We start from the raw sequence: 144,179 nt of genomic DNA, 5'->3' as shown, positions 1-144,179 counted from the left end.
ATGAATTCTCTGCTTTGGTGACTTACGCAGCTTCATAAAGCCACGCTGTAGATGTGTTCCTGGAACACTGCTTTCTGCAAAACAGGGAGAATGGTAGATTCCAGTGTCCCAGCATGTGAAATGCTTGGGTCTGTGTGGTCTGACCCTGGAATGAGATCTTTACTTTTATTTGTAATATATAATAAACTATATATTCACAAATGTTTTTTTTTAATAGTGCTGCTTTTTGCATAATAGGTTTAGAATGTGTCGGGACATGCCCAGACATGCCCGAGCATGCCCCAGCAAATTCACAATGCTGCCAAAAATTGATATCAATATTTTTTTTATTTTGTTATGATTTTTTTGTCAGCACTTTCTATAAATCCATATTATTTTGATATCCGAAAATGTTTTGATATAAAATGTTTGTAACATTTTTCTATAAAAATAGTCTTGAATGTTGATATCCAAAAACTTTTTGAGCAAAAAATGGTGATTTCAAAAAGATTTTGATATGAAAACATTTGTTGCGATATGAAAATATCTGATATTTTGATATTAAAAAAGTTTATATAAAACATTGATATAAAGATGATGCAAAAAGTAATAGAAATATTAAAAAATATGTGCTATTTCAATATCAGACTTTTTTAGTTTTTATATTTTTGATACATAAAAATAATATAAAGTTTATATAAAATCTGTTGTACAAATATATCTAATCTATATAAAATGATGACATCATGATGGTCCAAGCGATGGTACATCATCGCAACATCACCAAACCCTAACACTCGCCGGCTAACTCCTCACAACTCACTGTGCCCTCGACCAAGCAACCGTGCACACACGCTCTCCCATATTAAAAACATTTTGATATACACTTTACATTATTTTGATACAAAACTTTATATCAAACCATATCAAAGTACACGACACACTTTATATATCCGTTTATATGAAAAGAATATCAAATCGATATCAAATTTGATATCAAAACATGTTGATATAAAAATGTCATTGATATCAAAGTCCATATCAAAAGAAATCACACCCATATCAAAAAGGGGTGGGGAAAAAGACAACCAGGGGGTGTTCCCAACTGTCAAAAATTTAACATTGGAGAAAAGGGACCCCCTATAACTAATAATGTCACCTTCCAAAAATATGTTAGGATGTTGCAATGTTACTTAGTTATCAAGCACAACGTCAAGAAGTCATGTCAAAGCAAAGCAGAATTCCATATGGAATTCAAATACTGGAACAGTAGTAGACGCAAAGTTTGTGACGAACTGGCAGAAATAGGTGTGGGGCACAGTACTCGAGGAGCAGGGGCGACTGTATGGTTAGGTTGGGAGCAGGTGCATTTATGCCCCACTAGGGGAAAAAAAGCAGGATTCAGGTGCAATAGTTGTGTTTGCATCACAATTATGGGATAACAGGTAGCTCGCGTGAATGCGGTACAGTGGCTGGGCGTAATTTCCTAGGCTTACCCAACCATTGATTTCAACCACAATATAATAGTTAATTACTTTTGATCATGGCATCACCCAAGCATTTCCAGAGGAACTAAGTACATGCATGCATGTAGTGGTACCTAAATTGCATTTTTACACTACAAGAAAAACAACTGATAATAATGGTTGTAATAGGTATTGTCCTGGCAACAAAGTTGTTATTTATATATATATATATATATATATATATATATATATATATATATATATATATATATATATATATATATATATGGCCGTGTAGTTATGGTTAGGTTGCTGTTTCCATAGCAAGAGCACTTTTTGGACGGCTTATAACTTCTCTCCCCTTGGATGAATCCTCACCAAAATCTGCAATTAAAGTATATGACCCGCTCTGAATTCTTTTGCAAAGTTTGGTGAGGTTTGGCCCGGGGGGGAAGTTATAGGGGGGTCCCAAAACGTCTTTTTTCCCATAGACATCATGGGAAAAAACTTTGCGCATGCCTACAGCCCAAACCGCTGGACGAATTTTCACCAAATTTGCGGCAGGAGTGGCGGCTTGGTCCCGAAAGCGCGCTATTGTTAATTTGGTGTAAATCTGTCCATTAGTTTTTTTTTAAAATGACCAAAACATAAAGCAAAAGAATTAGTGATATCTATGTCTGCTCCGCGGTCACACTTCCCTGTTCCCTCCACGGACAATATACCGATTGGCTAAGGAGCTGGCGTCATGAACGCAGACACGCAATGTCACTGCCGATTGGCTGCAGTGAGACGTGTTCTGCATCAGATTGTTTGGATGCGCCCGATATCTTGGATCCGCCGGCAGCGGAGCGGCAACCAGCCGCAACATGCTATTGTACACTAGGCCCTGGTCACAACCACTGCAGTATGTCACAGCAATGGATACACCTGTAGTATTGCTTATGGGTCAGATGGTTGTGGAGAGTGTGTAGAGTCTTGGCTGCATGGCTGAAGGCCATGCAGCAAAGAACAAAGTTATAAGCACTGGAGCTATAAGCCACTTAACACCCATACATTGAACTATGTATGGACATACACGTAAGACTTTAGGCCCTGTCAACACCCACTGCAGCATATCACAGCTATAGATACACCCGTAGTATTGAACATCACTCAGGTGGCTGTGGGGAGGGCCTGCAGTTATGGGTGCATTGCCTTCGGCCATGCACCCAAAAGTAAACTTAGAAGTACTCAAATTAGAAGCACCATGGTTTTGATATGCAGCGATGGTTGTGGGTAGGACCTATAGTCTTGGTTGCTTGGCCGTAGGGTGTAGGTGGTAGATTATACATCAAAGATGCTAGGCACAGCCTACAGCCACTGCACCACATTACTGCCATAGATTAGCTATGTAGATTCGCATATGTACGAAATGACTGTAATTATACTTACTGTTTATTTTGTTCAGAATCCATATATGTCTTACATGACTGTAGTACTTGCTGGGACTAGACTTTTTAAATTTCTGTGATAAAAGAAAAAAACATGTTAATGTTTGCATTTTAAGCATATTTATTACATTGCATAATTGACAGTTTAGCTTTTTTTTACCCTCACATTTAGTTTACAAACCAGTGTACTGTGCATGTTGCTCAGTTTCTGTGTTTGTTTTTAAAATCCTTGGGTCTGGGGGAAAACAATCCTTGTCGGATTAAAAAAAAAACTTGAATTGCTATGCTACTAACTATTTCTTTGCTTTCTTTTAGTGTTTCCTTTTTCTTTATGATTAATGTTATGTTTGTTGCGTTGTTGCTGATTTTTAACAACAGTTAGATACCTGTTGGCGTATTCTAACTGTGCATTTTTTGTTACGGATCTGTGGTATTCATTTATCTGTGTGGTTGTTATATACTCTTGTGCAGTTAGATAACTGTTGGCGATTCTACTTGTTTGTAGTCTTTCACTTCATTTTTTGGTAATGTTGAAGTACACATTAGTTATTAAATTTTGGCTTTAGGACGATTAAATATGCATTTGTAAGATTAGCTGGCAATCTCTGCTTTAGAGTAATGGTGCTATCATTACATTCCACCCATCCACATTTCTTTTTAATGTATGCAGTGTAGTGACCTGCATTGGTTGTAGCTCCTGCATGGTAGATTATTTTTCTTTCCAAGTGACACTTGACCGTGGGTGAATCCATTGAGCTTTCAGGTGTTTTAGTACCATCTTCATTATAACGTAGCAGCATGCTTATTCTGTACATACTATGTGTTTGTATCAGTAAGGTGGAGTGATTGTTTGAATTGCACATAGTACATAATCTGCCATGGTTTGCATTCTGTACACGTTGCTGAAATGGAATTAATTCACAATTAGGTATGGATACATACACAAATCGCTCATTTGGAATTTGTTCCTGTATCACATTGCTACAGAGAGTGCATGTAAGTTTCCACATGTATGAAATCTGCAAGATTTCATTTATAGGTATGCTTTTGCTTTGTAGTACTTGTAGTAAGTACATTAGAAATTTGTGTGGATCTTCTTGTATGTTTAAAGTTAATCTCACCATTCCAGCACAGTAGTCCAATTCTTGTCTTATTCCGTAAACACTGTACGTGTTGTCAGGATTGTTTGTTGCATTTCTATGATGGATTAGCATTTGAAAACACAATTGGTCTGTACTGTGGAAGTAAATATTGATAACAATTGGTGGCAATTGAAATAGAATATTCATTGCTACATTTGCAAAGCAAATTACTCCAGTTTCATTTGAAAATTTGAATGGACCAGCTAGTTCTGTATCTGAGTCCTTTTTTCAGAGTTTCTCTTCCTTCTTTGAAGAAGTAATTTTACTTTCCCTAACAGGTTCTTCTTTGCTTGTGGCAACTGATGAACTTTTACCTTCTTTTGTTTTCTTTGAAGGATTTGCTGTCAGCTTCTGTTGCATTTCTGTTTGAATTAGTTTTCTTTTACCACGTTTTACTTTTTCTGGACTAGGATATCGTTTCAGATGGGGGGGTGTAGAGTGAACGTAGTCTATTGTATTCTAAAATGCAAGGAATATCAGCGCTTACTTTACTTGCATCAAAGTTGATTAGGAATAGACTGTCAAGTGTACGTAAGCGTGATAGTGCTACATAGCTCATGCCTTCTTTAAAGACTGTGTTTCCTATATCTATCAATGCTTTGTCTAGGGTAAGACCTTGGGATTTATGAATGGTGACTGCATATGCAAGAGTTAGAGAACATTGTTCTCTACGTACATACATGTCTTTGAACAGAAGGAATTGAGCAGTTGAGCCCTTGCTCCACGTCAAGGTTACGTTTAAGCATTACTCTACAATTTAAGGATAATGTTAATATTTTTTCCAACCCAGCTGTGCTGGAGATTGAATTTTCTAAGCTATTGAGTCTTGTTGTGGCTTGCTCACACATGGGTAGTATACGTCTAGTTTGTCTGTGGCACAAATTTCTATTAAGGCCATACAATTGACATTTTTGTGTGCTAATTGTTCCATAACATCAGTAGCACATGCATTATCGCCATAAAGTGCATGAATGTGCCGGTTTTTCAATAGTGTTTGTGCTTCTTGAGATAGTACACCAACTCAATACTTTTTAGGATGTTGGCATAAGTGAGATCTGCAGATTGCTGCATGTTTTCTGTTAATTCTCTGTATTGGAAATAGGTTCACCATTCACTGGTGTCAATTGTAAAAGATCTCCGAAAACGATAAAGTGTTTCCCTGCAAAGAGTTGTTCGTAGTTTGTTTTAAGTACTTCTTGCACTCTGAGGTGAAATAAAGCCAACATTAGGTTGGAGACCATGCTCACTTCATCTATTAGTAGCATTTAAATTTGCTTTACCACTCTGCATAGTTCCATTGCAGCTTCTGCAGAAGGTTTGTAATAGTCTCATTTGTTTTGGTGTTATACTGGAAGAAGTAGTAATCGGTGTAAAGTGACACAGCCTATGTTGTAGGCAGCTAAGCCTGTGGGGGCAGGTACAACAGCTGACAGTTTGTTGTTTGTCAATTGCTGAAGGAACTTGCTGATGCTTTTGATTAAGAATGTTTTTCCTGACCCATATTCACCACTGACGTACATCAGTATTGGTTTGTAATTTTGGCAGGTACATTCTTTATTTTTGTGTTGTACACCATGTGCAATATGTTTTGTTACATCTTCAAAAATGGTGTGCTGATCTTTGTTAAGTTTTGCTTGTTGTACAGTTAAGTCTTCTATATTTTCTTGATAGTGACCATGGTGTTTTCCACTTCTGTCATAGCTAATTCTGCCTCATTTTCTATTAGTGGCTGGCCTAGTGGTTCTTGTCTTCCTGTTACAGAAGGTTGACTACTGTCGGAAGAGTCCTTTTCTTGTTGGGACTGAATTTCTTCTTCATGTTGCTGTTCATTGTGCAACATTGTTTTGTACTGCGTAAAGTTCACATAGGTGATAGTGCTTTAATTTGCTTTGAAAGCATCTTCATAGCAGTCATAGATATCTAGTATCTCTTCCTCTTTTCTCCATGGTTTAAAAAGTAGTAGGAGAGACATGTAATATAGTTATTTCTGTTGACGAGTTTTTAATGACAATTTAAAATGATGAATTAAGCTTTGTTTGGTAAGTTTCACTAAGCTGCCTTCACAATCTGTAACTCTATATCTGCCTTTGCTTTCATCGGGTTTTACATTCTTTTTGTATGCAAAGTTTTGATCTATGTGGTATAGACACATGCTTTCCAAAGTGCTAGTTTTTTTTGGATAGTATGTGTGCAGTATTTTGTTTTTTTAAAATGTCTTGGATGTTGGGATCCTTTCTGGCGATTGTTTCTATGTCCTCATATGATTTCAGAACTCTTTTTCTAGATTTAGCAGGACCAAGACTTAGCCATACTATGTTGTCTGATTTTCCGTACAAAGCAGTACCGGTTAAACGATCTGCCACTTCATAGGCGCCACATTCTCTATGAGAGAGCATTTTTATGCCTAGGCTGTACAATTTCTGAGATAGTGTTTTGTCTGATGATAGGTCATCCCAGAGGTCTTGAAGCTCTGTTTTTTCTGCTTTTGTTAAGTAGGCTATAACATATCGTGCAACAGCAGTGGAATTGTCTGCGATGTACTGCACATCTATGTTTGCATTCCATAAGAGGGCAATGGTTGGATTGTAATCATTGATATATTTTCATTCCTCTGTTCTTTTTATGTAATACAAGTTCTTAGGTGATTTCCCTTTAACACTATGTCGAACTGAAGACTAGGGAAACCAAACCGCCATTTGGTGTAGTATTTCCCTTTGTTTTTGTATTTGCGACGACCATATTTGCCACATTTGTGTCTTTGAAATTGTAAAATCTGCCCATGCAGGTCACTATGTGTCCGTTGTGAAGGGATTTCACAAGTGACATATTTTTGGATAAACTGCAAAACAGTGGCATCAGTGTCGTGACCAAATTTATCCATGCACCTTTGATCCATAAAAGCATGTGAATATGTGGTGCTCCTCTCGCTTGGTATTCTTTTCTCCAAAAGAAGTGTTGCACTTCTCCGAGGGGTGGAACAGGTTCATTGTAAATAAAGTGTAGCATAGCAATGAAACAATGATGGAAATATCTTGAGGCATTAACTGGTTCTAGAAAGCAAAGCTCTCCAGGTGTTAATAAATGTATGTTGGTTGGTTGCTGTTTGATATGCGTAGGAACTCATGTAAATCTTCCATTGCATATTCTGCACAACTTAGTGTAACAAACCGAGTTGGTGGTCCAAGGTTTCTGATCATACAACGTACATCTCTGTGCCGTCGGAACCAGTATTCTTTTGTACCATGCATGTTTACAAACAAATTTGTTATGCTTGATTGTAAAAGCTCATATTTTTCTTGTACTTTTTGTATTAATTGCGTAGCTGACATATTTTGAATGTGGGTTCCAGATTTCAAAATGTGTGCAACTCTGTAACATAGGGTTGCTAGTTCACTTTCAAAAGCAGGTGCAATATGTATTACACATTTTGTCTAAACTTGAGATCTTCCGAATACATTCATAACAAGCGGTATTCTGATGCTGTAATCTGAGTGGGTCTATCATCGTATCTTCCACCTTTGCCAGTAGGAAATAGCAGTGGAAAAGCACGTGCTTCTATACTTTTGTCCCATATGTTCATTGGTGAACCTTTGGTTTGTCGCATTTGGTAAGTTTCTAGTGCATCATCTATGCTTTCATTGGAATGCAATGGATGAATTGTGTACTGGTCCAAAAGAGTGGATACTGCAGCAGAATTCAGAAGTTCTAATTGTCCAATTTCTGATGACTCTTCAATTATTTCAGTTGTTTCGCTTAAGCTTTCTTCAATATTTATTTCCTTGTAAAAATCATTATTCTCTTTTAGATATTGCAAGGCTTGTCTAATTTTATGCAAGTCCACCAGTTGTTTCCAAATTATTTTGTCTTTTGTTGGTACACCATTTACCAAGACAATGAAAGAATGTTCTATTGAACGTTGCACTCCTAGAGTGTGTACATTTTCTGTTAGATCTAATGGCAAAAAAACTGCTTTGCCACAAATGCCTTTTACCAATTCAGAGGGAGGTAATTTTTCTGTTTTTGTATGAAGGCATATAATTGCTTGAAATTGATGAACTGTTTGAATTATGATGCTCTCATACAAATTGAGTTGTTGCAGGGTTTTTGGTAGTGGAAACAATTCCAAATTATTTGTGATAGCACATGAAGGAGTTTGGTTGTTGTCTAGTTGTGTAGTACAGTAACTGCAACATATTAGGGATTGTTAGGTGGAAACCTGTGCAGTTCCCTCTGGGACCACTGCAAAAGATTTAGGACTACAGGTGTTTGGCAGTAAACCGACTTGGTAACAATATGTACCACACAGATTCACTTGGTAGCTGTGGCTGAGCAGTCAGACTTCCCTCAAGAAGAGTTAGGCAGTATGTGGAGTATACGAAATAGGGCAATTTACACAGTAGAATAAGCAAACACGGAACAAGTCTTTGGTGTAAAGATATATAGTTATTTATTTATAAAAACACATCTATGAAAAACACTCTGGCACTAATACGGCAAACAACTTCAATCACAATTACTATAAGAAAAAGATCAATACCCCTAACAATAGTTCGACAAGTCTAGGTTCACCGGCATCACTTATTTGCAGACAGAGGTGTATGCTTTAACCTAGATGGCACTCTCGTATTCGTTAGGACGGGAGAGAAAAATAAGGCAGGTTATGAAATCAACTCGGTACCAATACTTTTATGAACAAATGCAAGGCAAGTGAGGCAGGGTCTACTGCAGATCACAAAGTTCAGAGGCCAGGCCCACTCGGAGAGAGGCAAGGCGATGTGTCCCAGAAAAGTATCACAGTGGAAATGCACTTCGAGTCTTTGTCGCAAATTGTTATCGAAAGATTGGACCAGTTCAGAACAGAAAGTTAAGAAAGCTTAGAGGCGACCCAATGGAGAGGCGAGGATTAAGACACCTCACTCTATCTGGCAGAAAGGGAAGCCAGGCGGACACGGTACCTTGTTTGTAGGGAGACAGCTCTGGCGGGGGCAGTTGTTCCTGGTGGTGGATGCACATCGGGTCTTTGCCAAGAGAACAGATGATCTCGTCGTCGAAGGAAAGTTGAAGATTGTTGCACCACCAGGGAAGAGACCTGCTGCGGAGTGCTCCATCACAAGGCACCACGTTTTGGTCGCGGTACAGGGGTAGTGGCTATCCGGTTGCCGAGGTGCTCTGCACGGGCAATTCGACCACTGCGTCCTGGAGCGAAGAAAAAGCAAAGGGGACTGGTTGTTCCCACCAGTCAGGGGAAGAGACTCTCCGGCAGGGAGATCTCCTCTGTCGTCGGGAAGTGGTGAGTCGGTTCCGCAGGGCTCCACCGGAGGTGTCGTCGTTGCAGGTCGGCTCAGCTTTACCCTCGTCGGTTTCTTAGGTCCTATGGCGAATTCTGAAGATCCAGTCCTAAAAGCCCTGCTTTTATGTAGAAAACCCCCATTCATTCGGCCTAGCTGTCAATCAAAACACGCTAAGTGGTGAGCGGGGTGGCTCACCACTTGGGCCAATCACACCAGAGTGCGACCGGATTTGGCAAGGCAACTCAGTCCAGGGTGCCTAAACCCCCTCCCACACCTCCTGTGGTACCCATACAGAATGGCACCACTTTGGAGGGCCTCTGTGTAGAGGCCCGCCAAAAGTGGAACATAGGGCTCAACCTTTGGTTTAGGAGTCACAGAGACGAACACAGACACCATTTTAAAAACCGAGTTCTGGCAGAAAATACCAACCGATAGATTTATTTAAGATAAATAAACCGGTGGTATGTTAGAGATTAACGAGGAAAAGTATTAACCTCCAACAATGGGAAGAATCCCATAGTTATATTCGGGGTCGAATATAACAAGTAGTTTTCACTGCCACCAGCCAAAACTCGACGAGGGGGGACGGGACAGTGCCCCCTCGAATAACAGACCCAGGAGTAATCGAATCACTCCTACTAGTACGTCCACAATAGGATGGTTTGTACTAGTTCTGTTAGTAAATTTAGGTCTAGTAAAGCCAATGGTGACTTTACATGCCCGGGGAGACAGTAGTCAGCCCCCGGGTATGGAGTCTATGGTGGAGGTCCGCTAGGACGCCCCAGTGTTACGGCACGGAGGGTGCGGTGTAACACACATAGAAAAACATATGAGACCCTATGGAGTAAAAGACCCCATAGCCCATAGAACACATTGACATTCAAAGGAATTACACACATTCACGTCCAAGAGTGGTAGAAAAGAGTCTCACTCTTGGCAGGATGGAAAAAAAACAAACTCCAGAAATCCAGCAAAGCTGCTGGGGGATTCACTAGGTTAGGAAATTCAGCCTAAATAGAGAATTCTCCCTAACACTCGCCCCCCCACCCCCAGGCTAAGGGACAGGAGGATTTAATCCACTCCTGGATGAATCTCATACCTCTAGTCGATGACATACATCCTAGAGAGACCATCAGCATTTTGGTGGTGACACCCTGACCTGTGCTCAATGGTGAAATCAAACCCTTGCAGGCAGATCGACCATCTCAGTAGTTTTGGGTTTTCCCCTTTCATTTGCATTAACCATCTGTTGGTGGTCAGTCTGAATGACAAAAGTAGAACCATACAAGTACGGCCTAATCTTCTTCAGAGCCCACACAATAGCAAAGCACTCTCTTTCGATTGTTGCCCACCTTGTTTCAGGATCCTTCAGCTTGCAGCTGATGAAGCAAACGGGGTGCTCCCTACCTTTCCCATCCAGTTGACTGAGTACGGCACCTATTCCTACATTTGAAGCATCTGTCTGCACAATGAAAGCTTGGCGGTAATCAGGAGCTCTGAGTACTGGGGCTTGGCAAAGAGCCTTTTTCAGGTTTTCAAAAGCCTGATTGCACTCCTCGTTCCATCTAACCTTTTTAGGAAATTTGGGCGAGGAGATGACATTCAGTGGAGAAGCTATGGTCCCATAGTTCTCGATGAAATTCCTGTAATACCCAGTGAGGCCTAGGAAGGCTCTCACTTGGGTTTGAGTAGTAGGTGTTGTCCAATTTTGCACAGCTTCAATCTTACTGAGCAAAGGCCTTATTTCTCCACCTCCTACCTCATGTCCAAGATAGACTACCTTACTTTGTCCAATTTGGCATTTACTTGCCTTTATGGTCAGATTGGCTCGTCCAAGAGCCTGCAAAACATCTCTCAGGTGGGTTACATGTTCTTCCCAGGAATTGCTGAACACTGCAATGTCATCCAAGTATGCCATGCAGAAGTCCTCCATCCCAATCAGAACCTGGTTTACCATCCGTTGAAATGTAGCAGGTGCATTCTTCAATCCGAAAGGCATTACCTTAAACTGGTATACGACAAAGGGGGTCGAAAATGCAGTTTTCTCCTTGGCATGGTCTGTCAGGGCTATTTGCCAATAGCCTGACGTCAAGTCAAATGTGCTGAGGAACTTGGCTGTGCCAAGTTTGTCCACCAACTCATCTTTTCTTGGCAAAGGGTGGGCATCAGTCTTGGTGACAGCATTAAGAGCTCTATAATCCACGCGGAATCTAAGTTCTTTAGATCCGGCCTTTGGTACTAACACAACTGGGCTAGACCATGGACTAGTAGAGGGCTCTATTACCCCGAGATCGAGCATCTTGCTGACCTCACCTTTGATGTGGGTTCGTACATTTTCTGACATTCGGTATCCTCTGCTTTTGACTGGCAGACAGTCACCAGTGAGTATGTCATGCTGGCCCCAAGGGGTCAAGCCTGGCGAAAGCGAGAACAGGGAGGCAAACCGATTCAACATAGATTTGCACTGTTCTTGTTGCTCGCGTGTCAGATTTGAAGAGAGATTTACTCCTTCAATTTTTTTGTCTAAAGGTAAGCCTCTGAGGAGATCCAGAAAAGCTTCACACTCTTCTTCTTCCTCGGATGATGCTAGAAGCAACGCTCCTACATCAGGTCTTGAGACATACGCTTTGAGGCGGTTGGTGTGGAAGACTGCCGGAGCCTCCTTGGGATTGCCCAAGTCCACCAGATAGTTGACCTCTCCGAGTTTACCCACAACTCTGAAGGGTCCCATCCATTTGTCTTGCATGGCCCTCTGCCTTGTCGGGATCATAACGAGAACGAGCTGGTCTTGAGCGAACTCAACCATGTTAGCCTTTTGATCGTGCCAGTGCTTGACCAATGCTTGTCCAGCTTTCAAGTTATCGCTTGCTTCTGTCATCATGTGCGACATTCTCCTCCGGAGACCTATCACGTAGTCAGTCACTCTGACTGGCTTGGGGGAAGGAGCACTCTCCAACCCCTCCTTAAACAGGGCCAATGGACCTCTGACGGGATGACCATAGAGAAGCTCGAAGGGAGAATAACCTACTCCCTCCTGAGGGACTTCTCTATAAGCAAATAAAAGGCATGGCAGTAGAAGGTCCCACTTACACTTAAGGGGTTCTTCTAAAGCACCTATCATGCTCTTCATGGTTCGGTTGAACCGTTCTACCAATCCATTTGTTTGTGGGTGGTAAGCTGTTGAGAACTTGTAAGTAACTCCACAGGTTGTCCACATGGCTTTCATGTAGTGGGACATAAAGTTTGACCCCCTGTCAGAGATTACTTCCTTAGGAAACCCGAGCGTAGTAAAAATACCAAGGAGGGCCTTAGCCACAGCCGGAGCTATAACAGTCCTCATAGGAATTGCCTCAGGATACCTAGTAGCATGGTCTACTACAACAAGTATAAACCTGTTGCCTGAGGAGGTTGGAGGATCAAGCCGACCAACAATGTCAATCCCTACTCTCTCAAATGGGACTCCCACAACTGGGAGAGGCACTAAAGGTGCCACATTCTTGGAGCCAACCTTACCAGAGGTCTGGCAGGTGTGGCAGCTCCTGCAGTGTTTTTCTACTTCGGCCCCCATCTTTGGCCAATAAAAGTAAAGGGAGAGCCTTTCCTTAGTCTTCTTGAAACTCAAGTGACCAGCCAAAGGAATCTCGTGGGCTAACTGCAAGAACTGTGGTCTGTTCTCTTGGGGTACTACAAGTCATTTGTAGTCTCCAAGTGCAGACTCGGTTGGTTCACTGTAGAAGAGGCCATCTTCCCAGTGTAACCTGTATTTCCCAGGCTCTTGCCCTTCAGCCTGAGCTTCTGCCTGGTGGAGAAGACCTTCCAGAGTTGGACATTCTCTCTGTCCCTTACTGAAGTCTGCCCTGCTGGGTCCACCTTCTGCCAGTAAAGACTGCAGCTCAGGATGGTCAACAGGATCCAGATCTCCGATGAGTTCCTGGCCTTCCATTAGCTCCTCTTCAGAGTCTAATTCTACCACACAGGGTTGTACCTCCCTCTCAGCCTCAGCTGGAGGTGGAGTTACTGGTGTAACTTTGGACAACCGCGGGGAAGTCCTTGTTGGCTGCACTGAAATGCTGGCTGCTGGTTTCGGGGTGGAAGTCTTAGGTTTCCCTTTCGCTTCTGGTCTCTTCGAGACAGCGGCCGACAATTCCAGTGGAGCAGGAGTGATTTCTTTCTTCATCATCTCCTGGAGAGTACCGTGCATGGTCCTCTCTCATGCAGGTCTGGTTAGCTCCTGTAACTGTTTACTAGGAGGTCTGGGAGTATGCAATACAACTGCAAGAGTTTTCAAATCGTTACCCAACAGAACGCGTCCTGGTACCTCCCTCTGTATGCTGACAGGGATCTTCACAGTCATGTCGTTACACTGGATGAGAACTGGTAATTGGGGAAGCATCTGCACAGGCCCTCAAGCTAACTTGGTGAGGCGTTTGGGTTGCTTAGCAACATCCTCAGCCTGAAAAAACGATTTATCCACCACAGTTATGCTGGCCCCAGTGTCCCTAATGGCAGGAGTCTCCTGACCATTCACCTGGACACTGTCCTTATAATACTCTTTAGTATTATCGGGGATGGAATTATAGACGTCTAAATTCTGTTGTTCCCACAACCCCAGAGATACTAAAGAAACGCTGGCTGAGACTCCAATGGGTTCATCGGCTAGCAGTAGAAAGTTTCCACTTGCCATTTGGACTTCCTCCTCTGGAGCGAAGGCTAAGGAGACAAGCTGGACGCCTGAAGGTTTACCCTTACATCTGGGATCTCCTTTCACGTGGTCAGTCGAGCCACAAACAAAGCATTTACCAAATGCTTTTAGGAATGGTGGCTTGTTCTGACCTCCTTCCGGTTTGGCACCAGAAGACACACTATTCTGCTGCGGTTTTCCTTGTGGCTTACCCTTCTGGTTTTGTTTGGGGCCCTCTTTGGAATTTGAGTTATTTGAATTCTCTTTTGAGTCTTTCTTAGGCTGTTTTCCCTCATCCTTTTTCTGAGTTGCCTCAGAATCCTTATGAGTGGCCCTGTTGGCAACCCACAAGTCAGCAGCCTTAGCTAGCTTCCTGGAATCAAATTCCTTCGAATCAGCCAAGTGCTGTCTGAGCTCCGGAGAACAGGCATCATACATAGACTCCAACATAAAAAGATTCTTCATACCCTCATAAGTGTTCACTTTGTAACCCTTAATCCATCCCTCTAAGTTTTTCAACCTTTCACTCACCCAGGTAGCCCAAGGGGTACCATCATGCTTTTTGAGGGTTCTAAACCTCTTAAGATACTGGGAAGGGGTCTTCCCGAATCTAGCTATCAAAGCTAGTTTCACACTTTCATAATCCTTCTTATCCGCCTCCCCCAACTCCATTACCACATCAATCGCAACAGGGGGGAGGCTAGAGAACAACCAGGGAAGTAGATCATTCCCGGTAATGTCCTGGAGCTCATGATTCTACTCAAACAGTTTTAACCCATCCAAAACATCCAATCTCTGTTCATACATACCCACTAATTCCTTCGGCATCCGGGGTCTTTTGGGACTGGAGCTTCTAGAGGAACCAGAGGAGAGAGAAGCATTTTCCACAGACAACTTTTTCATCTCTAACTCGTGATTAAGTTCTATTTCTCTGAGTCTTAACTCAGCTTGCTTCTGCTCAGCCTGGGCATTCATCCATCTGAACTCGTGCTCTTGGTTTCTTTCAGATTGAGCCAAGAGCCATTTGTATTCTAATTCGAGCTTCATTTTTTCAAGTTCAAAATAAGCAGGGTTACATGTGGGACCTTGTATGGTCCCCGTAGGTACAGTAGGTAAGGCAGACAGAGGTTCAGAGTGGCTAACTTCATTAGGTTCACTTTCCTCTTCTGACTCATTATCAAGACTTTGATTCAGATAAATACCATTACTGTTTTCTACATTCGCTGGAGAAGTTGGTTCCTCTGAACCAGTACCCAGACTTTGGTTTTCCAGCAATCTCGCTGTCAGTTTACTTTCTTGCCTTTTACAGAAAGATTCTCTTGTCTACAGAGGGTTCGCAAACTCTCAGTATTTTCACCTGACAAGGATTCTTGACTGTAAACTTCCATAGTAGACATGTTTTTGAAAGTTGCTTTTTAGTGCTAAGCTTTGTGGTTAGTTATCCTAAAGTGTTGAAATGCACTCTAAACTGCATACTCGATACAAATCCCACCGCTGTACAGCAGTGTTAGGCGGAAACCTGTGCAGTTCCCTCTGGGACCACTGCAAAAGATTTAGGACTACAGGTGTTTGGCAGTAAACCCACTTGGTAGCAGTCTGTACCATACAGATTCACTTGGTAGCTGTGGCTGAGCAGTCAGACTTCCCTCAAGAAGAGTTAGGCAGTATGTGGAGTATACAAAATAGGGCACAAGGCTTTGGTGTAAATATATATAGTTATTTATTTATAAAAACACATCTATGAAAACACTCTGGCACTAATACGGCAAACAACTTCAATCACAATTACTATAAGAAAAAGATCAATCCCGCTAACAATAGTTTGACAAGTCTAGGTTCACCGGCATCACTTATTTGCAGACAGAGGTGTATCCTTTAACCTAGATGGCACTCTAGTATTCGTTAGGATGGGAGAGAAAAATAAGGCAGGTTATGAAATCAACTCGGTACCAATATTTTTACGAACAAATGCAAGGCAAGTAAGGCAGGGTCTACTGCAGATCACAAAGTTCAGAGGCCAGGCCCACTCGGAGAGAGGCAAGGTGATGTGTCCCAAAAAAGTATCACAGTGGAAATGCACTTCGAGTCTTTGTCGCAAATTGTTATCGAAAGATTGGACCAGTTCAGAACAGAAAGTTAAGAAAGCTTGGAGGCGACCCAATGGAGAGGCGAGGATTAAGACACCTCACTCTATGCGGCAGAAAGGGAAGCCAGGCGGACACGGTACCTTGTTTGTGGAGAGACAGCTCCGGCGGGGGCAGTTGTTCCTGGTGGTGGATGCACATCGGGTCTTTGCCAACAGAAGTGATGATCTCGTCGTCGAAGGAAAGTTGAAGATCGTTGCACCACCAGGGAAGAGACCAGCCATGGAGTGCTCCGTCACAAGGCACCACCTTTTGGTCGCAGTACAGGGGTAGTGGCTATCCGGTTGCCGAGGTGCTCTGCACAGGCAATTCGACCACTGCGTCCTGGAGCGAAGAAAAAGCAAATGGGACTGGTTGTTCCCATCAGTCAGGGGAAGAGACTCTCCGGCAGGAAGGTCTCCTCTGTCGTCGGGACGTGGTGATTCGGTTCAGCAGGGCTCCACCGGAGGTGTCGTCGTTGCAGGTCGGCTCAGCTTTACCCTCGTCGGATTCTTAGGTCCTGTGGCGAATTCTGAAGATCCAGTCCCAAAAGCCCTGCTTTTATGCAGAAAACCCCCATTCATTCAGCCTAGCTGTCAATCAAAACACGCTAAGTAGTGAGCGGGGTGGCTCACCACTTGGGCCAATCACACCAGAGTGCGACCGGAGTTGGCAAGGCAACTCAGTCCAGGGTACCTAAACCCCCTCCCACACCCCCTGTGGTACCCAGACAGAATGGCACCACTTTGGAGGGCCTCTGTGTAGAGGCCCGCCAAAAGTGGAGCAAAGGGCTCAACCTTTGGTTTAGGAGTCACAGAGACGAACACAGACGCCATTTTAAAAACCGAGTTCTGGCAGAAAATACCAACCGATAGATTTATTTAAGATAAATAAACCGGTGGTATGTTAGAGATTAACGAAGAAAAGTATTAACCTCCAACAATGGGAAGAATCCCATAGAGTTATATTCGGGGTCGAATATAACAAGTAGTTTCCACTGCCACCAGCCAAAACTCGACGAGGGGGACGGGACAGTGCCCCCTCGAATAACAGACCCAGGAGTAATCGAATCACTCCTACTAGTACGTCCACAATACTATGGTTTGTACTAGTTATGTTAGTAAATTTAGGTCCAGTAAAGCCAATGGTGACTTTACATGCCCGGGGAGACAGTAGTCAGCCCCCGGGTATGGAGTCTATGGTGGAGGTCTGCTAGGATGCCCCAGTGTTACGGCACGGAGGGTGCAATGTAACACACATAGAAAAACATATGAGACCCTATGGAGTAAAAGACCCCATAGCCCATAGAACACATTGACATTCAAAGGAATTACACACATTCACGTCCAAGAGTGGGAGAAAAGTGTCTCACTCTTGGCAGGATGGAAAAAAACAAACTCCAGAAATCCAGCAAAGCTGCTGGGGGACTCACTAGGTTAGGAAATTCAGCCTAAACAGAGAATTCTCCCTAACAGGGGTTCACTTATTTGATATTTATTTTCGGCTAAAAGGTAGAGAGCTACTTCAAACCATTTGGAATCTTCATTGTCTTCTATTTTGTATGCTATCTTTACATTTGTTGTGTTCCTTTTGTAAAACGTTCTGCGGCAACACACACACTCACTTGGTTTGGTATTTCAGCCAATGCACTTTTAAATGTTCACTGGATTGGTACAGACCTACAATAACGAGCTTCAAATATAATTCAGGCCAAGATAAAGAAAGAGTTACCCAGTCATGCACTGACTACGGGCCTTGTTGAGGTCCCCCTTCAAGCACCTCAAAGAAACACATGCCGCCTCATAGACCTCTGGGCTATCCTGGAACACCATTCATCTACAAATCACAAAATAACCCTGCAGCTGCGGCGGCACGCTGCACTAGTAGAAAGATGTGTCTTTTTTAAAATTAACCATACATCTTTTCCCTATCATAGAAACAGGGTGGGTGCATGACCCTTGGCCTCTGGTGGCCAAATATCTACCAGCTGCCACTGTCTATAGTGGATGCTTGCATTCCTAACCAGCTTAACTCAGTGCACTCCCGTTGATGTCCACCAAAATGCTACCTCCCCCATAATGCCATTTGCTATGTTATTGTGAATCCCTTCTTTTATAATATGTATGTGCTCATGGGTTTTGCAACAGGAGCGCACTGAATTAAACTGGTCATTGCTTCCCAGATCTGCTGAATATCAAGGGTTGCATAAAATCTGGTCAACTTAACTGCACTTTAACTAAAGATTTTTCTGTGAATTTAGAATATATTCAGGGATGTGCAAGTACTAGGCTCGCACAGTGTCGTTCTCGGCGTGCACCCGTTGCAGGATTTCTGCACACTTTTCCATGAATCTGGCCCTATGTGTGTATCCATAAACGTACCAGAATTTCACTTGGAGATTCTCTGAGATTTGCCGTGCATGTTTGAAAAATGTCTCGAATGTCTATCATCAATGGATGGAGAACTGGAAAAGGCACCAGGGTTTCTTCTATAGCAAAAGTCATGAAGCACAAACCTTATTTTCTGAAGTGAGAGGGGTTAAAGTTGAAACAATGTGTTTCAATACAAAAATAGGATAACATTAATGGAATTTTGTCTACTCAGAAAACAATTTAACTGCAAAGAAGTTGATCACCTGGATTTTTAAAAATGGCTCACAACTTCAAGATTCCTATTCTTTGGGCACATGTCATTTCCACATAAACACAAGTCCTTATTTCAATTTGTTGCCTTAATTCTCCAAGAAAAATTGAATGCTAATTAAGCATTCATTAAACGATGATCCTCCTTGTGTGGCTATGATGGAAATGTAGGACGAGCCTCCAAGCAGCAACTGCCACAATGCCTGCTTTTTCATTTTTATTCAGCCCTACAGATGGCAAACTTGCATTTTTAAATAATGTATACTCACAAGATAACAATGCATTTTCCCCCATTCCTTCAATATGCAAGCGGAGAATGGTAGCTCAGCATGAGTTGGGGCTTCATGACATTCACCTGGATAGCTGTGATTAGGACTGCAGCCTGTTCCTCCTCCCCAATTCTGGTTCAGTCCCTTGAGTTTTGTCCTGTATCTGAGTGCTTGCATACCTGTCAGCAACCATTGAAAGCTCGCTAAGGTCTAAAAGTTTCTTGTCCACTAAATCTGCTGTTAATATATCGCACAATTCCTACTTCCTACTTATGTGCTCTGAAGCAAGCAGATCTTGCATGCCTTCAAATGGGTTAACATCATTACCACTTCTCCACACAGGACCTCACCGACAAGTGTCAAATGGCTGCTTACTCCTCTTTGTGAGTTCTCTAAAACTCATCTAGTGTTGTTCATGGACATTTAAACATTTCCTAAAGCTAGCCTCTTACATTTTGGGATAAATGGGGCTACCCTTAAAGAGTCCATTGAATCATGGCAAAAGTGTCCTCTGCCAATAGGTGCCTGCCTTAGACAATACTTCCTCCACCCCTTGGAGCTAGAAGCCCACCTGTAGTTCCTGAAACCAATGAAAAATATCCGAAACCAGCAAGTAGCCCTGAACCAGATTTTATGGTATCAGTAGTCTAGCCTTGCCCAATGCTCCACTGTTCTCAGTGCTACATTCCTAACCTTAGGTGACTCGAAGGTGCCCAAGTCAACTTCGGCCTGTGGGCAAAAAAGAGAAGAGAGCTCCAGTTTTTTAGGTTCTGGGGAAGAGAACCCCAGCATCTTAAACTCCAGAAATCCTACTTCTGGCAGCAGCTGTTGCTCAGAAGAAGAAGAAGGATTTTGAACAAACCTTGAGTAATTAGCTGCCAAAACACTTCTAAACCAGTAGATATTCATGCAGATAACTGCTAACGGAGCCATCTACCTTGCATTGCACCATCAAGCCGACTTATTGAGCCAGTTGGTTGAGTCAATCCCTGTGGAGACACCCACCGAACAGAACCGATCAGCCAGACCAATTCCCTGCTTTGCACCACTTAGCCACTTATTGAGACTATTGATCTTCTCATCTTTAAAATAACGCCACAGTAGCAAGCACTGTCAAGCCAATCAAGTCGCTCACTCGAGAACACAGCAGTGGTAGCTGGATAACCGTGAATGAAGATCAGGATGTCGAACTGGAGTATGAACCCATGCAGAAGTCCCGCTTGAGGCTGTTGGGCCACACCGGTAGGAAGGCAGAGCATTAGTGAACAAGGTATAACTTGCATAAACACTGGTTGCTTGCGGCACGAGGGATTATTTTGTGCCAAAGAGATTAATATGTTCACTTTTCTTATGTTGTACCAAAGAACATTCTTAAAGACAATGTTCTGTTTTTTTTCTGCCTTCAATTAGTTTTCCATATTGCTACAGTAGTAGCATGACCAGTACCCTGTGTGCCAATTGTAGACTTTTGTTGCAGCATGTAGAAGTGCTGAGGTAAGGTGAATGACCACAGTCAGTCACCAACTGAGTAATGCTTTTCTCCTTTATTACCTCAGCATTCAAAGTGTGTCTCACAGGGCATTAGATGGAGGAAAAAAAAGATAGAGGCTGGCATCTGCCACCTAGTCTAAGCTCCTGAACCGCTCTAAAGTAACACTCCACTCGGAATCCAGCACTTCCCCACATCACTACATTCTAGTCACAGCATCATCATAACACTGCTGTTCTCCACAGAGACATGAAACCTCAGCTGCATACATGATGTCACACACAGCAGGTGACCAGGCTTCCTATGCACCAACGGGTGACCACTACACACCTTCCACCTCCCAAACTGAACATGCAACAAAACATGCTGACACCAACCTCAGAACAAAAGCATCCCTATGCAACACAGAATAATATTGAACTGTAAGGAGCAGCCCTTACTAACCCATGGAGAAAGTTTACTGAAACCCCCCAACTGGAGGAAAACCAAAACTCAGTACGGTGTATGACATAACAACCCCTCAAAGGGAAACTAGATTCTAAACAACCTCCCAGAGCATACAGTGAATACCACAATACCACACACTCAACACCTTATTACCTACAACACTGCAACCAATCACAGTACCACATCACTACCCCTTAAAAAAAAACCCAAAGAGAAATCTATAAACATCCCAAAAAGGACACGCCAAACAATCACCCCACAGCCTTGTCCATGAATCCAATTCCACATATCGACTTTACTCAAAACAAAATGGCCGCAAAATATGAATACGCTTCCTACCACTGAGGCTCTCTGAACCCCAGGAATCCAGAGCAAACCTGAAGCACGAAGAGACACATAAATAAAAAACCTTCAGCAGGCACGAAAACAAAAACTAATGTGCTCAGAGCGATAGTCAGCATAACATCACAATCACCAAACCGAACCCGAAGGTCACGTACACCATGCTACAACGCACTAAAAAAGGAACCCAAAGGTCACCCTAAAGACAGAACCCATAGGTCACACTCTTTTCAAAACAACCTGGGCAAAAGTAACCAACAGAGGTCACCTATTTACCATGGAAACCCACATCAAACTTTCTAAAGACCTCTGCAGAAATGGCCGTCAATCCAATAACCAGAGGTGGCAAGTCATACTGCTCCCAACCTGCGTTGATCAATCCAATCCAAAATATTACCAGACAGGGGAAAGTACCCCTGTCACTCCCAATGAGCTTACACTTACCCCAACAGAAGCAAGTGCCACTCCAGAAAACAACGTCACATGAACATATGTATTCGAACCATGCACACATGCCCTTAGACTAAGCATCACAAAACACATTATGACAACTTGGGCACTCTTACCAATCACCCCCAAGACTTGAGAAGATGCACCATGAAGACGCACTTCCATCACATTACCTGTATCACATACTACAACAAGTCACCATGACCTACATCAAAACATCCCATGCTGTAAGAGCATTACATACTAATGGGTGGTACTAGGAGTCAACACCAGCCACAAGTGCTACAAAGAGTCACCATGGCCAACATCAAAACATCTCATTCTGCAAGAGCATTACATACTAATGGGTGGTAATAGGAGTCACCACCAGCAACAAGTGCTACACAGAGTCACCATGTCCAACATCGAAACATCCCATGCTGCAAGAGCATTCAATACTAATGGGTGGTACTAGGAGTCACCACCAGCACAAGTGCTACAAAGAGTCACCATGGCCAACATCCAAACAGCCCATGCTGCAAGAGCATTACATACTAATGGGTGGTACTAGGAGTCACCACCAGCCACAAGTGCTACAAAGAGTCACCATGGCCAACATCAAAACATCCCATGCTGCAAAGAGCATTAAATAGTAATGGGTGCTACAAGTCACCTCCAGTTAAAAGTGCTTCAACGAGTCACAATGGCCAACTCAAAATATCCCATGCCACAACGAGCATTAAATACTAATGGGTGCTGATATGAGTCACCTCAAATATCCCTACTACGGCCAAATATAGTGCCATGAGTGTTTCAATGAGTCTGCAGACACATATAAATACCATACATGCTGCAAGGGGCACTAGACATACTATTGGGTGCTACTACGAGTCACTCCACTAAAAATACCATAGATGCTACTAAGAGTCCTCCACACACATATAATATGGGCCAAACCAGGACCACCTATTACTCTGTCAACCAACCGCATATTTTACAGCCCTTTTTCATCATAACATTTAGGATCAATAGAATTTTTCAAAAGTGAGTACATTTTGAAACACCTATTTTTTGTCATTGTCACGTATTTAATTAAATAACTGCATCCACACACACACCCTGGAAAATTGACTCTTGGAATGGGAGTTGTTCGTGTGGTCAGCCCCTTCTAGATCCAGCAGCGGTTGTTCGGCCTCCTTGTCACGACTTGGTGACACAAATAAAAGTTGACAAGCACCACTGAGCGTATCTACGACTCATTAATTTCAGACTCGTAGAATATACTTGGCAGACGATCTGGCGTTGAAACAATTCTTCAAATAAACACCACATCCTTTGCCATTTCACTAGTGTGACAGGAGCTGGCACAGTATCACGTGACATCGTGCGTTATGACGTCATCTGTTTTTTTTCTGGGTAAGGTTACCCCGCCCAGAGAATTCTGCCATGGCTGCATGGCATGGCTTTAAATGGGATATTATTTCCTGTGAACACTTGTTCCCGGGAACATGGTGCCAGGGCATATGGGTAATATCCATTGAATTCCAAGTAAAGTGCAGATAGATTGCCAAGCTTGCCCCAGTGCCACTAAGGATGCTCTGAATTGTTATGAAATTAAATTTGCTTGTTTTCCCATTGAAGAAGGGGCAATTCCAGTCCTTTCGTTTAAGGCAATTCAACACAAGTTTGTTTCATCTTTAGTGTTCCATAAACACACTGGGAATTTATTTGCCCATATTTTCTGATTGCACATCTCCAAGTAATAACGTATACACCTGTGAACGTGTACGGCCATTTTAATGAATTATGTATTGCCTTCAACCTAGACCGTGCACAAAGCTCCGAACTTTAAATAACAATAAACCCACAGATGTACAGTTCTGTTACTGAATACAAAACTGCATCTCATAAAACAGACAGCGTTTTTGCAGCACAGATATATTTTACGGGGGGTTATAAAATGTAAGAGAACAATACGGTTTGCTACATCGAAGTGCGCTCTGCAACGACCTATCATTCGGCTATATTCTACGGTTTTCATGAGCGAGTGTTGTTTTGTATAATATTCTGTTTTAGGTGATCGTTCACTCGACACATGCTTGCCAAATGTGGCACTGGGAAGTTATAAAGTACTCTGATTTGCAAATAAAATGTTGACCAATGCTTAATTGAAATCTTGCAATACATGCCAACAGTTACACAAACAATTATCACGCTATGTGCTATACATTGTTTCATTAAGCATCTTTCAAAACAGCAACTGAAATATTGAATTTGAATTTCCATTCGCACTAACCTTAATATTTGTATTACCTTGTGTTGAATATCTCTTTATTGGTAATAGGAAAAAAAACATGACCGACTGGAATAAAACAGCGATTTACAAATGCATTGGTGTTGGCATTTTGATAGATAGTGTACAGCCATTTGCAAAACATTGGCAAAAATGCACAGGTACTCACAACATTTGACAGCTAATGCCAAAGTAGTACCATCATTTGCCAGTTAGTGTCTTAATATGCTCTGTTAATTACGGTATCACTACAAAATATTGCAGACCTTTAGTGCGAAGTAGAAAACCTCAAACTGAAAACGACGAATTTAGACTAAAACAAGATGGGGGTTTGGTGTATATATTAACATGTTGATGTGGGGGACTGTGGGGGATCTCCCTGCGTTAAAAATAGCTATACTTAGCTGTTTTAAATTCGGGGCTTTTTCCACCTCACAGTAAAACATTCAATATTTTAACGTAGATCCTTTGTTGCATCATGTTATAGGCAGTGCTGCCTCTCCTCATATGCCAGGTGTGTCCATCAAAACCCCCGGTGCACACCCAATTGCCATTTTGGGAATCAAAAAAGTATTAAGACAATTGCCATCCACAAGCTTCCGAGACCCAACAGACATGATTCACGGTAGAGTTTGGGTTAAGACATCATATTCTTCACACTGTGTTCAAGCTTATCACATCAAATGGTATTCACACGTAAAATTTGCCAGCATTTGCCAAACCTTGTGCAGGCACCCACACTGTTTCCCGGATGAGTACTCACACCATTGGCAGGTATTTCCTTCAAAATTCCAGGTGTGTGTGTGTCAGTAATTACAATCAACCCCAGGTACTCTACTCATCCACAAATCCATTGCACGCACTTATCACAACAATGCCTTATTCTACAAGGTGCTGGATCACACAAAGTTCTGATACTATTATGCTTAGATAACACTGTGTGTTCTGCCACAATAGACTCTGTTAGCTTGCAAAAACATTTTGCTTTAGGCTAATTTGTTACCTAATATCAATAATATACTCTACAACAACGCCTGATTCCGTTAGGTATGGTACTCACATCGATGCCTCATTCCATTATGCCCAGTAAGCACATCAATTGGACCCATCAGAATATTGAGGTATGGAATATAAAAAAGTGCCCAGCAGACACCAAAATGTGTTAGATGGAAATTTGCCAGTTAAGGTGAACATTTCAGCCCAGAATAAGAAATCTCTTTCTATGTCACTGTGGAAACATGACCGGAAGCACAGATGCTGGCAATGTGAGCTATCACAACTCAAGGTGAGCATTTTCTAGGTACAAATATAAAATCAATTATGCAGCAGCGAGCATGCATAGAAGAAAATTAAGTGTACTCTCTATCTGTAAGTGAAAGTGCCCTCCAATCAGCTATCATATAATATTCATGCTTCAGGTTTTCATTATAGCTATGGTCTGACAGTACCTGCTGGCGAGCCACGTCTAGCTGAGTTTCTATTGGAATGTAAAGGTTCTGGCAATAATCTTTTGATCATTACCAAGGATCCTAAGGACCTATGAAAGCTCAGGAAATAACATTGCATGATCTCCACTGGGGACATATAAATTCCCAATGATAAGATATGTGCATTAATCTTAATTGTTGCTAGATATCATTCTTTGGGGTTTCCTACAGTAGTTGGTTGTATTTATCCAACAACTCTTGATGCATTCTGATAAGTACTATCGTATTCCTCATCCAAGTGACTTGTGAGAAGTAAAGAAAGCTCCTTGTTCATGAAAGAAAATGGTGTCTACTTTATTTCTCTGTATCACATATACCACATTTTTTTGATTAATCTTGGCATTCAGATCCCATATAGTTCAAACCATTAATGTTGTCACTTTATAAGATCACCATATACACTCACCCCTGTAGAATGAACTCAGAATATGCAAGATAGCAAGATGCAGCACTCTGCGTAATGAGATGAGATGAAAAGGCAATAAAAACCACAGTGGTCTTTGAAAAGTATATGTTATTATATCAACAGGGATTAAATTGACCTTTCAGGCCTCTACGGCCAAAGATTGGTCCAGTAGTTCAGTTATCCGGCAATAATACCTTTTCAGTGTCTTGGTGGTTCGACAACAACAAACCCAGCTTCTCAATGCTGTTTGGTGGTTTTATTAGTTTTAAAATGAGAAAGTAACTGTAGTCCAGATGCAAGAAGATTTTGAGGCAGGGTTGAAGTGAAGGATGCTGTGGTTGAAGCGTTTCTTGAGCAATGTGACTGTGGAGCTCACCATATTTGGTGCAATGGACGAGGGCTGAGGGTGTGGGGGCTGATGCCAGTATGCACCAGGTGAGTCAGTTTGATGTTCTGCTCGAAGGACACAGTTCATGAAGAACACCAGGTTTGGTTCGACTGTCCATTGCATCAGTGCTAAAAGGGCTGCCAGTTTCAATGGTGGGTTGTATGTCACAGGGGAGAGAGGCATCTTAGTTTGAGCCCAGACAACAAAATGCTTTCAGATGGCACAGTGCAGCAGCAAACTGGTTCGAATGTGTAGGACAGCAGTTCGAAGATTGGTGATTGCCAAAGGCAGCACCTGGCTGGTCATGTTGGTTTGAGCAGGGTCAAACGGTCTTGAATCACAGTGTGCAGTGGTTCAATGATAAAACGAAAGTAATCCTCATTGCTTTGGCTCTCAGGTGCTGTGAGTCCCACCCCAGGGTCTCTGGCACACACATGCAGAAGTTCAGCATGGTGAGATTCTGGGTAGCAGCTTGGCTGACAGAGATGCAGGTCTTAATCCAACAGCAGATCACCCCCAATGTGTGGATGGTTAGAGGACAGAGCTTGCTTCTGCCTTGGAATACCTGCCTTCAAATCACACCTGGGGGATTATGGAAAGGACAGGTGAAACCCTGTTTTAGAATGCAAGGGCTACACCTGATTGGATAAAAGCTTGCTTTTAGGGTACAATCCCTGTTCTTGGAACAAATTGACTTTTCCTTCTGACATCACACTGAATGGACTTTGTGTTAAAGGAAGTTGAGGTGACTGGAAGGAAGAGAGGTTGTTAATGTTGGCAATCCCTAGGGCACGGGGAATCAGTGATGTTCTGACGCTATAAAGGCACCATATGATGTGCAGTTTTGACATATTGGTAAACAAGGATGTTAGGATGTGAACGTTTTGTTTATTGTGGACTATTGCTCCAGACACCAAATACCTAAATCATTATTAGTATCAAACAAGACTGAGTGTTTATGACTTTTCTTAGGGAGCTCTATGGGACACTGGGTGAAGTCGACCCAACAACCATTTTTGGATTTGACCAGCACATATCGGTTGTGACAATGGAGCCTTATTCACCCGCAGATGTACGTAGGAAGGCACTGGCTTGATGCCCCTCACCTGACGATGTAGACACCAGATGTCCGATCAAGGCAAGTGACCCAGAAGAGGAGGATCATGTGACTGCTCATAATTAACTCGAAATAGAGGAAAGACTCTGACAGGGCACAAGGGTGCCTATTGTGGTTAGGGGCGGGAAAGGATAACAGAAGTGATCTGTTCTGGATGTGTTCTGTCCATGGTGGCAATATAAGGGAAGGTGAGTGGAGGGGATGTTGGGTCTGTTTCTTCACTTGCAAGTCGAATAAATGGGACCCAATTTTTCCATTCTTTACAAAGCTTCTTTCTTAGTCATTTCTTTTCTCTCTTTGTTAAGGTAAAGAGAGACAACACGATAGTTGTGGTCTACATAAACCCTGCCCACTTCCCTTGTCAATAGCATCAAAGGCCCATTGTTTATGCAGCACCCTGGTATGAGGGTAGTCTTTTTGTGGAGGGTGTGTACTTTGATTCATGTTCCCAGGACAGCTTCCTGTGGAGTGGCAGTTTCACTGGAGACATGGTGTTACCTGCCCTCACAAAGGTTCAAACAGAGGCAACCCCCAGGGCAACAGTCTTCCGGGGAGCAGCAGATAATGCCTGGCTGGGAAGAATACACATAACTCCGGTGCAGCTGAGCTGAGCTCACAGGACTGACACATGTGCAATTTCAAATGGATGTGTCTTGGATAATTATGCGACATGCTAGCCACTATACGTCAAACTCAGGTATGTCTTATATTACAGATTAATATGCCAACAGGATAGTTTTATAGTTTTTGGAACAGGTGGATATTTTAAATCCAGCCATTGATCTGCGAGGGACTTGTATGTCACTGTAGCTGTCAAGAGGACACCACTGACCAGATCCTGTTCTGTGCCACTGGAGAGTTGGTGTTTCAATGTAGGTTACTGATTCAGCAAAGCACAGGTGTACACTATGCTTTCGGCATGGATCTTATGAAAGGGGACATGGTTAGCAAGTCACCCTTTCTGACATGTAATTACCCAGATGATTTCATTCACTAATCCAAAATGTACAGAGCCAGAGCTTCTACACCCTTGCCAGATGGCAATTTCTCACAGGACCACTCTCTATACTTCTGTTGTATCACGTAAATCTTGTCCACACTTGCTCTCCATATCCACATACACTGTGGCACATAAATACATCCAGTGATCCATAGGCCATGGCAAATACCCCTTGCCTTCTAACCCTTCCCTGGGGCTCCTTCTCAGATGCATGGGAAGGCCAGTTGCAGGATGCCAATTTACAGGAAGAATATCCAATGTGTGTGTTACAATATATTCACAGTGTTCCTATTGGCAGTGACACCTGTTGAAATGCTAGAGTCAATTACATACTAGTTGTATATAGATCATTGAAAAATGTGAACCATTGTCACATAAAATTCAAAATTAATTTCCCAACAGAGAAACAAAGAAACAATAATCTCAAGTCATTTCTGTTACTCCCTGCATTCACTCAGCCTAACATAGCATTACATTGTAGCAATTGTTAGCTGCCTAAACCCCACAGTGAAGAAAGTAATGGTCAGTGGTTTGAAGGCAGCATATGGATGAACATCTTAAGTGGCAAGTAATGATGAATAGGTCAATGGCTATAATATATAGGTTTTGATTGTGACCTGTTACACTTTGGGCCAACGATAAAAATAGAGGGCAAACAAGGTTGTAAAATATTGTGCTATGAAGAAGTTGAACAAATGAATAATATCTGCATATACACAATGTGTGTGCAGTTTCAGCCGTCAACCGTAACCCGTTCACTCAAGCACTGATGTTACTAAGGTCGACACACAATTAAATGTGTGGTCGAGAAGTTAAAGATTTTTTAAAGTCATGTACTGTGGTTCCTAACGTCATATTTTCTTTAGCTGTGTGGCACAAGCTGTCACGAATTATGTCTCCTGGAAACAAAAATGGTTCAAGTTTATGTCATTCTCCATGAGTGCTCCAGATAAGCAGGCACGGGAGTGTAAGGCAACGCGGGGGTATTGCTAGAAATGGGCGCATTAACTATCCAATTTAATCTGAAATGGCGGCGTGACACGTCCTGACAGATATGAATTTTGGTGGCATAGCTGAATAGTGCTGATATTAGACTATTCATTACAATCTTCACGTAGTTGGGTGGACGGCCTCTAAACAACGTCAGTATAATGTTCAGCTAAAAAAAAGTTTTCGTTTTTACATTATAGTCAGTACTTTTGCCTCTGCGTAAACAATTATGTTTTTTATCCTGCCTGTGGCATAAATGTGACACACTTGAAATTCAGTGTGCATGCCACCGCCTCAGTTAAAGCATTCTTGCTGGTTTCAATTATGTATGCAGTGGTTCACCTGCCTCCACGTGTTTGTCATGCCTACATTAATAGCAAACCTCCAAAATGGAGAATCCCCCTCTTTCTCCAAAGCATATTATGTTTATTCTTCTGAGTTTCCCCTGCTGTGGCTAATGGACTTCCCAAGTAGTGTTTGATCCATTGTCTTGCGCGAAATACGGATACACACAATGCAAGCTCAGAAAACGATAGGCTTGAAAGGGGAGATGTCTGAACAGGAGGCTTGCATTCATCTTCCACACTTTTTATATACACCCTGCTGGGGCGTGAATGACAGCTCATTTATGTTTGAAATAATTCATAAATATTTCAATTTTAAGATACCATTACAGAAAAAAGAGGAGAAAGCACACTGAAGTCAATCCTCTTTACATATGGAAAAATGCTGATGCTAAAGTACTGTTCCGTAAAAATGATGTGATTGCTACTATTGAGGCATTTAAATCATGTAACACCGCCACCAAATCAAATTCCTTCAGGTGGTAAAAATGAAGCGGGGAAAAGATATATTTCCTGCATTGCTGCTGGTCATTGCATATTACCAACAAGAGCTGGTTATTTAGGGCCTGATTCACAAAATGTTTTTCTGCAGGATTGCGCCATTATAAAACGCTTCTGTGAATCAAGGCCCTAACGTATTTGGTTTGGCAGTTCTGCACACGTGTTATTCTTAGCGTTGACACATATTTATTTTTTTTAGTTTAAGGAAGCTATCTTGCAATATAGTAACTAAAATATAAGCAGTGTGAAATTCGTTGCATATGGTCGAGTTACTCAGAACTGATTAATACAGAGAAAAAAGTGGGGAATAGGGAGGGAAAAAAACTATTATTTAGCAACAATCAGATTGGTCACAGGATAAAGGGAAATATGAATACAGTTGTATACAGGACTAATATTGTATCAGTCAGTTAAGTTAAGCATTTGTGTTATTTAAGTAATCAACACAAAAAGACGCCATCTTCTATCATGTCTGAGAAAGAGTGAGGGTGAATTAGCCATACATTTCTCCATTCTATGAACATTGCATATATTGTTCCACCAGCCTTTTAAAGAGATGTTGGTGAAATCTTTCCAATTTGATGTAATTACGCATGTTGCCAGAAGTATAAACAGGTCAAATATAGCTAAAGATGACCTAATCTTTAAGGGCCAAACTCCCCAGTAGGATATTGGTCGAATTCAAGTGGATAGAGATCTTAAAGATCTGTTGGAGGGACGCCCAAACATGATTCCAAAATGTATTTACCAAATAACAGTCCAAAAAAATATGGCTAAAGGTTCCAGAAGCTAGGTGACAAGACCAGAAAAAATCTTTATCCATCAATTTAGATAGAAATAGCTTCCTGGGAGTGATAACTACTCTATGCATAAAGAAGCACAGGGTGTGGGTTAAGTTCAATGAAGTAGATATACTTTTAGTTTTGGACAAAATCTTCAACCACAATTTTTCACCAAACTGTATTCCACAGTCTTCCTCCCATTGCAATTTAGATGACCATAAATGATTAGGATTTCTTACAGACCTAATGACTTTGTAGAATTTGGATCCTTTTTTCTTTACATGGGGGGACTCTAAGATGCACATTCCCGGAGTATCGACAAGTAATTGTTGGGAGTCATTCCTTCTGCTGTCATCGGGCATTGTAGGAGTGTTTAGCGTGTTTTGGGAGCACAGAGTACAGCACCACTGCACAGGATCAATGTATAGCATGTTTTTTTTTTTTGAAGTGCAGCGCCACTGCATGGGTTTGGTGCATTGATATAATGTGGTACAGCAAGATATGTGTTATTGAGCATTTGTATGCGGCGCCACTGCATGGGTTTGGTGCATTGCTATGATGCAGTTGTTTCAAGCTATGTGTTGCCAGTGTAACATGGACATATAAGTAAGGGCAGGTTATTCAGTCAAAAACAATTTTTACATATAAAATGCAAATACGTTTTTCACAGTTAAAAGCACACATCTGTACCTTCAAAATGCACACCATTTCTCACCTGAAATGCCTATGTTGCAAGAGACACATTTGGTAATTAACAAACTAATCTCACTAACAAGACTAATAATTATAACTCATTAATAAAAGAATGTGTCTTCACTGCAAAAAGAGGCAGACTCTAAAAATCAGTTTTAAACACACATTCAAGTTGTTTTTTTTTTTTTTTTTGCCTTTCTGTGCTCTGTCCACAGTAACTGCAGGAAGCAAAGACTTCGAACAAGCAGGAAATCAGCTTGTTACAGTTGCAACTGTACAAGAAGAACCATTGTTAAAAGTAGGAGGATAGAACATGATTGATTCTGATTGGAGCACGTCACATCAAGCATCATGTTAGAGGCTGTGACTAGTGTTTTGCTGCAGAATCTGGGGGAAGAAAGGCAGAGACATCTTGACACAGCTCGAAGAAGGATGGGGTTGACAGCTAGGGATGTCTGATTCCCAAAGCAGATTCAACTTGGTTGCAGAGATTGGCTTTTCCAGTCAACAAGTCCCAGTTCGAGTGACAGCAGATGCTTGTCCTTGCTGGGTGAACCCCTCCAGAAGGCGAACAGCCAAAGAAGTTACATGCTGAATAAGCCTGGTAATTATCTCGCTGAGGTGTGGGGGCTGAGTGTGTACGAGAATATTCAGTCAGTGTAGGAAAGGAGATTCCTGTGCTTTACCCACGTGTTTAATGTTGCAAATTGAGTTCTTGTCTCCGCCACTCTCTTTTCAGTGTATCACAGATAATGCTGTTACTGTGCTATTTCATTTATTTCTGTAAAAAGTGAGATTGTGTTTAAATGCAACTTTTATAATACACAAAAATATCTGAAAGCAGACGGGTGGTGTGTTTTATATTTACCAATTTTTATATTTACCAATACAGTGCTGATGATGTGGGGAGATGTTTAGACAGTGCAATTGTCATTTCAAGGTAGCTAAACACAAGATTTGGCTGCAGCTGTGTGCACAATGTAATTCAGTATGAGCAATTATAACTAAATGTGTGTGTTGTAGTCTGCCGGAGGTCTATGAGTCGGCAGAAAGGGAGGCCCGGGACATAGTTCACTACTGTATATAAGATAGTGAACGATACCACATGATAGCTCACTGCCGTAGATAAGACAGAGAGAAATTGCTCATGGTGGCACACTAAAAATGAAAATGTGGTGTTCCTGAAATGCAAGCCTGAGGTCTCTCTAGTGATTACACGAAAAATCTAAACAAAAATAAGGGGTTCTGGATATTGGGGCCACAAATAAAACAAAGGAATTATGCTCACCAAAATACCACCAATCACGCATACCAACCACGCATACCAACCACGCATGTCTGTGTGCTGAAATAATGCATGTCCACTGTATTATTGTTGTACATAGCCCAATCTGAATACAAGGACTGATTGTTGCTAAATTATTTTTCCGCGGTAAGAAAATACAGTCAGGCCCCAAATCTCCACAAAAATACCCAACAGCATGCATTAATTAAATTAAGGTATTGACTAATGAGAATATATTTTTAAAATCTTCTGCAGAAAGGACATCGCCTTACGCAATTATTTGATAAATGAATTTAATTCCATTTTAATCCATACTTTGCGGAAGATAGAACTCTTGTTTATGGTTATTTGCCTATTGCACCAGCTAAAGGGAAAGAGGGTACCAGTTTATTGATTGGATGAAATAGAAAATCCTTCATATAGGAGCTGGTAAGACATCATTTTGGAAAAGCCCAACTTGGATCCATTGACAAGATATATTGTGTCCTTGATATCAAACAGTGAAACAAAAAATCTTTCAATAGTTAGCCAAGTGGGTGGGTTAATGTCGTCATTATCGGAGAACCAGTTTCTGGCTTATTTAAGAACAAAGGCTTTATGATATTTTTTAAAGTTATGGAAATTAACATCACCATAGACATAGGGCTATCTCAATTTGATAGCAGCAATAATTTTTTTTTCTTAGAACCCCATAGCAAATCTATAAATATATTGTCGATTAACTTGAAAAAAGAGGATGGCAATGGAAAGTGAAGCATTTGTAAATAATACAGAATCAAAGGTGTAAACATCATTTTGATGGCCTCTAGTCTTCCATACCAGGACAGGTTTAAAAGAGACCATGTAGTTACAAATTCATTTAATTTTGATTGTCTTTTTTGAAGGTTGATTTTAGCCATTTGAGGTAGAGAGGAGGTAATTGAGATACCAAGCTAATCAATAGAAACAGGGTTCCAAATTAGACCAAAGATGGCAGATCTTATTTAATACAGTAGGCATTAAGGGGAAACATTTCTGAGCTGTCTTTGTTCAACCTATATCCTGAGAACTGAGAGAAAAGATCAATCATGTCTAGTAAGTGCAGAAGTGTTGTGGTCGGGTTGTCAAGGAAGATCAGGATGTCATCCACACAAGCGGCTAATTTAAATTCAGATGTTCCAAGTCTAATACCAACAATATTCTGATTCATACATGTCAATTCCAAAAGTGGTTCAAGGGCAAGTACAAATAAAATAGGTGACAGGGGGCATCCTTGTCTGGTCCACCTATGAGGAGGAATCTACGGGGAAATTGATTATTAATAAAAATGTAAGTGTTTGGCTCCGAGTATAACAGCTTAACTAATTTAATTTAGCCATCCCCAATGCCATGACATTTCACGGCTTGAAATAAAAAGTCCCATTCAACACGGTCAAAGGCTTTTTTCGCATCTAGTGCAATTGCTATCTAATGTTTTTTGGGATGATATTTCTTATGTATATAGTGTATGAGGTTCATGAAAGGTCTGGAGTTTGCTGATATAATTCTGCCTTTGACAAATCCTACTTGATCTTGATTAATTCATTTATACATGAATGATTCTATTCTATTGGCTAAACTGTTTGCAAATATCTTACAATCTGAATTAATTAACAAGATTGGCCTATAATTTGTGTGAAGTTCATTATCTTTATTTTGATTAGGAAATAGGATCAACAGAGTCTCTGCTTATATGTTTACAAATTTATATATTTACAAATGTATATAACGCATAAACCCACAGGCATCATGTAAAGGAGCCTAGTGATTTATCGACTTTAGAAAATAATGTGTACAGTGATTCAAGCTTAGGCAAGAGGGCAGAGGAAAAATGTGCATACAAATCCATATAAACCCCACCAGGTCCCGGCCCCTTACCTTTTTTAAGATCTATAATAGCTCTATTGACCTTGTTAATATGAATAGGACCATCAAGGATGCTTACATCAATATTAGCAGGATGGTTATGTTTCAAACGATCGAAAAATGTATTAAAGTTAAGGTTAGCATCAGTATGATCAGAAGAGTATAGATTTTCATAAAATGTTGTAAAAACAACCAGGATATCTGCATCAGAGGTTACTGTTCTGCATGCATCTTTGTTTGATAGCAGATATCCTGGATCTTTCTTTTAATCCTAAGATATGAGGCCAGACCTTTGCCTGCTTTATTGGATGACTGATATATTTAGGATTTGAATTTCAGAAGGAGACCACATGCCTGCTCCATGTATCTTTTGTAAATAGAGAAACAGAGAGTTAGAATTTGTTTTAGCAAGACCTCATTTGCTACCACATTGTACATTCACTCTAGAGCTCGCAGCTCGCTATGTAAGGCGTCTAAGTCCTTCCTGGCCTCTTTCTTTCTTTTGGCTACATATGAAATGATATGTCCCTTAGTGCTGTTTTAAAGGCATACCAATTGTTGACGGTAGAGGTATCCTCATCTTTATTAATATGAAAGAAGAAGTGGTGAAATTCGAGAAAGTATTTCAGGAAGTTGCCATCCTGAGGGAGTGAGTTGTTGAACCTCCATCTGCTTATGTGATTGTTAACACATCCCAATTCTATATTAGTGATTACAGGAGAGTGTTCTGAAATTTGTGAGCAATCAATAGAGGAATCAATTATTGCGCATGCTAAGGATTTGGTAGCACAAATATAGTCACTCTGTGATAATGAGTTATGTGGAAAGGAGTGAAAGGTACAGTAGGGCTAGATCATTTGGATGAACAAACCTCCAAGAGTCAACAAACAGCAATGTCTGCTAAACATTTGGTAAATTTAGTATCTGATTTTCTATCTAGGAAGGGGTCAATAACATTATTAAAGTCTCTACAGATTATCAAATTTGGTAGATCTGCCTGCAGTATCATCTGCTTCATTTTGCTCCAAAACTTGGGATCAGGGTTAGTGGGTCCATAAATATTAAGAATTGAAAAAACTTGAGAATTAATTGATAATTTAGCTGAAACCCATCTACCACTCATCTGTTTTTTTTAAAAACATTTTTAATGGAGGATCAGATACCTAGTACCCTTCCTGATTAGGATAGCAATTGCATTATGTTTACTGTCTGCCTGACTGGCAATAACCTCGCCTACCCGCAACCACTTCAGCTTTATGGATTCCTCTAATGATAAGTGTGTCTCTTGCAAGCAGGCAATAATTGGTTGAAATCTATTCATGTGAGCAAGCACCCTTTGCCTCTTAATTGGGCTATTCATATCCTCAGTATGTTTAAAGAGCCCATCTGGTACATATATAATGAAAACAGAGCAGGTTCTCTGGATTAAGCTGCCATTCCACAGCGCACATAGCCACGTCCCCCAGGTGACAGATTTTAAAGAGAATCTGTGATGGTTTCTAATGTGCATTTCGCCTTCCGACCTATTTCCAACATGGCCCCCACTTCTGCACTAGGAAATCGTCTACTCCACAGTCTATTTGAGACTGATTCCAAGATGGCCGCCCCAGTGGTTACCATCGCTAGCATACAATGCAGGCTAGTTGTTAATTCCCAGGAAGCCTTGCAACCTTCCACCATCACTTCCTGTTCACTCCCTTATAATCCAGCAACAACAGAAGGAAGATGCGTTGCTACTCTCTCAGGAGCCGGCACACACTTCGTAAGTTCGCCTCACTAGGATTACGAAGACATTTCCTCTCAACCATTTTTTTCTACTTTACTCACCTTCTTGTTCTCCATTCCTCCCTTTTATTTCAGAAGGCTTTACAGAACCTTTCATTTTCATTTCCGGCATTTCCGGGATCGATTCTACTTCTAAGCACGCTTAGACCCGGAATCTCCTCCATACCTCCCTCCAGGGAGTCTCTAGGTACTAATCTACTTTTCATCTTACTTCTTCAATAACTCCCAGCTATCGGACTTCTGTTTCTAACTCCTCACCCTTCCTTTATAGCAATACCTTGTTGGGAACCTCCAGATTTTCCTCATCCACTCAGGCTGGCTCAAAAGGACTTAGAAGTAAAAGGGTAGGCTTTCTCCTAGTTCATCCTACTCTTATAGAACTAGATACATCCAGCCTAAATCTTACGGGTCTTTTCTTTCCCTCATCATAGTGCCCTCTTACTTTTGCAACACGACAGAGATTCCTTACCTCTCCGCTCTCTTCATGTTTAGCACATGGTAAGCTCTTAGAACCCTCTATAGGAACTTCTCCTTTCCTTACTTTCAGGAATAACTGTGTTCATTTTTACCCACTATATTTAGCTCAGTTTCAAAGGCCTCTCGTCTAAAACAGCCAGAAAGAATACCCAGACCAGCTCTCACCGGGTCTCCACAGGAAGACAACGCCCACCAGCAGCTCTTCCAAGGTTTTATCCCCCACGAGGGGTTCCCTCAGAGTTTCACGAAGGACAAGCTTTTGCAGGTCCTTTGAGGAGTTCTCAGGGGGATTTCTCCTATTCTTTAAAGATCCACCCGGGTTTCTTCAGACATCTGTTCACCATATAAATCCCCAGGTAGGTGGTTTTTTGTTTCTTCCCAGTGTATTTCGGAACAATTTTGTTGTCTTTACAAAACAGTTAACAGAATCATAGAGACACAATGAAAGAAGCAGCAACAATTATCTATGCAAAACAAAAGCAAAACAAAACAAGCATTTCTCTAGTATGACCTGAGTGTCTAGTAACAAAGCACTTCACATGTTTGGCATTGCTGCTACTAGTTATGGGGTTTAGACTTTTCAAGGCCAGCAGAAACTGGTCATGCTTTGGTCAGCAATTTCATGTTATTTGTTGGAAATTGGTTGTTTTGCATTCACGCTTGACAGACGAAAAAGCCAATTAAGAGTGGTGGTAAAGTTTCATTTACCACCTTAATGAATAGGAAAGAAATGTGGACCTCCATTCCAAGCAAGCTGTGCCTGGGTGTTACCTGCTCGCTGCTTTGACACACTTGTAGCTGCTTCTGCTATGGCGCTCTGCACTAAGAGGCAGGCTTTGGAGGATGATGGTGACGTTGTAATACGGGTCCCTCCGACAGCACAACAAATCCTAAACAGTTTTCTGTGCAACTGCCCTTGGCTGTGCTACGCTCCAGGAGGCAATCTTTGGAGGATGATGGTGTCACTGTAAACGGGTCCATCTGTGAACACAAACTTTTCCAAACAGTTTTCCATACACCTATACTCGACTGTACACTCTATTATAATGCTCCGCGCCAGTAGGCAGCCTTGGGAGGATGATGGTGTCCATGTAATACGGGTCCCTCTGGCAGCACAAATATTTCCAAATAATTCTTTGTGCAACTGCTAGTGTTGTGGCCCCTTTAACAGTAGTGTGTTGCCCATTAAGAGCATGAGTCATGACTTTGTCATGACTGCAGTTAATAAAAAGAGACCTCTGTGCACACATGCAGGCAGTGCAGCAGTAAACCAAGAGATTTATAACCCTGTGTCTGTGCCTTATTGTATGGTGTGCCAGGAGTGTGCTCCTGTGCGGGAGCCTTGGCCCGTGGGATCACAGAACCAAGGAGAAAGTGCCCTGGGTGATCCCAGTGCCTACGTCCCATCGGGTGATCCCAATGGCAGCAGGGTACCTCCTAGTACTTTCCCAGCTGCGTGGTTGCAGCACGTTTGACCCTGCTGGGTGTTTGCCGGCAGTTGCGTGTCCTGCCCAGGTGTTCAAGAGCAGGACATAACACTGCCCTCGGCTGTGTCCTATGGTACAGTGCTCCGTGCAAGGAAGCCGCCTTTGGAGAATGATGATATCACTGTAATATGGGTCTCTCAGGCAGCACAAACTTTTCCAAACAGTTTTCCGTGCAACTGCACTTGACCCTGCACTCTCCTAGTAATAGTATCACCAGTGGGATACTGGCAGTGTAGATTTCATCACCATCCAGTATTTTGACAACATTTTGTGGATTGTTTCTTATTGCCTGCAGCAATTACAATTTCTTCTGGTGGCAAACATAATGCCCCTTACTGAGTGCTGTTATTTATGACTCATGTCGGTTGGACTAGGATCACGGGCAGAGGGGCGATTTGGCCAGCTATAGAATGTAACCTTTGCACTTGTAAACTTTTTGGGAGGGCAGTTCATGAGGCCTGAAGCTCTCCTAAGATGTCTCAATGAGACACTCTCTCCACTTCGAACTTCCTTTATTTTGGACTTAGAAAGCTTCTTCATTATACGTTCATTTGGTTTCTTAAAAGGTATCAAAACCTGTATATTGTTTCAGTTGTCCATACAAAAACACATGTGTCAAAGAGCGCAACAATCATTAATCACAATGCTCCCCCAGCCTTGACTGCAGGATATTTCCATCAACCACCTAGCAAAGTGTGCCAGGAGACCTCTGAAGCATACTTCGGCCTCTTGCAGAAGAGATTCACCGCACTGGTAAGAGGACGGGGTTAATGCTACCATTGTGAGGTAAGGTCTCATTGAATCCCGCTCCCTCTCAGTGAACATCAAGATCTGTGAAATAACATATTTACATCTCCTCGCATCACTGAGTGTTGCCCACACATAACCATCATATAATGAACAGATTTAATATATAAAGGTAAGTTTTTTGGAATACCCAAACAATAATAACAATGTAAAGAATATAGAAGGTGTCCTTGCTGCTGACATTTGGCTGCTGACATTGTTCAGTAGTGAATCACCTTCTCCTTTAGCACCTGTCTGAGGAAGACCTTAGGGGGGTGTCACTTTAGATGTTCTTCTAAGACACAGCTCACATAGCTAAATTTAACATTAGATGGTGATATATTTTTCTTCAAAAAAGCATGCTTCAAAAGATGCATTCACCTTCTCTACTTGCCAGCTCTGTTAATGTGTTAACATTTTAACTTTGCCTCTGTTAGTTATTTGTATTACTCACCTATCTGAATACGCATTTCTTATTATTTACATACTGCTGGGTTATGTGAACAGCATTAAATACAGCATTACATGAGTCATTGGTACCAATGTATGCACATCAAGGTTCTTCTTTTTATTTTGGCTAAATACTCATCTATTCGTCAAGCACTTCTGTTCTAAGTTCTTAAATTCAGCATTTTTATTTAAGAATGTATCATTACGAGTTTGGCGGTGCAGTAAAAAAGTGTATGTTATTACAACACCAGTGAATTCCGAGTGTGTAAGAAAAGTTTTGGATTCACGTCCAGCAAAACGCTGGAGCTGAATCCTTTGCTTTTCCACCAACATGTATTTATTTGGTTTAATATGCTTACAGCCAATACAGGCTGTGTATACATTAAAACATTAAAAAGAAAAACATACAGCAAGTACATTGAAAACATTAAATACATCCAAGTTTTCCGATATACTACAATAGTATATCTTAACACAATTATAAAACCCTGTTCGATAAATCTGCTAAAATGTCCATACATACAGAGTAATAGTTAACCAGTTGGTAGATAAGGCAAACATGGTTGCCCTGTAACAGCAAAGACCACAGCTGTGTCACACCATCACATTTTATCCTATTACAGTAGGCTTTCATGTATTTACTCCTAATAGTTTTTAAACTCAGACAGTGAATAATGATATGTTCTACAGATACAATTGTGGTTTCCCCACAGAGTCCACACAATCGCCCTAAACAACATATTCTCCCTTTTGCCCCCTCGATCTCAAGTACCGAGTTTCTACTAAATTTTAGCAGAAGGTACTGCCTGATTATGATATGGTCAGGGAAGGTTTCAAGATATTTTGGAATGGTAGTACCTTCCATCCACTACTGAATGAAGAGCCCACTATTAACAGTTTAAGCTAATCATGCCAAACCAGCTTCTTTGTAGTACTGTTGAGTTTTCTCCTTAACCCTTTTTTCAACTCCTTTTTGGCTGACCGCTCCAACTGATGTACATAGCCTAGCGTCCAGATATTATATACAAATCAGATACTTTCTAATGTACCAAATCTCTCAAATTCATCAATATTTCTGTATGCTAAAAAGTCATCTACCATGATGGTCCCATTTTCTAACTTTAATAAACTCTCATATCCTAAAATAAGTTTGCTGTAAATTATTCCCAAAATAAGCTTAGGATTGAATTCTAAAAATATATATATTCAATCGAAAGTGATTGTGGCATTCTAAACAATATTCAAAGAATCTTATCTTCACATTTGGATATCTCTGCCATGAGAGTTCTTCCCCACACTTCAACACCGTAAAAAAAAAACAGGGAACAATATTGGCATTGCACAGTAATAGTATGGTGTTGATTAACGTCCATCCTGCCTGCTAATAAATATACTCAAGCAAGTGTGATTTTCAAACAATTCGCCTTATTTTCCTCCCACTGAGTCATCCATATAAGTTTGCTATCAATAACAACACCAAAAAACTTGTAGCAATCTACTATTTCAACAAACTTCTCATCTAATATCCAGCTAGTATTTAAACTGATTTTGTTTATATGTTTTCCCCTGAAAACCACTACTTTCATGGTCTCTATATTAATGTGAAGCCCATTCATTCTCCCGTATTCACCAAGGGCATCAAGCATACCTTGCAGGCATCCAGGGGAATATTCCAGTAGAAGCAGGTCCTTAGCGTAACCTAGCCAACCAATTTTCTGAACTCCTACTTTCACTGGACATGCTACTTTGGGTTAAAGAATTGCTGCCAGATCAGCAAGGTAAAGATTGAACAGGGTCAAGGCCAGTATGCTTCCCTGCTTGACACCCCTGGATGTCTGAAATATAGATGATAACCAGCCCCGTCCATCCAATCTCATCCTCACACTGCTATCAAGATATAACAGCCAAATCATGGTCAACAGGTCTCGAGGAATATTGCATGACACATGTTTATTCCTTAGTAAATTTCTCTTGACGGTGTCGAACACAACACTAAAGTCTAAGAAAGCACCATAGACTGGAAGATGGCACCTACTCCAAGCATATTCAATTGTGGTTACTAATGTGAGTAGATTGTGTATCGTGCAGGCATTATGCATAAATCGCATCTGATTAGATGGAAAAATTTTATTTTCTGCAATCCACTGATTAAGCTCAATTAATAGAACCCTTGTAAAAATGTTGGCTGGTATGTCAGCCATGGCCAGCATGCAATAATTTGCAGGGGTTTTCCAGCAACCCTTTTCATGGATTGGCAAAATGGTACTCTCCCTCCAAGATATTGGGACCTGATCAATGTTGCCAATATTCACAGAAAGAGTATGCAATTCCTGGGCCCAAAGGCCAGGAAACATTGTAACCAAAACATTGCATGTACCATCAGGTCCAGCAGCACGAGAGGCGGGTAGTCTTGTGATCATAGTAGTTATATCATGGATAGTAGCTTGACAGGTCCACCTAGTGGCTAACTCTATGTGTACTTCATCAACAGTTATAAAAGACCCCATTGTATTCACTCTATGTACAGCCCAGACCTCCTCTGGCACAGTGTTGATTGGTAGATGTTTCTTGACAGCACCCCTCACCACCGACCAAATACCTATATTGTTGTGGGTTTGTGCATAATGAGCTAACTGCATCCACAGTTCATACTTACCCAATGCACAACCCCCCTTTATAGCCTAATTTGTGTGATTTTATGGACTTTGAAATCATGGATGCTGTCTTTAACACTGTCACCATCTGCAGAGAATGGCAATGTCATTCCTCAACTTATATTTGGCAGCCTGTACATAGTGGTCTTAGCAATGTTCACGATCACTCTTGCGATTCCAAAGCTCACCAATACTTATGTATTTGCATTTCATTTGAGTTGCTTCCCTAATTGCCACAACTGCCGCCAAAATCGGGTCCGGGTCTGTGTTCCCTGAATGGGGAATTACAGGGCCATTCCGAGTTGGGAAGGCCCGGTAACTCCTCCCTCCAGGAAATCGGGCATGGACCTTCCCCATTCCCATTTGAGCCCCCATAGGACTCAATGGGAATGGGAGAGGGAGCAAACAATGGGCCGATTACGAGCGGCCCGTTGTTTGCTCCCTCTTCCCCTCGCGGGACCCGGTAAGGACGCCTGGTTTGACCAGGCGTTACTTACCGGGTCCCACGAGGGGAGCTTGTAATGAGGCCGAACGGGTTTAATGGGTCCTCCTCCTTTAGCGGAGCCCGTTATACTGTTCCGCCTCAGTCGTAATGAGGCCCCTAATCTAATGTGGATTCGCTCTTACCACTAATTTGAGTGTAGAATTTCAATGCATCCCCTCACAGTGACCATTTAGCATGACCATATTATGTGTGTATAGCACTCCGGCCTAACCTTCGCCCTGCTTATTGCTCTCCCACATCTTGTACGGGGTGGAAATCCTCTGGGCAGAGAAACCTCCTTCATTATCTCCTTTTTTGGCATTAAAATCGCCTAAAATATTTATTGGGGTGTCAAGGGCAATCTTACTCAAGATGTCTCTTAATGTCATATTCTGGGTGTGTGCCACTAAATTTGGAGGATCATAAACATTAATCAGTACTAATTCCTTATGGTCTAACAAGTCACAGCTAATTACAGCCGCTTGCACCATGGATGTTGACCACTTTGTCACCACTATTTCCAAAGGATGTTGCACCGTAACCAAATGACCACCCTTCGGTCTCCCAATTGGTCCCTTTTTTAGCCAGAATCTGCAAAGTGCTGCAACCATCTATTGCACACATAGTGGTCATCCAAGTCTCCTGGAGAGCAACGATAGAGTATATATTTATATTGGCCAACAATCCATCCTCAGCAGACAAGTGGGCGTGGCCCCTTGTATTCCATGAACATATTAAACTATTGTTATCGACTAAATTTGGGGAAGTGAGCTACAAAGACCACGGGAAGCCATTGCCAATATCCATCATTTTCACTTGGTTTCTCTATGGTTGTCGCTTGTTCATAATTAGGATGACTGGTCTTTGAGATCTGGTTGCTTGAACGGTGGTTGCAAGACACACCACTGTTTACCTTAGACATGCCTTCTTTATGTGTTAGATTAAAATTGGCCATGCTTTTGGTTCTATACTTGACTGTAGACATGCTAATTACCGTGCAGCAATATCCAAGCTTGAAAAGATAGTCCTCATATCGAAGTCTAAAGTCCATAGTAGACTCATTTCTAAACCATATATTGGAAGTAACGTTGTTATTGTCTTCTAGTTGATCTACAATTACAATGTCTTCTGTGTTAACCACTCGAAGTCAGACAATTCCATATAGTATTTTAATAACTCATATCAGCATTAGCCCTATTTAAGGGGGATGTCTATCTATGCCAGACACTGTTCTCATTCGTAGGCCTCTGACTGTATCTATGTTTTTTTTTCACTTGCCTTTGCCATTGATTCCTCCCAATTCTTCACCCTGCAGTCCAATTGAACTTTTGTTCAAAACGTCAAGTTCAAGTGGATATATCTGGATTGTGGTATTGTTTAATCTGGGGACTCTCCCTCTGTCAAGTCCTTGGGATGCACTGTGTCATTATGAGTAACACTTTCAGCCTCCACACGGGGACTAGATTCTGTATTTTAATCACCTACAAACAGGCAATGGATTTCCTCCAAAACGCAGACACTGACTCCTGTCACCTGTTTTTGTTTATGATTTTTGACGGTTTTCAGCTGAGTTTTCAGTAGTTTTCAGCTACCTAATGACTCCTTGCTACTTAGTCGCTCAAGCACACCACCAGACTTGCATAGGTAGTGTTGAATATCATTCACAGGAGTCACTTATTTAGATCTATTAATGCCTGATGTAGGAGCATTATGGTGGGTTACTATTAGAGTATCAAGCATGTTGACTTTCTGCCTGTGGGATAATCCCCTCTTTGTCTGACTACCAATCGCCAACCCTTTGTCAGTCTTGGGTATAGCTGTATCTAATTCAATTATGTTGGAATTGTTATCACATTCATTAATACAACCATTTCTTACTTTCATCATCATCTTTTTTGCATACATTACGGCTTGAACATGTTTCTTACTTTCCTTTAAACTTTTACCGCTTTTTAATGGTCTTTGCCTAGAAGGGTCTGATGACGACATGGAATATTCAACTGTTCACCAGCATCTCCCACACCTTGTATCCAGGATTTATTTACCTGTGTGTTGACACCAGATTGTTCACATCCACTCAGATTGCACACATCTCCCTGTACATTCATCATGTTTGCACTGGTTTCTGCGTAACTCATGCACATCTGGTTGTCAGAGCCACAATCTCTATACATTCGATTTATACTTTTAGTTAACAACATGGATTGAACATGTCATTTCCTCTCCACACGCTCAAATATTTCTAATAAAGTGGTCAAAAGACCTTAAAAAACTGCAAACATAGCATATGAGGAGTTGATATGATATGATAGATTGTTTATAACGCGCTTAACCCAGAGGTTTCTAAGCGCGGGCCTGGGGATTGAACCTGTGTTGCTCTGTGTCGTCTTGCTTTCAAGGCGAGCACGTTGCCACTGAGCTATCCTCCCGAGCCAATGCTGATATGAGTCATAGGAAGTATCTAAATGTGTTACCATCCTTGTCCCTCCTCTACTGTTTTAGGTGCAAACCTGAATCCTACTGCATGATTGTGTGTTACAGAAAGTGAGCAGGTCTCATTTGCTGAATTTCCTATCACTGGATCCAGCATAGATAATGCAGTAAGACCCAGATTGGGTGAGTTTAGATATACATCACACTCAAATGGCAAATGGGGTTACTGTACCCCACTTTAGAGAGCTATATTGATGGTTTTCTCCCCTCCCCCAATTTTGGAAAGATTTGTGCTCTTGGAGGGGTGTTGGTTCCTTGTCACCTGAATTGTAAAAATGTGATCACTACAGCTACCAGGTATTACCCAAATTGTTTGTTTACAATTGTTCGAATGAACAATTGACCGAATTTAAATGGTCACAATTGACCTTTTCACAATTGACCGTATATATATATATATATATATATATATATATATATATATATATATATATATATATATATATATATATATATATATATATATATATGAAAGGGGTTTTGGGGGGTATGGGTTGGGTGAGGGGTTGCGGGGGGTTTCCCCCCGCATATATGTCACAATTGACCCTCACAATTCGGTCAATTGTGAAAAGGTCAATTGTCATTCGAACAGTTGTAATACGAACAATTCGTATACAACCAGCAACCAGAATCCATTGAGAATGAAAGAGCAACTCATTAGTAACACCTGTGAAGAAATCAGCCTCCCTGATGATTTTTTGTGACAAGAAAGCGCTAGGAGGAGAAGAACAACAGTGCCACTGAACTGCAGCAGAAGGGATTCAACCCTGTTAATACTTGTTGAATTTTGGCATTTAACCCAGTTACTACTTGCATTTGATATATTTGACTGGGAACTGGAGTGTGCCCCTCACCTTCCTCTTTTTTCACAACTTTGGAGTAAAAGCTGTTAATTTTGGCAACTCTCTTCGAATAGCCTGGCTTACAGATTGTTTTGGGTACACAATTTCTGCTCACCTGACGTAGGGTATGCACGCACAGGAGACAACAGAGTAAGAGTCTTAGGGCTCAGTGAACTGCCACAGCTATTTTCAATATGCAGCGTTACCTGTTTCATAGGGTTGGACGCTGATGCTGCCGCAACTTCAATAGTTTATTCTGCCATGTTTACTGACACATTTCTTACTGTGGCTGTTACCTCTATAGCAGCAGCCATGTTATGATAATGGTTTTGATCAGTTTTGATCACTAGTTCAAACTTATTTGGATAAGCGGGAGCTCATGCTCGTACTAAGGGATGGGTACAATACTGCACAGCGTTACGCTGCACGCCTTCTAAGACATCCTGATCATGTGATCCTTCTTTTATGACAGCACCATCGGTCTATCAGTCCATCAATACCTCGAGCACCCACACCCCTCGCCCAGTGAACAGCAAACAGCACTTCGAGAGCACTTCATTCAGCACAATTATAGCTTCCGGTAAATATAGGGCAGGGCCCCTTTCCACTCTCAGATAGTATTCTAGTGGGTAACACCACAACCAGCAGGACCAGCAAGACAGCAAACAGCACTTCGAGAGCACTTTGTGATGCGTGCACGCAGATGCGTGCATGCAGATGCATGCGGCCAGCCCAATTATAGCTTCCAGTAAATAGGGGGGCAGCAGCACTTTCCACTCTCAGATAGTATTCCAGCGAGCAACACCACGACCGCAGGACAAGCGGGACAGCAAACAGCACTTCAAGAGCACTTCTTGATGTGCGTGCGCAGATGGGCATAGCCAGTACAATTACAGCTTCCGGTAAAAAGGGAAGTGGGGCCACTTCCCTCTCTCAGCTAGTATTCCTGTGAGTAACGGCACAACCAGCAATAGCAGCATAACAGCAAATAGCACATCGAGAATCTGCTGATTGACCGAAGTGGAATTGCAGCATCCAGTGAATTTGTCAAATCCTCATGGAGTCCTATGTACTCCACTAATGTCCTAGCACACTGCCCTACTACCACTCAAAATCCTGTGATCAGTCCACGGAACCAAGTGGCAGTAACAGTAATTGATTTTGGTGTACTACGGTGCTGAACTGTAAAGACCCACAATTGCCTCTGCCCTTCACCTAAACCAATGTTGGATACTATTCATACTGAATTAAGAGTACGCCAATCTTTTGTGGAAGAAATTAATAAACAATTACATCAACTAGAAGATAGATGGGTCTGCTTTAAATCCAGGTTTGGCGAGGTGGAGATTATAATTAGTAATATTAAAGATTTTTCCAGGAAGGTGACAGTTTTACCAGAAGTGGTCTTAAACCTGAAAAAAATAGTAGACATAGACGAAGACATAGGACATTACAGCAGGCACAATAACCTACATGTCATAGGTATGTCCCGGAGAATGGAAGGGGAGCATTTAGTTATTTTCCTGGAAAAAGCATGTCCAAACCCTTTTGAACTTCTTAAGAAAATATGGTTAAACATCCAAAAGTGCACTGTGTTGGACCAAAAGCTGCACATGCTCATAGGAGATCATATCTCAGAGTCCAATTCTAATGCTTCTGGATTATATGGAACCCCAGATTGAAAAAGGATCAAAGAGGACCTGATGATAGCCACTGCCCTATTCAGAAATGTGTTGTCCAGCTCTGAGACAGCTAGGTTTTGCCTGCAAGGTTTTATTTACCCGTGCACATTTAACATGTGATTCAGATGCTGTACTTCATGGTTTGCTGTAAGCAGAAGGTCATGGACAAAAACTGCTATTTTTGATGTCATCCAAATTGCATTGATTTAGTTTGATTTGACACATTAGAAACCCATCATTTAAATGAACTATGTTTTAGAAGTGAACTTAAAGACACAGAAATTGAATGCTGACCAAGTAGTGTTTAAAACATGTGGGTGTTGCAGTCTCTCCTTCTACCAATGGAATCAGCTAAGATAACCCCAATTGCTCTAGGTCTGCTGTTTATCATACATGGTAGGATCAGCTGGCGGCAAAATAATGTTATCTCCAATAGCTTTATGTTACTGAGCATGATCTAACTTCCTCTTCTAGTATTTGAAATTTTGATTGCAATGTAAATTCATTCTAAAGAGGGAACATGAAGACCAGCATTGCTCTTAGTAAACTGAAATGTGACAGGAATAGTGGAGATGATACATTCCCTAGTTATATAATCATAAAGCTTTTGAAAGTTTTCATAAAGCTGAAACACTCAGTCCACATGGTCTCTCATCGGACCACTACACACCTTTTACTGAGCCCAATATATACTTTGGATAAGTGGGAGAGTGGCCTTGGGGGCTTGGCATCTTCCCAAGCAAGGGGCTTATAGATTGAGGAGGGTCACTGGGAGACCTTCATTGTGTCTGTGCTGCATGGCAGGGGACTGGCCCACTGGAGCTACAAAAAACAGACCCTTAAGGGGGACAGAAAGCAAGAAACTCTATCCAACTTCCAGAAACAGGGATGACCATGTCCAAACCTCAATACCAGCCTCAACCTAGCCCAAAAGTATCTGAGGTGCACAGGCTCGCACCGAGCAACACGTCCACACCCGTAGACAATCTCTGAGCTTTCACAGGTTTATGAACCCACTAGCGACTAGCATGAATGAGCTTGCACAATCTGCAGACGCAGGAATGTGGGAAGGATTCCGAGAACCTCCTGCGAATTTCAGACCAATCTGAGGGCCAAACATGATGCCTCAAAATGCTGCTACTTACAGCCCACATTAGAACACCCAGCTCATGCTATCTTCCTGCAGGTATGGTAAAGGGAGGCTTTTTAAAAAGGCTGCCATAGTGGATATAACTACATACAAGTATCCTCAGTCTGCCCCTCAAGTAGGGAATACATTTTGCCAATCCAAGCAATGAAAGATCACCAGTCAACAGCCGAAGACCTTCACCTCAAGTCCCATATAGGTGACGATAGCCACTGACCTATTCAGAAATTAGTATCTAAAGTTGGAGGAGCTGACACTTGGAGGTGCTTAGCAGGGGAGAGGTGGTGGAAGCGATTACAGTTGGAGGAGAAATGAATGTTTGGTTGGCAGTCGAAGGTTGCAGGTTAAAGGTTTCCGCAACATGAGATGGTATAGGACTGGAGAACCAGGAGGTGGCAGTAGGAAGTGAGTTAAGATAGTGGAGAATGAGGCTACATCCCTGGATAAATTTAACAAGAATCTTAAGACGTATTGTTTCAAGTAGCATCACTCTATCAGGTAGTTGTAGTGGTATTTTGAGGTCCCCTCTGTGTGTTGTCCATTGTCTACTTCTGATTTTTCCTTTTCCATATCATCTTATGTGCCCGTATGCCTCCCAGCTGGTTTGGTTAGTACAATACAAATTAAAAAAAGAGTGAGAACACATGCTCAGCGCCTGGGTTGAAGGATGATGAGGAGGATGATGCTTGTGGTGACCGTGACAAGAGTAGGAGGACCAAGAGGCAGCAGAAGTGAAGGAGAAGGCTTGCAGGAGGTATAGAGAATTACATACGGAAGAGGAGGAGCTGACACTTGGGGGTGCTTAGAAGATAGGTGGTGGAAGTGATTACAGTTGGAGGAGAAATTGATGTTTCTGGTGGTTGGTAGCGGAACGTTGCAGGTTGAAGGTTTCCGCAACAGGTGATGGTGGAGGATTGGAGAACCAGGATGTGGCGGCAGTAAGTGAGAAAATATAGTGGAGATAGAGGTTACATTCAGAGGAAGTTCAGAGGGGTTGAACATGGTGGAGAGGACAGCAGCAACGTTAAACAGTATCAGGGAGGAATCTCAAACAGTAGAATAAGAGAAAGAAGATGTGACTGCGCCAGGAGGGAAGTAGGGAAATTAAGCAATTCTAGAGTTAGCGGGTGAGACAGAGCCCATTGTTTCATCAGGGGAGGGTGATATAGAGCATATGCCAAGGCCAGTAAGAATAATTGAGACCAGGAATTGCCAGGAGGGACAAGCCAGCCCATTCAAATTCCAGATGATGGATGGTGGAAGGAGAGGAACCCATGGAGAATACCAACAGTTAAGACAGTAGAAGTGGCAACCAGCAGATCAAGTGGCCTCTCTTACTAGTGCCATTAGTGGCAGCAAATGAACAACTTCAGATTCTCTTTGGACCTCTGATAGCCCAGGGTATCGGACCACAGGAACCCATAATTTAGAAGCAATGGAAGAAGATGAGTCAGGGTCCTTCCAAGCCAACCTTCAACAACAGAGTAGAAGGAGGAGGGACAACTGCCCAGTCTTTTGGGGCACCAGGTTGTGGAGTCCAGGGCCGAGGAAGAATCTTTGCACCTGTGCTCATTGGGAAAAGTGACTCACTTGAAGAACAAGAGAACAGTGTTAGGGAACACTAAAGCAGGTGTGGTTGATGCAAGCTCACCACTGTTCTGCAAACTGGAACTCTGGGGCCAGAACTGGAGACCTGGCAAGCAAAACTGGAAAGAAAGATCCTGTAAGTGTGAAGCAAAACTGGGTGAAGATTGATAATCCCATCATATTTTCTTTTTGGTCTGCAGTTTAGTTTGACTCCATTTATTGCCCTGGGTATTGTTAGGAAGAAGGGACGATCATCCCAGACCCCCCAGCACTTTCGGATGAAACAGGCCTGTGAATGGGCAATAGGGGCCAGGGGATTTTACAGGAGGTTGGGGGCTGTTGCGAAAGGCCATAGTGCTGGAAGGAGGGGTGCACGTTTGGCCCAAGTATACATGGGGAGTCAGGCGGTTTCTGAGATAATAGTAGCCATATTAGAATTTAGGCCTAGTTTTGCTCTGAAGCTAGATTGCAGTCTCAAGCCACACACATAGAAATAACATGAATGAAAGTGGCAATAGGTTTTAAGCCTGTGCACCGATGAGAAAGGCCAGAGCTGCAGAAATTCACAGACCTCTCTTTGTCTCATGTTGCCAATATCTCACATCCCAGAAGGAATGCACCCCGCAAGGCCACGAGCGGGTTGACAGTTCACTGTGAACAGCGATCCCATGAAAAGGAGGGCATGAGCCTCTGACCCTTCCTGTCCCAGCTCTAAGTAATAACACACAAAAGCCTCAGCCCCAAGATCCCCAACATTCCAAGATACCAGTCAGTGCCAGACCACCATCCATAAAACTGTTAATTCCCCAATCGATCAGGAAACATCTGAAAGCAGGTATCAGTTGCCTTCACCATAAGTTGCGTGATTTGTGCTGCGAGGTGCCGTGAAGGCTAAAACAACATAGCTAAAACGAGGGCGGGGAACTTTGGTTGGGGGACAACACAGCCTGAAATCAAGTTATAGTTTGTTAGAAGCAATGACCACAAAGTATCCTCCCAGCCCATGTCTGTAGTACCAGGTGCACATCAGGTTAGAGATAGAGACAATATTGGTATGTTTCACATATTTCCAAATTAGCTACAGTTTTGTGCCTAATGAGGTGCAAGGAAAAGCCCATGTGGAATAAAATGGATATACAGGGCTGGGACCCATGGCCTGGTATCCAAATAGGAGCTGATAGCCTATGTATAGGGTCTCGACCAACAAGCCACATGGGTTTGCACACTATGCAATTCATGTCACTTATGACGCGGTATGCCTTTATAAAGTGCTTTTTGTACTGATTTCGGCAGAACGGTCCATGGCAGCAGAGTCCTTGGCTGGTGCATTTCTATTTTTGTGGAAATAAAACTTTGTTTTCCTTGCAAGAGGTGTGCTGGGCCTTTTTTCCCTAGTGGCTTGTATTTTTCCTGGTGTGAGCGTTGAGGTTCTTCTCTACATTTTTGGCAACCCTGACAACCACCATGAAGAAAGAGGCATCCAGGATGCATCTCTGGTGGGGCTGTGCCCACCTACAGTGCACAGTCCCAAGCATGCAACCCGCAGTGGTGTACAGGAGCCATTTTCACAGAATTTCTGTCTGCTCTTCGAATCGGGCACTGGCTCCTAGGAGAGTGCAGGCCATTGGTGGGACACCGTGACAGACGAGCTTGGGTGAACATGCAAACCTAAGTGAACCTCTTGCAAGCAACAACATAAGGGGTAAGAGTGAATGGCGAAGTGAAGTGTGTGTGTGGGTGACGGGAGAGTATGAAAAGTCCACATTGCGGGTTTTGCATTTTTGTATCATAATTATTATTATTATTATTATTATTATTATTATTATTATTATTATTATTATTATTATTATTATTGAGATTACAAGGAGGAAAACAGGAGTGTGGGATCCTCTCTGAGTAAGGGGAGAAGGTGGCACCATTTTTTACTGTGATAAAGAGGATACAAAAGGTAGGATCCCCATATCATTCAAGGGCTCTGCTTCCTGTGCCCAATATATTTCGGGTGGTGGAAACAGGAAAAGTAGTGGTTGCTGTTTTAGCTTATTATTTTAGTTTATTGTTTTACTTTATTGAACTGTTATTGTGAACTCGGTGGAGCCCAAGGGAGGGCCGGTGGAAATAGTGCGAGTGTGCAGTATGAGAAGTGTTGGAGTGAGTGATGAAGGATGGGGAGGGCATGAACAGGAGGCGACCGGGAGGTGGGAACAGAGGACTGGTAGAAACGGTTACAGTAACACTGTGTGCGACACACAACGAGAAGCTTCTGATGAATATACCATTGTTAATATGAGTGAAATTACTCTTCTGGAGTATATATATACAGTGTTTTGGCATTGTACATGGACAAAATAGAGAAATACTACAAGCAGTGGTGGGTAGAGACCCAAGGGGGAATGCCATACCCCTGGCCAGAGCATGGTTCTAATAACAGAGAGATATAAGAACACATGAACATGTTTCTAACCTCTAAATATATGGCTAAACAACTGCAGAAGCTAAAAGAGATTTCAGACCTGTTGAAAATGGTAGAAGATGTACAGTCTACAGCCAGGTGTATGACTGGATGCGAAAGGTCTTTCCCCCTCCCAAATGCAGTAACCCCAACAGCACCACAGGAAGTTCCACAACCCACGCCTAGAGAGGGGATCTATCCACTCACCGCCCGCCAAGCCACAGGATCCACGAACCCAACAACTGTGCCTCTGCCAGCCACCACTCCACCCCAAATCGACCAACCCCAAATAACGTTACACAGTGGGATGTGAAATCACGGAAGGGGTTATGGGAGGCATTGGAGGTAACGCAAGCAGAGTTGACCCGGCTGAGGTCGGTAAAAGAAGGGGAGAATAAACAAGGGTGTGGCTTGGATGAGTGGAGGGCTGGGGACATTTTGTTCAGACTGGATAGCATTGCTTTTAAGGATGTGTGTGTCGAGAAGCACAGGAGTAAAGTTTGAGGGGCAGAAAGTCCAGGGTGTAGGGCAGTGAGGTTGGACAAGGACACACACCAAGAAGGACAGGAAGGAGAATGGAACAGTGTGGAAGAATTTGAAGACGAGGGAGGTGAGGTGCCAGAACACCAGAAATCATGCCAAGGGTAGAAAGTTTGTGGGGTGAGTGGTTGACATGTAGGTTTGGGTGGGTCGCAGTGGCAAGGAAAAAGGGAAGTGGTGAGCAGAGAGTGGGATGAGAACTAGGCAATCAAATGCCGTTGATACACAAGGGACCTGGGAGGGCAAATTATGTGAAATGGGCACAGATGGATTAGAACAATTTGATCAAGGCACTCGCGTCCCTTACTGCCGGTGCTGAGAAGTGAATATACACCTTCGGGAAACAGACAGCTAGGGTTTCTTTGGAAGTAGGAGACATGAGAAACATACTTGTTTCCATTGTGAGGGACCAGGCTGGGGATGTCTGGGTCAAGGCAGACTACCCCGGAGTAAAATTAGATGATGATGCACACAATGGGGCACCTTTCAACAATATTAGGGCACAATTGTGGGACACACTGCGACAAACGTACCCCGATGCACCTGATTTACAGTTCATAACGCAGTAAACTATGTAGGATGATGAAGATGCCGCTCAAAACATTTTAAAAGCACAGGAGATGTGGCGAGCAGAGACGGGTGACCAGTGGGCCCTGATCAGTTCCTCTTTTTTATTTTGTTATCAAAAGGGGATTGGCCAAAGTTCAGAAAGCGCATAGGACATAGAGGTGAAGGGGTGGGCCAAGATTCAGACTTTAATAATACACCATTGCAAAAGGGTTAAAGAACGAGAAAGGGAAATAGCTCAAAGATAGCAGGCAGCGGAAGCAAAACTATTACAGAAGAAGTTAGCTAAAATAGCAGTGGAAGGGGCAGTGATGGAAAACACTGAGGCAAATTCAGTGGAGCAGGCTGCAGCTCACACAGATGTAAGGATAGCAGCGGTTTGGCCATTTGGAGGACAGGGGCAGTGGGATGGTGGACCCCTGCATCAGTATCCTGAGTGGCATCAAGGAGGTCAGCAGCGAGGGAGAGGAGGGTTTCAAGGGAGCAGAGGGGGCTGAGGTGGGGTTCAGTGGGATGAGACCTATGGGTGTTATGGGTCCGTCTCAGTGTTGCAGCTGTGGCAAATGGGGATATTTTGCAAGAGAATGCAGAAGCAGGCAGGGGGTGGGATATAAAGCATACAATCAATGTGCCCCAACACTGCCACAGCCTCCCAGGTTCACTTCCATACCTTATGAAATACATCAGACCTATACCCAGTTGTCCCCTAACATCCCACACATGCAAGCTCAGCACTGCCTAGTGTGCAGCCACAAGCAACCCAGCAGAACACCTTATTTGGAGGCAGATGCCTACACCTAATGCAGTGCTGAATGGAACAGCAGCACCCTACCGAGGGATCAGTGTCATGGGAGGAAACCCCTTCACGTTCCTGGGTACTAACACATGTCCCAATTAGAATAGCCCACAGAAAGCTCTTGTGCACCCAGTCCTGTCCATGACTACCTACACTGACGAGGAACCCTTGGTGGGTGCTGAGATAATAAGCAATTAATCTTTATGTTCGATAATGGTGCCACTAAATCAGGCATCAGGGAAGGAAACTTCCCGTTATCAGGTGAAACTCTTGACATGCAAGGATTACCTGAGGCTGTTGTGACGGTTCCCTACACAGAAGAGGTAGCTATGAAAGTAGAAGGGAAAGTGATGTGTTCACCCTTACTATACTCAGAGGACTCCCCCATAAAACTGTTGGGATGGGATTTACTGAGTAAGCTGAATATGACAATTTCGTTTACCGACCATCGGGTGGTATGTGCCACCCCAGATATGTGTGCTTTAAGGTCAATGGTCATCAGTCAAGCTAGGGGAGGAGAGGTGGTGGTCTGCAGCATCCCTGCATACCCAGACATGTTTGTCTATGGAATTACAATGTTTCTTGATGCGGCGCCCCAGATTGGCAAGGTGTGCTGGTGGGTGCCATCAGATTTCATTTTATGACCCATGGAACTCCAGAACTTGTGACAGACATGATACTGTGCCTAGATTTGCAAAGCCTGGCTGTGTCGGCCAAAATGATTGTTGTGGTTAGGACAGATACTCATGGGTGCGAGTGACAGACAGTGCTGTGTGTTGACCTAACTGTGCCCCTCAAGGAAGTGACAGATGAAGAGTTGTTTGAGGACAGGGATGATGATGGAGAAATTGTGTTAGCAATTATGATCACTTGTCATATAATGGTACAATACCAGAAGGTACAATGTTCCTTGATGGCCCTTGTCAACCCAACTACATTTTCTGAGAATGACTTGGAGCAAGTACAAGAAAGGTAATGGAGAACCAGCGTCCACAATGTAGGGCTTTTGCAGGGGGTGGAGCTGGTTAGGATTATACTGAAATCAGGTGCAGTGCTGCCCCAAGTTAAACAGTACCCACTGTCCAAAGAAGCAGAGGAGGGCATATGGGATGCCATATGGGATACCATTGTGGCACTCCTGAACCAAGGAATAAAAGTGCCCTTGACCTCCCCATGCAACACAGAGATCTATTCGATCTAAAGGCAAAAGGGGGAGTTGGAGGATGATCCAGGAACTTTGTCCTCTGAACGACATTGTCTACGCAGAATTTCCTGTAGTTCCAAAACCTTGAAACAACACTGTGCAGCATCCCTAAGGAGGTGACCCACTTCACTGTTATAGATTTTAAAAAATGCCTTCTTCTCAATATCCCTGCAACCTGATTCGCAGTACCTCACCATATTTGCACAGGGGGGAATGTGTTTCGAGTACACAAGATTGCCTCAGGGGTACTGGGAGTCTCGCAGCATCTTCAACAAGATCTTACATGCTGACTTAGTGAACATCCAAGTGCCCAGTACCATCATTCAGTATGTTGACAATTTGCTGATGTGTAGCGACAGTGAACAGCAGTGCAGGAAGGATTCCATCACCCTCCTGCAGCTACGGGCATGGAAGGGGTACAAGGTAGATAAGGCAAAGCTGCAATAGTGTCTTCAAGAGGTGCTCTATTTGGGCCAACTAATATCTGTACATAGGAAGAGAATTAAACCTAATCACACCGTTTCAGTGCACAGCATGCCACAGTCCAAAACAGTCAGAGAGATGCACATTATTTTAGGGTTGTGTAATTACTGTACGGCATGGATTTTAGATTATGAAGCATACAACAGGCCCCTGCTACATAATCTTAAAGAGGCCCAAAATAATGACCATAAGATTGCCTTGACGGAGGCACAAGCGTATCAGGTGTGGAATTAGCCCATTAAAAAGGGAGGGGGGCTTCATTGATAGGCACACTGTTCTATGCATTAGGCATAAAGGTGGGTTACAGGTAAGTATATGCATTTAACAGTACACTGAGGCACAGTAAACAGGCCTCAGAGCCTTCACATTTTATTTACTCACTTAGTAGCTGCAGGGACTTGTAGCACATTTCAAATTGCAAGTTCCCAGGATAATACAGTAAGAAACAAACACCAACAACCTTTAATACTTTTGAGGTCAGAAATCGAAGCTTGTGGGTGTTGGGGAAAGGCAGTGAATGCACAAAAATGCTATAATTTGGCATATTAATTTAATGAAACTGGTCTACCGACGGTTTCAAAGTGCCCCATGGTGGTTTCAAACTGCCCCTTAGCACCTCTCCACCTGGGAAGAGGTTTGAAGAGTTCTTAAGATACAACATTAAAATGGCAGCTTGACAATTCTTCAAAGCCCTTTCTGTGTGATGATCGGTTGTGTTCCCATGAGAGATGGATGGACATGACCGTCGGCCGATGAATAAAGATCTGCTGATCAGCTCAATTCTCACTATGTTTTGTCACCAATTGTCACTAATGTTTTGGCACTATGATGCAGGAATTGTAGGTTGGACTGTGACGTCAAGGAGGGGGCCAAGAGTGGTTTGAGGGACCAAACAATTTCAAGATAATGTATGTCCTTCTATAGGGGCATTACTCTACTGCGCCAATCATCTTCACATGGGGACTATCCTATCATTGCAATATGTTCAAATGATAATTAGCTTGTATTATAATAAAAGCTTTTGTCTTTGGAGTGTATCTTTGGCAGTGCTGTTCATGCACTTGTGTTCCGCATTCTGTTTGACTTTCACTTTCCCAGCTGTGTCTGAGCCCAGAATAAATTGTGTTACTTCTTGCCTGGTGTATGCTCCTTTTTAGACTACTTTTCTAATTTTTACTGGTGAGTTCTGAGCCAACCCACAGTGATTCTTTTGTGGCCAGTGTGGTGAATCAGCTTTCCCGACCAGACGTGGGCATCCAGCCGTATTCACAGAGGAGTGCGGGAGAGCGTTTGCAGACCAGTCCTAAGAGCTCAACCCTGAGGAGGCCGTGCAGATGCCGAGTTCACGAAGTTCTGCCTGGTCGGAATGCTCCCTGCTCTTGGAAGGGATTACTGGGCTTTAAGGAAGACTTTAAAGGAAGACTCTGGGGTCAAGAAGACTTGAGAATCTCCAAAGAAGGATACGTGAGTGTACCCGTGCCTGAACATGCAGGGAGAGGGAGGTATTATTTTTATGGTGTATAGGATGCCCCCTCTAGAGGTGGAGGGCGATTGGCCATAGTAGTCATAGATTGTAGGTCCACTAACCGATAGGGAGAGTGGGGCAGTGGCACATCTGCCTTTAGAGCAGAGGGTTGCTTAGTAAGTGGCGGACCTTGTCAGATGAGAGTTGCACGCAGTAGAGGCAATTGGTATAGTGGTGTAAATTTTATTTTGTGCCGGTTTAAGGCTATTGACAATTGAGAAAAAAAAGATTAAAGGCTTATGCATTGGTGTTTTGGCAGAGCAGTAGTAGTTTATTGTGATAAGGTGTAGTTACTGTGGGCCTCATTACGACCCTGGCGGAAATCGATGGCGGAAATGCAATACCGCCATCGAATAGCGCTCGGTGCGATCATGACCCGTCACCGCAAAGTACGATGCCATTAGCGACACCGTAGTGAACGCCAACGCTAACTGCGCCATGCCAAACCGTAATTACCACCATGGCGCAACGGTACGCGAATTCCGACCCTAGCGGACATGCACCTAACGCCATCAAGCACGGAAAGTACCATTCCGCCATGGTGAGAAGTACGGCATCGCGAACCAACCGTAAACGGCCCTACTGAGTGCTTGTACACCGCTCCCTGGCCACATTGTACAACCCCCCGTAGGTGCAATGAAGTCACACAATGCAACCAGTGAAATGTACTAGTCATCCATGCCTGCCAACGAACAAATGAATCTCAAGAGGGCCCAATGGGAGCTGCAGGGCACAGATGGCACGAATACAGAAGCTATACAAATGGACATGACCTCAGTCTCCCACCAAGAAACGCACGCAAACACAGGCACCTGTGACCAGCAATATTCCGATAATCACATCATTCCACCAATCCAACTGGCTGACCGGCATCTGTTACACAAAAGCTAATCCCCCGCCCCTGAGCATGACATCATCAAAACAGTCATAATGGCAGCCCTTATCCCTGACCTCACTGGGCTTCGTAGGCAAACGCGCCCAGCACAGTACCACGCAACTATACTCCGAAGCTGGAACCCAATGCAGATCTCCTCACAATACATCGCTCCCCAAATAGGAATATGCCACATCACTCGCAAAGAAGAACGCTACACGGTTCATATCAGAATAGAAATTTAATGCACAACAAATTCACCAAGCCCATACAGCCATTAGGCCATGAACTCCAAAATATATTTCATTATTGTGGGCTGCATCCGCAATAAATGACCAGCTACTTCTTGTGTGACGCCCTGTTCCTTCATGGTACACAGGGGCTACATTCCCGTACGAAAAGGCAACATGGAAGCGCCTAGAACCGCAGGGCCGTCCCAATAGGGAGGCACTAGTCCAGCTGAAAGGCCGAAATGTTGCTCCTAGCCACTAGTACTGCGTAAGGGCATGTGGCCCATTGGCGATCGTCCCATAAGATCGTAATGCTGCTCCACTGATTAACACGAAGCAGCAGGTGTCGGGAGTAAAATCCACCTGCAGGAGTGGCATACAGATGGCAGTGGCAAAAGGGGAGGAGATACCTGTCAACCAAATGAAATGAAAAAGAATAGTATGGCCATCAGAACTACATTTGAATTACTCACTTCAATGATCACACCAAATCCACAGCCATATGCATGCTAGCCCACTCCAAAGGATCATCACCACCCAAAAACCACTTGCGAATCATAACTATCTATATCGAGGTGAAAACACTATCACAAACGAGTGTACCTGTGCATGCGTCTGTTAAAACAGAATCCATCAGATGGGATTGGTAACGTGCATAGACACAAGTGTCTGAAGGCGCGTCGAGACAGGGAGGGCTCAACAAGGCCAGATAGACGATGGTCCCACTATGGCAGCCCTGCATCACATAGCGCAGGGGAGGCGGATAGATTCCAAGAAGCCCTGTACATGGCAAACTCTGTATCAAATCATCTGTCCATGCATCCATACATCATTCCCTCATCCCGTAATGAAAACGCCTGTTTCCATACTCACATAACATGTGAAATTTCCATTGAGTCTGTGCGTTATGCAGCCTGCAAAATCCACTGTGCCCCAGCCCGTTATTCCAGTGTTGTGAAGTAACATGTATTTGGGAACGTCCGGCCTCATCGCCCACGTCGCTATTGCGCATCCCAAACTATTCATATCAATCATTACATCCTCGCCATGGCCCCTGTCCCAAGGACATTGAACAATAGAACGTTATATTTGCAGTCAGACCTGTGGGCATCTCCTCGCCGCTAGCTGAAAACCGAAAGCGCCGCCCTTCGAATTCCTCATTTGCAACATCACGTCGAAAAGGCATCTGTGGCCGCTTGAAACCACAAATTAATCCATCTAGTGCGGCTGTGTGTGAAAATGGCAACTGCCTTCACTCACAAATGGAACGCCCCGCCCGTCGGTGAAGCTCGGTACAGTGTTGCATGAGGGTCCACCGTTACTCGAGTACTACGTTCCACTGACCCTTCACAAGTCTGTTCGCGACTGCAAAGATTGTATGTGAAACAATGGGACCATTACCGAATGAACATATCAACCGATGTTACACTGCCATCGGGTACAAATACATGATTGCAATAGCAAGATGCCATTCGTCGAATTGCAGCGTTGTGTGCGGGACGTGCTCGCCCAAAGGGGAGTGCAGCTTGCACAGGTGGAATGAATCACCACAGGTGGAGGCCATACAGCCTGAAAACACATAAATTGCACACCCAGTCTCCTCCCACAACCACACCCACTCCGAAATGCTACCGGCAGGACTAGCCATGTTGGCCCTGGGGGACCTGATAGCACTGCAAGTACTCCAACTTCAAGAAGAAGACGAACACCAACTACAACCGGCCGCACGGCGGAGACGCAGGAGGAGGAGGAGGCCAAGGCAGGGCCAGCAAGGGCCGCCAGCACAGCCACTACCACCACCCAGGCAGCCCGCAATCCCACGCCTCCGAGCACATCCGTTCAACCTCACTGATGAGCAGATCCACACCCTCTACCGTTTGGACCGGGACACCATAACCGCCATTGTGGACATGACACAGGCTGACCTTGTCAGCATGATAGATAGCCCAACCGCCATCCCACCTCTACTGAAGGTGGTGTCTGTACTACACTTCCTGGCCACAGGCACCTACCAGCACACAGTCGGACAGTTGCATGGCATATCACAGCCACTGTTCTCACGGACACTATTGCAAGTGCTCGATGCCCTCCTGAAGCACGCAGACGACTACATCTCTCTACCACGCTCGGAGCAGGAAATTACCAACACAAAAGTGGGATTCCATGCACTTGCCGGCATACCGGGTTGCATTGGTGCCATCGACTGCACCCATGTGGAATTGGTCGTCCCACATGCCATGGAGGCCCAGTACCGCAACCGAAAACAATTTAATTCCCTGAATGTACAAATGGTGTGTGACTCCAACAGGATCATTACACATTGTTGTGCCAGATTCCCTGGATCAACCCATGATTCTATGGTCTTGAGGAACTCTACTATACCACGCTACATGGAGCGACACGCAGGGAACAGATCCTGGCTACTCGGTGAGTCTCATTTCATGCATGATGATGTGGGGTATGTGATGCGGCAATGACCTGGCAGGAAGGGGGGGGGTGCGTACGTAGAAATGGCATTCCTCAATATTCCTTTCTTGTCTACATACAGGTGATGCCGGGTATCCACTGAAGAGATGGCTCCTCACACCAGTCCGGAACCCACGGGACCAGCATGAGGAGGACTACAACCATGCCCACTCACGTACCCGTGTAGTCATAGAACAGGCATTTGGCCTACTGAAGACTCGTTTCCGCTGCCTCAGCAGGTCTGGCGGGGCACTCCTGTACCGCCATGTGAAGGTTGCAAAGATGGTCATGGCATGTGTCATGCTCCACAACATGTGCGTACGTAGAAATGTGCCCATGCCCCCTGACGCAGAACTGCAAGCACCTGATGATGGTCATGATGAGGGTGGGGATGTGGCAGCACCTCAAGGAGTCTGCGAGGCACAGGAGGGCCGTGACATTCGTCAGCATCTCATAGATGCATGCTTCTAGCACTCACGCCTGGTGGCTGATACATGGACACGGGACTCGTGGCACTGTGTGTGTCTGGAACATGCACAATATGGACTGTACGCCTATAATGGCCTCGTACACAAAGATCAATGTCCACACATCTCATTGCATGATCGTGCATTGTTTATGGCATATGTGATATCATGTTAAACACCCTATCGACCCGCCACCCAAGTGAGCCCAACACACCCCCTCCACCCTCCTACCTCCCCCCCGAACACCAGTGTCCAAAGATGCTCATTGTCAGTGGGCTGTCGCTATTGCAAGCCCCCTCTGCGGGTATCAGGGGCACCCCTGCCTGTGGAGCGCAGGTTCCTCCCAGATCTACGTTGGGGGCTGCCCTGGACGGAACTTGCAACGGATGATGTCTCTGCCTGCTCACGTCCATGCATGTCCCTAAGGGTTTGTGAGAGCTCAGTGAGCACACGGCGCACTGCGGCAAGTTCGGCACATACGTCTTTGGACGTCGCATGCAGTTCCCCCCTCAGGCTCTCGGTGCTTCTCTCCATTTGTACTCTCAGGCTCTCGGTGCTACTCTCCATTTGTGCCCTTAGTGTCTCTGTACTTCTCTCCATTTCTGCCCTAAGTGTCTCAGTTGATGTTTCTATGTCTGCCTTAGTGCCCCCACATTCATCGGCATGGTCCTTGAGGAGCGTGGCCAGTTGCTGCTGTTGCACGATTAACTGGTCGAGGGACTGTTGCCTCTGCTGGGCCATGGCCATTTGCGGTGGTGTCACAGAGGGGCTGATCACCTCATGTTGCCTTGCCACAGGGCTTGTGGGGGATGGCCAGTCGTCGTCTTGTGGGTGCCCCTGCGTGGTATCCTCATGGTGTACGGGATGGAACAGACAGGGGGATTGAGACAGGTCATGGATGGATCTAACTTCGACATCCCCGTTTTCTGTGTCGGAGCATGCTGCCATTAATGCAGTATCACCTATGGTGCTGCTGCCACCAGAAGCAGTGCCTACTGTGGCATCCATTGGGGGGACCTGTGGTGGTGGTGTTGTGGGCATGCTGGCTGCTGGGGTGCCTGTTGGAGTTCCCTCCTGTGTGCTGTCACTTGATTTGTGCTGCTGCCGTGTCTTGATGCGTGCAGCTGAGGTGGAGGGTCTTTGGCCGTTGGTCTTGGCCCTCTTTGCAGGTGTGCTGGTAGGGGTGTCCTGGAGCTCGTCGTTTGGATCGGACCCTGTGGTGGAGTAAAGGAGGGCGAGCGTTATTAATGGGTCTGTGGGAATTGGAATGGCAATGTATCACATGCATTGGGGTGGTACCTGAGGGTGATTTGGGTCGGGGCCTTGGAGGTGGTTTCATTTGTGTGTGGAGTGAGGGTGCAGTTGTTTGGCAGCCTGCAGTTAGGGTGTGCCTGCTGCACGTGTAGAGGGTGTTTTTAGGATTTTTAATTATTTATGTATTTGATGTGAGTTTTAAAGTGTGCTATCAGGCCTATGTACGTGGACGTTCTCCTGGACATGTGTTCCTGTTGCACTATGTGGGCACGCGGTACTTCACATGATTGGACATTGTGGTTTTGGCATTGTTTTATTTGGGACACCTACCTGATTCTTCGGATGTCTGCACTCCTTTCTCCATCCCTCCGACTCCCTCTATGCTCTCCATTCCAATGGTGGAGGCACAGATTTCTTCCCAGGGGGTCAACTTGATGGGTGATTCCGATCCTCCCCCGGTAGCTGTGGCAATGTTGCGGTTGGCAGAAAGTATGCTACGGACGCGTATCCGCAGGTCGTCCCATCGCTTTCTGCATTGCTGTGGGTTGCGGGGTGCGGTCCCCACCGCACTTACACGCTGTGCCACCAGGGCCCATATGGCCTTCTTGTTCGCAAGTGCCGTCCTGGTCATTTGCGTGGAGAAGACGACGGGAGCATTCTCCTGGAGGGTCTCCGTGAGCACCGTGAGTTCCTCACGGGAGAAGTGGACCTGCCGCTTGCGGTCGCACGCTTTCTTCGCTACTTTTCTCATTTTTCTTGGTTTCACTAGGGTGGATGACGGGTTGGGATGTGTCTCAGGGTAGTATTTTTTATGGTTGTGTGGATTTTGTGGTTTTATAGGTGTACGGCGTGATGTTTCCCGTTCCGGGACCATGCTTTTACTTCCGTTTCCGTATATTTACGGTCACCGTACTTTCCGGTTGGCGCTCACTGCGGTGTCCGCTGAGATGGGTGGCGGTATTGCACCTAGGGCGCCGTACGGCGGCGGTGTGGGACGTTTTGGGGTCATTTCCGCCATCGCGGACTTTGCACTTCCGCCATGGCGTGGTGCTCGTGCCCGATGGGTCGGAATGAGCCGCACTTTGCTCCATCGTGCAATGGCGGAAACGCTATTTACGCTATGGCGGTCCGGTCGGTTGATTTCCGCAAGGGTCGTAATGAGGGCCAGTGTGTTGTTTAGTTTATTGTGGCTGTGGAAGTCGCGGAAGGCCAGAGCCAAATTAGCATGTACATATCAAAGGAGCTGTGTAGCACCTATGGGGCCGTGGTTGAACAGAGGGAGGATCGACTGAACACTAGGCACACTGTCAGAGGGCATAATTGGTAAGGTGGCAGGCCTGAGGAGAGGGCCACGTGTATTAACTGAAACTAACAGGACGGGCCTGTGGAGAAGGCCGGTGTGTGTAAGTGCTTTGAACGGGCAGGGCCTGAGGAGAAGGCCAATGTGAACGAAATAGGGTGAACAGGTAAGATGGTAAGTATAAGAGTGAGTCAGTGTGAGTGTGGAAGTGGTAAAAGTGTTTTGAGATATAAGTGAGAGGGGTCAAGAATAAAAGGGGGGAGGGAGATGCACCCCTTCCATAATATGTGTAAAAGGTTGCCACAATATCATGATAAAATATTAAAATATCACTTTTAATGGGTGAATTGCACAGTGGTGCAGTTTTATCAGGAATGGCCCAGAGAGGGAACTTTTCAAAAGGATATAATTGACCGTACGTAATCATCTCTGTCAGCTAGCTATAAAGGTGCAAAGCTCAAAAAGAGACAGGACATTTTACATCTCTGCAAACTCTCCAAAGAAACTAAAAAGAGAAATAAAAGGGAGAGGGGAGGAGGAGAAGAACAGTGCACCGCCCCCTCATGAATTATATCCATTGTTAAAACCAGCTGCAGGATATACATACCCTAGGCGAGCATTCCCAGACAAGGAGAAAGTAAAGAAAAACAAGGCAGAGTCAGAACCTCCTTCTGGGGATAAGGCAGAGAAAAGGAAAAATAAATACTTAGCAGACATTAAGAAAAGCACTTGACATCAACTTGACTCAATGTTTAGAGAAGCAGAAAACGCAGTGGAGGGGGAGATGGAGGAAAAAGGAAAGGGGCAGGTAAAGAAGTAAGTCAAGCAGGGATTGACAGCATATAAAATTGATGACTGTCAAACCAGTTACGACAGAGGGTGATCATACTGCATCAGATTGGGAGGATATCAGCGACAGTGACAACAGGGATGATAAAACTCGACACATGCAATTTAATGAACAGGAGTAGAGGATGGAAGAGAAATTAAGGGGAGGAAGGGAAAGAGAGGAACACTCAGGAGCCTGAGGGAACAGGCTTTGAAGTAGAAAAGCAAGGACGACAGTAAGAGGACCACAAAAGGGGGCTAGGCACAAGCACAAACACAGCAGCCCCTTCTACAGAAGGCAAAAGGGGAAGTACATTACGTACCCTGGAAAACAATGGATAGGGAATATTTGATTCACAGTTTACCTTCATTAATGGCAGGGGCTAGCCAATGGATATATGTGTTTGAAAATGAGACAGTGGGGATCCCACTGGCCATATGAGACATCAAGAGTTTACTGGCACTTTTAGTGGGGGAATGAAGTGACAAATTTTGGCAGCAAGAAAGGTATGCAGGGGTAAAATTAACCACTAACAAACATGATGGGGCAACTTTTAATAATTACAGAGCACACATGTGGAAGGCTTTGAGAGAGCTTTATTGAGACACATCAATACAATATGAGCATGAAAAATGAAGCTGGATGAAGACCCTGCAGAATACATACGATCAATCCAAGAAATGTGGACACAAGAGAATAAGCAGTCCTGGGATGATAAAATACCTCTATTCTATCACATTCTGTTGAGGGGACTCGCCACTGATGTATAAGCTTTGCTAGGAAAAGTTGTTGGGATTGAAGCAATACAGGTGAATATTGTACATTATTGTAAAAGAAAACAGGAAAAAGACAAGGAGGCAGTAGGCAATGCTGTAAAAACAGAAAGCAAACTTGTGCAGAAAAAATGGCCAAAATAAGCATGGAAGGGGCAGTGCTCCCAGGACCGTTTAGCATTCTATCTGCCCAACAAGGGGGGTTTCCACTAATAGTGGTAGTACAGCAAGGATGATACACCCAAGCACAATATAGCCAGCTGTGGGGAATACAGCAAATACACAACAGCCTGTGCTCACACACACAGGGGGAATACATGCATTCATGGGGCAGTATCAGATGGGAAATAGTATGGGCCCCTGGTTTGGACACCTGTGTTTTGCCTGTGCAAATTTCTGCCACTTTGCACAAACGTGACACTCATTCAACAAACAGGACAGAACGAATGAGTGCAGCCACAGCAGCAGCAGTATACACATACATACATACAACCTCAGCAGACACAAATGGTGCCGCAGCAACAAATGCAAGTGCAGCCTATCCAGACACAGTTCATGCCTCCTCAGGGACAAGGACCGGCCCTAGAGGGAGCAGAATCGCAGGTTACAGTGAGCGTAGTAACAACACCAATACAGACACGCGCACCAGGTAAAGTGACAATATTGGGGCAGCCTCTGAGTTACATTTTGACCTATAATTACCCCACAGTACTCATACTCTTTCACACTCTATGTTGTCTCACCATTTGAAGTCCATTTGAACCCTTTTCAAGGTGACTCCACAGTCCTTGAATATCCAGTTGTCAATTTTCTAATTTCAGCATAGACGGAAAAGGCACCCTCATGAGTTTCAGTTCTAGGTGTGGCACCTTTGACTGGTGTCCCTATCAGTTCAATAAGTCGCTGGCCATTTCTCATGCAGAGAATTAACAGCTGGAGATCCAATGGTCTGCGGTGATGGAAAGACCAGAGAGTAAACAACCAACACAGTAGTATTCACACTTACTGGTGGTATTCTCATTTAATGTAAACCCCATTTAACCTTATAGGTCCTGAAGAAAGTGAAATCACTTACATAGCTCAACTGAAACCGGTCGACCAGACCAAACATTTGACGACCAATCAAAAACTGGTCACCCCTCTTAGAACAACAAATAACATTTATTTTTAAACAATTCACCTTTTGCGTCAAAGAAAGCAGGAGCATCGAAGTATTATTTATCTTCTGCTTAGGTTCACAATCCGTGAACCTTTTAACCTGTTTTCCGATTTTTAACAATGATTTAAATCCAGCTCCTTCCGAATTGATCACTCCAGTCTGCAGACTAATAGCCAGAAGATGTTCAGTCTTTTTCTCTATCCCCTCACCCTAGACAGGTGGCTCACCAACTCAACCTAGGGAGAGCACACTACCACAGGAAGAGCTGGCACCAGTTGGAGGGTCATACCAGGCTATTAACTAGCAGCATTTGGAACTATTCAAACCAGGAATACTGACCTGTAATTTTTATCTTGAAAATTCTGCCAGCCTATCTAGAAGAGTTTACAGCCTTCTGGGGGTCTTATCCAGCAGCAAACACTCATCAGCATAGCACAAACAGGGAATTTGCATTCCTCCCAATTTCAGAGGGAATGATTGCGCTTTATTCAGATGTTCTGATAAGATGGGCAGATATAGGTTGAATAACAAAGGTGCTAGAATGCACCCTTGTTTTAGACCAGTGTGTGTCAGAATAGGAACTGTCATTTCCCCCTTCTGATCAATCCTAAATCTTAAAATGCATTACATCTTCTCTGGTGATCTAACACAATGGACACATAGCAGATCCTTAGGTCTCCAGCGTTTAGTAATGCTTGCAACTGCAAGCATCCCTACTCTAAAGCGAAAATATAGGGATTTTTCATAGGCTGAGCTAATCAGGTCTGTATATACTATACCAGCTTCAGACAGTCTGCCACTAATGTAATCTGGACCGACAGTCAATTTCAAAGCATCACAAATTAAAACATTTAATAACTGGCTCTAAATGGGCAGATTTACAGTTAAGATTAAAAAGACACTTTTTTACATGGATGAGCCATTTCGATCTCCTCCCTCACTCCAGGCTTAAGTAATCTATCAATACCTCACAATAAGAAGTTAAGCCTTCCTGGCTACACAATCTTATCAAGTATCTATTTTATCAAACTTCTCCTTGATCATCACAGGTAAAATACCTTACGCAAGGTAAATTAAGGGGGACGGGGTACCTGGGGGTAACAGTAAGAGCTTTTAAAATAATTTTCTCTCACAAGATTGTAAATTAGATTGTAAATTGTTAGAAGCTGTAAAACCCCATACCTTAGTGCCATAGGAAGCAGCTCGGGATGATTGTTCTTAAAGAAATTAAGAGCTGGAGAAACTTCTCTGCTATCATGGCGCTCAAAGAAGGAATTAATAGCCACATTATATTTTTCCATACTAGTGTTCGATTTTACTATTTGGGGCACCCAACTCCCGAATTCCTAGAATCTAAAACCCAGGTAATCTAAATGATTAACCTGTTCAAGCAGGGCATTATCAATTTTACAAGAAGCTGACCCACATTTGGAGGAACAATGCCGAAAGACCATGATCTTAGATTTCTGAACATTTAGCTCCAGTTTTAGATCTTTACATTTTTGCACAAATGTTGAGACGGCCTATTTTAGGCCTGCTAGAGTTGTTGAAAAAATGTCTGCTTCTGCGGCATAGAAGGGAGACAGGTATTTCATTAGTCCCAATTGTGGGCAATCCTGGCACTACTTTAGCAAAACGTCAATAACTTCTTGGATGTATATATTAAAAAGCATCAGTGCCAGGACACAAACCTGCCTCACTCCCCTATTTATGTGAAATGTTTTTATGCACCTCCCAAACCAAATCAAACTTTAGCCTGATTTAGAGAATCCAATGAAGATAGCATTGCGATTAGCTTAAAGGGAGTTTTGAGAGCTTCAAGTATCCTCCAAAATATGACCCTCGATACTGAGTCAAATGCGGTCCTAAGATCTAAAAAGGTAACATATAGTTTCATCTTAAATAGAGTAACATATTTCTAAATTAAGAGAAAAAGAAGAAAACATTGATCAATAGTACCTCTGTTTTGCCTGAAGCCCGCCTGATGAGTGCTTACTACATGATAAAAATCAAACCATCAGTGTAGATGGCCAAGAATAGTCTTGCCGAAAATGTTCCCAGCCCCATCTAATGATGAGATTGGACTATAGTTGAAGGGTAGATCTCTATAACCCTTTTTGTATAGAACGACCATTCATGCCTGTCGCCATGTGAGGGGAATAAGACCCACTGAAAGGATAGTGTTAAAAACTCTACATAGAACGGACCCAGACAGCTTCCTCTTCTCTGTCGAGAACAACAGGGATCAGATTAGGCCTACAGCCTTGTCATTCTTCATGGATCTCAGTGCTGCACCAAATTCAGACATTCTTTGTACATGCTGTACATTCTTTGTACTTTTTGCTTTTGTACTGTGGAAATGCAGTGGCAATGTTCTTCTTCTTTGATAGTATGTGAATTGATAATATTTGTGACAGAATAATGTGAAATTAAGTGTTATTTTAGGTAAAGGTGTGCGCTTTTTTATGACTGGATTTGTTTTATGGCAATATGTTTTTAGGGCATTGAATTTGCCTACATGTACCATCCTAACAGTATATACTTTATTTATACATTATTTTGGCTAACAGAATTTGTCAGTTTTTTGAAGGGACAATTCCAGCCTTTCTACCATGCAAATTTTGTGGGTATTAATTAAGTGTTATTCATTTAATCATGCTTTAGTGATGTTTTGAAAGCAAAAGTAGCCTTACGTTCATAGCCAATCCCTTGGAATCTCAATAACATCATATAATAATAACCATGTATTTTTGGAAACAGATCTTCATGGATCTCAGTGCTGCACCAAATTCAGACATTCTTTGTACATGCTGTACATTCTTTGTACTTTTTGCTTTTGTACTGTGGAAATGCAGTGGCAATGTTCTTCTTCTTTGATAGTATGTGAATTGATAATATTTGTGACAGAATAATGTGAAATTAAGTGTTATTTTAGGTAAAGGTGTGCGCTTTTTTATGACTGGATTTGTTTTATGGCAATATGTTTTTAGGGCATTGAATTTGCCTACATGTACCATCCTAACAGTATATACTTTATTTATACATTATTTTGGCTAACAGAATTTGTCAGTTTTTTGAAGGGACAATTCCAGCCTTTCTACCATGCAAATTTTGTGGGTATTAATTAAGTGTTATTCATTTAATCATGCTTTAGTGATGTTTTGAAAGCAAAAGTAGCCTTACGTTCATAGCCAATCCCTTGGAATCTCAATAACATCATATAATAATAACCATGTATTTTTGGAAACAGATAAGTACTTCGTTCCAACCCATTTCTGTCCCAACATCCTTTCAGCCCACAGCACACTTCCCCCCAAATAAAGGATCTCTAAAAAATCAGTAACTGTTATCAGATCTGAGCAGTTCTATGACCAAAAACAAAGCAATTTTGCGACAATGTTGCAGGGTGATTTGTGTGACAATACGTAAGCTGCTCTACATGGCATAGTTTAAGCACATTACCCAACCATTCCTCCCTTGTTGGCAGCCATGACCCATTCCAAAACACTGACACACATGCCATATTTGCCACCAGGATACAATGAGTCATAAGAGACCAAACTGTACTAGGAGAGGGTCCTGGGTCTATCTATCTGTCAAGCTCCTTATTCCATGGAAGGACTTTCACCCAATGAGCATGGACCTTCCTATATTGTCTACAAACAGGCAGTGCATGGCCCTTTACCCAGACTACATCCAATATCTATCATTAGTGCCTCTATATATTTTCATCAACTGAGATGGGGGCAGCTTCCATCAAAGTAAAGGTTTTAGGCCATGAAGTTGATACTGATTTGAGAATAAGAATTTATTAGATTTGTCGTGAAGAAGGGACACCAATGTATCTGACATAGTAAAGCCTAAATCCTTCTCCTATTTGATTCTGGACAGAAAGGAACCTAGAGGTCTAACCCATGAGATGGATCTGTTAAATCTAGGAAACAAAAAATGCATCAACAACGTGCTTGTCTCTTAAGCTCTCAAACTCCTTCAATTTAAGTGATATCTTCCCCTTCCAATTTTCCAAGACATATTCCCTTTTAGTTTAGGATATTGTAAGACCAAAAACCTGCTATCCTCAATTCCAGTTTTAATATCTATAAATCTATAAAACTACCCTGAATCCACATTTGACCCATTCTCTCCAGCCCCAGCTCAAATCAACTTTGAAACCTGTGATCATTGAAACCTGTCTACTTGTGAGCATATGCCGTATGGCAGGAGTGCAAAGCCCACACCTTTTTTTGTTCTTATTAATACATAAAATGACGTGGATAATTGCATCTTAAAAAGGGTAATCTGCTAACCTTCATGCCAAAATCATACTGTACTTGTGCCCTACTTCATCAGTAATTTGATCCGCAGCACCTGATCTACTCCTGGCGTAGAGCAGGCTCAAAGGTCACAAGAGGCCCACTCAACAGTTGCAGTGACAGCCAAGTGTCTGCCGCACTGGGGAGGCATTTAATGTATGCCCCTAGGTACCATAATTACAATGATCATAAGTAACCCATGCTGGTGGCAGGGTAAACTCTAGATAAAGCTATTCCTGAATTTAGGAATAGTGCACAGTACTACTTTTGATCAGTTCCATGTCTTAACATCACAGCAACAAAAATAGCTGTGTATACAAAATAATGCGGCAAAAATGCTGTGGTTTTGCCACCACAATCATGTAAAGGATATGGGGGACACCCCCACAACCCCCAGACCCATTATACCATTTAAGGGGAGCAGGGGACACCTTTACCGAGTCAAACCACAGCATTTTTGCTGCAATTTATTTCACCGGCAACAATTTTGCTGCATTTTCATTACCTGGTACCTTTAAATCATGGCTGCCACATCCCAATTGATATTGCACATGTGTCTGCTTCTGCGAGTCAGCTCTGTTGTGGAATGTGATGTGTATTCTGGTGAGACAGGAACCTGGTTGACTGGGTCTGTTCTTTGATCTCTTTATGAGGGCAGGTAAAACCTTCCGCCTGAGAACTGCAGAGCAGGCAGCTGTCCTGGGCCCGGGCATCAAAAGAGCACACCCATTCAAAAGGAGTAGCATCACACCAGGGTGCTGCATCTCTAAAGGACTTTTGTTCTTAGTGAGAAAGGAAGGGGTGAGATTAGCGTAGGCAAGAGTGCTGTGGTCAACAGCAGCAAACTGCTGCCATCTTGTTTCTCTCTGTCTCTCTTTCCCTTTCCTGTCCCCTCCACTTCCTCTGAAGCAAAGCACTTTGGATTTGACATCAGAAGGGCAAAGTCCACTCTATCCAAGATCAGGGATTGGACCGCTAAGGCTGGATAGCCTTAGCCTAATCACCTGAGGACTTGTGCCTTTAAAAGAAGGGGCCGCTCAGATCCTCTTGGATCCCCTCAAAACCTGCATATCCTCTCTGGAAGAACTCACTGGCCTTCCTTTGGGAAAGTTTTGCTTTCCAAAGCCCTCAGCCTAAGATGAAGAAGAAGACACCCACGGCAGAAGGAAGATCTTTGCTGTGGTCCAGGACATAACACTCTTTACTGGAATCCCCTAAAGCTGGGAGAGCAGCCCTGAATGGAACTATCCTATTCTCGAGTCCCACTGAGTCGGCTTCAAAGCAGGAGGAGGGCCTTGCCAGCTGAAGCTCTCTGTTCTACTGCACAAAACCGGTTGCTCTGTGTTTACTGCACCTTGAACAATGCTGCATCATGCCTGGGTTAAGCCCATCAACTGCTATGCCCAAATCGACTACTTGACAATGGGACCAGATCGGAATCAGTGGTGAATCACACTCTGACTGTGACCGGGGTTACAACCATGGTTCAACCCAGCTAGCCCTTGAATGTACGCCTCATGGACCTGCAGATGGCTGTCCCAAGATTGCCACTTCAACGACTGTTGCTCGCCACCTCGAACCACTAGAGCATCACACATAGACCCCTCTCATTTATTAAAGGCTGACTCAGCCTGTCCCAAATGCAAAGCAATCCTGGGATCAACCCGACCTGCATCGCTGAGAGTTCTTCCTGGGTTGGAGTCCTATCCTATAGAGATTTATGCCGGCGGCACATGTAATAATGGTGGTAAGGCAAGGTCGTCCACAGATTTGTTCTGACTCCTGTGGCTAATGAGACTAATTATGGGAAATGTTTTCTACTTAACACATGACCATTTATAAGGTATGCTACAGGGTGTCTGGTCAAATGGTCGAAAATAAAAGATCGAATGACCATTTGATCGAAAGTCAAATGGTCAAAAAAAAATGGTCGAATTTTTTATTTATTTATATATTTATTTCATTTTGTTTGGTAAAAAAAAATTAATATAGAAAAAGGGGGGTTGGGTGGGAACCCCCCCATAACAAAATAATATTAAAAAAAAAAAACGACAATTTTTTCGACCATATTACTCTCGATCAAATGGCATTCAATCATTTGGTTTTCGACCAAATGACCTACAACCATGCTACAGAGGTGGCTGATTACATTGCCGCAAACCAAATAGATATTCTTACTTTAACAGAGTCCAGGTTGCATGAGGCTGCTGGCTCCTCTCTTTCTTTGGCCATTCCAGATGGCTATGTCATTTCTCGTGCAGATAGGATTAATGGTAAAGGAGGGCATTGCTATTATTTGTAGGTCCACATTAAATGTGCATGAAGTTCCTATACAGATTCTACCGTACTGTAACGTTATTCATGTTAAGCTCCTGATGGATCCTAATTGTACACTTAATTTTTTACTTTTACATAGACCTCCAATAAGTATGGTCGATTTTCCTGAACTGTTTGCAAATATAATGTTGCCTTTGTTGAAACCATCTTTAAGATTCATAGATTTGGGTGACTTTAACTATTGGCTGGCAAATGCGACAGATCATATTGCATTACGTTTAGAGCCTTATTACACTTTTCTGGAATCCCGCCGGTAATTGCAGCGGGATACTGGAAAACTGTCCCTACTGCTTCCACTGCCTGATATCCTGGAATTACCGGAATATTATAGTCAGCAGAAAGGACAGTAAATCTCCATTCCATGCAGTCCCATAGTACTCCATGGAGGGGTTGCCGGATTTACGGGCACCAGTAACACTGGTGCCGTTAATGCCCGCATGTATATGCCAGCTCCTAACTGGAGGTAAATCAGTGCCCCTATGTGCAAAATTGTGTTTTGCAAGTCCGGTAAAATTGCTGGTGCCGAAATAACAGTCAATTTTATCGGACTGACAAAACTATAATGAGGCCATTCCGTGCTCCAAGATTTTGGATTTTTGCAAAGTTTCTAGTGCTCACTCAAACAAAGGCAATGGGCCTCATTACGACCCAGGCGTTAAGGGTTAACGCCGTCGTTAACCCTTAACGCCTATTCTGATTTTAACGGCTGCTCTTAGCAGCCGTTAAAATCCATGGCGCTAACCTGCCATGATGCTAATTACGCCACCGTAATTTACGGTGGCGTAATTAGCGCCTTCCCCACTCCCATTATGCCCTATGGGGCAAAAATGGGAATGGGGAAGGGAAAATGGGAAATGGGGATTTACCGCCCCACTCACCTTGGAATGGGGCGGTAAATCCGCCATCCACCATGGTGTAAACGTTGTTTACACCATGGTGGTAAAGTTGGCGCAATTAGCGCCTGGGTCGTAATGACCCCCAAAGTCTTAAACTGGCTTTTAACCATGAATATTTAAATAATCTTAGCATCACCTTGTCCTTGGTCTGAGCACCATTTTATTTTATTTTATTTTCTGGTACCCATACAGGAAAAAAGGAAGAATTTTGGAAGAAATGCCATCAGCACCAGGAATATTCAAAACCTTTTCACAGGAGGCACTAGACCCGATTATTGCTACCTTGAATCAGATCCTGCCCAATTTGGAATCAGTAGGTGTTCTTTCTCAAGACTTTCTAAAGTCTTTGGCTGAGGCAGTCGACAACCCTTGAAAACCTGCTCTTTACCACCTACAAAGCAGAAAACATGGTATTTCTCTGATAATCTATGAATTGAAATGTATGAAGAGGAAATGTTTTAATAGATGGCTCAAATCTAGAACTTAGGCAGATAGGTCTCTTTATACTGTAGCTGCCAAAAACTATAAGACTGCTGTCATTAATGTCAAAACAAGAGAATACAATACTAGAATTTGGTATGCAATCTCGAATACTCAGGAGTTATTTAAAACCCAAAGACGCATGAGAATTCTGTATCTCTTGAGTCTACAACAGGGGTTAAAGACAATGCACGGTGTACTTCTGTACAAAATGATATTTTATGGAAAATACATGTCATTAGGGATAGCATTGAGCTAAAAATGAAATGAATCCGGGTCGATACTCAAAGCAGAGCTTTTATTGCATCCAAAATGTCTTCTTTAGCAGTCATAGCAGAAAGGCAGACTTGATTTGGGTTTAAACGTATACTGGAGGTAGATATGGTAGATATCATTGCTAAATTGTAACTGGCAAGCTGTAAAGGTGATGCATGCCTAGCAACTGTAGTTAAGGTCTGTTCAGTAGCACTTATTCCAATAATAACAACATGTGTCAATCAATACATTTCCGAAAATCATGTCCCTGACTGTATAAAACATACTTTGATTCCTCCTCTGTTAAAGAAGACAACACTGGATCCATCTGTACCAGCTAATTACAGACCGATAACCAATGTTCAGATTCTTCACTCGTTTGCCTACTTTCAGACTTGTAACAATTTACTGGGTAAAAGTTAATCTTTTGTGCAGTTCATGAGACACAATAGACACTGCTGGATTTAAAATCGAGCATATTGCAGTACATTGACAAAGAACAAGCTGTTATGCTGATGTTTCTTGATTTGTGCACCGCGTTTGACTTGGTGAACCATTCTCCGTTAGCTGATCGTCTTGCGAAAGTAGCAGCTTTTTCATCTTTGAAAATTAAGTATGTTTTGCCAGACCATACAGCAAGAGTTGACTGTGGCAATGCTATGGTGGATCCAACTAAACATCTTCACCATTCCCTTATTCCAGCTGCTGGATGTCAGAGGGATTAGTTACACCAACTACGCTGATGACTCCCAGTGTCTAATCCCTCTGTCAGGTGTCTCTCAGAAAGTTTTTGAGGCCACAAATGTGGTGTGTTCTCTAATACAGCAGTGGATGATGTTAAAAGGGCTTGCACTTAATGATGCTGAGGTGGAGCTCATGGTCATTAGCATGGCCGATGAGATCAGAAAGCTAGGATAGGACTATCAGCACTGGGTGATTGTAGGCTGTGGATTAAATACATTCTCAAGGGTCAAAACTCTGGTTGCCTACCTGAATCAGCATTTGACTATGAAATCGCATGTCAATTATCTGATCAAATCTAACTCTGATTAGGCTGTTTGTGTCCAGGGATAACTGTGCGACTATTGCTAAAGCAGTGCAAAGTTAGATTACTGCAGCAGCTTGTTACAGGCTATTGATGTTGGTGACCTGAATAGGCTGCAGGTTGTATAGATGAGTGCAGTTTGGACACTTGTAGGGCTGAGTAAGCGAGACCATGTGACCAAAGTCAGAAGAGAACTTAATTGCTTGCCTTTGGCCATTAGGATCGCCTTCCGAGTAGTGACCATAACACATGATTTTCAATATGGCTCCAGCCCTGTGTATCTTTCAGAAAGTCTTGCTAGACTTCCAAATCAAATAAAAGCAGTCTTCTAATGGTGCCAAGAACTAACTTTGGTTACTAAAGGTGTATTCTTTTCTGCTGCTCCCATGCTCTGGAACTCTTTGCTGCCTGACCTGAGGAACATCACATCTTTGGAAGCCTTTAAACAAGCTCTTAAAATGTTGTTCTTCTGTTGAGTAGTTTATATTATGTGGCCATCTTTTAGTCACCTCTGACATCTATCTGGATTTCTCGTCTTGGTTGTACCCTCATGTCTAAGGGGCTTATCTGGTGCATTACAAATAATTTAAACTAAATTAAACAAAATTACTACACAGAGAGACTTTTTTTTCTCCCCTACTCGACGACCCACTTGTATCTTGGGTCTAGATGATCCAACGTGCCCGAACTGAGCTTGAGCCACTAGCATCAGCGTCAGCGCTCGACACCTTGTCCAACTTTGTCAACCCAGCAAGAACTAAATCCAGGTACTGTTGACCCTGAACGACCCCTTCAGTCTGCTCGGATCCTAGAGACTGGTTAATTTACAATCACACCTGTTTTCAAAGACGACACATACTTTTTGTGGCTAGTAACTTACCTACACTGCTGGAACCATGCTTGGAGTGCTACCTTCCTCAGTCTGTTGCATCTTCTTTGTTCTTCCTTCGGGGTGAGTTTTTGGGCCAGTAATGTCTATTTGTTCTATTCCAGATGCTGTGCTAAATTAAAGTATATATATTTTTATAGAGCCTTGATTGGACATTCCCTTTATTTTGGAAAATGTTACTGTGTTGTTTAGGTCACTACTGATTCACGTTCACACCTTTCTTAAGAGCATAGCTTTTCCTCAGCCCAGTGTACCATAAAAGGCAAAGTGGGTATATCTCTTAACAGTCCCTGTTTTACCTTTAAGATTGCATTGGGTTTTGGTTTGTAGAAGTGTGAGGGCTAAGTGCGCCATTTTACCCCTACTATTCCTTGTCTCTGTGCGGATTGGAATCCAATTCATCACATGCCCCCTTCCATTTTTTAGATAAACAGTGGTGCCCATAGATAATGAAAGGGAAAAGGCCAACATTTGATATCTTCAGCCATTCCATGATCTCTCCATGTGTGCCAATATGGCTCCAACACTGGGAGTGCTCCATCACTACTATGAGCATTTCTGACAAAGGGACCTACAACCATTCTCCCACCATTACCAGATATAGAGAATAATTCTTTAGGTCTGCCCCTACTTCATGAAGGTATTAGTGAGGACGTTCAGGACAACTCTCAATTGCACAGTCCTGAAATAGTTGTCGAGGTTAGGAACTCCCAGGCCCCCTTCTCCCTGGGAAGTCAAAGAACATGAACAAAGTTTCTAGTTTAACCCAATATAACCTTTAGCAAAATTAATTGCATCTCCCCGGGGAGGGGTTTGAGAACCACAATGGGAAGCATTTTGAATAGAAACAAACACCTAGGGAGTATATTTGTTTTTAGGGAACAAATGTACCCAGGATCTGAATGCGAAAATGTCCAATCTGAAAACGGTGGCACCCAGTGTTCACATAGATCATACTGCCCTGCATTCCCCCTAACCACAAACCCCTTATCCATACTTACCTTTTCTCTGCAGACCTTCGGTCCCTCCGGTGGATAGCTTCAGCCGTCTCCCTGCAATAGAAGTTTTCTATCCCAAAAGTGGGAAGAGACTTCTGTTGCAGGGTTCTCTTTTCCTTTTTTTCTTTATTCTCCGCCGGTGCTGCCAAATCCATAATACTGAACACGGGGAGCAGAGGACACCTCCAAAACTCCCTGCTCCCCTTTTTTCAGTATTTTCAGATTCAGCATTTTTGTTACTGTCGAAATGCACATTAAAAGTGCATTCTGCATTTTATTTTCTGAATTTGTGGACAAAATACATCGATTTCCTCTTATCTGCTTTTATTTGTTGCCATGAGAAACTTCTTGGCACTGATTATTCCCCATGTCTCTCTAGATCACTCAGTATAGGAGAGATAAAGCAGCCAGAGTCATCTTAAATAATGCCAGTTTGTAGAGCTTCATACCAACTGGGATGCACTGAATTTGAAACTAATTTCTAATATTATCTGAGAGGGGGTCTATCCCTTCCACAAACAATAAAGGACACCACTGGTACATCCATCTGCACAAAGTGAAGAGACAGAACAAGACACTGTGAGCCCTTACATATTGCCATCATTAAGGGCTCACAGTGTCTCCAGCATTACCAAGAAAAACCTCGAGTTCTCTCAGACATTTGGCTTTTCTTCCCCAAGACATAACACTACTGAATCAGCTAAGGGGGGGCTGGCCATATAAATCAGCTCTATAGTTTTACATATGTTATCTGAAACCTGATGACCTCGGACAAACCCCACCTGGTCTGAATGGATCAGGTTTTGGAAATGGTGCTCCAATATAGTGTTGAGAATCTATGTAAAAAGTTGTACATCTACATTGGGAAGATATATCAGACTGCAGGAGGCACAGAAATCCAGTTATTTGCCTTGTTTAGGAATGTCTGAGATTGAAGACTCCAAAAAGGATGAACGGATATTATTGCATTTTAGATATTTATCAACTAAGGAGCTAACACCAGATGCAGCCTCTTATGGAAGACTAGTGTACAGGCTCGTGTAGATGGGCCAAAGTGCAGGTATTCATTGACACAGTAGGACCATGATATATCCTACGCCAACAGCTCCCTCTAGCAGTGACAACAGGCAAAGCCGTACAAATTGGGATTGTCTCTATATATCCTAAAGCAACAGCTCCCTGTAGCGGTGACACCATGATAAACTACTGTACAACACAAACAGACCAGGACAAACGTACATCTGGCCTTTTATTATATTGTTAGATGAGTCTAAATCCCTCCCCTTAATAGCCTGAATCACTTCTCCCTTGTTTATTGAGTCATCAAAATGTTCCAAAGCACACTTTTTCACTCTCAGTCAATCTACAGTATTTCCATATCTAGTTCACAGAATAGGACTACTATAGAACAATTCCAAACAATTCTTTCATACCTTAGCATACACAGCCTTCTCTCTTCTCAGCCTTCTGACCAACATTGAGCTTGCCTTGTACCCCATCTTAATTACATTGTTTGAGGAAGCACAATTTCTGAAACACGTCTTCACTTTGGAGCACTTTCAGTTCTCCTTGAACTCTCTTAATTTCACGTGTCAGTGCCTCTGGACCCCATAGCTCAACCCCCTCGGTTAATGACAGTCAAACGCTATCATTCATTTCACCTTACTTCTTGTAGCACAGTCTCCTATGCCTGCTCCCTCACTAATCAAGAAACACTTAATTGTAGTAGTTCCTGGGAGACAAAATATACATGAGAAGATCTACTATCCTTGATTTGTCCCAAAGAGAAAGCTACGTTCTTCCATCAAAAATCTTCAAAAGAATTAATCTCTCAGTAATAAATAGTTACTGCCATTTCCTCCTACATTTCCTAGTTTGGTGGAGGTCTAGAGAGACAACCGCTATCTTATAATCTGGCCCGACCACTGGGAGTTCACCAGCATTAAATACAAGATGTTGTTGTTCCTTTCTAAGCAGTACATCATTTATTGATGAGAAACTCTCCAGAAGATGGAAAGGTGAAACCTTTTAGCTGAGGCTAGCTCAGCCTAAACACAGCAATCACACCATAGTCTTCGATCAACTCCTTGGGTTTCCAAGAGTTACTTCATGCACCTAACAACATTCAGATCACGACAGGAAGTCAACGTCCCTGTGGCCGAACCAGAGATGTTTGTTAATGTTTTCCAAAGAAACTCTAACAGACCCTTCAATATAAACAACCTCCATTCTTGGAGCCTACTTCTTCCACCTGAAGTCACCTATCAAACCATAGACCCACTCCTGTCTTCTTGAAATTACTGTATGACCAGTATAAGTCTAGCTATCAACTTACTATTTTTATAGTGGGTTTGCTTTATAAAGAGCACACATAATCAATGTGTTTAATGTAGTGCAAGTAGTTATTTCTTGTAAGGTGAGTTCTACCCCATTCAATTTAATATGGTTACCGCCCATTCCATTGGGTTGTGAACAGACATATGTACATGTAACAAACTCGATAGTACAGCCCTGTGTACCCATATCCCTCTGACACTCTCAATACACAATTATTTCCAAATCCCAACCATGTCCAGTTTAGCTAGGCAGGCATCATGCTTATATCATTTACACTGTCAATTAGTTATCTTGTACCACTACAGGCCTGTCCTCCACTTTCTCCATTCTACCTCTGTGTTTGTCTATGAAGGATTTGACCTTTGAGGGATACTCTCAGGTTTCTGTAAGGATATCCCCAGAATGTGTTTTGTAGCTTCCTCTGCTTTTCACCTTAAAGGAGACTGTTCATTGACTACCATATGCTCCATCTTTCTATTCCATGGGCCACCTACAGAGTTGCATGTGAGGACCAGCTGTGTCTGTCGTGAGGGGTGGAGCTTGACATAGAACAGCAACAGAGGCTCAAATGTTTGCTTTGTTTATCATAATAAAGCCACCGTAATGGCTTTTTATAACATTTTTAAAAAGGTCTGGGGCCCCAGGTTAATCCAGACTTGGGTACCTTGCTCACTGTGCTTATAGAGGCACTAGCCTAACGTTCAGAGCAGACTAGCGTAACATTTCGGTACTGGGCTGCCTAAGTGGGTGGGACCAGACCAAATTGGAAATTGATATTTCTCCTCAGTGAAAGGGACAGTAAGCTAAAACGTGGTTGTAGACACTCCTGAGTTGACACCTTCCCATAGAACAGGTCATTTGGCCATGTTCTTTCTCGGTAGAGGGGCTCTCAGAACGTTTTGTAAATTTTTGGGTTTCACACTAAGATAGCCAGGTTAATCCAGATATGGACCCCTTGCTTACTGTGCTTAGAGAGGCACAGTTTCACCTCAGTGATGGGGCCCGACTAGGCCAACACCCTTGTCTGTGGTTGCTGATGGTACTCTTGTTCAGAGGAGACTTGCCTAGCATTTCCGTGCAGGATCTCCTAAGTGGGTGGGACCAGACTGATATGCAAATAGATATTTCTCCTCTGTCAAAGCTACAGTGAGCTAAAACGTGGTTGTAGACCCTCGCACGTGGGCACCTTCCCATAGACCTTGTTATTTGGCTCTGTTTTTTCTCTGTAGATAGGTTCCCAGTCCTTTTTGTAGGCTTTTTATAAAACACAAAGCAATTACAAACAAGGTGAATTACAAAGTCCATCCAATAAATAACACATCATAAGTGCCATCCATTAGGATGCCTTACCAGCTTGTACAACTAATTAAGACATATCTGTGACTTCTGAAGTTTAGTAACTAGCTATCTTGGACATTGAGTTAAATATAATGTTCACCCACAATCTTGTACAGTGGTATACAATTGGGATCTGATTGCCATTCAAATGAAATCACAATAAATTGATGGTGTCTAGATGCATATTTCTTACAACCCTTATAGCTGAAAGTGTTTCTTGTCTTAAATCTGCTAAGACGCTGAATAAGCACAGTAGGTGTTTAGCAGTCTCCATCTCATTAGACTTACAGTCTGAAAGCCCACTCCTTTCTTGACATGGCAAGTCTGCACCCAGTAACATCTAAAGTATGTACAAAACTGAATTTATATCTGATATGTTCATCACAGTGATATGAGTTGGGAAATTCTTTTAGATACAATGCCGGTTGGGTAGAAGCAGTAAAACAGCCTATGTCTACGGCATTGTCTCGGGAGGATAGCTCAGGGGCAACGTGCTCGCCTTGGAAGCAAGACAACACGGAGCAACACAGGTTCAATCCACGGGTCTGAGCTTAGAAACCTCTGGGTATTTAGCGCGTTATAAATAACATATTATATCATATGTAATCTTTGCTCAATGAATTAGAGGATAAATTGATCCAATTATGTGCTCTGTCGAGTTTCACAATTTGTTCCATCAACAACCTTTTGTATTTAGCCCTAGAAGTGGTTGACAAGTTACGTTTTGACCGTTGTTCCCAAATGATTCCGTCTTTCACAATATTCGCAAAATATTGTTTGCTTAGAGTAACTTAGCTTCTTATTAGCTTCAGTGTGCACAAAAAACATAATTTTGGGTCTTGCGTACTAAGGTTGTAGTTGTTCTAACAATGCTTACAAACCCCTGGCGGTGAGATTTATAAGCGACAGATCATCTGCATACCGTATCCAGGAATTTTGGGTAGCACACCATTTCGGTGTAATGGATTGTTCTATGTCAAGGTTTAAGGATAAATCTGCCTTATATTAATTGAATATGAGTAGTGTTTGAATGCAACCTTGTTTCAAACCACTGCACTTATTTTAAGATGATTTCAACTTTCCCCGGGCATCCAGCCTAACCTTTACTCTGGTGTTATAATATAATAAGATGATGACATTCAACAGGCCTTTTGGCATACGCCATTTGTTTAATTTGGCCCATAATTTATTTTTGTTCACTATGTTGAAGGCCGCACTGACGGTCACATATGCCACATATATCGGCTGCTTGCAGAAGCCCCAGGAGCTCTCAATTAGCAAGATTTCAGAGTCATACAATTATCTACTGTTGAAAAAAGATTTATGATACCCAGTTTGGTTAAAATGGTAAAACCTTTTTTTGGTTTTACCCATGCAAAAATCTTTGCAGGTGCATTCAGCATTGCAAGTATGCAATAGCTTTTTGGATCATTATGAGGGCTCCGTTTATAAACTGGGACCAATATGCTCTTGATCCAGGACTCAGGGAAATGACTTGCCTAACTAATCGTTAGAGATAGTTCATGGAAGACTTTACCAAACTTACTGGATTTAATTTTATCAGATCGTTACAGATGCCCTCAGGCCAGGAGCTCTCAAATCTTTTCTCTTTTATTAAAGGTGATGATTTTGGCTGCCTTATGTTTTAATAGCAGTTTTTCTCCTTCCCATGGTCATTCATGGGTGTCCACGGGCATGCTTCCAAGTGTATTATTTATAAAGTGTTCCCAAGACTCTTTGGAAATACCTGCTATCAATTTTGAATTCACGGTGTTCCCAATTAGCCGTTTCCAGAACAAGCATGTGTCATTGCCCTTGGAGATCAATATTACGTTCTTCAAAAGGACAAGTTTGTGTGCTTGTCTATGACCATGCATCCAGCATCGGTATTCAGACTTGAGTAATTCACAGCAATTATCTCTGGATATGAACAGCTGCTTTTCTGAGATTTCAACTCTCTTTTCCTGTCTAGTATACTTCATTCACAATGCTTCAAGCAAACTCTGTTGTTGATTTGCTTTGTTATGAGTATGTTGCTGGGTGGTATCAATGAATTTGAAAAAGACAGTGAAATGATTATCACAATGAAACTACTCATACTCCTGATGCACAGTTGCTGGATATCCTATCCATAGCAAACATTGAGGTATCATTTTGCCTAAATAGGTCTCTATTCTTAAATAGGGGTGCAAACTCTGCACTCTTTCGGGTAAAGCGCTGGTTTGTGCTATCAAGTTTGCCATGTTTCCATTTAATACAATTGGTGCCCTCGTTGATATTCAGGCCACCAGCCGAATCTGAGACCACCTACTTCAATTTGAAGACCCAGAATCAAAGATAAACATGGGCCTTTATAAAACAATCTTCTAAAGCTAAAGCACTCACATCCGTAACTCCAGTGTAACCCAAAGATATATATCCATTACACCTACCAGTAAGCATATAAATCCATAACATTTTAAGAAGTTAAGCCATCTCCTCCCATTAACATTGCTCACTGTTTGTTGGAGGTAGGCCGGGGTAATATTCAAAGGTTTTTCTAGATCATCAATGTCAGTATTGTGAATCTGAACATTAATGTCACCTGGAAGAACTATTGAGCTAACAGGACTGAATGTCTCAAAAATATGTTCCAGTTGTATCATTAATTCCAACCCTGGAGGATAGTATATGTTTCGTATGGCAACCTAACCAATTCCCAGAAATGTGACCACTTAAGATAAAGTCATACTAAACAGGTATACAACACAAAGAATATGTATTTGTGACACTAATTAACATTCATCCTTTAGGTCTGACCTTTATACCATGTTTTGCCAGAGATTGTATGTGGTTTCTGCCATCACAAGATAAATCTTCAACTCCCCAGGTTTCTTTCAATGCAACCACTGTAAAAACTTCAAAATTAGTCCATGAACCCCATGTTCCAAGTAATGTGAATGGCCTCTGGTGTTCCAGTAAAGCAAGAGACACTGAGTGTTAGGGTATGTCTTTAGGTTTTAACACCACCAGCAACCATGACATGACCAGTCTTCTCTTTCTACATTGGATGTAGTAGTTAGTGGTACTGGATGTGTAAATATAGGTCTTTTGGATTCTTTCCCTTGAGACTGCAACAGACATAGTCCTTCATAATCCAAGGATATAGAAGGAGTCTTTTTGCCTGAGTTGCCTTAAAGGTGTCCAAAAATCCTCTGCTCTGTGGGATGTACACCTTACTACATTTATAGGCCAGGTTCAGAAACTCCTGTTGATATAGCAGGACTGTAGATCTAATTGATTCAGAGTGGAAATAAACTGTTGCAATAGCAAGAGACTCCCCTTCCAGTTGATCAAGAATCTTGATGTTGCTGGGCTCTGTCAAACATAAGGGAATTATTAAATGTATCAGATTCAAGATGCATTGTTTTGATGAACAAAATAGACTTTGAATTGTTACGGCCCAATATGGTACATTTTTGTCTTTTACCCACACAGAAGAAGAGCCTAGGTTGTGCTCTGTGGCTGGAGCATTAAAGATTGCCTGTGCATAGGTCTTACTCAACACTAGTGCCTTTTCAGAAATAGGCTGAAGTCTGCAATTCATCATGTGCTTAGGTTTGTTTTCACAGAGCTGGTCTACCACTTCTGCAATGTGTAGCCTGTCCTCTACTTACTCATAAAAGAGTTGTCTAACACCTTCCTATAGTTATGAATCTTCCAGAAGGACAGGCAGAAGCACCTTGGCCTAGTAGAAGTGGCAAAAAAACCCACAAATGTCAGGTTGTTTTGGGAGTACATCTTGCTTTGTACGTTCAGCCGATGCAAGTGTACCTTCTACTTGCTCTTTAGGTCTGCCCAAGTAGTATGTAGGCAGATTGACAGTGGTTGTAATTACATTGGAATTGTTTACATTAAAAGGCTCACTATTATTGCCTTTCTGCTTTTCTGGGTTTTCTGCCTGGAGATTGTGTACCACCCATCAGTTTGTTTTTCAAGGTTGACATTACATAATCTAGAGTAATCACATTCGTGGATGATTTCTTTATGTTGCTGATGTTCTTACTAGAACAAGATTTCCTCTTACTTATTTTTGCAGCTGTTTATTTCCCTTAAGTTTTACTTGACTATTCTTTGCAAACCTTGCCATCATTGACCTTTTCGAATGTATGTTAAGGTGCTGCAAAGTTTCTCTGGCTTCATGGGTTACCAATCCTGATCTTTGTCCTTCGTGGAAGGTAGAACAAATTCCATCTTCTGGAGTCCATCTTCTGGCTCTATGTGTTCTGCGATCAGTTCATTGATTGTCTTCTGTCTTGATTTGCTCTGTGATAAGACAGGCTGTGTTGGTAATGTGAGGGCATCATGAAGCAAGATGCAGACATCAGATTCATAATTACAATAAAATACTTTATTAACTTAAATGCCAGGATGGAAAAAGGCCTCATTTGCCCTATGCTAAGGTGGGATTTCCCTACCAAAATTAAACTAAGTCAGGTCTGAGTCAAAGAGTTCAATTTAGGAATATGTGTCCAAAACCTATACTTACCCTCACAACTAATCTATAAAAAGTATAGGGATGTCAGTAACTAAAAGATACAGTGTCCAACATAAAGTGTCTGTGTCCAAAACCTATACTTACCCTCACAACTAATCTATAAATTGTATAGGGATGTCAGTAACCAAAAGATACAGTGTCCAACTTAAAGTTATGTGCTTCTTCCAGCTCGCAGTCTCTTTTCAGCTTGCTTCCCAAGTAAAAATGAGTTCCAACAATAGTATCAAAGTTACCTTTAAGTTCAGGATGACACAGTTTTAGCCAATACTCAGGGTTCCCTTCCCCAAGTTTTGAGTAACACAGTTCTAAACACAAAAGCACCTTGAGACTCAATCCTCAAGGCAATAAATGGGTCAAGTCTTAGGGGACCCTTCCCACAGATTTAGTTTCAATACCACAACATATCCTTTGTCTTGTTAGGGCTCTTTGCCACACTTGTGCCTTCTTATTATGGTGGTTATTCATGTAAATAGCTTATCAGTGTTAGATTAAACTTCAGGGTTCTGATGGTATATTTCTGTTATGGGTAGTTTTCACACAAGTTGGTATTCAATATGCTTCACTTTGATTCCATGTAAAAGTTCCATTCACTTTTAGAATTCAGCATACATGGTTTTGTCTGGATTAAAAGTTCATTGTTAAAATTCCATTATAGAATTCGTCATATAGTGGTTTTACGTAAGCAATATGCTTACAACTTCAGGTAATTCCCTGGGGTCAATAGCGATAGCCCTCTGTGAAGCAATTGGCGAGGGGCCTATTGCTATTAGTACCCCGGACCATAAGACTGGTGTACTAAAAGGATTTTTTTTAATTCTGTAATGTTCTGGTGTTTCGGAACAGAAAAAAAGAAGTTAACAAATTCTGTTTTCCTTTTCTATGGCGGCCATTCAAGATTGCCCATTCGCGGGTGCCGGTGTGGACGCACTCTCCATCCCCATTTGGCCCCATAGGGCTGAATGGGAATGGGGATTGTGGATGTGCGGCACCGTTTGTAACTGTGCCGGTGCATCCACGAGTTGTGCTGGCTGGTGCCGGAGAGCCCACCAAGACAGACCTGGCAGGCTGTCAGGCATGCGCAAGCACAACTCGGAGTATGGTGATGTGGTAGCAATGGTGCTGGTGCCTTACCGGCACTGTTGCTACCGTACCGCCATACTCCTAATGGATAACATTCTGTGTATTTGTAACATTCTGTGTAAGTTTTCATTCATATTGGTGTTCAGAAAGCATAGGCTGTTCTCGTAACACACTTTTGACTCAATCCAATTTTTAATATTCTTTAAGTTTGTTTATTCGTAAAATGTTCATTTAGCTCAGTATTCAATCAGCAGGGATTTTACTTGTAACACACTTTTAGCTTAACCTGCTGTTTAATATTCTTTAAGTTTGTGAACTGGGTCTCGCAGCCTTTAAGATGAGATAGCAATACTCTTGAGATAGATGGGGAATCAGAATTGTATTTAAACATCAATAATCAAAACAACTCAGTTGGTAAAAGGATACTGTTTTAATATCAATTATCTAAAACAGGTAGTACAACAGATATCAACAGACGTCCCTCATCACCATCTCTCTCGAGACTTCTCAAAGCATTTCATAAAAAATTACATTTTTATGGTACATATTCATCATTGATGACGTTAACCTGCATATCACTAACGTCATCCTACGTGGCAAAACTACAAAAGCTACGAGTGAATGTGATAGGGTCTAAACAGATCATATAGGTATATGATCCATACTCGTTTGGGCAGTGAAAGTAATTGATTTGCTTCTTAAAATCAGGTGGGGCAACTAAGCCCTTCCCTAAAAATGTGTCACCATGAACGTTACTAAATATACGACGTCTAATTGGCTACACAACTAAATTAACCTTGATCTTGCGGTCCTCTATCATTGATTACTTTCTAACCTCCATCAGTACCTTCCCAACCTACGTCAGCAGAAGGCAGGCTGAGCGTCCAGGTGCAGATATGTTAGTCTTAACCATAGCTTCTGAACAATTAGCATATCCATCCATCATCACCTCAGTGGTCTGCCATAAATTATAGCTTTGAACTTGTGCTTGGAAATGTTCCTTTCTACTGAATAATTCAGGGGAGTGATGGCACACTCTGCCCTTGTGCATAGGTGTGACCATCATCATCAGCTTGTCCAGCTTCTTCTCCCCACGTGACTAAAGACCACGAAATTGATATTTCAGTGTATTAAAATGATATTCTTTAATAGATCTCTGACGTATTCTTGTTTTCGTCCATGCCTTCTGAACAGGAGCTCTGTTCTTTCACATAATTTGTATCCAATGTCAGCTCACCCCAGTCTGATATGGCCTTGGCTTCACAGATTCATCAACCAATCTCCCATCACCTTTCACATCTAGACATCCTTGCCTGAAAAAATCTTTCTTTGGGATCCATATCTATATGACTCATTTCAGGCATCCAGCTTATTTCACATGCTCATCCTTATTCCAAGTCATGAGCATGCACTGCCTGCTTGGACTACAATAGATCCATCGTCCCACATACTTCTTATGGTTCTTTGGATACTGGAACTTCATTACCTCAGGTGCATGGATACTGGCCTTCACAAAGTTTCTGATCTCATCATCTGGTAAGTCTCTACCTTCCATCCTGATTCAACATCAATCATGATCTTCATCCCTATGTCTTTCTTCACTGTCTTATTGCAGTGCATGAATATTATCTTGATCACACAGAATTCCAGCAACACTAACATGATCAGGGCTCCAAGGAACTTGAACATGTCTGACATCCATTGTGGAACCCAAGAACAAAGTGCTCCATACCAGCTGTCATTGACAATGTGTTCTACTTCGTCTACATCTGGACGTTAGCATTTCTATGGCGTCTGTCAAGGTGCCATTCTCGTCATCGTGAGAAGGTATGAATGTGCAGCTTGATTCTCCGATTTTTGCACAAACACCTCCATCCATAGCTGTGATCATGTCCAAGACGTATCTGCTCTCAGCTCCTCCTTGATAGCATTGAATCCCTTTATGGTTATAATGATCGTCTGCAGTAATTCATATCTGGTTATCTGTAACCATTTAGTATTAGCTCCAACCTGGATTCTTGGCATGAAGATTAACAAAAATACAGACGAAGTTTGGTTAAACAGTATGTGATCATACAGAATAGAGTAAAAAGCTTCAATTGACTTGGCAGCAAAATCATTCTCTCTTTTCATTCGATGAATCAGCTCCACAGATCTCTTCTTCATCAGATGAGCATCTGCGTTCTGGAAACTATCAATATTCAGGTCACTTTTAGGAATCACGAATGCAGGAACATGAACATTCACCAAAGTGCATATTCCTCCCCAGTCTTCGGGTAGTCTCACATATGCTCTGGATCCACAAGCCCAATAATGGTCCATGATCACTGCTGTCCCAAGATTCATCTTTGGTGCATCAAAGATCTGATTGCAGTTCTCATTCTCGCCGACTTTTCTTATGCCGTTATTTCTGAAGCACAACTTTGATTTTTCCAATGGTATTATCTGTAAGGGTCCTCTTCTGTCTTCGACCCAGGTCAGTAGTTTACCAAGCTTCACCCACAACTGCTTGCATCTCACCTGGACATTCCACACAGTTGATTCATGGTGATCATATATCATTCACACTCTGCAGATTACCTTCTTTCTTCCCATCTATCTGTTGATAACACTGATCCCCAAATCTGCATCTGACTTCTGTGTTTCCAGTGTCAAATGTTTTCTTCAGTTTTTCCTGGACTCTCAAGTCTTTTGTTTACTTGCCATCTGATTCCAGTTCCTTCCACTCCAGGCTTTTCATATCTGATCATGTGATTCTTGGTATGAGATCTGCTTCTTGTCCTTGTATCTTGAACATTGTCATCCTCATCTGGACCTGTCTTTTCAGTTGCCCATTTGAGATACGTATCTCGACCCATGAACTGGCCTCTTGTTCTGCAGAATGCTACGTGTGACAGACAATGTGCTGTCTGGAGGTCTATTTCGAAAGCTATACAGATTGTAGACTTTCCCATGCTATAAGGCAGAAGTTCACATACGAAGCACTCCTCCTTCGAGGCACTCCTTCCCACTTCTTTCATATGCTGATACAAGATGTTGTTCCCCAAGTGTGCTGTACTGTCCAGGTAATCATTTAGCTCAGGATCATCCTCCCTAGCATTTCTCTTGTATATCGTTCTTTCTTTAAGACGTACATCAGCATAGGTTCTTCTTACTGGACCAATCATAGAATCATTCATCAGTGAACTGGGTGTTTTTATATGTGCTACTTGAGTAGGAGAAAGTTCTAAAAGGTTAATCTTATCAGCATTATATTTAGACATAAAAATGTCTTGCAAAATCTCCATGCGTGACTTCTTTTTAGAAACTAACCTTTGTTCATTTATCACAGGACCAGGTGCTTTTCGTGTATATATCTGAAGTAGGAACAATCACATAAGGTCTCAGCTGCCTAGTAGTTACCACGTCTGTATCCTTCTTTTCTTGCACAGGAGGATACACAGGAATGTTCACTTTACTTATGTCTACATAGATAGACGTTTATACTGTGAGTGAGAGCAGTATTACTATGAACAACATACGGTGTAAATTGTGCATTAACATGACCACTTAAAGCAATCACGTTTAATACATTGTGGACGTCTGTCATGATCTTCCATGATGAAGCTGCTACTGATGCTGCCCATATTTCGTCTAAGGAAAGAAAAAGTAGATTAATGGGGCAACATCATGCACTTTTTCTGGAATCTGCAGAATCGGTTCAAAAAGTTCTTTGATCAGCTTTAGCAGGCTGACCATACAATAATGTACTCAAAAACCCAATGAATGCCACGAATTGGCCACTGACTGGATAACATAAAGATTTTCTTTAAACATGAAACAAAAGTTCCTCACTCGGTCAACCCTCTTTTTATTTTTTGAAGGTTCTCTCGTAATATCCATTCACTTCGTTGATGATGTCTCTCAATATTTCATTGAGTGCTGCATCATTTCTCGGATCTCTCAGGAAAGTTCGGACATCGGTTTGTCTCCCAATGAGATGTGGACATTCCTCTATCAGATAACAAAACACTGTGCTGGCCAGTCTATGAGCATTATTTGGTGACAGGGGGAGTTGTGTTCTTCACTCTGATCTTAGGAAGCTGAAGGACCTGCTCCATTATTGCTATGAGCAACCTTCTCACAATTGGGCCATTGTAAGCATGTAAAATGAACACAAAGATTGCAAGAATGATCTGGAAAGCGTTGTCCCGATGGTGAAAAAGAATTTTAACATATCCTTCTTTCAATCTAGGCTTAACTGTGCCTCAGACCAATGTCAACAAGTCTCTGTGGCTCAAGAACAATGATTTTCCCTTTACCCCTTATTAGTAACTTAACGGAGTGCCTTGAAATAAGCCATAGTCCAATAAAAATGCTTGGCTTTACTAGGCAACAGCATCTGCATCCTTCTTCCTCATCATGGACCTAGTCTGCACGTGCTGTGGTTCTTTCCCGATGGTCTCTTCGGATGGGCGTGAAGGTGATGCAGGCTCTCTAGTCGCTGAGGAAACTCCAAGCTCGTCTGCCTTGGACTTTGACTGCAGACAGCGTGACATCTTACACAATGAAAGGGCCATTGAAACGTGGTTCATGCCAGTTCTGAGTGAAATTGCAAATTAGAATCGCATCTCCAGGAAATAGTTTAGGAACACACAATTGACCAGCTCCTGTTGCTGTAGCATCTCCTTATGTGTTCTGCGTTGCCCTACACCCCTTTTGTTTGAGCTGAGCCGAAATGACAGAGATACTTTAAGTCATACATGTAAGGTTGTCACGCAGCTTCTTTCCTAACAATTCTGCTGTTCTAGATGGAGGTGTGAGGGGGTATCGTCATCCACCACCCTGTCACTATCTCATGAGGGGTAAGATGGTGATCTGAACCTGGTTGATATCTCAACACATACAATGCCAGTGGTAGACAATGCAACCATCCTTTCCTCAGGGTCAATTTCAATTTAGTTATTCTCTCTTTAAGCAGGCTGTTGAGACTCTCACAGACACCATTTGCCTGCGGGTGATACGCCAATGAAAAGTTGCTTTACTAGGCAACAAGCTTATTTCTTCAAAGACTTCATTGACAAAATGAGGGCCATTATTTGATCTCAATACTTTACATATTCCCCATCTAGGAAAAACTTCTCATACTAAAAATGGAGCTTCACAGGTGGCATCTGGGTGTGTACACGGTTCAGCTTCGATCCACCTTGAAAAGGGACATACTACTACAATCATATATCTGTATTCATAACAGACTTGCATCATATCAACATAGTCAATGTGTAAATGCTGAAAGGGACCATTAAGTCTTGGAATGACTCCTCTAATTGTGTGCAATGTGTGCCCAGCAGAACACTTTTGACATACAATACAATTTAATACATAAAATGCAATTTGTTGTACTATTTTTGGAATGAACCAATCCTCTGCTATTGTTGCAGCAAGGCTCTCTCTAGTAACGTGCGCAGGGTAGTGTAGCTTTTCCAACGCCACCCTTAATAAGGCTACAGGCATCACCGGTTTACCAGTACAGTCTTGTCACCACAATGCCTCTGAGGGGTTTAAAGAACAGCCTCCCCGCGTCCCCAAGTCTTTTTCATCTTCGGGTGCCTCCCCTTGAAGTTCTCCCAATTGAGTTTTAGACAGATTATTATAACAATTTGGCACACTCATCATCACCACCATGCTTTCATCCACATCAGGCGTATCAACAGACATGATTACTTTTGTGCATGCAATGCGTTTGGCTTCCTCATCTGCTTTTTGATTCCCACATGAAATAAAATCTGCCCTGTTAGTGTGAGCTGCACATTTTACGACTGCAATGGCTAGTGGGAGTTGTAGTGCTCTAATAAGTCAGTCCAATAAGTCTGCGTGCTGCACCGCAGTGTCGTCTGCTCAGAGGTATCCCCTCCTTTTCCAAAGTGCCAATCCTGCGTGCACCGTTGACATCACATAGGCGGAGTCGCTGTACACTGTTACTTCCTGGTCTGCACTTGATACTACTTCAAACTCTCCATTGGCCATGTGCTTTAGCTTTATGACAGCGGCACCTGTATATCATTGTCCATCATTTTGATCTGTTCTAGACGAACCGCCAATAAAGAGAATCTCCCTTGCTGCCAATGCATTTTCCTTCACCCTCGAGAGTTTGTCATAAACTCTTCTTAGTTGGAAAAATTATGTGCGTGCTCATCCTCAGCCAGTGGTTCCGCTACAAACATGGCAGGATTCACTATTATAAATGTAACTATTTTGATCGCTGGATTCGACATCACCACCTCATAGGCAGAAGCTCTTTGAGATGTCAACGTACCTTTAGGTTTTTTTGAGAATGGCAAACAATGCATGCTCAACAAATAACATCATAGCACATCTCATCACTATGCTGGCAGCCTTCTCAATGGTGAAGACAGCGGCTGCCAAAGATTGTTTGCACGGGAAGTGATCCCTCATCACTGGGTCTAAATTCACAATATAATACACAAGGGGTATGTACCCCAATGTAGTTCTCCGTGTGAGTGCAGCTGTCATAACAATGCCATTTGTGTGTGAAAACAGGAATAATTCCTCTGCATAATTAGGAATCCGAAGAACTGGAGCTGTGCAAATCACTTTCTTCAATTCATCAAACCCTTCTTCCATTGCCTCATTCCCAAAATAAATTCCTTATTTACCTGTGATTTTTCAGAACTTGCAACAGAGGCCTTATGTATGAACTATAGTAAAAGACCCATGCACTTACATAATTACATAGTCCTAATCTCTGCATGTGTTTTACTGTGACTGGCTTTGCTGTCTTTAGTATAGCCTCAGCCCTTTGAGGAGTAACCTTCTTTCCTTCTTGTGAGGTTAAGTGTCCTATGCACAGAACTTCTTCCTGAAAGTACTGTAACTTCTCCTTGTCTAATATATATCCTGTATCTGCAAGAATAATCAGCTGAACTGAATCACATCTGCGCTTCTCCTCTGTGGTGCTACAGACCAATATGTCATCCACGTACTGCAATAGAATACTTTCCAAATCAATATTGCTTAAGTCCATCTTTAGGACCCTATTGAAAATAGAAGGTGACTCATAGTACCCCTGTGTTAATCAAGTACTTTTCATGCGGATTTGTCTGAACGTAAATTACATCAGATCATCCAAGTCTTTGTGCAATGGGATTGAGAAAAATGCATTTTTCAAATCAATTACAGTGAAATATCGTGCCTCAACAGGTATGTTACATAAAATTGTCACCAAATTAGCAACTAGAGGAAACAGAGCCTCTGCAATCCTGTTAATCGGTCTAAAATCTTGGATTAGATGCCACAAACCTCCTTTCCCTTTCTTGATCGGATAGATTGCAGTATTGCAAGGTGATTCTGACATTAATAAAATACTGTGTTCCATCATGGCAAATATCGTCTTAAAGATACCTTCATCTGCCTCTCGAGACATGGGATACTGTCGTGCTCGAGGTAAAATTGCTCTTGGTTTAAATTTAATTTTTACTTCCCCAGGACCCCTCAATAGGCCTACATCGTAGGGACCATTTGTCCATAATCAAACTGGTAACTTCGCCATTTCATCCTCATAATACTATGGGCGCTGCTTTAGTGCTAGCATCATCTTCTGAGGAAGCTCTCGTTTAATGGCTCTTACCCAATAAGTAATACTTATCTCAAAAATCACTAGATCATCAGATAGATAATCTCCAAACATCTCATCAGTGACGTCAATCAACCTAGAACCCTCTCCAATGGCAATTACTGTGCTCCATCGTATGCCTTCATGGTCATTCCCATCAAGCAAAGCCATATCTCCTCGCACTATGGCTGCTTGTAATTCTAAAGGAAATATTTGCTGTTCCTTTTCATCCATAGGTATATTTGGTCTGAATAGAGAATCATAAGGTATTCTCATAGTTCTACCCACTAAGCATGCTACCCATGTTAACAGAATGTGTACCCCATAGTGAAAAACTTTTGGTTCTAATGGTACTTCTCGTATGGCTCACAAAAAAACAAAAACAAGGCAACTTTGCCTTATTATAACTGGCGCTTCTCAGTTGGCCCCTAGAGAGGGATGCAAGTTCCCAGAATATTTATGTCCAATGTTCTAATAAAATCAAAGCATTAGTTAAATCCGTACAGTTTTGGCCAGGAATGTTTTATTCACATTACTGTTTTTGTAATAAGATTTATTCTTAATGTAATCTGTTGGGCGATCATATTTTGCATCAATATACATTCAGCCAATGCATTTCGGTGAGAACCTTCATCAGGGCTGTATATAGGCTCTTGATTACTTCATCAAGCTGAGCATAGTAATACATTTGTCAATACAAGTAGGTTTTTTGGTTTATATACAATACATAAACAAATTCACACATACTATTTTCCCACGAGTATTCAATTGGTACGCCAGAAAAAAATAATGAAAAACAGTAATTGCCAATTAGTATCAGCGTCACATACTCTATGTACACAGTTTAAGGACAGAAAAGTGTCCTACCAGATCGCTTTCAATGAGTGATCGCTGTCAAATATAATCAGCCCCAAAGGCTTTTATTCATCTAATTTGTTTTGCAACGCTCACGGCTACAGCCAAGTGTGTTGCAAAAAATCACCTTTCATGATGTAGCTGCAATTGCTGCAGTTTAGGCAAGGAAAAGTACCTATTCTCTTAGTGGCTTTCTTCCTTTGTGCTGATCTGGTCTTTACAAGTTTATCTTTCAGATTGTGGCTCTGTTGATAAGCGAATGTTGGGACCTCTTTGAATAAATGTTCTACCCGTTGGTCACAGGTGAGTGTGTTCCAGTGTTTTTTAATGATAGTTCTAATGCGGTTACTCTGTCTTGAGTACTTGGATACGAATACTAGGGGGGGTTCATCACAAGAAAGCTACTAAGAGAATAGGTACTTTTCCTTGCCTAAACTGTAGCAATTGTGGCTACATCATGAAAGGTGATTCTTTGAAACATCCGTATACAGGAGAACATATAAAACTAAAAAGCTTTGGAACATGTGACTCCCAAAATGTGATATACACCATAAAATGTCCCTGTGGCTTGCATTATGTCAGACAAACTGTAAGGACGGCTAAAACAAGATGGAACGAACACAGATCCTGTATACGTAACAACAACAAAACTTCGGCTGTGGCAAGACATTGGCATGACAAAAACCATAACTTGGCACAGATTCGATTCGCTATCCTAGAAATATTGCAAAAGAGAGACCACATGAAAACTTTCAGAAAACAATGGATCAACGAGAAACTTTCTGGATAGATCGTTTGAGTTCCCTGATTCCTAAAGGAATGAACGAGGAGATTAACTTCATGGGTTTTTTGTAATAAAGCATTCCTGATTCTGCATGAACACCCACAGCAGCCACCATGATGGACAACCTGGTTGGCAGATGAGACAGACGTAATTTGACACTTGGAATGGCATTTATTTCTAATTTAACTAACACCATGTGCTAGATTGTCTAAAACATTGTTTGGGTGAAGGTTTTCTGCTTGTCTTTTTAGATGAAAAATCTTACGTGACTTTTTTTTGCAAACGCTACATTGTTATTTTTAAATTTACACTTGTGCCTGTTAAATCAAGACCTATGGTTTGAAACCCGTAAATGAAGAACATAAATACAACGCATAGTAAGCTAATGATAGTTAGCTTTGTACATAACCAGTATGCATTTGCTAGCAGACGCTAAAGAGGTAGGTATACCTTGTTATCCGCGATAATGAGAAATTTAGAACAGCACAAATAATACAACACTTATAACACTCATTTTACAGATCCCTACAATCACGCTACAAAGCACTCGCACTCACAGTAACAGACCAAAATTAATGTTAATCACACAAGAACGGCGCTGACAGCTTGGTTACACATAGTGTTTCAGGATTTGTCATGGAGACATCCCGGCCCCAGGGTAAACACCCGGGAGTGGGGCGCGAGGTGTACGTGCTCCGGCATTCCTGTTGGACCACGGCGCCTCGTCACCGTCTCCAAGGCAACGTTTAAATAGAACTAAGAGGCATGTGCGAGCATGTCTCTCTGCAAAAGGCAGAACAACGCAGGAACTGAGGGTAAGCGTCGGAGAACATTCGCCACTTTGATCTATACAATCGCAAAAGACATGTTAGAATGGCTGTCTAATAGCCTGTGTCTTTCACAGAGACACGATTGACATATGCGTTTCGCCACACATCTGCAACACACGTTGCTGTAGCTGTGAGCATTGCAAAACAAATTAGATGACTAAAAGCCTTTGGGGCTGATTTTATTTGACAGAGATAGCGCATTGAAAGCGATCAGGTCGGACACTTTTCTGTCCTTAAACTGTGTACATAGAGTATTTAACGATGATACTAAATGCCAATTTCTGTTTTTCATTCATTTTTTCTGGCGTACCAATTGAATACTCGTGGGACGAACAAAATGGTATTATGTGTGAATTTGTTTATTTATTGTATAGAAACCATTTAACATACTTGTTTTGACAAATGTATTACTATGCTCAGCTTGATGATGTAATCAAGAGCCTATATACAGCCCTGATGAAGGTTCTCACCAAAATGCATTGGCTAAATGTATATTGATGGCAAAATATGATCGCCCAACAGATTACATTAAGAATAAATCTTATTACAAAAACAGGAATGTGAATAAAACATTCCTGGCCAAAACTGTACGGATTTAACTAATGCTTTGATTTTATTAGATCATTGGACATAAATATTCTGGGAACTTGCATCCCTCTCTAGGGGCCAACTGAGAAGCGCCACTTATAATAAGGCAAAGTTGCCTTGTTTTCTTTTTTTCGTGGTTTATCGAGGTCCTTGTGCTATATGATCAGTTTAAACTGGCAGCTCCAGGTTAAAATTATTGAAAACTAACTGAGAGATTTACACATTGAATAGAAGTGAGTATACATTGTGGTGCCCACCACTCGGGTATTGTTAATCCTCGTATGGCTACCTTTCCTGCAAATGCCATAACAAACTTGCTTATGTTTAAATGATACATTCCTGGTGGCGAACACACTATACCTTTATCAGTAAACAAAATTGTCATATTCATCTTGGTCATTAAGTTTCGACACAATATATTGACAGCTGTCTGTCTTGAATATAATAAAAGTACAGACATGTCACACTCTCCTATAGAGACCGGTAGTGCATCAGTAAAAGGAACTCTACTTGTTGCTCCTGTGAAACCTTGAGTATTCATGGCATTTCCAGACATCCAAAATGTCCCCTCTCGTATGCATGTGCGAGTTGTATCCGGGTCTACTAAAAACAAAAAAGATTTGCCTCCTATATTAACGTCAACCCTAGGTTCCTCTTGAGGATTAGGTGTTATTGATAGTATAGAACACATCAAGTCTCTCAGTGAGCTGTCCTATTGTGGGTACATTTTCATTCCCGTGCCTTGAAAGGATTCCCTCCATAGACAGTGACACCCCCTTTTCTAGGAGTCATTAACTGTCCTGTGCTTGTGCTTTGCTGTATCTGCAAAGGTGACTGCAGCAACTGCCCTTGTGACGGATTCATTGGCGGCTGCTGTGCTTGAAAATCTTGCTGTACTCTCTGATTTTGAGCAAACCAATCTCAATTTGTCTGCGAATATGCAGGCGGGTTTGACATCCCCACTCTCGATAATTGATTATTCTGTACAAATCCTTGACTTCTACACATATGTGCAACATGCCCTTTCATTCTACATGTCCATCATAGAAGATGCTTCCTAATTTGCCCTTCTTGCATGCCTTGGTTATCATTCTGCATGTTCTGAAACCAATTTTGATTATTCTGGAAGTTTCCCTGATTATTTTCAAAGCCTCTTCCTCGAAAACCTAGCCTTTCCAAGTGGTATAAACCCATAGACCTTGGTCAAACTCTCTTTGATTATTCCCTTGTGGCAAGTTTACAGATTGCTATGAACCCGATCCGTCTAAACTAGTCAACATTGCCCCTTCAATGGCATATTTGGAAATGTTTTTCTTCACTAGCTTTGCCTCTTCACCTTTCCTAGTATCATCCTTCTTTCGATTCTTTCTTGCAAAAGCCTGCAATAATGCGTGATGGTCAGCTGAATCTCTGACCATGGCTTTGCTTCAATGTCCACTAACTTCTTGAGCTGCTTTTGTACCGGGTCTGGCAGCCCTTGGCATAATATGTGATAGCACACAGGTATAGATTTCCCCCAGGCCTTGCGTGTCTCCAAAACCCACTGCTCTTGAAAATTCGGAATATAAACAAGCGGATCATCCCCTTCTTGCATCTTTTTTGCCATTATAGATCCCATATCTGATGTTTCTGGATATTGCACCCTAAGCGCTTTCGTAACAGCCGCTCTGCAATTATTGAAGGGTGCTCCATCATGAGCAGTGTTTTATCCTGGTCTTGACCAGACATCACCAGCTGTTTCCCCAAGAATGGCAATCAGGGGACCCTTAAAGTCCCCTATAGCTAATGTATTTCCGCCTGTCATTTCCTCTAGCTCATGTATCCATTTCACAGCGGCAGAAGTTAAACTCAGGAGTTTACACCTTAAATTATCCTTTTCTATTTGCGGCCAAGGTATATACTGTGGTCTGGCTCCTCCCTTTTTAGGCAAAGGAAACCCCAACCTCGCATTTGTCACCCATCATTTACCTGTCCATAGCCGGGACAATAGTTCCCCTCTGCCTTCTACCTGGTAGTGACCTTAGCCTGTTCACATATGGTGGTGAGTCCCCCCTTGGAACAGGGGGTCTCTCTTTAGGTCAATTAAGCAGCGCCACAGAATCTGACGTTAGAGATATACGGAGATCAAAATCTGACCATCTTACTTCCTTGTCCATTGACAAACACCCTTCACGCCCACATGTATTGCCTTCTTCCCCATTAGCGGGTTCTCTATCTTCATCTGGCATCTCTTGTCCCCAGCTTGTGTGACCTCTCTTTTCATCATCTTTGCTCAGAGTCAGTCTATCGAAAGACAGTTCCTTTGATTCAAAACAACATGAAGCTCCTTCCTTATCATACAGCTGGTACTCTTAAGTCGATCATTTTTTACCTTTCCCCTGCAATACTTTCTTGGACTTCATGTCATGGTAGACTTTATCGATATATAGACTTGATAGACTTTATGATTGCATCTCCAATGCTTCTAGAGTCAACCTCATCCTCCAGATTTGCTCTGGACGGACCTGCTATCGACTCCTCTGTCAGGAAAAATTCTTCTAAATCTTCCCATGCCACTACTGGATTAGGATCTCTATCTATCTATCTTCATCTCTACGTCTTCACATTCTTTTATTCCTTAATTTCTCTTCTTCCTCTTCCCTTCTTTTCCTTTCTATTCTTTCATGCTCTTTGATCACTATCTGCCTGCTATCATACTTTCTCTGCTTCTCGGCTATTTCCTGTTTCCTCAGTTGCTCGTCTTTGTACAATTTGTCCCGTCTTGTCCTTTCTTTTTGTTCTTTCATCTTTCAATCTTTCCTCTCTTTCTTTATTCTTTTTATCCTGATCATCTTGATCTTCCTTTTGCCTTACGTCCTCAATAGTCTTCCCATCAGGTTTGAGCAAAATCTGACCACCCATCCATTTGTGCTGTATAAGCGCTAACTCATCAGCTTTAAATGTTTCTCCTTTCCATCTTTTTATTTCTCGTCCTATATCTTGAGAGTTACTTGGCCAATCACTTTTCTCCTTATCACGCCTCTCCTTGTCCCTTGGTACCTTAGAGATTACATCTGTCTCAGTATTTTTCTCAGGGCCCTCGCCGCTGCTTTGCGCAGGCGACTCATATGCTGGGTTGCTATACCCTCTTGCTGCCTAGTACTCCCTCAGCGGGAACAGCCCTCCATCTTTTTTACTATCGCTGTCTGCTTCAGGTGTGGCGGGTGGAGCTGAAGGCTCTTCACCCCCCTCTGTGCATACATTAAATATCCAATCTACAGGAGGCGGATCTTCTCTCTCCTCCGGGTACATTTTCCATAGCTCTAAGCACGATAGTCGTTTGTCTAACGTTTCCCCCATATATGCAGCATGCACATATGTTATCATATGCTGCAGGACTGCCTTCGATAGCGATCCCCCTTGTGGCCACGGCATGAACATCTTGTCCACGGTTCCTTTAACCCATTCCGCAATATACTGTCTTGGCTTGGGTGTGTGTTTTGGCAATTGCTTGCAAAGGTGCATAAGCAGAGTAATAAACTTGACACATCACTCTTTAACTGTCAATACTCACTGTTTACTCTTTGCAAATTATGTTAATATGTTTTAATAAAAACAGTATGAGCGTGCACCAATCGATGCAGGCTAAAAACTTTTATTATTTCGTTTTTTACTTTAATCTGCTAAAAATATGATCAATTCAAGTTCATTGAATACATGCTTAGTCCTTAACAACTCTTGTGTTTTTCATCAACTTTGTTTTACAGTTTCATCATTTTCTATACAATCACATAAAATGGACAGACGGACAAACACACTTGGCCTGCCACATGTATTCTCGTCTTCTCTCATAAGACTAATTATGCCCCTAAAATACCCCTGCAGTTTGAACAGCCCTCTTTAGTTTGTCTTTAATCAAACCCGTGTCCTACGTCTTCTGCTATGGGATTTAAGGTGCTGTTCCATCTGTTACGTTCTTTAAAATGCAGGCACTAGGCGTACTCTTTATCGTGGCTCCTCCTCACAATATTTCTTAAATTGCTTGGCCTCCCCTCAATATTCACTCAATATTTACCACCTCCCACCATTAATCGTTTTCCCTTTAATCACTTTCTTCATCCCCTGCCCATTCACTCTTTTTCCACCTCTCTCAGTTTTCTACTTACCATTCGAATTTTTCAACTTCCAAATCTCGGGATCGCACACCTCCTCAGTGGTTTCTTCAACCTTCTGTCCGTTCAGCTTCCTGTAGATGCTGGGAGGGGTTTCTGCATCTAGCCTGGCTTTCAAGACTTTGCAGTATTCTAAAAGCCACTATCTACATGGAGCCTCACGTCCTTTCAGCCGAATGGCAGAGGTTGTGTGATATTTTTGGGACCTAAAATGCTTACTCAGTTAGATGGGTTATCTAACCATCAAATCTCTACTACCACGTGAACTGGGTCTCCCAGTCCTCTAAAACGAGATAGCAATACCCTTGAGATAGATGGGAATGCAGAATTCTATTCAGACATCAATAATCGAAACAACTCAGGTAGTTGGCAAACGGATACTGTTTTAATATCAATTATCTAAACCAGGGAGTACAATGGACATCAACAGACATCCCTTATCACGATCTCACTCTAGACTTTTCAAAGCATTTCATTAAAAATTACATTTTTATAGTACATATTCGTCATTGATGATGTTAACCTGCATATCACTAACGTCATCATACGTGGCAAAACGTCAAAACATATGAGGTAATGTGATAGGGTTTAAACAGATCATCTAGCTATACGAACCATACTCATTTGGATTGTGAAAGAAAGTGATTTGATTCTTAACATCAGGTGTGGCAACTAAGACCTTCCCTAAAAATGTGTCACTATGAACATCACTAAATATACAATGTCTAATTGTCTACACAACTATAGGACCCTTGATCATGTGGTCCTCTATCATTGGTTACTACTTTAACCTCCATCAGTACCTTCCCAACCTACGTCAGCAGCACGCGGGCTGAGCGTCAAGGTGCAGATAAGCTGGTCTTAACCATAGCTTCTCACCAATTAGCATATTCATCCATCATCACCTCAGTGCTCTGCCGTCAATTAGAACTTCGAACTTGTCCTTGGAAATGTTCTTTGCTACTGAAGAATTCAGGGGAGTGAAGGCACACACTGTGACCATCATGCTTGTCCAGTCCAGCTTATTCTCCCCACGTGACTAAAGACCACAAAATTGAGCTTTCAGTGTATTAAAATGTTATTCTTTAAATAATAGATCTCTGACATCTTCTTGTTTTTGTCCATGCCTTCTGAACAGGAGCTCCATTCTTTCACACGATTTGTATCCAATGTCAGCTCACCTGAGTCTAATATGGCTTTGGCTCATCCATCCTCTCCTTTCTGAGTTTTGTCTGTAACTCACTTATTTTCTGTTTGGGACAAAATGAAAAAGCGCCCTTCCTTGTTTTGCTCGGCACTGCTATCGTACGTAGTGGGAACATCCATCCTTTACTGACTCCAATATATATATATATATATATACATATATATATATATATATATATCACTACAAAAAAAACTTTGTTGAGGGGACGTTATGGTGTTATGGTTAAGTTGTCCTACCAAAAACCCGTGTACTTCACTAAAAGAAAAAATCTTACCTCCCCATTATGGTTCAAATTAAAACCGAAAAACCACTGAAATTCGCCAGTTATGGTAAACTAATCCCCCATACCTGCCATCACCACTGTGCACTGCTAACACTAACACCCAGAACATGAAAGATGGCATCACAAATGTATTGATGACATCACTGACAACATCACATGTTTAGCCCCTTTGTTTTCGTTCCCTGCCACATATATATATGTACATTCAGTAAAAACAACTTAGTTAAAGGGATGTTATACTTCACAGTGAAACCAAAAAACACTGCACATTCCCCCATTATGGTAAGCTCAGCAGCATCTACGTGCATTGCTAAAACTAACGACCAGGACATCAAATATGACATCACAAATATCATTGATGACATCACTTATTACTACTTATAATGTCTTACCATTATAACCATGTAGAATGAAATGGATGGTACCATAAATAAAAAAGGATGCCTCCATTGTAAGCACTTCACAGAAACACTGCAGCCTGGACCGACAGTGGACGGACGCATTAGGACGAAGGGAAATTAATCCAAATAGAGAGTGAAGGTCATTTTTTTGTATGTGTGTGTAATTTTTTTAGTATATCGTGTAGAAATAATTTCTTTTTGATGTTTTGACACAGAAATGGCAAGTACTTTGGAGTGGCTGGAGGACAATTTTCCGCATGAGGAAATGTCTGAAGGCAGTGACAATAATGGTACACACTGCTCTGCATACGTAAAATCTGATCAATATTTTATAGGCATTTAATATATGTATCTTTTTTTGTACAGACCTGGAAAGAAAAGAAAAAAAGGCCAACAAACGAGACAGAAGAAGACAGGATGAAAAGAATTGAGCAGAAAATGGACATACTGAATGACAATTTTAAAAGTTTAAGGGAGTTTGCGAAGGACTATATGAGAGGAAAAGTATGTTACCATTGTCCCACCTGTACCTGCCCCGCTTCTCCATTCCCTAGTGAACCATCCCCAAACCTTCAAGAAGAAAATAGACGTTTCGATGAAATATCCATCCCTTCTTCCCCTCAGAAATCTTCTCCTCATAATCAGCCTGTGTTGAATCCTAATTCCCCTATATTTGTGTCAGTATCTGCTTCCACCGCTATTTCTTTGGATTGAAGTGTGTGTGTGTGTGTGTTTGGAATGTTTTTGTATAGTAGTTGTAGTTATAGAGTTTTTTGGATTTTTTTTTTTAAAGACTTAAAATGTTCGCAAACAGCACGCCTGTTTGACATATCCACAAGGAATGGAATGTGGGTGTTGTAAAGGCAGTACACCTACCCTTATGAATGTCAAGTAAGATGGAGTTGATGTTTGACTGCAACATCTGTGCAAGTTGTGCGCACATAAACAGAAAGGGGCGTCCTAAGGACATTATACCTCGCCGTGCCGCTTACAAACGAGATGAAACATGTTCGTAGAACACCCCAGGTGTCCGGGATGGTTGTAAATGTGCAAAATGGGAGTGTGTTAAAGACAGTATACCTGTCCGTATCGTCCGCAGCCAAAATGGTGATGTCCGTAGAACAGGCGCGGTGGCCGGCAAGTTCTAAGTCAAACAAAATGGAGTTGTCCTAAGGACACTTGATCTGTCCGTACAGTGAGCATATCATGTATGCACCTGCGCAGTACAACCGTAAGTATAGCAAACATTGCGCCTGTTCCTAACTGTCCGTCTCACTTGTGTCGCACTTTTAATTAGTTTGAGAACCCGAACACTGTCCGTAGGACATTTGCGCGCATGCACACGTTTGTTACTCTGCATTTGCTGTCCAGTGGACTCCCATTTCTGTCGCGGATGTGTTCAGGACGTTATCATGTGACCGAACCCATGCTGAGCATGTGGACTAATTTGCACAATTTGTGTGCTTCCGCAGCAGTACAAAAGAACATGTAGACACAAGGCAAAATGTTGTAGAGTGTAAAAATATCATTTCACATATCCCAGACAATAGCTTACCTGAGGACTTGTTTTGTAAAATCTTCGTACCGCTTTGCAGGGATGAAGACGGTCACGAGGCACACCCCTCTACCCCTATAAATGGCCACACCCCCCAGGGTGCATCTTCATTGTCCTTCTAGCTATAGCAGATTGCGGTGTATTGCCTTTACTGCTGTAGTGACCAAAAGGAAAGTAATCGGCATGGCTTCCATGGCTGCTGTTGGTTCATTAGCCTCTGCACCACCCCCAAACCTGCCACCACCTCCCCAAGGGCCTTCAGAGAGATATACGGTGAGGATGTAGAGAGCGAGGAAGAAGAGGAGGAAGAGAATGAAGTGGAGGAACTCTGCACTAGGAGCACTCGCCGGGAGTCGTGGGTGTGGCGGTTGTTTTCTGTTTATGGGAACGTACCAAAAGCATGTGCAAACCTGGTGAGGTGTAACTAGTGTGAGGAGGTACCGAGTCGTGGGAAACCTGGTGCATACAGCTTTTGTACGACAACCATGACGCGACACCTCACTTCGTTCCACACTGCGGACATTCGCAAGGTGGTGCCAGTGAAGAGCGTAGTCGATTGAGTTCCTCCACAGCATCCTCCGAGTCTGATCCTCCCACCACAAGAGACACTCCTGTGGGGGAGCGCCTCCCTCCAGCTGCCTCACAAGCCATTCACAATACTGTTGACCCTTACCTTTCAAAGGTAACAATAGTGTGTATGTATTGTGACGTAGTACTCTGCAGGGGGGAGAATTTTCAAAGTGCTTTTGGGGCTACGGTCACGGAGCACCAGAAGATGTGCCCCTTACCTAAGTGACACTCACCCCATATCTTTCTCTGTCCACCTGCCCTTTCTTATCCCTGTGGCTGGTGTCCCTTCCTTACCCTCCTTTGACCTCCTCTCCTAGTGTGTCGTGTTCTGAGAACCAATAAACGTGAAAACAACAAAAATTACAGAAAAGGCTCTTTTCAGAGCTGCCTTTCTCAGTTTAACAATAGAACTATGAAGTGACCGTGGTAGACCCCCGCAAAGTTGTGAAAAAGTTCGCGGACAGTCGTAGGGAAAAAAAAGGAGGGTGCAAGGGGATCAAACACAATGAAGTGTACGCTGGGAGTAAGTGGTGGCTCTGAAAAGAGCCTTTTGGTGGTGTGTTGTGGTGTGGCCTAAACTGTTTCCTCCGCAATGAATGATAAGTATATTTGGAGGACGCTCTGTCAGTAGAGTAACACAGAGAGGTACCAAGTCCAGCCACCTCATGCCACACACGCCATGCCAGTGCACTTCCACATGAGGAAATCCGAGATCTGCAGATAACCTGCAGCTTTCTGCATGCACCTTCAACCAATGTATCCATGAGTCTCCCAAAATCCAGATAATCTGTTTGTGAGCACGCAAAGCCATGGCTGTGTGGTCTCCTGTCAGGGAGAAGACGGTCTTACTAAATCTCGCCGTTCAGAACACACCCACTGAACTTTATTGACCAATCCCTAGGTCCGCTCATTTTCATTTGCATGCGTCTCCACCCCAGAATTCCCGTTGGTGATATGCGCTGGCTGCAAACTACCGCCATGTCCGCGGACATGTATAGGATCACAGTGTAACGATGGTACATTCAAGTTTTATTCCCCTTTTTCCTTTTTAAGGTGGGCTCTGAAAAGAGCCATTTTTATTTATTTTTGGCCAGATACCTTACAGGCATCTGTTATTTTGCTTATTTTTTGTATTTTTTTTCCTTACTTTACTCCTACAACCGTTACGGAACATTCTCTAAAGCAAGCCTTACGTTCCAAAAGAACATTACATTTCCCAAAGAAGATAGCGCAACACCTTCTGCTTCAAAATATTCTGCATTACTTGGAACAATGTTTTCGTGGCTGCAGAAAAACATTGGCATCAGTGTCAGCATTCCACACCACCTCCACTCCTCTCACATCGAAATGGTGTGCCACATGCCTACTCTCTGCATAATGTTGTAAGCCATGGACAAAAATGTCTCCAAGCACCAAAACCCTGACCCTCTCCACCTCTGCCATCTTCAGTGTACGCACCGTCTTTGGACACAAAAGAGTAATGTGAACATCTGATTGGCTGATGCCTACAGTCCTCTTTCAATGCAGGATTTGCTGTAGAAACCTATGTGTGACACGCCCTACCCGCGGACAAGCGTTGCCTACGTGCGGCATGGAACTCTTACCCAGTCCTTTCACCCTTTCCACAGCGGTAGCAAATCGAATCCCTCATTGGACACAACTAAGCTGCCACACAACCATCCACCAATCACATTGAAAATCGCTAAATGTAACTCTGTCATCAACATTGCGCACTTCAAAATTACTGTCGATAATTCTGAATGGAAGTCGCAAATCATTGCAAAGCACTTACTTCAGAAGCTACTGTGCAAGTGTTGCAAATTTCTACATACAGCTCCATGCATGCGCACATGCATGAGTATAGAGTACAGGTGTTTATATTTCAATTGGAAAATATGTGCAACCTTTATGATTTAATGTAAAACAAATTAATGCTGCTAATATGCATAGGCAATACATACCAACGCTCCCCCTTTTAAGTGTAAGATGTCCGATTTAACATTGACAAACTGCACAACTTCTTACTGTCTTCCGCATAACCTATACAAACGTTGCAAGGATGCCTATTTAGGGCGAAACTCAATTTTGTATTAGAAAATGTCGGAGTTGTATACTGTGTACGACCTACAGTAATGCTACTTACAATGTAATCGCATGACAAAAGTAAGCGCTTCCGATTGCTGTGGTGACATCTCCTTCTGAGGGCCTCACGATTCTTCGGCATCGTGCTTTTAAATTGCAAGTAGAACATTTTTTCCCATCTACTACTATGCCCTATCGCTTACAAACCTCTCTCCTATTGTTAGTACACCTTGCAAAATACAAGGCATTTTCATAACCTTAAACGTGTTAGCAATTTAGAAGGACTTGCAAGTAACATATTGCAAATACCATGCAAAGCCTGCACAGAGTTAAGTGAAATGCACACATGCACTGGGTTCAAATAGGAAAGGAGAATGCTCTGGCGAACGTGCACAATGAATGTGTGCAGTATCAGGACTGCTGTAAACACACAAAGTAATACATTTTTTTTTTAATCGCAGTGAAGACTACTCTCCTGAGAATCGACAGCATCTACACTGCAGATGACATGTCCAAAGAAACCTGGTCATTTTGCAACAGTACTACATTTATATTGTAACTACTCCTCAAAGAGGCTGCATGGGTTATTTGTTTAATTTGGGCACCAAAACAAACATTGATTTTTGAACCATTCTACCTACAAATATCAATATATTGAACAAAGAATAACAGGCAGAATGGCTCACAAATCCCTGTGTCTTTGGAACTCAAATAACGTACGTAATCCTTAGAAGGTTAGATTTAGAAAAGTAGTTGCTGTTGCAAGTTTATGGCATTTTGTTTATTAATAATGCTTCTCGTCACCACTAGCCCACTTTGTAGTCTCATCTGAAGCACATTGTAGTAGTAAACAAACAGTAAAATAGCCTTACCAAATAATTGCAAGAGTCCAATGCACATTCACAAACCATAACAAAGAGCTTCCCCATCAGACTCATACACGCATGCACACAGCATGCACACATTATACAACAGACCAAGGTAAGCCTTCTTTTTTTCAACAGACAATAAAGAATGCCTACCAAAAAGCAACTCTGTAGAAAGGAACGCAGAAGTAGAGCAAATAAAAATAAAAGTGCCCAATCTAAGCATCCATCTGTTGTACAGTTTGTAGAGAATGTTAGAAGAAACCAGCTAATGCAGTCGGTTAGCAAAACAAAAGAAGCTTCAACTACCGAAACTTTACATCCTCCATCAAAATGTGTTACAAAACACAAACATTTTGGCAAAAACTCAGCTACCAGTACAGCTAATAATGCTCCTACTAATCCTGATAGTGTAACAAGAACCCATAGTAAAAAAGTATTTTATCAAAAATGTTTCGTCACAGAGTCCTTCAGAATCTACTAAGAAGAGGACCGAAATCATCCTCACCCCTTAAAACCTACCGTAGAAAGTTAATCCTACAGTGCAATCCTTTAGAAAAGAAAGTTGTTTATATTAGTGTTAAATAGGATGAAAGCACTAACAAAATTAGGTACCAAACTACAAAAGAAACTCAGCAATAAACGAATGTGAACAAAAATAATGTTTTAAATGTCTGTGGTGGTGAATGGAGTCACACAACAACCACAGAACCATATTTTAATGAAGAAGCATACAACCGAAATCAAACAAACACAATTGCCATCCATAGCAGTGGACAAGGGTATGAGAAAATCAATACTACCATCATGGAACAAGAAACACTGCTTACAAAAGTATCCTCTGTAAACTCAGAATTGCCCCTCGATTCAGCAGAACTACACCGTCCAGTATACAAATGGGCGTGCACATCAATGTGTGCCATTCCCGAAAAAGGTTTCAAATCTTTATGTCAGTTCCTCAATCAGTATGTAAAAGGTAAAGACAAAAGTCATGCACCCAAGAGTGCAGGGTCTCCCCAATACCACCTCAGTGATGTGTGGTTGTGGGGGTTTTTCTATAAGTGTGGTATCCTTCACTGCTTCTGGCCAGAGGTTTCACTCCTAGCTGTATGTCCATAGATATTACATGGGATGGGTCTGCAGTGGCTTGCACGTCCAGTACATACAACTTTGTTGTTGGGTGCATGGCCTTCGGCCATGCACCCAAGACTGCACACACTCCCCACAACTTAGCAATCGATAAGCAATACTATGGGTGTATCCATGGGTGTGACATGCTGCGGTGGTTGTGGTCAGGGCCTACAGTCTTGGAAGTAAGGCCTTCGGCCTTCGGCCGACGGCCATGCATCCAAGACTCTAGGCCCTGGCAACAACCACTGTAGCATGTCACACCCATGGCGGCGTACTAATGAATATAATAATACCCATAGGAAAAAGTATTGCAATTATGGCATGTTGTCAATTTCAATGTTCCTACCACTACGCGTCTCCTTACAACAGTAACAAGTTTCCTGTGCACTGCATGGACTGAAATGCTACCGTTATTACACCCCTCATTTTCTGTGCATACAAGGTGGCCATAGAAAATACATTGTGAAGACCGACCCCCAGAACAAATGCATTGATCACCCATGTCTTACTGTCTGACCCTGTCCCAACGCTCTGTGACACAGCAAAAGAGTTTTATAAATGTAGCATGTGTACGCTGGTTGTTGCTCCACTATCGGCGGATTCAAGATGTCCGGCGCAGCCAAACAATCTGACGCAGAACATGTCTCCCATTAGCCAATCGGTATCTTGTCCGCGGAGCGAACAGGGAAGTGTGACCGCAGAGCGGACATAGATATCACTAATTATTTGAGACATACTTTTTGGTCGTTTTAAAGAAAAATACTGCACGGATTGTCACCAAATTTACAAAGGCAAGCTTTCTGGACCAAGCCCCTATAACTGCCGCAAATTTTGTGAAAATCCGACAAGCGGTTTGACCTGTAGCCATGCGCAAAGTTTTTCCCCATTCAGACTATGGGAAAAAAGACGTTTTGGAACCCCCCCTATAACTTTTCCCTCCCTGGACCAAACATCACGGAACAGTGGCCAATATACTCTTTTTGCAAAGTTTGGTGATGATTCGTCCAGGGGGAGCGGAGTTATAAGCCGCCCAAAAAGTGCTCTTCCTATGGAAACAGCAAGTTAACCATAACCATAATATACATGTTGGCGCATGCCACACTCTATTCACTATAAAGCTAGCCTTTAAGAATATACGTCATCTGCTTGTTTTTCTTTGCATGTGTGCACGTGTGAAGTAGCTTGATATATTCATTACTTCTGTAGCATAAGTTTCTTCATCTGATCCCAAGATGTCATGTATCTCGATACTTTCTTGATGCCTTATAGAATTGCCTGCATTCTCTGGTCTCTGCATTTCTTCTCTATACACGTCAGTTTTGCTCTATATGACATCATAATTTCTCTTTGTTTATTCGATTGTTCTGTTTTCTTCCAGACTATCACTCGGACAGGCATCATACTGTCTCATATGCGGGTATGGTTGCCTCAATGGGAACCTTACTTCCAAGATTCTCCTTGGTATCTGTAATTCAAATGGCTATGTATGTGTGTCATATTCTGGTTGTCATATTCTGGTTTTCAGAAGATAGGCAATATGGGAAAAGTGATTGAGGTGGGGGTACTTAGCTCCTTCTCTACATTTGCTTCACAAAATGCCCAGTACTCATAGACTTAAAAAAATATATATGTTTTACTTAAACACACGATCACTCCAATACAAAGTATTACGGAAAGTTCAATAGTTGACAAAGGTATAACTCGGAGTTCTTCGAAAATGTGTTTCCTCAAACACCCGACCACTCCAATGCAAAGTATTCCTTTCCGAATAGTTGCAAAACTTGCACACTGGATTTCTCACTCATTAGAAACTCACTGGTCACATTTGCAACTCTCCCAGCAGTGCGGAACAGATGGCTTCTACCTTTCAAGTCGGTGGTCCAATTCCTGCCCCTCAGGGGCTGTTGTATCAGTTTATTTCACTGAAAATGTACCCATCACGATAAGCACACAAGAATTGTCAGCACTTTTATTCTATTCATGAGATACCCCAGTTAACCTCCTGGGCGGAGACATCATGAGCAAGTTGAACATGACCATTTCATTCACTGAGGAGGTGTTCTACCCCAGGCACATATCATGCTAGAGCTACGGCAGCAATACAAACACTATCCCATGGCAAAGGAAGCAGACAGAAGGGATTTATTCCACCATTGTGGCATTATGGCAGCGGGGTGTAATAGTCCCCATGCAAAACAGCTGTTTACCGTGTGAAAGGGAAGTCACGGAGGAGGTTTTAGGACTTACGCCTGTTGAACAATATTGTAGAGGAAGAGTTCCCAGTTTTCCCCCATCCCACCATTATCCTTTACAATATCCTAAGCGCAGCAATCCACTTGACAGTAATAGATCTCAAGAATGCATGTTTCCCCTATTTACATTGCACCCGGACTCGGATTATCTCACAGCATTCCCCTACAGAGGACAGAGGTTCCAACACACTCATTTGCCACAGGGGTATTGTGAGTCCCTGATCATTTTCAAAAGAGTACTGCAAATGGATTTAGTAATTCAGTATGTAGACAACCTCCTAGTATGTAGCACAGCAGTGTACAAATGACTCAGTTGCACCTTTGACTTTCTTGGCGGAGAAGGGATACAAGGTAGACAAAGAGAAATTGTAATACTTGAAGCAAGAAGTTGTATATCTAGGGCAGGTTATATCAGCAGCAGGAGGAAGAGTAACAACAGAAAGGGCAGCAGCAGTACACCATACCACGCAGCCGACCACTGTAAAGTGTGAGAAACCTGAAGGTGTCTCACTTACTAGTCCCCAGGGATCTGTTATCCAGGTGGCCAGGACACGGCCATCGCTATTGGATGCAGTTGCCGGGGCTAGACCAAAGAGGGATGATCACCTGGATGGGGGGTCTTCAGGGAGTGGAAGCAGGGAGTGGAAGTGGGACACTGACTCTGTACACTTCCCATTGACAGCTGTTCCCCAACCTACCCCATAGGGTATATAGAAGCTCTACCCCCTTTCCTAAACAAAAACACTTTTCTGTACCGTGACAGACAACAGGCTAACACCCGAGCCGTTTACCTGACATGTCCCAACACCAGAGTCAGACAGAGTCATGTAATTGATAATAACTATGCACACCTGGCGGCCCTTTCCCTTCCCCATGGGGATAAAAGGCAGAGCACGAAAGCACACTTAGAGCAAGGCCAAATGCATGAGGAAACAGCTATTCCAGACTGGCAGTTCAAATGGAGAAGAAAGGCGCTGAGACCTGAGAGTACGACAAGGAGGGAAGTGCCCTTGCACTTATCAACCCTGACCCGCAAAGCCTCCATAGAAAGAATCATAAGAACAGGATTTACAGCTGGTGTGTGGTGTAACATAGGTCAACGGTGCATGGGGGCCTCCCGCATTGATAAGACAGGTGCAGAGGTACATTTGCTACCGTGGTACCACCCTTTACTCCAGAGCCAAAACAAGCCAATGGGTTCAGCATAGCTGGTGATTCAGAGAGAGCTGAGAGCAAACCAGACTGTGTTGAGCCCAAGGTTGCAAACGACAACATTGTATGAACTTTTGGATGAAGAAGGGGCCACAGGGGCGCTCATTCGAAGTACTCTGCTGGACCCCTTTTCTTTTGAAGCTGCAAGTACCAGTACCGGGAGGCCCTAGTAGAGGTCGGTGTGAGAAGTCAGAGGGGTCATACAAGGGTGAGTCAATCCCCTTGTACAATGGAAAGTCTCTGAAACATTAACAGGAAGGCAAGAAAAGGAAAGTGTATTAACAGAACTCTGTATAGCCTGGCTGGGGCTTTAAGGAAAGCTTGACTAGGGGCTAAGACCGGAACTTAGGTAAGAAGGGAACCCAAATGGTCAGTATGGTGTTTTGTGAACTGTGGCAAATATGAACTCAACAGAGGGATGCCAAGAGAAAGCTAGGGGAAGAGAACCCCATTTTCTGATGAGATTATGAACATTGTGAACTAAGGGAAGTGTGAGCTCAACAGAGGGATGCCGAAAGAAAGCTAGGGGAAGGGAACCCTCGCTTTCTGATGAGAATGAGCAGATTGTGTGTTAGGATGGCTATGTGAACCTGACGGAGGGATGCTAAGGGGAAAGCTAAAGAGAGTGAATCCTGCATATTGATGAAGCAAAGTGAACTGTGTGTTTGACAAATGTGAACACGGCTGAGGAATGCCTGTGAATCAAGGTGAATAGGAATACTCCCGTGAACATTGTGTGTCAACAAGAGCAAACCCGGCTGAGGGTTGTTCACAGTGAATGGTTATTTAAAAAGACATTAAGACTCTTTAATATTACAAGTTGTTAAGAATTTGAATGAAAGGCCGTTGTGAACCTGACAGAGGGAGGCCCATGTTGTTCAAAGGATCCAAGCCAGAGAGAGGGGGATCCGAAGGCAAAGAATAATCGCCCCATGAAGATATATTGAAGGAACTTTTATTTTGTTGGTTGTGACACATCAGGTCCTCAGAGGCAAGAGACTTTTGTGAAAGAGATTTGGCCACAGAAGGCCCTGATATTTTAGAAACAAATTTTAACCTCGTGCTGGCGGGGCCCATCAGTGTTCTGTGCTCAGGAGTCCCACCATCTCCTGTGCTCAAAACGTGGGGAAGGGTGAACCCAGACATACCATCCTATCTTATCATTTAGGGAAAGCTTCTTTCTTTTCTGATGAACGTGATCCCACACTATTTTCTAACTTAGCAGTAAGGATTGGCAATAGTTTCTTTGTTAGTATGGGTCCTTTTTGTTTGACAAGATGCCACTAGGACTGCCTTATTATTATTTGATGGTCGTAGCTTGCTCCCAACTTAGGTTTAGGTTTAGATTAGGCATTTTTCTCACCCATTTATACAGTTTAATAAACACCCTTGAACTGTGATCACTTGTGTCTGTCTTTACTATTACCACCATGAGTTCCTGACACAAGCAGATGCAGCAATTCCTAGGATTGTGTAACTATTGTTTGTCCTGGATAGTCCATTACTCCACCAACACCACACCTCTACTGCAAAGGTTTAAAGAAGTGCAGAAAGTTAAGGGACCACTCATTTCAAGAACTAAAAAATGCTATTGGTAATGCACCTGTTTTAGCAACACCAGATCACAAAATATAATTCTTTCTGTTCTCACATTCTATTGGTCAAGTGATGATGGCTGTCCTCAATCAACAGACATCAATGAGACACAAGCCATTGGCTTATTACATTGCTCTCTTAGACCGAGTCATGCAGGGGCATTTTCCTTGGGAACAGTTTCTAGCAGCAGCTACTTTCATTAAAAAAACATCCACAATCACAATGGGATGCCTTGTCATGTTATACATGAAACAGGCCGTTTTCTCCAGACTAGAGAGAAATCCACTCTCACCACACAAAGAGCATAGGATACGAGGTAATTTTGTCCAACCCTTTCATTCACATAGTGAGATGTCACACTAACAATCAAGCAAAAATCATTACAGAGCCAGTACAGCAAGATGACAAACTGCATGATTGTACTACATAAGAAAACACTTCTGATGACACTATCCATGTTTGGGAAGACCTACTGGAAGAGGATGAAGTGCTCTTCATTGGTCGTTGACAATTTATCAGAGCACTGGTGTCAAACATGGGGACAGCCGTAGTGAGGCACGGAAAAGGTGAGTATAAAGTGATGTCTAATGTATGACTGCCCTCTGTCTAATCAGCTCAAGCAGCAGAACTCATAGCACTAATAACAGCATTAGACATTTCCAAACAGTGCTTCACTACCATTTACTCAGATTCAGCTTATGTCAAATCGACAGTACATTCAGGCCACTCGAGGCAGCAAAGGCGAGGGTTCAGAAAATCAGACAGCACACCCGTGCAAGACGTTGCCTTACTTTCTCGATTAATTGATGCATTAACAGTCCCAACAGCAGTTGCAATAGTAAAGTGTGCAGCCCACACAAATAATACAGACCCAATTGCTTATGGTAGCAATGCATAAAAAGAAGCAGCATGTCTCGAAATGCCAAATCCTGCGGTATCCCCTGAGGTAATATTACAGCAGGTAGAACAAACAATTCCTTACAATTCAATCTCAGTAACTGAGATTATCGAATTGCAGGCACAGGCTCCCAAGCAAGAGAAGGAGTTATGGATCAAAAGTGGGTGTTCTCTACCCCCCCACATATTGAATCTGGAGATAGAATGTTTAAAAAAAAGCAGTCATGCCGCAGGAACTACTTACAATTGCGCTTGACCAGTTGCACTACACTGCATGTGTATCAAAGCAGTATATTGCAATTGATTTACAGGAAGACTGGTTTGTTCCCAACCTCCAAGAACATCTTGATAATGTCACATTTAATTGTACCACATGTCGAAGGTACACAACAGGTCACACCCTTAGGACGCTGAAAGCGACATTGCCCTGACCCTCAGGGAATTCCAACGCCTTCACATTGATTACGTGGGTATGGTTAACAGGTGCAGTAACTTCTGTTATCTAATTGTGGTTTGCTCATTCTCTCCATGGCTTGAAGCAGGTCCCTGTGTCCACCCTGATGCAAAATCGGCAGACACATTTCTAGTATGTAAAGTATTTCCCCTCTGGGGACTATGTGACATCCCCAGATATATGATATGATATGATATGATATGATATATGATATGATATGATATGAAATGGCATTTATAACGTGCCTGTACACATGTTTCTAGGCGTGATAAGACAAGGGGGGGCAAACAGAGGAAGGACAAAACAGCAAACATACTAAGCCTTGTGTCATTCAGATCGCGCAAGTCTGGGAAGTGGAAGGGGACAAGTGCCACGGGGGTACGGGGAGACGTGCAGGTAGACAAAGAGTGCAGCCAGCGGGTGGCTCAGTGCAGGTAAATAAGAAAGTGCAGCCAACAAGTGGCTAATAAGTGCAGAGAGAAGGGACTGTAGGGTTACAGATACAGACCACAAGTGCTTGGGGGGCCAAGAGGCAGTGAAAGGTGCAACTGGACATGCAGGGACCTCGGCTCAAGTTCAATAGGTGGCCAGGTGACCAGTGCGTGGAGCAGATGGATCATCAGCAGGGGAGAGGAAGAGAGGAAGAGAGGAAGCAGAAGCAAAGAGGAAGGTCTTGAGGTACTCTGGAACTCCCTTTCAGAGAGACAAGGAGGCTGTTCCAGAGGGAGGCCCCAGCCGAAGAAAGAGATCTACCACCAACTTGTTGCTTGGAGAAACGACTGACCCTGAGGCAGTTGGAGTTGGAATAGCAAATAGCTTGAGTAGGAAGGTATTTCCGAAGGGAGAGTTGAAGATATTGAGGACCCATGCCCCAGAAGGCTGTGTGGACAATGTAAAGGGTCTTATATTTAATCCTAGCAGCCACTTGGAACCAATGTAGATATGTCAGGGCTGGAGGGATACGATCCTTGGGTTTGAGGCCAAGGACAAGCCTCGCAGTCCTGTTCTGGATGAGTTGAAGAGGGCAGAAAGTTGTTGCAGGCAGATTTAGAAAGAGGCTGTTACAATAGTCCAGCCTAGAGAGAACCAGTGCTCTGGTGACAGTGAGTTTCTGGGGGATTTTAGGTTGTGTTTATATTTTCAAGTAGGTGTGAGTCAATAGGGAACATCAGATTATTATGTACTTGATAGTTGTAATGTATTCATTACAATTCATTACATCTCTAGTTCCAGTCTTGGCTTTCACGGAAAACACAAATTGCTTTACTGGACAACTTAGTGTAGGAAACCATCAAACAGCAAGCACTTTTTACTTCTAATTGTCTTTGGAAATAGCTGCACAGCATCAATTGCATGTCCCTGTTGTCAGGGTATTACCCATAGATGTAAAGCCAAGTATTTCCATCCTCTTACCAGGTTTATTGTCAGGCTAAGATTATACCACCCACCAGCCAAGGGTCACTGTACTGGGCTTGAGCTCAAAGCAGGCTAACGCCCACTCCTTAGTGGGTCGACTTCGGGACAGAGACAGAGCTATTATACCCAGTTATAAATTGTTGATCTATGAATTTGGTCATGGAATAAGCCTGTGCCTTCATCGAGCAGATGATGCACCTACTTCCTTGAATGTTATTACACACAGCGAAATGTCAATGTTTATTAGTCTGGAAGTTCTCCTCTAATGTTGGCTTCAGTGTCCTGACTGAGACAATTCCTATTACTTCTGAATCACTTTTGTAGAGATGTGCATGAATTTGGTTGCCCATTAGGTTGCATGGTTAATTCTCCAAACCCATTCTTCCCTGTGATCCACATGTTTGGCTCTACCCAGTTTCCTCTATTCCCTTCCAGGTGTTAAGCCTTCCTTGCTTATAGCTTTCAGCTGGTGGCTACTTTCTCACCCTCCTGGTATGAATGGAGAGCTTAAAGCCTCTGTCCACCATCATTTGTTCAGGTATAGATGGCAGTTATGAAGCATGGCTCTGTGCTGCCTGGTATCCTCTGAGAGTGTTCCCAAGAATACCAGTGAGTTTCTTCTGCCTTTTGCAATCTAAGATGGATAGTTGCAGTGCCTTTGACCACTTGAATTTGGGGAATGATATTGGTACTTGACAGTCTGCAGACAAAGCCAATGCCCCCCTCTACACTGATAACCCTGTTAGGTAGTAGCGACTAGTAGGCCTCCTTTAACTGTCCAATATAAGATCTTTCATTCATTAGAGCAATGATTGTGATGTTTGGGTCCCTGATGGATCTGGGGTTTGTAACCATATTCTACACCTCTCCTCCAATAACTATTTACATGAAGCCTTAGCTATCAAAGGTGGTTCAGAAGAGAACAACCAATCTGTAATATCCCTCCAGATACCAGTGAGCAAATTCAATCAATATTTAAAATGTAGAGACAACAGTCCAGAAACTCCTGGAATGTTTCTGGCAATATTCTTTCCTTTCCATTCATTACAAATGTTACCTGCCCAATTATATCAGATGTATCGTTCCAGAGTCTTTCTGGTTTTACATTTTTTTAAAACTAGATTTTTTAACAGAACTGATTGCAGCCACAGACCTTGCCTTGTTCTCTTTGCATTGAAAAATTATGATTAAAATGTAAATAAGGATGACCAATTCTTGATAGACTACATGTCAATTTACGCTCAAATTATTCTGTGAAAATGTCCTTAAATCAGGAGTCATTCCCTGGACAGTAAGCTACTATATAAACCAATGGACTGTACTTTTTTCCTCTGTCTTCCCTGGACAGCTGTTAGGCAGAAGCCTGTGCAGTTCCCTCTGGGACCACTGCAAAAGATTTAAGACTACAGGTGTTTGGCAGTAAACCCACTTGGTAGCAGTCTGTACCACACAGATTTACTTGGTAGCTGTGGCTGAGCAGTCAGACTTCCCTCAGGAAGAGTTAGGCAGTATACAGAGTATTCACAATGGGTCAAAAGAACATAGTAGAACAAGTAAACACTGACCAGGGCTTGGTGTAAAAGAGATATCATTATTTATTTAAAACCACATCTAGAAAAACACACAGGCACTAATAGTAAGCAATTCAAAAACACGGTCACTAAAAGATATACACTCCCTTAGAAGAATATTAGACAAGTCTTAAGTAAAGCCCCACTTATTTTCAGACAGCGGTGAGCGCTTAACGTAGATGGCACTCTAATAATTTGTTTTAAAAGGGAGAGAAAAGCAGAGAATAAATTGAAACAGATCCCAACACTTTTTCACGAACACAACAAGAGAGGAAGGCAAAGTAACACCGTGAGTTTAGAGTCAGTAGGCCGGATCCACTTTAAGAGGGTCAAAACGAAATGTGTCCAAGGTCACACGGTTGCAGTGCACTAAAATCTTGTAACGGTTCAAAAAGGAGTTGGACCAAAGAAAGGGACCAGTTACAAGGTCAAGGCGGCCAGCCCAGTCCAGAAGGTTAAGGGGTTAATATTACCTTGTAGCAATCTTTAGAAAGGGCGGCCTGGCGGACACTGTACCTTAAAGTGGTGAGAATACTCCAGCGGGGGCAGTTGTTCCTGGCAGCGGATGCAAGTCAGTGCTTCGTCCGGGGGAAGAGAGGATCTCGTCGGGGAGGAAGACAGGAGTCAGTTGCACTGCCAGGGAAAAAACCAGCCGCGGAGTTCTCAGTTAAAATGAACGGTCCTTTAGTTCGCGGTCCAGTGATAAGTGGCTATCCGGTTGCTGGGGTGCTTGGCACGGGCAATTCGACCACAAGCCAGTCTGGAGTGCGAAGAGAAGAAGGTAAACTGGTTGTGCCCACCAGTCAGGGGAAGAATCCTCTCCAGCAGGGAAATCTTCTCTGTCGTCGGGAAGTGGTGAGTCGGTTCCGCAGGGCTCCACCGTGGTGTTGTCGTGGTAGGTCGGCTCAGCTTCCCCCTTGTCAGATTCTCAGGTCCTGTGGCGACTTCTGAAGTTCCAGTCCCCAAAGCCCTGCTCTTATGCAGCACACCCCCATTCACTCAGCCTAGCTGTCAATCAAACATGCTAAGTGGTGAGCCGGCCGGCTCACCACTTGGGCCAATCACACAAGAGTGCGACTTGAGTTACCAAGGTAACTCAGTCCAGGGTGCCTAAACCCCCTCCCATGCCCCCTGTGGTACCCAGACAGAGTGGCACCACTTTTGGAGGTTTTGTGGAGAAGCCCGCCAAAAAGTGGAACAAAGGGCTCGACTTGGGCTGGAGTCACAGAAGAGAATACAAACGCCATTTTAGAATCGAGTCCTGGCAAAAAATACCAACCGGCGAATTAATATTAAATAAATAAACCTTCGGTATGTTCGAGGCTATGAGAATTAAATAATTAAAGTTTGTAGCCTCGAACAATCGGAAAATCCTATAGAAATATATTTGCGGTCGAATATAAATAGTAGTATCCACTGCCTCCAGCCATAACTCGATCAGGAGGGACGGAGACGTGCCCTCTCGACTAACAGCCCCCGGGGCAATCGAATTGCCCCGACCAGTACGTCCACAATATGATGGTTTGTACTGGTTTCTGTTAATAATTTGGGACTAGTAAAGCCGATGGTGACTTTACATGCCCTGGGAGACATTAGTCAGTCCCAGGGTATGGAGTCTATGGTGGGGTGTCACTATGACACCCCTGTGTTACTGCAAGGAGGGTGCTGTGTAACACACCTAGAAAAAAACACATGAGACCCTATGGAGTAAAGGACCCCATAGCCCAGAAAAAAAACATTAGCAGTCAAAGGAACACCATAAATCATTTCCAAGAGTAGGAGAAAAAGAGTCTCACTCTTGGCAAGAGAAAAAAACAAACTCCAGAAATCCAGCAAAGCTGCTGGCGGACTCACTAGGTTAGGAAATTCAGCCTAAAGAGAGAATTCTCCCTAACAACAGCCAAACGGGATCAAAAATAATGCAGGAATTCCTATTTACAACTCCCTTCACAAACAATGCCCAATCAAATCTCTCAACTTATTCATCAATGTTGGAAATGCTCTCATTGCCCAAAACTCAAAACAGCTATATGAGGAAGATTTAGTCTACCAGTGAGCAGCCTGAAATTTTGAAAATCGTTTTATTAGCAAAAAGGACTTGAACTCTGTGAAAGACACATTAAACATTTCTGGAATCTCGCTATATGCAATACCAGACTGATTGAAGTGGACCTGTCTATATTCTGCAAGTGTTTGCAGACGAGCTGGAAAATTCTGAAACACTACCTACTGCTGTGTCTGAAATGTAGACGTTTCTTTACACTTCCCAAGTGTCCCAAATCTGGGACTTGTTTACTTACTGCTGTGTCTCAAAATGTAGCCATTTTTTTCCTACTCGTCAGGTGTCCAAAGTCTAGGTGTCCTCTACTTACTGCTGTGTCTCAAATGTAGGCATTTCTTCCTCCTTGCCAGGTGTCCCAAATCTCGGTCTCATTTACTTACTGCTATGTGTCAAATGTATGTGTTATTTCCCACTTGTCGGGTGTCTGAAGTATAGGTGTCCCCTTCTTACCGCTGTGTCTCAAATGTAGGCATTTCTTCCTCCTTGCCAGGTGTCCCAAATCTCGGTCTCATTTACTTACTGCTGTGTGTCAAATGTATGTGTTATTTCCCACTTGTCGGGTGTCTGAAGTCTAGGTGTCCCCTTTTTACCGCTTTGTCTCAGATATGGGCATTTTTCCCACTTGCCATGTGTCTCAAGTCTAGGTGTCCTCTACGTATTCCAGTGTCTCGGATGTAGGTGTTTCTCTCCCTCCAGCTCTGTATGCAAACTCTAAGGGTCTCCATAAAGTGCTCCAAAACTAGGTCCCTACTAGTACGTAGCCCCAGATTTAGGTGTTCCACCACCTCAGCTGTGCTTCAAATCTAGGGTTTTATAGGGGGTATCTAGTAGCCGTAAACTGCCAGCAGACTAATAGCCTGAGGAGTGCAGGCTTCGCAGACAGCCCCAAGGGTAAGCCCACCAAAGCGTGCATTCAGGAACCTCCTCCCAGCCCTGCCCATTAGGACCTTTCCCTCAACCCAATCTGAAAGCCAACAGACCGTGACTGATTCGCACACACCCCCCACCTCGCCCCTACTCGACAACAACAGACAACAGAAACCACCAAGAAAACTAAACGTAAAAGAGGAGCCTTGAACTAAACAAACAAAAATGTCAACAACAACGACAACAAAAGGTCAGAACAAGTGTTGGAGATGGGCAAGGGGCCCTACGACCCAAGCACAATAACAAACAAGAAGGAAAACTAGAAGTGAACAGAATATGCCACATCACAGACCAGGACGATGCAAGAGGAAACTAGGTGAAAGGATAAACAAAATTCAACCACACCAGGGCATCATGCCACCAAATACCAACAAAGCAACGAAGCACACACCCATATGTGCAACAGAAAAAAGGAGAAACTCAAAAACAAGACAAACATCATTATACTTAACATGATACCTTGCTACGGACCACTCACCAGAGCAGCATTGGACCACCAGAAATGTTAGACACACCAGCAGGATACCAGAACCACACAGGAAAAGGTCAGAAACATGCAGAAGGAGAACAATGGGAAACAACACCTTCACTCCATACATCACCAAAACCCAAGGAGACCAACAGCAACAGCAACTAGATACAGCATAAGAACCAAAAGAAGACATGGACCCAACACAAAACTTAGCCAATCTACTCAATGAAGAAACCGACCTTACAGAACACATCCTACATCCTGAGAATAATGGGGAAATGCACCAACAAGACCACACAAAGGCGAAAACTAAAACAAAACCGGACACTATGAAGAAAAAAAATATACTGCAATCTAATCAACGGTAGATTGATGTCCAACACGCCACAGAGATCTACAATCTACTCTGCTATGGTGGAATTGACATCCTATCCGTCACAGAACCCTTGCTAGATGACAACTACAAAGTCACACTACACAACTGTCTACCCGACATCTTCAAATACATACAGTTAAATAGAGAAGGAAAAAGAGGAGAATGATTATAGCCAACAAGGAACACCTGAAAATTAAAACAGCAGACCCAGCGATCATCCAAACTGTGAATCCCTCCTCCTTCACACGACATTGGACCCACAAACAAATCTCACACTCATACTCATCTATAGACCACCCACCTACGAGACAACCTTCACAGATACCTTCATAGAAGCCATCACAAACCTGGACATCAAACATGATCATCTGATCATCCTCTGGGACTTCAACATATGGTTCGAAGAAGAAGATGAGAACTCCCAGAAATTACAAACTAAGCAGCTTGAGACAAAGAAACTATGACAGATGGTGAAAGGACCAATACACGTCGGGACACACCCTTGACACAATCTTCGTCAATAAAAAACTGATCACAACTATGCCACCAAGACAAATACTATGGAGGGATCACCTCATTATACCCTTTGTGATCCACCTACAATAAAAAGCATCCAAACAGCCCAAAAAGTTCCCCCCAATATGGAAAAATTCTGTTAAAAGTAGTAACAATTAGTATACTCAAACCCATCAACTTCAACCATGGATGCAACTGACTTAAAAAAAAAAGCAGATCTAATCCAGAAATGGATCGCCGAAACAATTGACAGCATTTCACCGGAAAAAAACCCTCATCCCATCATGAAAGAAAGCCGTGGAAAAATGATTCACACCCCATCGCAATACAATTAAGAAAAAAATGGAGACTCGAACAAGAATGGAGGGATAACTACAACCAAGCAAAATGAATAATTTATCAAAATGAAATCCAAGCATACAAAAAGGAAACTCTTAAAGCCAAAAAGAAATACTACGATGACTGGATCACCAAAGCCAAAAACACTCAGAAAGTACTATTCAGCATCATAAACGAGATGAGACATCCCCTGGATGCAATAACACAATGGCGTCTCCACAGAAATGATGTGAGAATCTTGCAGATCATTTGAAGAACAAAATCAGTGACATACATCCGATCATACAAAATAGACAAGACAACCAAACTGTGCACCATATCCTACCTATCCCGAGAGCACACAACAAGCTGAAGAGTTGTATCCAAATGTCAAGTACAAACTAATCATCCTGGTGAGAAAAGCAACAAGGCAGGCTCCCCAATGGACCCCTGCCCACCTGACATCTTTAAATCAATCCTTACAAAGGGTACACCATTGTAATGCTACCTAAACCTCATTAACATATCACTCTTAACTGGGAGAGTACCGCAAGCATTCAAATCTGTCTACATCATACCACTCCTCAAGGACACAGCGGGCGATGTGGAAGACCAATCTCAAACATTCCCCATCCAGCAAAACTATTAAAGACCTATGTCTACGAACAAACACTGGAACACATAGAAAATCACCAATTATTGGACCAGGCATAAGTTGGATTCAGACCCATGAGAGGCATAGAGACGGCACTTCTCTCTATGTGGGATGACCTAAAGACCAATGCAGACTCCAACACAAACTCAGCATTGATACTACTGGATCTCTCCTCAGCATTCAACACAGTCAGCCATAACAACCTCATCAAGAGACTGGAAGAAAAAGGGATTACTGACACTGTGCTGCTCTGGATAAAATATTTCTTGTCTGAAAGAACAGCAACAGTATGGATAAAAACATTTAAATCTTCACTGCGGGACACCACCTCTGGAGTACCACAAGGATCCTCCCTATTCCTGCTCCTCTTCAACATCTATAAGACACCACTAATCAACCTCATCAAAAAAACATGGCCTCACTTCCTACAACTCTGCAGATGACACCCAAATCATCTACAAAATCAGCGATGAATAAGAGAAGAACACAATGCTAATAGACTACCTCAAAGAACTCTTCCAATGGATGAACACTAACAACCTCAAACTCAAACCGGACAAGACGGAAATCATGATTAGAAATACTGGCATTGATCCTAGAAACACAGAGAAGTCCCCTAAAACCTCTCAGCGCCTTCATTGTGGAGTGCGCTAGATTGGCCATGACCCAACATTTCTCTTTATATGAGAAGCAATTCTATCAGCAAAAGAAAGGGGTGAACATGGGGGCGACTTTTGCTCCAGACGTAGAAAATGTATACATGGCACACTTCGAAATGCTATATATTTTTTTTATCTATAACCCACTCGCCAAACATATAGCAACATGGGCATGCTATATTCATGACTTTTTGTGCATTTGGTCTGGAAGTGAAAGGGATCTAAATCGTTTTTTTGAATGGCTAAACAGATATGACACTCATCTAAAATGTACCATGGAGTCCAACCAGTTTCCTGGACTTGAAAACCAAAAGTAATGAGGGTTACTCCACTACATTATACAGAAAACCATCTGACAGAAATGGAATTTTGCACTTTACAAGTTTTCAGCCGGCGGGTTTGAAGCTTATTCCTCCTTACAGGCAATTCCTCATAATCCGTAGGAACTGCAGTGAAAGAAATGATTTTTTGTCACACATGCTGAACACCTTAAGAAGAGGTTTATCGACAGAGGATTCCTGAGAAAAGAACAATTTAAAGAGAGCTGCCAATACGAACAGGGAGCTGGTACTGGTGAAACAAAGCAAAGATAAGCAAGAAAGGTTGGTCTGTGTGACCACATTTAGCCCGGTGAGTGATCGGATAAAAATAATTATACAGAAGAACTGGCATCTGGTGAAACACCCATGGAACCCTGACAGAAAGCCACCTTTTGCCGTTATACAAAATGCAAACTTAAGGCAGAGATTGTTACAAATGTACAAAATACCACAAGAAAGCCAAGGGGCTTTACCCCTGTGGTGTCTACCACCAGTGAAGGGACACCATAAATGGGGTGGCTGCATAGCCTGTAATTTTACTAACAGCAAAATGTGGTTCGAACACGGCACAGTCAGATGTGAACTGAGCGCTCATAGAAACTGGAAAAGTACATTTGTTATCTAAATTATCTTGTGCTCCTGGAAGTTGGTGGTTATGGTTAAAACCATCCGGCAGGTGAGATAAAGGATCGCAGAGCACATTTCCTGTATAAGGAATCGGGTGCCTAACAAACCCCTAGTTGAACATTATGTACGCAAGGGCACACAGACCAGGATTTTACCTGGGTTGTTTTACAAATACTCAAACCACACCCGGAAGGAGGTGAATTGGCAGCCCAATTGTACAAGCTTGAACAACGTTGTATAAACAAGCTGAATACAGTGATAAACTGCCTTAATATCTTGGTCGAATGGACCAAACTCATATTATCCTAAGTATGGTTTTTTAATAACCCCTCCTCTTCACCTCTCCCCCTGTTTTCTTGGTTCTATAGCACAGCAGGGGAATCTGTACAATACAGACAGGGGTTTGGCCATGACGTTCCGTATTTGGTTTAATCCCTGTATTAATACATGGCATACTGCAACTTGGGTTCCAAAATGTCCGTTTGCATTAAAATGTATACATTTTACTGTACAGAACTAAGACTGCATATATGAAGGAACAGGGGTACAGTGACCGGGGTGGTGAAATAACATGGCTCTATGTTTTCCCAATTTGGTACATTTGTGGCCTGATTGGGATATTCCAAATTGATATCAAAAGCAAACACATGGCTAGAGAGAGACAGAATATTTGATGTTTGTACCATACTTTAGTGCGTGATCATCGTACCGACGCTGGAATAGTGACACTATGTAAGAAATCTGTTTACGCACAATGTCGTCACATGTTATGTTTTGTGATGGGTTTGGGTACTTTCTTAATACCCATCCGGAAGCACAATAGTAATACTAAAATTAAAATAACACTGAAATAAATATAATAAAAAATAAATTGCGGCATGCCCAGCCCATCCACATCGATAGAGGGTTTAGATACTCTGCATTGGTGGCCTGTGAAATACGCCAACACATATCCTGCAGGAGTGGGTATATCTTCACTTCAGGTTGAATAAGGATTAGAAGACTGTTCCAAGATGGTTTTCCTTGTCTTCTGTGTTTCCAACAGCTCTTTTCGTTGGGGCTATTTACTTAGCAACCCACTATTACAGTCTGCAGGTGCTCATTCTGTGATTGGCAGACCTCAGAGTAACTTGCCGGAGGGAAATAGGTGAGTTGGCACATATCGCCATGTCTCTCTTACTTGAAGGAACCTTGGGCTGTACAAGGGATATTAATCAATAGTTCACCACAGGGGTCGGGCATTTGTTTGTGACAGCATTTAGCCACTCGTAGTAAGGGTAGAGTGCTTTGGATTTCTTTCCTTTCTCTCTAAATCCAGGTATCTTTTAAGGACACGCTGGACCATGAGATCTATACACACTGCTACTGCGGTGTGTACCCCATCCAGGGGACCGGCAGCATGATGCAGCACACGCATAGTCACATATTATGTCTGATCCATTGAGATTTGGTTCTCACTACACTACATCTGGCATGGCTGGGACACTTTACATATGCCCCACACACACATGGTGCGGTACACTGCTTGGAGCGGGCTATTTAGTTTGATTGCCCAGTGGAATATTGACATAAACCTACCCTGATCCGACAATGTTGTCTATTTGTAGGATCCTCTGGATAGGCATCCCGGTTCCAACTATCACCTGCAGAAGCAGAGATCAGCTCCTGGAGGCATCAACCTGCACTGTGTGGGTAAGCGCCCAGTGATACACAATAATAGAGGCTTGAGATTATTGGCATTCCACAGGCATTGACACACGTGTTATAATATTTATATGCAGTGATCTACTTGTCTGGATATTGTCAGATTGTATCCACACAGGAGGGCTATTGGAACCCCTCCTGAGGCCGGGAAACTACCAAAGGCAGGATGCCCTTTAGCTCATTTGTTGATATATATGAATGATCGCTGACGCACTAAGTCCTATATGAATTTACATGTCACACTCCACTTGCTATTAATGTACACATACATATTTGTCATTTTTTGGAGACAAAAAATACACACTTGTGTATTAGAAATTGAACACGTCCTGATGAAGGCCTCACACCTGGGAACCACACTTTTGGTTCATGAGACGGCCCGAAACACATTTTGTCGACTTTAAATCCAGCAACAATCTACACTGCAAACCAAGGGCAGGTCTTACAAAAGCAGGAATGAAAAGTTATCCTGGACTCTGTCAGGGTTTTTTTTTTTACAAATTGCATTGAGAGGAGAGATCTGTGCTGTTCATAGTTCTCAACTTTGCACAACCAGGGTTTTTTGAAGTCTGAGAATGACATGATATGCTCCTCACGCGTGATGCAAGACTCGAAAAGAAAGCCTATTTATTAAGCTCCAACTAAAGATAGCAATGTGTCTACACTCCCTTAAAAGTCCCAAGGAAGAGAACAGTTAGCAAGGTCAACTACAGAGAAGAAGCTTTGGCTTAGTGCATAAGTAATGAGAGATGGAAGGCAAATTGACCAAGTGGGCAGTGGTCTGACGTTGTTCCCCGCACCTGGATTGTGTTTTGCTTACGTGCGGCTAACAAGCCGAATGTCCAAGGTTGGGAGAGAATTCCAACCAATCATGAGGGCCTATGTAGCAGTGTACCATACAGTGTTGCAGAAGCCAATCCATCGTTTTTATTCGGCCATTAATCTGTATTATACATAGTAAGAGGTAGTTCAAGGCGTGTCTACCTGATAGCGAGCAGCCAATTATGTTACTAACAGCTAAATATAGTATAAGTATATATGTTCCCTTAACCAATCCCTTCTTTCAAAAGGTTTTTACTGTTTGCCACATAGGATGATGTCATAGCTGATGTACTTTGAGGTATAAAGCCTTTGTATAATTGAAATGTAGATGAGAGTGAGTGAGCTGCAATCTGTTTTTTCACCAGGTTTCCGTACTTTATTTGAGCTGATAGTAAAGCAGTATTTGCCATATTGTTTGAGTCTGTATGGTTATTTGTGTCTCAGATCGTTTATTGGTAATTCCATCTGGCACTTGGACCGCTCCAGGTGCGACTGCACAAGAACTGAAGCTGCCAACAGCACATCACAGCTCTCTTGCTCTTTTCACCCGCTCAGTCCTACTAACTTCCCCCGTCCCCTTACGTTACAGATCCACCAGAGCGCCAAGAAACCACAAAGGTGGCAAACAGTGCACGGTATGAAAAATGTCAACATAACATAACATATTCAAGAACATAACACATTAGTAGAAAAGAACAGAAGAAGCCCTTCTTGAGACGCTGTGCAAATGTCAGTAACTGAGATGATCACATTTGGCAGGCCACAATTGATTTTTTTTTTTTTCTCGTCAACCCATGTCTGTCACCATCCACTAATTAAAAGTGCTGTTATCTAATAGAATCTATTTCTGAATCGGGTAGAACAGCAGACACTCTCACAGCAATAATTGATTTGTTAACTGCCAAACATTCTAAATTTGGACTCCCGCTGTCCTTTGTAAACCAAGCTTTTTAAACCATGTCTGACAAGCGTTATAAATCTAGTGGGGAATTGAGACTGTAATTACAGTACGGACTGGTTGCAGTCCTCTCAACAAGTGAAACAAGCCATTTCAAGGCATCTGCTTTCTTCATCGGTTCAAAACGACAACTGGCGTATACGTCATTCACTCAATACAGATACCTCCGTGTTGTAAACAAGCAGTTCACTCCTTGCCGCCCACTTACCTCCTATCGAACTGATTGATAGTTTGTACTTCTCAAGTTGTCCTAAAGCGTTGATGGGAGGGAAAGGTTTTTTCAAATAAAGACATATTGTAGATTTTTTGCTAGTGTAACTTTATAATTAATTGTATTTAGTAGCATGACTTGACGTACAATTGATACAAAAAATTGCATGCACAGTTTATAGTGCTTTGGTTTAATTTTTTCTTAAAATTCCAGTTTCTTTACTTTGTAAATAACAACTCTAGAAGAGCATGGATGTGTATGTACTTTGTAAAGCGTTCATGTAAAAAAATGCATGAGATGAATGCACGGAAAAAATGAAGTAGTTTAATGGAAACCTGATCAAAAACTAAACAAAAGTTTGTTGTGTATGCTTTAGCTTCATGTCTGGTTCTGAACTGACATGTGAATCTCCTCCATATGTACAAATGCAAAAATACTATGACTGAGTGAACATGTGTGGTGATTTGAATATCTAGCATAATTCTGGATGGTTTAACGTCCTCCACTTTTGTGAAGGCTCGTTTGCAAAAGTTCACAATGAGACACACATTATGGTGTCACCACAGGCACCTATGGCATATTCCACTGTCCTTATAGAGAAGGACTGGCCACACATGGGCAATGGGGCACTTTCAAGAGATAGATCAAGCAAACATAAACTACTCTGGGCGACAGGGGGGATAAGGTAGTGGGGGGAACAGTGGGGACGGGTGAGACAGTGGGGGGAAGTGAAGTAATAGCAGAACTATGGAGGCTTCACAGTGGCTGGCTGGCCACCCACCTCCCTGGCCCACGTGACTTAGGCATATTTGTGTGAAGCAAATTCTTGGATCGGCAATATGCAAAACCTTGTAGGTCCACCCATCCTTAAAAATGCTAATGCTGCACACATTGCATATATGGACGCTGACCTCCCATCGTCTTCTCCTCTGACCCAAAATGGAGGAGTTCTCTGACTGTGAAATGTGCTGCAACAGGAGCAGATTAAAAAAAAAATGTAAGCACAAGGAATTTGCGCTAAAGCATTATTTTAAACTTTACAAACGGAAACAATATGAGACTATTCACCTCGAAGAACCTTGCACTGTATATTATTTGTGCTGCTACTGTAGCTGCAAAGAGACAAGAATGGTGTAGTGAACATTGGTTACAACTATTCAAAACCAAATTGCCCTGATATGCAAAACCAGAGCATTCGTCTGGTCTGTATGAAAACGGGTTAGAATAACACTGTGCCATTATGGAGAAAATGTCAATAGACATGAGATTAACCTTCTGTGACTGTTATCGAGATGTCCACCGAGCACACATATATGCTGGCCTTGGCATGATATTGTTGAGGACACAAAGCTGTCCCCTTAACACGACACAATGCTCACAGTGCTCACCACATCAGATGACAAGCACCTTTATAGCATGACAAGCACCTATATGTTATAGGGCGGGCAGGGTCGGACTCGGACTCGGTTATAGGGCGGGCAGGGTCGGACTCGGACTCGGCATACAATTGTCTTAAAATATTTAAATATTTGAAGGCAAAGACAGTGCCCCTTCTCCAAAACAGATAGCTATATATCTGGTAAATGGCCAAAACCAGGATTTTTTTAGAAATTAAACAGCCGCCATCTTTGTGTTTGCTTGATGCGAGAGATAGCAGAGGTTATAGCTGAGGTTATCATAAAATAAAAAACACAGCAAAAAAGCAAACTGCATGGCAGAAACAGTGTGTGTTGTGGGGGGAAGGCAGGGGGTGTGGGAGGTGAGGAGGCCCTCTGAGGAGTGCAGGGAGCTGGCACAGATGATGGGGGCACTTGGTGAGGACTTGGCAGGGAAAGAAAGCCATTTCTTGCCATTGTTTCTAATATTTGCAGCTATAAAAACTACAGATAACTGCGGGTATCTGTAGTCCATACATAAATTGATTACAGATAGCCAAGGTTATCTGTTGTTCTGTACCCGCAGCTAAAGCTATATTTAAAAAAGATATTTTTTACATGGAACCACTTATTTTATTTTATTTATTTTTTACATTTGTATAGTGCACATACAGCTCATGGGCATCGCTGCGCTGTTATTCGTGGCTAGCTTAGTTACAAAGGAAACGTATGCATATGAGTCATATATACATATGTCAGACAGATGAGTACAGCACAGAATACACATACATTAGGACATTTCTGATCATGCAGTGATGGATCACAGGTTAGCTATAACCCAATACTTATAACACTTGAACATATTATAATATATGGGGCCCCATTACATGGACTATTGTATTTTACAGAGTCCGCCATGGTGAATGGCGGAATTACCGCCCTATTCAAAGGTGTGTGGGGGCGGTAATTCCCCATTCACCCTGGCCCTTCCACATTCCCATTTTTGCCCCCATAGGGCTCAATGGGAATGGGGAAGGCGGTAATTACGGCACCGCAATTTGCGGTACCGTAATTACCTCCAAGGTCCCTTTGCGGGTCTCGTCCTTAACGGCTGGTAAAACCAGCCGTTAAGGTAGGGACCCACAAAGGGACCTCGTAGTAAAGCGGTAAGGGTTTACCGGCACTGGTACCCTTACCGGTACCGGTAAACCCTTACCGCCATCCGTGTAATGAAGCCCATAGTGTTTAATAGAACAGAAGTAGAATATTACAGATTGCTGCTTTTTATAATTTATATAATCTTGACAATCTAATATATACATTTATTTCATAGTGATTTTATATTAGTTATATAGTAAATATCTATCCTTTAGTTTACATAAAACATGTATTTCCTATTCTCCCATTTCAGACATCCATTTTGCGTGTGTTTATATTGTTTTATATTTTATTGTATTGTAGTCATCATTTATAGAGCACCTTTTCCCATTTGTATGGTCTCAAAGCACTTTGTGGTGGGAGCACCCTTGGGGACCGAAGTCCAGGTATGGGAAAAACATTCTAATAGAAGACTTTAGCATTTGTGAGCATTTGGATTTGGATTTAGCAGTGCTGTCTAGACTCTGGTAAGCATCCCAAAGGGTCATGTACATGGGAGGGTGCTGAGGGTGGCAATGACAGAGTGCTAGTGCAGGAGACTCGATGTGTACCCAGCTAGACCAAATGTGTTGTAGGCTGTCACTGTGCTCTAATGGCAGAGATGTTGAAGCAAGTCTGGTGTTTCAGTGCAAAAGGTATGTGACCATCTAGACCACATTTGTCATGGCTGTAGCTGCATTCTAGAGTGTATGGGTGGAAAGTGTGCCTCTGGCAGATGTCCACAGAAGTGGTGCGTGTATGCATACCTTAAACTTGGAAGGCGTTTATCTTCTTTTCCTGGCTCTAAGGGCTGGCTACCCCTAAGTCTGCCAGGGTGATAGGCTGTTTGCCCTAACGCATCCTCTAGTAGGTGCATACATGCTACCATGGAAAAGGATCAAAGTAATGGGATTCTCTAAGTGCAAATGGGCAAATAAATTAGATAGGCATAGCTACTGCATGTCTTCCACGTTCGACAGAGGCTAACCAAGTAGTATAATAAGTGCAGTGTCAAGGAATCCTTGCATGCAGCCACTGTACGTTCCACTGGCAGACCAATGTAGTTCTAAGTGCAAAGGGGTTGCTAACAATTATCTTGCAGCATCATAAGTGGACTGAACCTTGCATGCATAGTGGTATAGGCGAAACACATGTGCTAATTATTTGCAGTACTGGGCCCCCCACATGTCTTGGCCCAGCCATATGGCGTGTCCTTGCAGGTATTGTAAGGATCCTGGTTACGACTTGTATTTACCAACACCAAACCATCAGTCAAAGTGCATCACGTTTCCCAACCCCAAAATCCCTCTTGGTGCTTCATCATTCCCACCCCCAAAATCCATCTAAGTGCATACCATATACCATTCCCAACATACAACCAGGCACACCTCATTTTCTACCTCAGGGGAACCATTGAGTCGAGCATTCTGAGTGCTTGAGCAAACGCCTCTTTGATATTAGATAGGGCAATCAATCTAAATGCATAACATATCCTAACCGCACAATCCCACTAGGCATACCTCATTTTTTACCTCCAATGATCCATTTAATCAGACATTCTGCGTATTTGGGCAAGCCCTTTTGATATTAGAAAGGACATGAGCTACCAGGTATTCACCCGAGGTGGGAGTTAGTATGGGACCCCAGTACATATTTCAAGGCCTTCACATGGAATATACAACATATTCTGAAACGTTGATTCTAGCAACAATAAATACGCATGTTTTAAAAAGTTTGGCAATCTAGCTTGGTGTCTGAACATAGAGTCATTTCAGACAAGTCAATCTACTTCTGTATACACCCATGCTGTGAAATGTCAACAGTGAATTGATGCTCCCTCATAAAAAATAGCAAGTTTTGGTGCAAATTGAAACCTGACTATGTGCAAAATTCATAACTGCTGTGCTAAGTTTTCTACTATCTATACTATATCTCTGAATCATTATTTTAAAGTACTTATTAAAAACTTGGTTTTGCAGGGTTGACTGTAAATTAGAACCATTGTACTGCATTGCATATCATGAAATACGTTTGTTACAAGATGAGAAAAATAAAAATTTTCTCATCAGGAACAGTAAGGTATAAAAAACCTTTCTGTAAGATCTTGAGTAATTTGCTCTTTGTAACATTGTGGATACTCATGGTTCCACTCTTCAGACATAACTACATATCTTTCTACACTGTTTCCTGCACAAGCACCTCGAAAATAGTAATGAGCCATTTTTTTTTAAAACACTTTTTATTAGCATTTTCATGAATTCAAACAAATGACAAAAAAAGCCCAACCTTTCCCTCCCCCTTTCCCCCGCCTCCAAGTTCTTCCACTAGACCAATATGACCTTCTTCAATCTCCTTTTCTGTTCACGGTTGGTTGGTCGTTCCTATCTCCCAACCCCTCCTGGGTGTCCCCCCTGATGGATCCAGTCCCTCCACCCCTTCTCTTGCCTATTCATCCCCGGCGCCCTCAGTTGCGAATAGCTCATGGAGGTTTCAGTTCGTTAGCTTTTGATACATTGTTCAGTAGCTGGCTCAACTCTACAGTGACCTCTGACCCCCCTGTGTCACCCATCCCCTGCCGTATCATCAGTTTGGCGATCCCCCATTTACGGATATCCGCTAGCCAACTGGGTATTGCCGGACCATGTGTTTCCATGCAATAGCCACCCAACGTTTAGCCAGCAGCAATAGGAACCGTATCATTCTGTTACATGTTTTATGTTTTTAGCCCCTGGGAGAAGGCCCCAAATACATATCTTCGGGGTACATTCCAGTTTTGACCCCATCAACCTGTTCACTTCTTCCACAACTTTACCCCAATAGACTGTAATAACCTTGCAGTCCCAAATCATGTGCCAGAATCCCGCCGGCCCCCTGCAACATCTGGGGCATACATCCGCTAGGGTGCTGTTCATTGCTTTCAACGTGGTCGGGGTCACATATGTCCTATGCATTATGTTAAATTGTATCAATTGGAATCAAGCGTTCCACGAGACCTTACGGACAGAATCCCATATTGCCTCCCATTACTTGTCCGGGATCTGATACCCCACATTTCGCTACCATTTCTCCTTCACCTTCAGAGTTTTCATGGGCTCCCCTTCCCGTACAGCTTTATAGATGCGTGAGACCCTAGCTGTGACCCCCGACTGTTCTAACAACACCCGTAGGACTGGACTCGTTTCTGGTTCTTCCGGGATTCCTTCCCATAGTTCTGCCACTCTTTGGTCTACAGCCCCATATGCCATAAATGCACCCTTTTGGAAGCCACATTTTCTTGACCACTCCTCAAAAGTCAATAGCTTGCTCCCCTAGAATAGATTTCCTATCTTCTCACACCATTTTTCCTGAGGTTTCTGTGTTCCCACTCTCCCTATTGCCAGTTTTAGTTTCCGATCCATCCACCCCAGGGCAGATACCCACACTAGAGCCCTCCCGGACCTTTCCTACATATGTCTGTCTTCCACGTTTCCCGAACCGCCTCAAATGCAATTGACAAGACCCTTACTTCCCAGTGAGATCCACAGTAGTTTGATTCCTTTCCTATGCGGTGAAAGTTTCCCCACTAAACCCCTCAAGGTTTCCCACTCTGAATGTCCCGAATTCAACACTGCCTGTAACTGTGCTGCAATGAAATATTTCCCATAGTCCGGTAAGCCCAGCCTGCCTTCTGTTCTAGGTCTGCGTAGCGTAGATAGAGACACCCTTCTCCTCCCCATGTTCCATAATAGTTCCGCCACTTTAGCATCTAACATTTTAAGGAATATCTTTTTCACCACATAGGGTATATTGTTAAAGTAATGAAGCAATCTTGGTAGAATCACCATTTTACATAACGCCACTCTACCCATCAGGAATAGTGGCAGACGTTTCCAAAATTGTATTGAGTCCCCTATTCTTGAGAGTGCCCTACCAGTGTTATATGTGAAGGTGTCTTCTATGTCGTGGAAGATCTGTATGCCTAGATATTTGAAGGATTCTGTCTCCCATCTTATCCCCACCTTTGGGAGATCTTGTGTATTGGAGTTCTGCAGCCCACCCAGCGGGAACAAAACCGACTTCTCATCCTTGATGCAGAAGCCTGACATGTGAAAAAAGTTCTTTAGAATCTCCAATACTGCTGGAAAGTTCTTCTACGGGTTAGTGACATATAATAGAAGGTCATCTGCATATAAAGGCACGATGGGCCTCATTACGACTTTGGAGGCAGCCATGCCCTTACTAAGGGCATGGCTACCTCCAAAACAGTGCTCGGGTCCGGGTTCCCTGAATGGGGAATTACCGGGCCATTCTGAGTTTGGAGGGCCCTGTAATTCCTCCTTCAGGGAACCTGGGCCCGGTCCTTCTCCATTCCCATTCGAGCCCCCATAGGGCTCAATGGGAATGGGTGCGGGAGCTAACAACAGGCCGATTACGACCGGCTCATTGTTAGCTCCCTGGTCCCCTCGTGGGACCTGCTCTGGACGTCGGGTAAAACCAGACGTCCACATCGGGTCCCGTGAGGGAACCTCGTAATATTGCGGAATGGGTTTAACAGCGCCGCCACCATTAGTGGCGCTCGTTAACCCATTCCGCAATACTTGTAATGAGGCCCTATATATTGGACCCCTCTAACCCCTGTTCCAGGTTCCGCCATCTCTTGTTGTAAAAACTCTGCCAGGGGTTCCAGGGCAAGGGCAAAAAGTATTTAGGATGCCACACACCCCTGTTGAGTTCCCCTACCCAACTCCCACTTTCTGGATACCCAGTCATTCGCCTTCACCATTGCCATTGGCTTGTTGTAGAGTAGGGCCAACCATTTGCACATGTTTTCCCCACACCCAAATGTCCTCAGTAATCAAAATAACCACCTCTACTCCAGTGAGCCAAACGCTTTCATGGCATCGGAGGAGGCTACCGCTAAGGGCTGCTTATAGGGTCTGATCTGGTCCTTAATGTGGTGGAGACGGATTAAGTTAGCAGTCGTATTTCTACCTCCAATGAACCCACTTTGATTCCGGTGAACCAGCATTGGAGCCACTCTCACCAGTCTAGCTGCCAAAATCGTTCCCAGAATTTTCCCATCAACATTTAACAAAGATATAGGGTGGTATGAAATACAGTCTAGTGGGCCCTTCCCTTCCTTCAAAATTACTGTTATTATTGCCTCTCTCATATACTCTGGGAGAATCCTTCTTTCAAATGCCTCGTTGTATACTTTTTTGAGTCGTGGGGCCAGGAGGTCTATACATTGTGAATGAGATTAAACAGGAAAACCATCCCTACCAGAAGATGTACCGCTCCTCATGGTACGAACTGCCCATCGTATGTCAGCATACTCTATTGGGGCCTCTAGTTCTTCCTTCACTTCCCCTTTACTTTTGGTAACTGGAACATGTCCATCAAGTCTTCTACATCAATCCCCACGTAGACTTTTTTGCTTGTAAATAGGGCTTCGTAGAATTCCCTAAATGCCTTATTGATTTGTTTCTGTTAACCCACCGATTCTCCTGATTTGGTTCTGATTTGATTTATCCCCTTTGTTTCCGAGAGGTTTCCCTGTCTTATCCCCCTCTCCATGTCGTCTGATAGCCCATTCACTATTGTCAAAATGAGCCAGCTCTGTAAATTTCTTTTGGTGAAGTTCCAGGCAAGATGCCAATCTATCCCCCACCGGGATGCCCACCCCCACTTCCAGTTCTGCTACCTGCCCCTCCACCTGACGGGATGTCTCCTGCAATCTTTTCCTCATCCTCACTGTGGTGGATAGGCATAGCCCCCTTATGTATGCTTTAAAAGACTCCCAAAGTGTTTCAGTTGTGTCCACCGAACCCTTGTTTAGTTCAAAATAAGTTTCAATCTCCTTGTGTAGCTTGCTGGTGAATGCCCCGTCTTGTAGTGTGTCACTCTGCATTCGCCATAACCTCCGTGGGGGCCTTACACCACCACTTACTAGTCTAACCACCAAGGGGAAGTGATGTGAAAGGGTTCGTCCCAAGTATTCTGGGTCTTCAAATCGCCGAAAGTATGCCCCCTCGTCAAAAAGTAATCCAAGCGTGAGTACTACCCATGCACCCCCGAATAATACGAGAACCCTTTCTCCTCACCATGCTTTTGCCTCCATATTTCCACCAAATCCAGGTCTTCCATTACCTTGTGGATGGATGCCGTCATATGTTTTTTGCTAGGTTCCTTCCCTCCTGTTCCATCTAGGTGTGCGTTCAGGTGGCAGTTAAAGTCCCTGCCCCATTATATCATTTCCCCACTATAGGCCCCAACCATGTGTCAAACTGAAAGGAAGTATTCCCTGTCATCCACATTTGTTCCATAGGAGTTCACCAGGCATATCGGGTTCCCTTCCCATATAGCAACCAATATCACTGTATGCCCTACCTCGTCTTTCAACACCCTCTCCACCCCATAATGACACTCCCTTCACCACCCAAATCAGGACTCCTCTCGCCTCTTATCCTTTAGGACCACCGCCATGCTCCTCTCCTACTGTCCCTCTCCCAAAACTGTACCTTCCTGTAATTGGTCATTGCTCTGGCTAATATACTCTGTCCAAGCCCCACCACTAACTCCCAGGTAATACTCGATCCCAACTTGGTATCAGCAACCATAACATCTCCCCCCATCCCTCCTTCTCCTCCTTCCCTCCTCCCTCCCTGAAACTCCACAACTGTGGATTTGTGGGTAGCTCCCCTAAGGGTACTATCCCACCTCTTTCGAGTCGTAGGCCCTATGACTTGTCCACCCCGTCCTCCCCCTGCAACTCGTTGGTGACAATCGATGGTGTCTTGTAAATGTGGGGGGCAGGTCTCTTATCACCCCTGCATCACTCCTCTAATGCAGTTATTCCCTCCTGCTCTGGCCTCTGGCAACTAGTTCCCAATACCCCTGCTCACTGTTACTTCCTTCACCCTTCTCATTGTCAGTTTCCTGTACCTGTTTGTGTCGCCCCCATTCCCCCTTCATTTGGGGGGTCCCCAGTGTGTAGTGAATCATCCAACCAATCCCACACCTCTTTCGAGGACATGAACAACCATGACTTTCCCCCTGATATGACCTTCAGCTTGGCCGGAAAGAACATAATGTATTTTAAGTTGAGTTTGCAAAGCCGCTGCATCATATGTTCTCCTCTGAAGTTGAAATTCTAATGTGAAGTCTGGAACGATGCGCAGCTTCGCATTCCCAATTTCATAGAAGCCTACTCTGCGGGCCTCTTGCAGAATGGTGTCAGGTCCCGGAGGTTCAAAATTTTGGACACCAACACTCTTGGCGGGGCACCTGGCGGTGGAGTTCTACCTGGTACCCTGTGCACTCTTTCCACCGTAAAGAACCTGGACAGTCCCTTGATCCCCAGTACTTTCAAGATCAAGTTCTCCACACAGGGGCCTTCTTCTCTCTTCGGTACTCCAATCAGATGGATGTTGCAGCATCTGGAGCGACCCTCTGCTTCCTCCGCCCTTGATTCCAACATTCTGGCTTCTCCGACTAGGCCTGCAACTTGATTTTTAAGGAGATGGATGTTCTCCTCCATCGTGCTGACCCTCTGTTCCACTTCCGTGACCCTCTTGCATACTTTACAGAAGTCCACTCTCACCAAGGAGACGTCTACCCCCACTTCCTTAATGCTCTCCTGTAAGGTAGATATGGTAACGCATCCACCAATCAGTCCAGGGTCACTCCACTGCCCCCCTCCCGCTGCTTTTCCTTCCGTAGGTCTGTCCATCCCATCCTGTTTCTGCATCTTGTCTCTCGCCTCTGTGTACTCCTCCATCTGTTGTTGCCCCTTGACCATGTAGGGTTCTTCAATTCCCAAGCTTCCGGAGTTAGGGGCGCTATATGGCCCCCTGAGGGCCCTCAATTGCAGGTCCTAGTCTGTAGCGGGCTCCCGCGGCAGCTGTGAGGCCACGTGATCCACTGTCCTCTCTTGAGCCGTTCCTGATTCAACGCTCGCCGGATATTATTGGCCCCTGTATCACACCGTTAGTCTTCCAAGTTACTCCCCGCCGTGGTATGCTCCCCCGTTGTGGGGAGGGGTGGGAGCTCAGGGTCCCAAGCATTGTGGTGCCCGCTCACCTTTTAAATGCGCCCGGTCCACTCCAAAGCCCAGGAGCTGTGTTGCTGCGTGTTTCATAGCTCCCCTGGTCACTTACTGTTGGTCAGGATAGCTACCGTGATCTATATGCCAGCCCACCTGTCTCCTGCAGCCGCCACCATTGCCGAATTATTTCATGCTTCCCGGGTCTCTCAGACTATCCGTGGTTGTCACGGCAGCCTCTGCGTTCCAGGTGACGGCCTTCCAGTCTCAGACCACAGCCAACATTGCCGTCAGATTAATCTGGGGTGTCTCTCCAGCCCCCAGGGGGCGTGACTTTACCCACTGTGCCTCCCCTCATCTGATATTGCCATGGGGCGATCTCTCGGCTCTTTCTTCTTCAGGGGACCAGGCACCCTCGGCTGGCTCTGTCCCCTCCCGCTATCCAGACTACTACAGTTGGGGGTCAATTCAGGTTCCTCCTTCCAGGCATGGGCGAGCGATCACCTCTTCTGTGTGGGGCACCAATCGCCCTGGCCGCTGCCTTCCCTCAGTTCAAACCTAGGTGCCTGCCACTCTCCACTGGTATCTATGAGTGAGCGGTTCGTGGAGCCGTGTCCCGTCTTTCTTCAGCGGCGTCCTTCATTTCAACCGAGATTTCGGGGGTTTGTTGCTCACTGTGTCCCCTCGCTGGAGTGCTGGTGTGCCATTCGTGGCACCTTGTCTTCCCCACCTGTAGTTAGAACTGATGCATGGGGGTATTTCTGCATGATTTCTCCAGAACAGGGCCGGTGGTGTGGGAGCTCCAGAAAACGATGTGCTCATCGCACACTAACTGGCCACGCCCACCTAATTCTTGACTGTTCTTGACTATCTTCCTGTGTGGTTTGAGAAAACGTTTCACTTTCACTTGCAGCAGCTTCTATACTTGGGATTGACATTGCTCAATGTGTGTTGTGTGGTCTTTCTCCTTTAGATACTTTAAGAATTGAAAGTTCCACACATAGCTGTTTCTCTACTGTTGGAGCTATTCCTTGCATCAGTGGTGTCATTTGAAACAACATGCACAAAGCTGCATTTGAATATGATATGATATGATATGATATGATATGATATGATATGATATGATAGGTTATTTATAACATGCTTAATACCCAGAGGTTTCTAAGTACGGACCCGGGGATCCAACCTGTGGTGTACCGTGTCGTCTTGCTTCTCAGGCGAGCACGTTGCACCTAAGCTATCCTCCCAAGAATATCATTCAAAGCCTGTTTGATTATTAAATCTTAAGTGGGAGTATGTCATATTTGTTTGACTTTCCAACACAGCTCAAATCTCTTGTTTTGCAGACTTTAGAGGAACCACTTTATTTGAATCTAGCTTCTCTGATTGTTTATTTTTTCTTGCTAAGTGCATTTCAAGCAGAGGTTTAAGGTCAAGATGAGGAGCATACAGTACGGGTAACCTATTATATTCTTCAATGTAGGAAATGTCAGCTGTCACTTTTGATTTATCAAAGTATATTTAAAATAAACCTTCAATATTTTTTACACATGACAGGGCTACGTATGACATTCGTTCTTTGAACACTGAATGACCAATGCTAATTAGTTCTGGTTCTAAATTAAAACCTTATGATTTATGAATAGTAATTGCATATGCAGAGCACCATGGAAATGGTGTTATTTTAATAAAGTTATCCTTATAAAGCATGAAGTGTGTAGATGTCCGAACATTCAAATGAGGTTCTTCTACATGATCAAACTTTACAAGAATATGTCCAATATTTGTACTGTGAGGAAAGGTGTAAAATGCAAACACTCTCCCCATTGCTCCATTGACTAGATCAATTTCTTCATTCAAGTTCCTCTTTACCAGTACTTTTGTATTGATGCACAGTTTTAAAACTGATTCTAGACCTGTTGTTTTAGAAATTGAAATCTGTTATTGAATGAATCATGCCTTGGCTCTTTTATCTAACTCACATTTCTCATTTTTGCTCTACAACGTCTTGCTTCCCAGAGAGCAGCATTATAAAGTTGAACTTGAACACATCAAAGGAACACAAAAAATGCTCTTTTCTTGAAGAGTCAACATGGCAGTGCAACCTCCATGAATAATGTTAGAAATCAGTCACCCTTTTATTCTCCCAAGGATACCTATACAAATCGTATTAAGCATGTCTGCATACTCTAAGTCTGCAGTTTACCTCACATTAATGGTATGCTCCTGGAATTCAAAACAGTTCCAAGGGTTGAAATTACAATGCTACCAAAAGATTGTTGACTATCCTTAGATTACAGCATCTTGAAAACTGGCTGAACTTTCACTCGAGTTACTGTAACAAATCTCTGAAAACAAGGGCATGTTTACCTCCAAACAAAATGCCATAGTCAATCTTCAAGACTTCTTGCATTCTCAAGTAAATGAAATCTAGCATCAAGTTAGACCCAATGCTTACTTCATCTACAATCAAAGTTCAAAGTATTTAATTTTCATTGAACTTTC

This window comes from Ambystoma mexicanum, chromosome 9, assembly GCF_040938575.1.
Source record: "Ambystoma mexicanum isolate Mex_15411 chromosome 9, UKY_AmexF1_1, whole genome shotgun sequence".
Classification (NCBI taxonomy): domain Eukaryota; kingdom Metazoa; phylum Chordata; class Amphibia; order Caudata; family Ambystomatidae; genus Ambystoma; species Ambystoma mexicanum.
This window is presented reverse-complemented; position numbering follows the sequence as displayed.